We start from the raw sequence: 121896 nt of genomic DNA, 5'->3' as shown, positions 1-121896 counted from the left end.
ATTTCCGACCAGTCACTCAACACTTGCGAAAAAAGGGGTTCTGTGCAGATAAAGTTTCAAGAACAAGCTGTGGGAACTCTTCGTTCAGTTATGATGACCAAGAGAGAAAAATCTATCTATATATTGTTAGACTGAAAACTGACTGCAACAGAGGGGAAGATGCCTGTTTGGCAATAATACAAGAGCATCTCAAACAGAAATAGGATTTCCTAAAGATGCACTCTGCAATGAATTGTAGTTACAGTGGACTTCATTAGCCTTGTGTAAGAGCCGAATATCCACATGTGCAGAAGTGAAATCTGCAAATACGGTAATGTCAATCTCACAGCCATCATTTCATCTGTGCTCGGATGTAAACCTGGAACCTGTATGAGAGAACAGGTTGGTTGGCCAAGTATTCCTGTAATGTGAAAACATTACAAGAAGTGAATTAACAAATTTTGAACTTTCCAAAGTTTTCCATGAATGAATAAGCCTCAACAACACAAGATGACCTGCACAGTACTTCACTATCTCATGTGAGTGTTTTGTTTCCTGAATGCCGTAAGACTCTTAATTCTGCCAAGGATGCATCCTGGAGAGTGTTGGTAGTAGCTGGTCAGCGAGCTGGGAAGATAATCTCACTCTGTCAGTCACACCTGACTGCTGTTTACTTTCATTTAATCCCATGCACAGCAGATATCACCAAACTGAAACCGATGAATTCATAAAAAATAAGATTTCCAGATGAGCAAGAATGTAAACTGACTGTTAAGACTTTTTAGCAAATAAAATAGTGATTCCACATACTTTTTTAATACAGTACATGTGACTCCATTTTATTTTTTCCTTTCCTCCTCTTCCCTCTGCCTTTCGGAAACACTCTCACTGAGTAATTAAATAAAAGGCAAGGGTGAGCTACCGCTACGCTTTCCAGCTCTCTGACCCCTCAAAGGTCAAAACTGTCAAGACAACATGAAATCATCTCAGGCCGGATTCCTTTTCTCTCTCGTACATTTTGCAGTATGCTACAGTGTGTGTCTGTCGAAAAGCAAAGAACCAAACTGCAGATCCAGCTACTTTCTGCGCTGCTGGAGCAGGATTTCCAGACGATAAACGCAGGTGCTTCACATCAAAACTGCCAGTTGGGGATGTTTTGAGTATGTCGTAGGGAAGAATAATAATATGCTGAGGACAAACTCTATCGATTTCAAAGGAAGCTGCAATGCTCTATAAAATACACAACTTCCTGTTTGATATAATGTAAGAACATACAGTCAGTGTCGGACGATTATTTCTGTCACTACTAAAAGGCTGTAAAATCTGACCAGTTAAGAAAGAGATCTTAAAAACACGCTAGTTAGGTAAAACTAATAAAACTACACTGGAAACCGTCCTGAAAAGAAATGAGGTAGTGTTGTTGATACGGAGTAGGGATGCACCATGTTTTCTTCTTCAACAGCTTAAACCAATGACCGACTCACTCTGCTTTACACAACAAATTATAAATCCAGGACACTTGCTGTCCTGCATACGGCATTGTTTGAGCTCAATCTGTGTGAGGTTTCCTGTCAGGTTTTCTGACGAGATCCTGGGAATTTTTTTTTTTTTTTTTTTTTAATGAAGGTGGGATCAGAAAAGGTTAAGAAGAACCAAGTCGAATTGATCTCAAATTAAAATCCTGGAAAACACTTAAGATAAAGGTATGAGTTCACTAAATTAAAAGATCAACTCTACCAAATTGCACATGATCTTGGCCTGGGTGTGACCGCTGGTGCATCCCTAACTGGGAGCTGAACAGAAGAGGGATTGACAAGATGGATTCCTGCAACATCTCCGTCTGTTCCCCCACCAACATAATCAAACCAAAATTAACATGTAAATAATCTGGTTTCCAAATGAGATATCCCCCATCTTTTCAACAAAACATAAGACTGTTTACTCTCCAACTGAGTGTCCCTGGTTCACAAAAAAAAAAAAAAAATTACACCACCTGGATATGTGGCATTTTGGAAAAGAATACTTCACTTCATGTACCAAATCTGTATACACCATACTTTTTTTTTTCTTTTTTTTTTTTTACATTTTGACTGTTTTTAATCCTTCATGTTGACATGTTTTGTACTTGTACTGAATATAACAATCTTTAGAAATATACAGAGGTTATAAATGCACCTAGAATAATTAGGCACCTGAGACCCCCACACTCCAGTCAGGATATGTGTGTGAATTTGTTTCTGCTCGACTGTCTGGATTTGTGTGAGATATGAAGGAATTAGTGTGTGTGTGTGTGTGTGTGTGTGTGTGTGTGTGTGTGTGTGTGTGTGTGACCCTGAGACAGCAGGAGGCTGAAGAGAGACACAGGTGTTCTGCACTCTCTTGAGTGTGCAGATACTATTTAAGGCTGATTCCTCAGGTGCCACGGTGAAGTAGCATCCGCACAACGGAGCCCAGGGAGACCCCCACCCCCCCCTTTTGCTCTTGATCCTCCCATCGTCGATGATAACCGTCCAAGCGCTCACTTATTCAGGGAACGGAGTCGTGTGCGACACAGTGGAAACAGCCTACTCCAGTCCACGTCCATATGCTTGGATAAGTTAAATCTTTTTTTTTTCTCTCTCTCCTATACAGACAGGAAAGATACCCAAAGGAAAAAAAAAAAAAAAAAAAAAAACGATTTGCAATGCTTGAAATTTGCAGACCCAGGAACAGTATTCTACCACTAAAAATATACTGTATATGTATACTGTGTATACACACACACACACGTATTAAACAAATGGGTTTAAAGTATAAAACTTCGCAAAGAAGTGAAAGAAATCCAAAAATGAGATGCATAAAATAATCCTTCAGGATTCTTCAAGAAAAGAAACGCAGTCTGATGTCTCTATGGAAGGGTGAATCCCCACATGCTGAGGCTATGGACACAGATAGCTGTGTGCTGCTGAGGTAGAGTGGACAAAGCCGGAGCTGACGAAGGGGGCGGGGGCCAGCCCGGCAGAGATGGCCTTCCCTGAAGCCGCGGGGCAGAGTCTGGAGTCCCCGTTTTCCAAATGCTCCGGCCTGAGCACCGACCTCACGTTCTTCGGCGAGTGGAAGCCATTGGTCAGCCCATTGTACTGCTGCGCCTCTGTGTCTGCGGTCGGCTGGTGTCCCGGGCCTTCTGTGTCCCCGTTGTAATTAGCCACCAACTTTATGGAGGGGAGACTGCAGGGGCTCTGAGCCAGGGATAGTTTTTCTAGAGGTTCCTCCTCTCTTGGCAGGCTTGGCTCGCTCATAGGGGAATCTCTGTCCTCTGATAATGAAGGTCCTCTGGTGGTGTTACTCTCGCTGTCACTGCCCTCCTCCTCCTCCTCCTCCTCCTCCTCCTCCTCCTCTTCCTCCTCTTTCTCCCGCTCAGGGTCTGACAGTTCAGAATGGACAATGACTTCTGCCTCAACCTGGTTACTGCACAGCGACGCGCACAGACGATCTTCTGAGCTCTGCAACAGAACAATGTCGTGACAGCTTTAACATTCTGAAAACAAGTGCGGAAAAGTTTGGTTTTGCTATTTTCCCAAATTTTAGCGAGTCCAACTAACTATTTCAGTGTCTGCAACAGGATTTATGAATCCATTGAGAAGATAATTAGCTGTGGCATATTAGCTGATTTCAAAAATAACCTAGGACCAACTATAGCTTAGTCCCTCAAAGCAACATTTCATATAAATCATCAACAGGAAAATAAGCTGATGTTTCGCTTTGACATTCAACTTTAGCTCCAGCAGTTTAGCAAACTGTCAATTAAAAATGTAATTTGACAATGTGATGCCAAAGCCCTTTGGTTGAGACTGATTATTCACTAAACAGATAATATTAGACAGTGTATTTGATTCCTTCGTTTACCATGTTGTTATCAGTAATTAACATGTTGAGGGCTCCATTAATGAGAGCTGGGGAGTCTTCTGTTATGGTGTCTCTGTATCTGGTGATTCTGTTGGCCCAGTTGTGACTTACAGAGCCGTTCCAAGCAGCCTGCAAAAAGAACAAGACAAGAGAGGCATCATTACGGGAACTGTTATCAACCTATCAACATGGGGAAAAAAAAATATCCAAGGCCCATCTGGAAATGTGTTTCTCTCTTTGCAGATTTTGACCTTGGGTTCAGGTGCAGGGGCATCTTCCCCTTCTCCTGGATTAGCACTTGCCATCAGACTCTGTTCCTCTGGGACGTCTGCTGGCAGCTGACAGGGCTCCTGGCTGCCCGGGGGCATCAGCGTTTCCAGCTCGTGGCTGTCGCTGCACTCCGGCATGTCTGAGGGAACGGGGCAGCCTCCTCTCCTGTACTGAGGAGTCACAACTGTGGAGTCCAGGCCTCCTGATATCTCCCTATTGGAAGCAACAACGAGAGGAGCGACAGTGTGTTTTCCTTTTGTTTATAGACAAGAAGCTCCTTCAGGTGAAGGAGATGAATGTGCTGATGAGGTGTGGGGTTACCTGGATTTGCTGTTACGAAAGCTGAAACACATGCAGAGGAGGATGCATATCAGTCCCAGACACACACCGACTATGATACCTGTCACTGCGTGGATGTCCAGCTCTGGTGGAAAACAAGACAAGACAGAAAATAATGAGAACAAATAAACACGGCAGACGATACAGACGAGACACTGTTGCCAATTCCAAATAATGCCAAACTGGTTTTGAAATGTGATATATCACCAGAGTTTCATTCACTGTTCGCTGGGATACGCTTGAGTTGCCCATGAGCCTCGTTTGTATTAGAAAGACAGGACTTAATTCAAAGTACATAAACTTCTCGATAAAGTCTCGATTAAATGCCTTGAGATAGGTAAACACAAATAAAACAAAAACAAATGTCCATGTTCTTAAATATACTGAAAAAGGCAAAAATGTGTTGATGCACAATGTTTTTTTGATGCATGTTGAACTATTTTTCTTATGAAGTTATGTTTGTTAGCATGGATCGTGGGTGTAACGACACCATAGTTTAAAGTCAGGAAATGAATAATTTCCTAAATAAAAACCCAATTAATCACCGTTTGTACTTAAAATGCATTGCCATGTTTTGTTTTGTTTTGTTTTTATTGTTGAAACAAATTCAATTTATCAACTTCTTCACCTTCAGCTGATTACTGTTCAGCTGTTTCCACTTTAAATTGCCACCATGAGGGTTGAAATACAAAACAAGACAGTTTCAAGATTGTAAGGTAAGATAGTTCACATATTTGTTCAAATGTATGAGTGTGAAAGGCTGTCAGAGGAAGAAATAATCAAAAATAGATGAAAAATGTATTTTGGTCATGTAAATACTTTTTTACTTGCCACCTCCGAAAAGCCATAGGAAATAGTGTATTATCTTTATCTTTTCTAGATCCTGAAAATACAAATAAATATATGAATATGTCTGATTTGAAATACCAAGTCTCAGGTCTCATGTCTGAGGACATATAATTTTATTATTGCACTGCATGTTGCAAAGCCACAAAACGAAACATCGTCCTCCTGAGAGCAGAGCTTCATAGATATTAATTTATGCTGGGTGTTTTTGGCAGCCCGGATTAGGAGTGGAGAACAAACTGATGGCACGAGCCATCAGTCAGCCACCAGTCACCTCGGCGCCATTCACAGGTTGCTCTCTTTCTTCACTATGCGACACTGACAGCCCACTAGAAGAAAACAAACCTGCTCCTCTGTCTTTTTTTAATCAGTTTTGGGGGGTTTTTCAAACTATATTCCACAGCTTCTTTTTCTTACTAGTTGCAAAAAAATATTTAACTATACACGTCCAACATAATCAGACACTTTCTCTGTAAAATTCTCTGCAAATATTTTATATTTTCCTTTGAAAAATCTTCATTTTTGATCTTATCTCATCTTTTTCCAGTGGATGAACTACTTTGTGGTGTGAGTACTATAAATAATTGATAGCACGCACTTAAAATCTCTCTTCGGAGAGCTGAGTAACATGTCAGAAGCTGAATAGCAGGGACCTAATGGCTCGGTGTTTGAAGACAAAATGTGCATTTAGTAATTACAGGTAAAGCCGAAGTGCTGACTGATAGGTTAAAAAGCCGCGTAATGAGTTTATAACCTTAAGCATAAACTGACACCAGAGTAAAGAAAATACTTTTAACAGAATAATGTGTAATGTACACAGAGCAGTAATTCAAAGATTTCTCCTGGGGGTCACAGATATGACCACCTCTTTGAAATCCGCACTTTATTTTTATCGTCAACATGCAGAATAGTAGAATAGAAATAATAATGGTCTGCAGAGCTGCGTTGTTCCTGCTGGTGGGGATCTCACACACATGTCAATTAAGGGAGTTGTGATTACACAAGCAAGTAAAAAGCATTTTGCATTAAAAACTGAGGAAAAGGACACAGACGGAGATGATATGCGTCAATTGATCATTTTAATATAGATTTTTTTTCTCAGTTTTCTTGGTCTGCATAGTGGTGAAGTGCTGAGCACTTTTGCGTTATAGCAAGAATGTCGTGACCCACGACAAGATGATGGATGAAAGTTTCTCGCTGATAAACAGACCAAAACAAAATAAAAAAGATTTTTCTGTGTGCAGTTCTACTTTCACGGAAATCAGCTTCACAGATGTCTCAGTGTCAACTGAAGTCTCATTTCTTTTTTAGTCAACCGTTTCAGAACTTTGTACTGTTCAGTACAAACTTCGCCTGCGGGCTTGTTCGTACTCACGCTCTGCGCTTTCTAATTCCATCAACAATCTTCACACTGTCTTCAGACTAATCACAGGCCATAGCGGCGATATATTTGATCAGTGCTTAAAGTCTGTGGTTTAATGTAATGGCTGCTGTCACGCTTTTGTGACCACAAACAGCCAGAGGTCATTTTCTGACAGTGTCAGAAATGTGGGACCACTGAAACAAGCAGCTGCTAACAGCCAACAGAGATGCAGCAGAAAACAATGTGATGATCAAAGCTACAGCAGCGCAGCACCAGAACAATAGTTTGTCAATTTCCAAAGAGGTTTTTTCCTGGCACACAAACGCCACGGGAACAAAAGCGCAATTGTTGGTTCACTTCACTTATCTGTCTCCTTGAAGGCATTTGTAAGATTAACAGGAAAATGTTTTCATTCTTAAGTAAATCATAACGGTTTTAACCTTGAATTCAGTGGAAATCATGCAATATAGTTCCTTCAGTACACAAGTTTATCAAATACAAACTGCACAGTCAAGCAGGAGCTAAAGTCCATCTGCTAAAAGTAAATAATCATCAGTAATACTATGTTTCACTGTCAGTTCACTGACTTCATAACTAATTTACTTAAATCATCCGTACTTGGAACATACCATATTTCTGGAGGAAGGTGTGGACGTCCTTTATAGCTGAATACGGCCCGGGCCCCACCTCGGTCGCTGCTCCGAGCTTAAAAAAGTAGTGAGTGTCGCTGGACAAACCCTGGACCTCCACACTGGTGATGCTCCCTGTGAGCAACAGCAAGGCAGAAAAACGCTGGAGAAACAATGTCTACTCTGACAAGTATGTTATTCCTATTTTTAGAAAAGATGTGAGACATCTATTCCTTTTTCATGCTTGGACATCCTGTCAGTGACTCACCATCCTGAGAGAGGTTTTTCCACGAGTGCTCGGGCTCACTGAGGTTGCCGCTGTACAAGATCTTGTAGCTGATGATGATGCCGTTGGGCTCCAGCGGAGGGCGCCAGCTCACCAGCACCGAGGAGGAGTCCAGCGCACTCAGCTGCAGCTCCTCTGGAGGTGTGGAGGGCCCTGAGAGGGGAAACGAGGACAGGGTCAGTAATTAGAGCCCCGAAATGAGGCCTCGCAGCTGGGGAATGTATATTGTCTTTGTGGGGGGGGGGGTTTGACATGTGTGACAACCATCTGTGTCCTCGTGCCCCTGCCACCTGGGTAACAGGGGCGAGCGGGGCAATGGGGGGAATGGGCCAGGGCTCAGGTGATGATACATGGTAGTGCAGTGCAGCGTGGAGTGTGAGCGGGGTGACTGGTAGTAATAATATCATTAAAAGCAGCCCACTCAACACCCACCGCCCTCGGCCGAGTGACAGGACAGAGCTGCTGGCCAACGGGAGCGGCGCTGCCCACGCCTGAGTCTTTTATTGCAGCCAGTTATCAGCCATTGTTGCCAACAGCAAAAAATTCCCACGTTCACTGGAGGCTGTCCAGCCAGCAGAGATCCGCACATGATGAGTGAGCACACATTCAGAGGTGTGCACGAACACACTCACACACACACACACCTTCATGTGCACATGCTGCAGCATCTGGAGGTTTTCAGGAAGAAGAGATAAAACACTCTATCTCACTCACATAAGAAGGAGATTTAAAAAAAAGTAACATAATCAGTCTGTTGACTGAGGGTAATGACATTAACCATCTCACGATATGAACGGGCTGGTCAAGGTCAATGTTTTCTTCAGAGAGATCATGAGGGATGCAAGTGACAAATTTGAAGATCACTCAAGAAAATCTGCTTTTCTTTTACAGTTATAATAAAATAAATGATGAGTACTGAGAGTGAAAAGGTCAAACACTGAGGTTGAGTGCATTTATAAGGGAGTCTTCAGACTGCAGGTGGCTGTGATCACTGGATTTAAGATAAATTTGCAGATGAAGTGGGCCTGTCATAGACTTTCAGCTGGAGAAAATGTCACTGCTGCTGCACTAAATGTCCTCACTTCACAGGATTGTAAGTGTTGCATGTTGGTAGTATCTTGTTTTATCAGAAGACAGAAACTTAAAACTTGATGAACAGTGATGAGAAGGGCCAGTATATACCAGCAACACGAATATTTTTGTCCGGTAATAATAATCTGGAAGAGGTTGAAACACTTAACAGGATTTGTTTCCTGAATGAATTGAGAAGGAAAGTTAAGCTCTTACTTACAGACCAATTCGATCTCCTGTATTCTTATTTATCTTTAGAGGACACTACACATCCACACCTGCTAACTGTCAACAGTAAATACGCTTTTTTGCTCAAGATTCAAGCTGAAGGGAGATGCAAAGGGTGTGAAACGAAGGTGTGATCAGTCAGTCAGCAGCTTCAACAGAGGGACGGAGAGACTCGAAGCGCATCCTTGGCGTCAATTCTTGAGTCAAAAGAGCTCACACCTACTACTCGTATGCTGCAGAATTTCTGCTACTCTGAGAGGAAGCGCGTAAAGGCAAGCGGGGAAATCTTCAGGCGCGGTGAGACTCACGGTCAGGCAGAGTGGACTCCTCCACGGTGCCGCTGAAGGGTCCCACCACGTCCACCCCGTTGGACTGCACCGCCAGCTCGTAGCGGGTGAACGGCCTCAGAGATCCCAGCAGAACCTCCTGTGCAGAACTGCAGCATGCAAAAAATGTCAAGAGCCACACATGATCGATGCTTGTTTTATTTCCTTACATGATGGATGTAAGATCAATGCAGTGACATTATTGCTGGGTAGTGGTTGGTCCTTTTAATATGAAGGATATTGACAATTCTCTTTAATTGCAAGACCAATCGTAGCGGTCGCCACTGGGGAACATCTTCTGGCTACACAAAGCCTTCTCCACTACACCAACTATCCCCATGGCACCCTTCCTCCTCTTCTCCTGCACAGCAGCTCCGTCTCCAACATCTTTCCTCCAGTTTATGTCTTATCTCTTCTCAGCACGCGTCCAAACCAGCTCAATGCAGCTAACGCTGTCCGTTCAGGTCACTCTCCACAAAAACTTCAGTCTCTACATGTCGGGCATCTGCTCGCTTTATCAATTGCAGAATATATTCTATATAAATTGAGTTATTCAGCTACTTTTGCTCACACATTTAAGTTAAAATAGTTTATTCAAGGATATTCAGTAATAAAACCAAGACAGAAGGTATTTTGAGAAGGTTCTCAAAGCTATAAAGTCCTCATCTCCCAGACCATAAGGAACTTTTCAAATACAGGTAATTCATGGGTTTTTCATGTAATGTTAGGATACGGTCATTTCAGGGACACTGAAACAGATATATATTCTAAATATCTATCAAATACTGTTATACATAGTTTATTTGAAATTTAAAAAAGAAAACAAAATCAAATGTACATTGACTAAAATTACAAACTAGGCCTTTTCTTAAAATTAGCAGTAACGTGTTCAATAAGTTCTTGTGATAGATTGACTCAGTCACAGGTTGGGCCTCTGGTAGTGAGGATGAAATTTCTGCAGCTCTGCTCAGTTCCTCACTGTTGCCTTAGAGAGAAATTCCATTGGTTTATATGTCAGCGAGATGAGCACAATAAAAATAAGAGCAGCAGGAATATAACACACTGGGTATTTTCTTTATGAAAAGCAGCATGACATTTCACGGTGAGTTAATAGATGCAAAATTATGAATTCATTCCTCCAACTTCTATATCTTTATAATCCTAGTTAAGGTCGCCGTGGCAGATGCATCACAGACAGAAGTAATCTTATTTCATCCTAAACTCTTAAATTGGCTTATAAACCCAAATAAGGATCTAATTAGTTTAGAAATGAAGTTAATTCTGTTCAGAGCCCCCATCCCTCATATTCCAGACATGATTACATTACTCTTATTTAGCCTGGCGCTCTGACCTGGTGTAATAGGTGACCAGGGACGCGTTGGTAGTTCCTGCCGGGCTGCAGCGTACTGTGTAGTTGATTATTCGCACGTTGCTGAAGCGCGGCTTCTCCCAGCGCAGCCAGATGGATGTTGAGCTGTTGGCCTTAGCCTGAATGCTGCTTGGGGGCAGCGGGATCGGGCGGAGAGGCGGCGGCGACGCTTTAACACAAAGTTACACGTTACTCCAAGGTGGAAAAACGAAATATACCAGTCATTTCTTCGTATTTATCACAGAATAAAAGTGACCAGCATTATTACATCCACATATATGATTCATATATCAAATATGGGCATGTCTTACGTTTTTCTGTGGATCTGTCTGTCCTTCCCTTCCAGACTGCAGCTGCTCCCTCTGTCTGCTTGTTAAATGCCCAAACCCTCACCTCATACTGCCGGTCATGGGCTGGCACAAACACAAAGAGACAGAAGAAGACAGAATTTATTCTCCTGCTGAGGTGAATGATAGCTTTCTTCACAGGGTACACTCATGTCCTGAAAACCTAAAATGGAAAAAAAAATTTGAAAAACAAAAAAACAAAACCAAAAAAAACTAAAACCTATAACCTGACAGACAGCTAAAAGAAAATTTGAAATATTGTAATTAATCTAAAAGGTGCTCAATTCTGTTATAAATTAACATAGTGTGCCAAGGGCAGAGAAAAGGCTGTGTTTTATTAGATTCAGTTAAAACAAACACTGGTTATGAGGATTTTTCCTTCATTTATAATGTTCTTTATTTGAGACATTAAAAGGATTGAAACGTCACACTGAAAGGTTTTTTTTTTTTTGATCAGCAGCGTACCCAGCCCCGTGAGCAGGTGATATCTGGCTTTCTTCCGGAGCCGGATGGTGTGGGTCTGCGCCGTCCTTTGTCTGTTGGTTGAATCGTCGGCCTCCACCTCTCGGCAGGACAGCTTGTACCCAGAGGCCAGTGTGTGATTGGGCGACGGCTGCCATGTCACATTGAGCGTGTTCTCTCTGGCTCTAACTTTGAGCTCGGTGGGAGCAAAGATCACTGAAAAAGGTTGTGAGGCGAAAGAAAGCCGCAATATTAGATTGACACGAACCCTTCAAGTTCTTTGGAAAAACGCCATGACTTAAAAAAACCGAGTAGCTGGCTTAACTTTCATATATTTAGGTGTACAGTATCTATACAACAATGTACAAACAAGTGTGATGCAATGTCTGCACGGATGTCGCAGTTACTGTGATCTATCGTTAAAATAAAGCCACAGCGCTTCACTGGGAAACAAACTAGTAAGTAAATACCATCATGTAAATATGTGCTGCAGATCACTGTCAGTGCAGAGCAGCTGTAGAACCAAACGTCCTGCTCCATTCAAAAAGCAGGCAACACTGAAGATAGTAAGTAAAATTTAGATAATGGTAACAAATAATAACAAATAATATGCAGCACTTTGCAGAAATTATGGCGACAAAGTGCTTTGCAATAAAAAAAAAACCCCTGCACAATTAAGGGTTTAAAACTATTTAAATAAATAATATTCACTATGTCACAAATATGAAAAACAACAGAGTTAAACAAAACTCAGCTTCAAATATTAGGTGGTAAACAGAGTCTCAAGCAGTTAAAAGTTACAAATAATTAGTGAATAGGAAGGAACCTGAGCACTGAAAGCAAGTAATAAAATCTTAAGATCAACTCAAAAGCTCTCAGTCGAGTGCAGGAAGGACAGATGCCACCTGGTTACTTCTTCTAGAGTGGTGGTAAACACGATAAAATCAATTCTGTCATTATTCCAGCTCTCAAAACATCCAGAGCTTTCTTTCTAGTTCATGGCCACCAAAAGCGCCAGATATTTTTGTGCTTTCGGTTTGAAGTTGGCACCTTCTGTTTCTTCTTTCTTGGAGGGTGGAGGACAGCCGCTACATAAACTCAATACAAAATCTTGCTATTCGTTTACTTCTCTGTGGCACAATGCACAATCACTTTCAGCCTCCATAATGACACTTGAATAAAAGTGGATAAAAGAAAGAAAGAAAAAAAAGGGTTTCAGACAAAGAGAAAGTGGCCTCAGTGAGGTGTCTTTCTTACCCATGGTGTGCTCGCTGTGGTCGTAGTGGGCCAGTGTGTGGTGCCGGGCCCACTCAGAGGGAACTCCGAAGCCGACCACTGTTCCGGCCGCGATCCTCAGTCGGTAGGCCTGGTTGGGCTGCAGCTCTTTCAGCGTGAACTGGGTCTCGTTCCCCCCGACCTCCACCGAGAACACAGTGTCCACTGCAGGAACACACACAGCCCACACGTCTGTACAAACCCACTAATCGAGCGCCTGATCTTTCTCAGCGCTGCTGAAGGGAAAACACAAAACTGTATGTTTCCTAGAAACTGATGAGTCAGGAAACAGTTTGGATCTGAGATGTGCTGTTTGTGCAGTAATTCATGGATATTTTTCTGCCTCTCTGGAACAACCTGAGGCCCCGTTGAGAAGGAGCTTAATATCTTTGTGCATTTTGGACACGGGGGTAATCTGAATAAGTTATTGTTCTCTGTCTGTACTCGTGGTTTTTTTTTTTATTGCAAAATTAACTTAACCCTATCACACCAGGTTCAGAGCCTCTGCATTTCGAAATGTAGAAAAACAACGTAGAACTGTTAACCTTTTTTTCAAGCAAGTGACCATTTGGTAACTTGCACATCTCTTTATATTTCTTTATGAAATTAACAATGAAAATCTGAAGGCAATATCACAATAGATGGGAAAAAATAGTTCTAGAAAAGAGGTTCATGGTGGAATAGTGTTAAACACTTCTGCCTTATAACGAGAACATCTTGGGTTTGGGTTGGAGTTTACATGTTCTCCATGTAACCGCGATGTAATGATGCATGTTAGTGTCCTCAAAATCCTTCAGCAAATGTGTTGGACTGCAGTTTACACACCTTTTAGCGAGAGCCCTGTAAAAGGTTGACATTACAGTGGGCCAACTGCGCTCTCTTTATGTGGAAAATATTGCACGATGGAAGGAATGTCTGAAAGCAATGTTGCTTGGCATGAACAACAACAGGGGCGCATGCTCAAGTACAGTCGAGTAGATTGTTGATATTTATTCCATCAGTCTTATTTATGAAAATATTATGAAATACCACTAATGTTTATGGGGTCAAACTGGAGTGTGTCTCTTCAGGTGTGTCATTGTCAGCAGGGGTGACCCACCATGATCCACGGCGCTGTATTCAATGCGATACCGGGTAACAGCTCCTCGGCTGTGCTGAGAGGACAATGGATGCCACATCAGCCTGATGTCTGTGGGAGACGTGCTGGCTATAGACAGCTGAGGAGGCGCGCTCGGCACTGCAGGAAGAAATGAAAGCACTTAGTAAGGTATCTGATGATTCAAGGTCTACCCTATAGATCTGCACAGTCAGTAGACAGTAACCGTATAGAATGTCTACAGCTCAATCATAGCCGGTGAAACTTTCCCGAAGAATTACCTAAGCACTGCAGCACTCATGGGGTGGTTCTTGAATAAAAATGCAATATAAAATGTCAATCAGGTTTTTAAAGAGCAGCTGGAGGCAGAAATGCTCACTTAAGTCTCCAGTGAGACACGGAAACTGCTTTTCAAATGACAACACTGATAGTGAGGATTCATGAGCTCTTAAAAGTCCAAAGGAGTTACAAGGTCGCCCAGCTAATAATGTTTGCGATGTGAGTCAGTAAAACATCCCAGGCTGGATCTACTTTGAATTATTAGTATAAATACTTACCGTCCTCCAGCATCTCTACAGTGACGGGCAGAGACGGGCTGCTGGCGCCCATGGGAGAGTAGGCCACCACGTGGAACGTGTAGGCCGTGTGAGGGAGAAGCTCTTTGACCAGGTACTCTGTGGTGTCGTTGTTCATCGCGAACTGATACTCCACATTGTCGGAGCCTGAAAAGGAGAATCATTAAGAATCAACAATTGAGAATTCCTTGTAAATACGTACCATTTTTCGCATTGATTTCTGGAAGGAATCACACCTGCCGCACGCAGGCAGTGAACGGAGTAGCCAATGATCTGGTCGGAGTTGTACTCAGGTTTGTCCCAGGTGAGCAGGGCAGTCGTGCTGGAGTGAGGAGCGGCAGACAGGTGGCGAGGCGGGCTGGGCAGGCCTTCCCTCACAATGACCGTCAGCTTGGCCGTGGCGCAGGCGGTGCCGAGCCCGTTGTCTGCGATGCACTGGTAGTAGCCGGCGTCCTCCAGAGCCAGCTGGTTAATGAGCAGGACTCCGGGGCTCTGGGTCTTCACCCGCCTGAAGGACCTGATAGGCTGGCCGTTCTTCAGCCAGTGCAGCACCGGGGACGGTTCCCCCGAGCTGTTGCACAGAAACCTGGCAGTGTTTCCCCGGGAGAGGGACACCGTCTCTGGAGGCTGAAGGATTACTGGAGGAGCTGAGACAAATTTAAAGGAAAGCTCTGAGTTGTGGATAAAGAAACTCGTGAACTTACTGAATATATACATAGACATAGATATAGATAGACAGGTAGCTTTCCAGTTTTGTGGTATGGCTGCTATTTTGCAATTCAATGCCATATTCTTTTTCGCGATCAAGGTGTCTTACTTTTGTCATCCTGCTAAGCGTGGCTCGTCTTTAGAATGCAAAAAAATCGTATTCATTAAAAGTGACTGGGTCCACCAGCTCATCCTGTCCATCGTTAAAACCGCACTTGAAACAGTGCCATGCCACACTGGCAGGTGTATGTTCGGGAATAACATTTTCTGAGGCTGTGTGTGATGTTTGAATTATTCATTTTTCACTCCCTCTCTAACTCTCATCCTCCTCCTCCACCTCGTCCGACAGAGGTCTTCTGGTTTCCTCCCTGGTCGGAGCTGCTACTGAGCTGATCAAATGTGATATTTTAATTGATATTTTTTTAGAGAGTTTAACCCAATCGTTACAGGACTTCAAATCTTTGTCAATGAATGTCACTTTAATATTGACAGAAAGCTTCATCATATGCATGAGGATTTGAGGAAAAGCCAAACTCCCTTAATGAAAAATCCCAGTAGAGGCACGGCAGGAAAACCAATGAACAAATGATGCTGCAGTTTCTAGTCTGCTTCATAAGCCCTACAAACTATGAAAACACTGAGAAATACTTATTTCTGACACCAGCAGATTTAGAAGTAACCTTCACGACTAACTTAATTTATTTAGCACTCAATTAAGCTGAAACTGGAGACGACTCTAAATGAAGCTGCTGTCAGAAGTAATTAATCCATCATATGCTTTGCTCCGTAATCCTCATTACCGAACATGGCACGGTGCTTACCAGGCACATGCAGCTCAGCAGCAGCAGTGACAAACTCTCTGGTCTTGGGTTTGTTGGCCCGGCAGACGTAGACGCCAGCGTGGTGGCGCCTCGTGTCCCTGATCACCAGGTTCGTTGCGAGGACGACCACATCAGTGGAAATGGGCTTCCCGTCTGATCAGAAGACAAAGAGCAACAAGGAGCAGACCCACATCATTTAGACGAATGAAAGGAAAATAAAAAGGGTGGGCTTCATACAAGTGGAGATCATTTCTGAGGCTTTCAGTTGCCTGAGAAACAGGAAAGCAGGGTGGCAGTGCTTCAAACAGCCGAGGATTCAGCCTGTAATCACACCAGCTGACCAACAGGTGGCTCTGTGACATTTCAGTCTGGGTTCACCGAGACCTCTGCATTGGCAAACTCCTGGGCTGTGTGTGAAATCATTCACTATTCACTATATAGACCCCTATTTAGTTTGTCCGCCATTTTGTTGAGCGTGGATTCTCTATGGAAGTTAATCATTACGAATGTGACAAAGCATGGATTTGGAAGAGAGTAAATGAGGCACGGCTCCCAAACAAGCAGGAGCTCATCCTTTGAAGTTCACCTTACAATGCATGGAGCAGTGCAGCCTGCGGGATCTACAAAGACGTTAGGAATTCTGTCTATAGAGGAATGTAAAGTGACTGACAGGATCATTTCAGATGCAGCACCAGACTCCTAACGCTGACAAATCAAACAAGAAAAAAAACACACACACAAAAAAAAAAAAAAAGCAAAAGGAAAGAAAAAAACTGCGGAGAGGTTTCAGGCTCTAGGAAGGAATCCCATGACTTCATTCCCACTGAGACTTCACAAGTGTGCGTGGGCGTGCACATGTGTTTATGTGTCAAAGCTGTGGAGGTGTGAAGAAATCAGTGTGACAAATGATCTTCTGTACAGCGTGACTCAATCCACAACAGAGAATTCGGGAGGGGACGACTATCATCAGCGAAATAACTTCATAGCTGCAGGTACCGCGCATCTGATCCTGACATGAGGGTGTTTGTTCTCCGTGCATGAGAGGCAGACAGGGAGCGAGACACAGATAATGAAAGTGTGACAGATGCAATAAAATAGGAAAGCAAATAGGCGGAGAAGAAAGGAGAGAGAGAGGGAGAGAGAGGGAGAGAAAACATTTGTGAGTGTTACCTTGTCTGCTCCATGACACCAGTGGTTTGGGCTGGCCTTGCGCCATGCACTCCATCACGGTGGGATGGCCAAGCACGACCGTGGCATTCTGAGGCGGCGCTACAATCACAACTGTGTTCAGGGCTTCAGTGGAGCCTGTAATAACAACAAAAGAAGAGTATACTTTAGCTTCATGGCCCAGCAGACATTAGTTAAGGCAGTGCAGTGCCCACGGGACGGGAGCGATCCAAACACTTTATTATTCGCAAGTGAGTGTAACACGATGTCAATTTATTAATCAGTTCAGACAAAGAAAAAAAAAAGATTTCTGACAAGCCTTTTTGTATTTTCCCATGGGCTGTTGCCACAGTAATTTTTAAACATATTCTCCAAACAGAAAACAGGCAGCCAGCATTTTGTGCAGACCTCACGTGTCAAATTATAATTTCCACATATTGCAAAATCTGCACAGTGTATCCAAGTTGCAGTTCAGCTGAGGGATAAAAAAAATGATCCTTCACCAGCTTTTCAGGACGCATTCAAGGAAACTGTTGGTGATTCACATGCAAAAAAACTTCACCATCAAAAGTAACTTGATGCAACTTGATGAGAAAGTGTTAAAGGTTAGGGCATTCGCTTGGAAACAGATTGAAATCGCTCAGAACACAAGTGGCAGTTTAAGTCCGAGAGGATCCTTTACTCATAAACTGCAGACATACAGTACAAAGCTGGAAACAAACCACAGACCACATGTCTTCCAGAGAAAAGGTGGTCAGGCTGAGCAATGTATTTGAGTGACAAAGACACCTGATAACACAGCAGGGGTTTGGGTCGGAGAGAAGAAACTGCTTTAATATGCGAAAGACATGCCATCAAGTCAATTGATAGGACGGCCTCGGTTAGTAAACTGATGAATACGTCTTTTCTTCAGGGAGAAGGGATGTTATTCAAAGTACCGTATACTGTTTATATAGCGAAGAGACTTCTTTTTTTCCTTTAAGTGTGTATCAGTCCCTACGGTACAGCTGGTGAGACTGGGCCATTGTTTCTTTAAATTCTGCACAGCCCTTGGCAGCTCATAATACTAATGATCCCAGAGTGGAGGCCCAGCATTCTGCAAACACATTATAAATTAATCACTGCGATTACATACAGCAAACCTTAGTTATGCATAAGGCTTAAAGTGGGTCAGTCTGTCTTGGAGAGGACGGCACAGCAGGGTTCATTTTCATCAGGGTGCTGTGTGGATGTGGTGGGTGGGGGAGCAACGTCAAGTAAAAAAAAAAAAATTAATAAACAGGGTAAAAGAAAGCAATAAAAACTAGAAATAGTGAGCTTAGCAAGGTCTTCGTATTTTCTACATCCTCTCAAAATTAAGTATGTGAACTGGTGAACCCAGCATCACCCTCTCTCAGAGCTTGGCTGCGGGTGTTGAGGTGCTCGATTCAAACAGGTGAAAGCGAGTGAAGTGATGGCATTAGATCTGACATCTGTTTCATGTAATGACTTGAGTTGAGTTCCAACTGAACAATGGCGGTGGTGCATTAGATCTCTTGCAAATAATATCCCAGCGACAATGAACTGATGCCGCATTGCATGTGAAAGATGGAACTTAGTAAGTTTCTTAACTGCGGTGCCTTTTTCATATAAATGCAATTTAAAGTATGAGAGGAGTGACAAACCTGAAGTAAAACGGATTTCAGGTTTATATGAAAAATCAACAAATGAACAACATTCTTGATTTGAAAGAACTTTTTGTCAATGTGGCCTGACCTTGCTTTACATGCTCTGGCCTCCTCTGTCTATCTTCTGCTTGCCGTCTCTTCTGTCTTTCAGTTAAAAGACACACAGCCTGTGATTTCAAAAGGACCCATAGATTTCCATAGAGCAGCCAATTAAAGCTGACTGATCTCTACCTTGCAAGTGACAGAGGCACGAAATATGACACGGCTTTAATGTAGGCAGCCTGACAGTGAACTCACATCTCACAGTGGCATTCAATGATTCACCGCCCACCAACGCAAGAATTTTACATCACCCTGGGATGGTGCTTTCAGGCAGGAGGGTGAGCGCTCAGAAACACCACTACTGTTTGAAACATGTGAAGGACACAACCAGATAATGGTTAGCACTCTTGCCCCACAGTGAGGAGCCGTCTGCACTGATGTCAGGCTTGAATGACTTTTTTTTTCTTTTTTAATCATACTGTATTAATCCCCCTGGGGACATTTCTTCACCGAATTGACCCATCGGTAGGCAGCCGTACAGCGCAGCACTCGGGGAGAGTTGGTGGGGGCTGAGGGTTTTTGCTCAGAGAACTTTTCTCCTTGTATGCTTCCTTTCCTTCCACTGTTCAAAGACATGCAGCATCCCTGTGTTTGAATCTGTCTAAGTCCTGTGAGGGACTGGTGACCCATTGAGGGTGTGTCCTGCCTTTTCAGACTTTCAGCGAGGTTTGCCTCTCCAACTCTAATTTGAATAGAGCAGGTATGGAAACGGTTTAAGAATGGATGGTGTCATCTTTTACAACACTTGATTTATCAAGATAAAGGTTGTTGGAGGGACTATACAATACAGTATTAGTTAAACATCTAAAACTGTTTATTGCAATTGAAATATGACAGACATAAAGACATTGCTACTTTTCTTTTCTTTTAAAGGCCATCTTCTTTAATCTCATTGCTTCAGAAACAGACCAGTTTGTTGACATTGCTATTTGAGTGCTTTTGGTTTGGTGCTTTGGTTTGGTGTTGTTTTTTATTGTTTTCTCTATAAAAGTGTCCAGAAATGACTGTGTTGTGAATGGCGCTATATAAATAAAGCTGAACTGAATTGAAATTATGATATGTTGCACTAATGAAGCAAAATGAGAGCAGCTGCCAAAACAACCTTGTGTGGTGGGGGTCCATCATATTTCCTAGATATGTTAACATGCAGGGCATGAATACATGCATAAAAATAACATTTCTTGCAATTCCATCAGAGATTCATCTTGCAAATGTTGATCTCACCATGATACTGACATTTATGCTGCAACATGAAACCATGAAGTCAATGATGCCAGGTGGCAATCAGCAACATACACAAAATTAACAATGATCAATAATTTACCCCTTCCCACTATAAAGTGAAGAGTGATGCCTTCAAAAGTATTTTAATGAAAAGCAAAAATCTGGGATTTATCATACATAATGTCAGTTATTTTTGAATTACAAAAAAAACAAGAAAAAACTTAATCGAAACGAGATGAGTTTAATTAACTGACAGGAAAAGAAACAAAGCACATTGCCAGCTTCTTGTGGAAAACTAATTTGAAAGTATAAACCAATGCCAAAACCCCTATAGTCAATAAACTGTGAGAATAAAAGTTTCTTTATAAAGTGAAAGAAATTAATTCTGAAGGTCAAGCGAGGCAAATTTGCAGCAACTCATATACACAACATGATCTTAAAGTGCTTTTCATAATACCAGTCCTGTGCTTTGAATAAGATAAATTGTGTCGTATCAGACATCCATTTAAATAAGCGCGAAGGTTTCAAACTATTCATAATGTAAAGAATTCTATGATAAACAAGATTTTAGACACAATGACGTGTTCCCACATCCATTAGCCACATCGCATATGACCACCGCCACGGTTTTGTCATGTCGTGCTCGTGCTACATGTGATTTAGCTTGATCATATGACCCTGATGCTGTTGTCTGTCTGACTGTATCTAATGGGAATGAATAAAGGGAAAGAGTCTTGATGTCTCGTCTATTTACTGCGTCTGTATAATTAGAGCGCGGTCGAGCAACTTTGATCATAAAAAGTTCATCCCTGGGGCCAAATTGCCAACAAGGATTTATGATAATTGCGGCAACTAACTCCATTGAAAGTATTAATGGTAGTCTTTTTGCTTGCCTATGAATGTCTCCCATTTTAATCAACATGCATTCATGCTTTTATCACATCAAGAATTATCAGTAATTTAAAAAAAAAAATGCAGTTAATACTTGGTTCAAATTGGCTTGAAATGACTGTCATCCTGCAATTATTTGTTAAACCAATAATTTTATGATTTTTGGGAATTGTTTTGTGAAGTATGTGGCCAGTGTGTCACGATTTTTTTTTTATGTATGGATAGGCTGATTTTGCTACAGCTGTGCGAACTGTAATATTGGAGGAACTAAGAAAACGCATAACATAAAGATGCGCCCACAACCAGAACAGAGCCTCGCTGCCTCCCTTTATGCATGCACTATAGTGCAATCCATTATGGAGTTTAAAGCCTGTGCCACTCAAACATGCTTCACTTTAATGTCTGACCTTCACAATGATGGAGGTGCAGTTTGACATGAGAAGGCTGTTTTCAAATTCATCTGCTGGAGGTGAAAAGTTTCTCTGTGATCACCTTGAGACGTGTACCATCATTGTTTTGTGTCGTTACATGAAATATGGAAGCGGATGGTGGCTACGAATACAGATGCAGTCTGCACAGCCATAATGTGAAGATTTGAAAATATAGCCAGGGTTTGCATATTCACAGTTTAAAAGTTGACTTTTCTTTTTAAAGTAAGGAACACTGTAGCAAGTATTATAGCAATCAGTCTACAAAATACAAAAGACACTCATACACAACACAGCATATGAAAAAGCAGCCACTCTTGCAGGTGAAACATCTTGTCCTCAAACACGCTTCACACTGTAGCGACTGCTTGCAGAGGAGACTGGCTGCCTGTCCAAACACAACAACAGACCTCACCTGCGGTGACAGTGAGCCGGGCTTCATGACTGACGTCTTTTCTGGCAGAATTGGTTGCAGCACAGCGGTAGACCCCCTCATCCTGCTTGGTCACCTCCAGAATGTGGAGAACACCGTTAGGAAGCGAAATGAACCTGTTGCACACGAGGCAGAGAAATAAACAGTCAGAGAAAAAAGGGAAGAGAAAACAGAGTGTATACGCTGTTTAGCGTCCTGCAGTGAAAATCGTCAGGCTCGACGTCTCTTCAGGGATCCTGCTGCATCCTCACAAGACTCCATCCCGTTTATTCAGGAGAGAAGATTTTTGTGAACTGTCATTAAAGACAAGACTGTAACTCTGCAGCCTTTGGATGCTATGCATAGCATTTGCATTTTAAGTGTTTAAGGTTTTGTTGATTTCCACCATATCTGCTTCGATCTTACATATCACTTCCTTTTCTTTTGTATGGAGGTCATGTTCCAGACATATTACTCTTGGCCTGCGAGCCAGACTCCCCCTGGGCACAGGCAATGTAATGCCATCTCGCCTCTTATCGCCTTTATCACAGCCTATTAATCCAGCCAACATATGACTGGTTGCCCGTTCAGGAGGGAGTAAAGCGAAAGAAAGTGGGGGGAATGCGGGGAAAATAAGCTGGTGAGAATGAGGACAGGCAGTGGACGGGAAAAACAAAGAAGAGAGATAATGAGAGAAAGACAGCAAGCCCTAAATGAAGAGAAAGTAGAGAACGAAAGCAACAGAAATAGAGATGGAAGGGAGATAATAGCGAAGAGACTGAGTGAGAGACAGCAGAGGGTCTAATAGAGAGAAAAGGCAACATTAAAGCGGGCGAAAGCGCAGGGAGAGAAAAGCCACTGATGTATCAGCCATCCGTTGGCTGATTTTTTGTGAGAGGCCATTAGCAGCGCCTGAGGTGGGAGAACCACATCCCACCAATAAGACCTTATAAGCAGCAAGCTGTTTGCAGGTCATGCAGGGCTGTAGCAGCCATTAACACTTCGCCCTGCACAATAAGGCTGGAAACAAATTCCAGGGCCATCCGAGCCACACTGAAATGTCAATATAGTTAAGTGGCTCGCTAAATGAGAATATTTGCGACCAGAGAACTGACAGAGAGATCTGTGGAGGATGTGGCCATGGGCTTATGCGTCTGAAATATGTCTTTGGGTTACTTCCAAGAGCACAGGGGGCTGATAGTGAGATGTCCATTTAAAACTCAAGGTGAAATTTTAGTGCTTTTTATACTGCTATTACAGAAATCCTGAATTCTACTTTAAAAAATAGCTCTACACTAGATTTACTATGAAGTCTAAACAAAACCAAAAACATGTGCTGGGATGCTACAGCATGGAAGGTTTTAAAAGTTCCTGACTGATTTTCAATCACACGCAGTTCTGAAGTACCTTGACAGGCAGTTTCCAGACTTGTATCAATTCTTATTAAGTAAATTAAAAATCCTTTCACTGATACTGTCATTTGGGCAATTAGACAAGACAAAGTAGGCACTGGTTTTAAAAATTTGGCACATTATTGAAAACACAAATGCTTTTTTTTTTTTTTTACTTCACACAGTGAGCTAAATCAGTTTAATAAACAACATTTCTCTGGTGTGCCATGTGCTTCAATTTGTGGAAATCAGCATGTAAATTTCTTTAAATGGACTGCAAACCGAGAGTGGCACAATATCTCTTATTGACAAATGAAGTGGATGACTACAGCTGTGTTAGCTTTTATGCATGACAGGGAGACTGATCAAGTATAGATGCAGATCTGAGAAAAGCACATTAGGACCCACAAGTGAAAATTGTCTTTTAAACAGAGCAAAAAGCTTCAGCATCGTTTTCCCACAGGTGACACTGCAACTGCACCACAGTAATTAAACACCCTCAGAGTTGTAAGTTGTGCACTTCAGGGGTGGCTGAAGCGACAATAACAAGGCAAAGGACAGGAGGGACACACAGAGCGGGGTTACCTTGTCTCCTCAGGGACAGCGATTTGGTCCTTTTCCCAAGTAATGACAGGTGTGGGCACGCCCTCAATCTGGCACTCAAAGCGAGCTGCTCCCCCGATGGGCACTGTTTGAGGTGATGGCTCCTGATGAAACTGAGACAGACCTGTCAGCACATAAATGATGGTGATCAATGGGTTATTCGTCCATGTCAAACTGGTGCTTGACACTAAAACTATCACAAAATCTGCTTGTGCAATGAGGCCTGTGTTTGATCTGGTACCTTTACGGCTCCATCAGGTATGATGGATGAATCATCACACGTAGTGTGACACTCTTTAAGTGGTGGTGTTATTATTATTATTATTATTATTATTATTATTATTATTATTATTCTCATCCTGGTCCTGTACTAGCTCACAGTTTAACTCCATTTACATTCCACACGGATTGCATTTCAATGCATACCCAATAGACCTAATTACATAAGTTGCAAAACCAATGTGGTTAAGGAAAAACAGACTGCAGACCAATTACGAGCACAGGATTTAATACAGTGCAAATAGAAATGACCTCACCAGTCATCTCATTCACAGCATTTGTTTAAACAACCTAATTATGCGCAAGTGGTTTTCTTCAGAAGACCATACTGAGATGAGGATGGCACTTAGGCAGAATGTGTTTTACAGACTTCTGATTTGTTCACTCATAATAATAAACACTCAATGTTTATCAAAAGGTGTAATATTAATTCATTTAATTTATTTAAAACCTTGATCCCACTAATGAAAACAACCTTGAAAGTCCTGATTAGAGAATATTTGGGGATACAGTCAGACTTGGTTGAATTATTTCTCTCTTCAGGTCAACTCTTGGCATGGGTCCAATTCCTCCCAGGTTTCATACATACTTGGGAAAGCAACTAAGTAAGCATCACTGATCACCAGGGGGCAGCATGGAGCACTGTCTGAGGGCCTCTGACCTCTGACCCCAACAGGCTGTTGGTGGAGAGAACAAAACAGGCAGGCTGGCCAAGCCACCCCGCCTGTAGCCTTGACTGAAAAGTAGAGAGTGGGGGTGGATCAAAGGAGGAAGCAGAGAAAGAAGACAGAGAAGGCAACCAAAGGCGGGGAAAATCACGACAGTATCTGAAAACGCAGAGATTTTCCATCCCAATGGCAAAACTAAGCTGGGCAACCGACCGCGCTAAAGACTGAAAGTTTGAGAAACAGATACATTATTCCCATTTACTTTTTTTGCACAGTCAAGTGGTACAAACACGAGTGAAGCAAAGACATGCATATGTCTAAAGGGAAATCAGTAAGTCATATATGACTTTTAACAAAGACCTAATTCCTAAATTTTAGAGCAACGAATGAAAACACTTTGTTCTCTGACTGAAAGCTGTGTGAGAGTACAAACAGGATTTCAACTTCTATACTTTTTTTTTTATCTCATTATAGAAACTTTTTATTTATGTTATTTTCATCTAAAATGACAAATACATTACTGTGAAAGCTTTCCAAGAAATCCTCTAAGCACCAATGCCCGCTACATCCAAGTTGGGATTGTGGAGGCTGGAGTCGATCCCAGCTGACATTTGGCAAATGGTAAAATACACAACGGAGTTTACAGTCAATCACAAAGACAAATTCTATCACAAAGCTGTACTCACACCTACGGGCGATTTGGAGCCAATTTAGAAAACAAGCAAGGAATAAGGGAGAAAAGCAAAGCAGCTAAAGAAAACCCACAAAGCATGAAGAGAACATGCAACCTTCACTCAGAACGGCAGCAACTTAGCGGCCACAGCCTTAACTCCTACAGCGGGGGGGGGGGGCAATGGCTGATATTTTTTATTTCTAAATGAAATATAATCCCCTGCTGTTCAATTGTTAAAACAACTGTTGTGATAACAACTACAACTCAATGCTTTAATCAATATGTTGGATAAAAAAAAAATCCCATTGTGGCATAACTATAACACCAGCTGGGAAGTTAAGCGAATAAAAAAACAGGTTCCTTTTTTTAGAACGTGAATGTATGGGCCTAATTTACTGGTAATCCCCAAATTATTACCGAGAAATTAAACTCATCCCCTCAAATGTCAGCACTGTAATTACACTTGAAGCAAATTAAGGGAATCACTGAAGTTAATAAATTATCTGAGAAAAATTCATGTCTATGCACAGTTTAGTGAACTGATAAGTGAAAACTAAACTTTGATTTATTGGTGATGCAAAATCACATTCATCAAATGTACCAACACCCTGCTTACTATAAAGATATGTATCATTAAAGTATGCTCGCTTAGTTGTCAAGGTTTTCTAGAAGATTAACCGATCATGAAAACAGTTTACTTCAGAAAAATCAATCCCACGGATCCTCTCGCGACAAAGAATGTCAAAAGAGCAACTTCAGTCCAATTAACAGTTGCCAAATAATTCAGTCTTGCTTAAAGTGGTGGAACAAATATCCAGTTGATGCAACAACTAGAAACATCATCCATAGATCACCTGCTCTGAGCAATTCAGTCGATATGCTGCTTAATCAACACAAAGGGTGGAAGGAAAGAACACCCAGCACACCCGTAACAAAACTGGACAGTACATCTAATATACACGAGGAATACAGAGGAAAGCTGCACTGGACTTTCAGCTTCATGATAACAATAATAGTTAATTAAAAACAGACACAACTGTTATACGTACATTATAGTTAGTTGCATCATAACAACTGAAACAATTTGTTTAAGTTTTAAATCCCATGCAGTTTGAGAAACTTTGATCTGATTGTTTCCATAGTAACGACAAGAAAAGTTTTGATAACATCTTGATTAGAGTTACACAGGAAAAACACTTAGATCTGGGAAAGCATCTAACTTCTGTCTGTAATACCTTCAACATGCACGTTACTTGATTTATCTATGTTCCTCACTTTAATGAAATTTGCATTTAGACATAGAAGCATCCTTTCCCAGGCTTTGTCGTGAATTTTTCGATGAAAAGAGCATGCAAACATGCAGATTTTCAAGCTATCCCAATATTCATTTTGTCTTTATATGTTGTCCAAACTGCTGCGAGTTTGAGGAGACATTAACCCGAACCCTTATCATGCCATCTGTTGGTCATGGCAACAAACTGGCTGTCTGTGTTTTTTCTAGTGAGTTGAGGGACCAAAGTTCCTGAATGAGCCTATCAGAGGACACACACACACACACACACACACACACACACACACACACACACACACACACACACACGCTCAGCTGCAGCAGCAGAAAGCATTTGAATCATTTCAGAAACACCAAATGTCACACAGCAAGTTTCACAAGAGGTGTTGATGATTGACCCCTGCAACTTCCAGCCATTACACAGCGGGACACCCTCAAGCAAACATACAACCTGTACCACTGCCAGCCTGCTTGACAGGATGCCAGCTCCCTGAGTGTGTAAGCGGTGTGCACATGTGTAAATTGAAGTGAATGTGTACCAAGTTTCGTGTATCTCCTTGTTTGCTCAAGCGTGTGCCTTGATGCCCGCGATTACAGTTCTGGATCACTGTGTGCATCTATGTCCACTGGTGTGTGTGTGTGTGTGTGTGTGTGTGTGTGTGTGTGTGTGTGTGTGTGTGTGTGTGTGTGTGTGTGTCTTCATGGAGAGGGTGCCAACATGTGAGCGCTGGATAACAGCTGATAAGTGAGAGTGAGCATTAGCAGACGTTAATGCGCCGAGGGGCTGCGTGTGTTCAGAGAGGACACTTTGCCCCACGCTGTGATGGAACAATGGTGACTAGCCAGGCTTCCACCTCCGCTCTGTCAAAGCATAATCATATTAGTCTTTTCCCAGGACTCCGTCAGTGTCCCGAGGCCGTATGAAATTCCACGGCGGATCCCTTCAACCCCATGCAGATCGCATTCTCAGATGTTCCAAGGCTGACCCGAGTTTGTGATGACACATTGGGCCAATTTTCATTGTTACAACTCCAAACTAAAGGTGACATACCAAACCACAGGGTCAAAAATATGCCCAATTGTTTCCTAGCAACTGCTCTATGCGGGGAGAGTTTCAGACAGCTCCTCGGGCTCTATCTAAAGTTTTAACCCTTTAATGTGCTGAATTAAAAAGTCTCCATTGAGCTTCACTTTTCTCTTCCATTTTCTCTTTGTGGTTCTCTCCTGCCCTTGACTTTACCCCGACTCTTTCGCTGCCTTTGTCCGTCTATTTATCTATGCCCCACTCTTTGGCCCCACAGCTATCAGATTGCACCCCCCCCCCCCCCCCCCCTTCCCTTTTTGCAAGTAGATAATTCCACCCCGTGACCCCTTTGCTACCCAGCTTTCAGGCTGAGTAACACTGTGAAAACTCATCAAGCATGCCCTCAGCCTCGACACATATTTATAATAGCTGCAGGAAAAAATATGTGCTATTCCATCGGTTTTGACATGTCTGCAGGAATGCCCTTCAACATTGACAAAATGAAGCCATTTAAAGTAATTCTGTAAAGCCTTTTACTATGTAAAAGGGTTCAATGGGGACGATCCCTTAGAATGTTAGATGTTTTTGAATTAACATTTCTTGACTTGAAAGGCTATTCTCCCCATTCTCTATCATTTTCTGAAGTGGCACGGGTTACAAAGAGTTTTGTGAAAATATATATCAATTTGCATTAAAATAAGAACTTACTAAAACATTATGTAACTCTCATGTGAGGCAGAAGAAACACTGAAAAAAAAAACACATCTAAAATCTTGAAGTAAACAGTTGCACATGTCAATGAAAGCCGTGTTCATGGTTGGAGCATCAGCTGTTTGATTCAAATGCTTTGCAAAAGCTCACAGGAATTAGAAATATTGACATTCACCTTAGCAGCCTCATAATAAGAAAGGTTAATTGGACTAATTAACATCGAAAGCTGCTTTTTTAAACCACCCTCATCATCATTTATCCATGAATGTAACTCTGTACGCCGCCTCTGTCATTTTGCCTGAGGAGAAACTGCAGAGTTTGTCGCTACGATTCTTTTCTTGAAAACTGCATTTACAGAAGAAGGAGCGGATCTCTCTCACTGTCTCTGCGATACACGTGCATGCTGTTTGTTGAGGCCACACGCATCATATATTGCGACAGGGAAAATGGAGCAGGTGGCTTTCGTAATGTGTTTTCACAGATGTGATCCCTGCTACATTTGCTCTTCAGTCTCATTCCTGCTAGAAACACAGTAGGAAATGAGGACGTCCGCTCAATGTCAATGTTGAGGCAGTTTGGCTCCTCCGGCCTCCTTCACACCGGCCACATCTATCTCATAGCTCTTTACCGCTGATTTAATTCACAAACCACACACACCCATGCATTCACCGGTACACACACTCAAACTGAAGGTCATTCTTAATGATCTCAAGAAGCCTTTCCTTTCACAATCACCGCAAACTCTCTTCAGCTTCTTCTGCCTTCTCACCATTCATCCAGCCTCCCCCCTCCCTCCCCTTTATTCCTTATCGTCCCTCAAACAAGAGATCCTCATAAATAGGCATGTGACAGCTGACAAAAGAAGAGGAATCCACTGTGGATACTGTCTCATTTTACACAAAGCTAATGACTAAATAAAGACTCCCACTTAGGAGTGAGCGAAAGAGGCCTCCTCACAGGGCCGATTACAGAGCTGCTGCCTTTCCTCTCATCCCTCATAACCCCTCTTCCTGTTCACTTTCATTCATTTCCACTCAGTCTTCCTTTCTTTCTCAGAGCCAAAATGTTATTTAAGAGCTGACCTGCTCCCGGGACCCTTGTTAGGGGCAACAGTATCTTAGTTCATCACCATCTACTTAGGGAATTATGTGTGTGTGAATTGTACCTAAAAGAATGCTATAAATGGAAAAATAAATCAAAACAAGACTCTATATTGACAGTAGTGCTGCACATGTTGACCAAACCAATGTATCAGACATGAAAATCATAATTACAAAATCACAACTTTGGGCATCAATTTGGCATTTGAGCATTTCTCCTTCAGTGCTGTACTGAAGGTATATCCAGCTAGGTATATCATGCTACCTATTCTTCAAGTGATAACAGCAGGAAAAAGTCTGTGTCTTCAAATGTGTTCCACACCAGAGGAAAAACAAATCCTAAACATGCAGCCAGTGCCTGTTAAAACCCATCTTCAGCATAAACAACACAAGGTCCTGATCCTGAAAGTGATGGTGTGGTCTCAATGGAGCCCCGATCTTAACATAATCCTGTTTGTTTGGGTTTTGTTAGAGAGAAAGGAGACTTTCAGATTACCACATCCACAGAAGATCTGTCCATGCTTTGCTCTCCAAAATGCATTAAAACGACCTCCATTTACATCACTTCAAAAACTGTATGGAGGTGTGCTGAGAATAACTGATGCTGCATTGATGTTTCTCCTGATAGTTCACTTTGAAAGGTAAATATAAACCAATAACATGTCAGTTTTGAAAGCTGTTTTTCAACATCACTCCACCAATCCATCCATTCACACACCGGCCTAAATCCTACTGACGGCATTACGTATTGCAATACTGTACAGAATGGATGTGTGTGATGAATTCAAACAGAAAACTTTGCAGTTGGTTTATTTTGGCTCCAATAGTGTGTTCTGTAAAGTTTGGGAGATAATAATAATAATAATAATAATAATAATAATAATAATAATAATAATAATAATAATAATAATAATAATAATTTTGAGTTTTTTTCCCCAATGTAAAAAAACTAACTGTTGTTTTTTAGGGATGACATGTCACTCAGTTTGATTTCTCTTGGGTTGGACATGTGAAATTCTAATAATAGTCTTTATTTAAAACTAAGGACTACAAATATTTGCTTTACGTTTTCACAAATTTTTGCTTTTTTAAATAAAAAGCACCGTTTGAAAACAAACCTGACCACATGAAATCTCTTCAGTCTGGTATACCACTCATAGTCCAGGGCAGTTTTATCGAATTTACTGAAATTCTTTTCAAAAGTTGAACTTTTAAATAATCAATTGTGATATTTAATTTACTGGTTATCAGCTTTAGCTGATGACATGTATAGTTCTGTTTAACTATATATTTTTACAGTTGCACTATTATTATGAGTCTATATGAAATACAACTCACTTACAACATCTTACAGATTTAATCACTCCACTCATATTGGGCCCGCAGGCTTGCAAAAAGCTTTAAATCTGACCACTTACTTGCTTGGAGCACGTTTACAGTCCGGCTGGTGAGCGCTCCGAGGGCGCTGGCGGTCACGCAGCTGTATCCCCCCTCCGCGCCTCGGGGAGCCTGGCCATCTTTAACGGAGGGCAGCAGAAGGAGGGATCCGTTGGTCAAATACTGCACGTGGTCAACCCCCTCGAGAGGCAGCGGCTGTCCATCCTTCAGCCAGGTGACATTGAATGGCGTGTCGGTGGCCCCCAAGTTGCAGTCCAGCAAGAGGGGCGAACCTGGCTCCAACACTACATGGCTGGGCCCGGCACCGCAGCTCAGCTCCACTGAAACAGGCTTTTCTGTGTCAAACAGACAGAAACACAGCATGTAGTCTACCTGGAAGTCTGTGTTGATCAGGGTTTAGGTTTATTTAAAAACAACATGTCTGTTTTAGCTGTCACAACATGCAGGGAAACCTCTTGTCACTCATGAAAAATTGCACTGTTCAGCCTCATTGTTACAATGCCGCATGAAGACCATTTGAAAAAGCTGCTGTTTCGGTCCACTTTCAGTGCCAATTTGTCATTTTATAGCATGACTTCAATATAGTCAATAGAGTTGGCAGCGCAGATGGATAGGGGTGGTGCGAGGGGAGGCCAAACTAAGACGAGGAGGTGGAGCTCTGAAAATGAACAGGGAGCAACGGCATGGAGCGATTTGTATGTCAGCAGCAGGACATTAAAGTCAGTGAAAGAGGGGAAATCCTGGAGCGAGAGCTTGATGAGGTCGTGTGAAGTGACGATGTGAGCTGAAAAACTGCAGGCGATGTAATTGTTTATTGATGGGGAATTTTATTTCAGCGTTTAGGCTTGGGAACTTTTCAAACTCAGATGTATTGGATTGTAATGGAAGGTAAATATAATAAACGTGTTCTTATCTAAACCACAGTTGAATTTAGTTAAACCTGAAACCAAAAAAGATATGTTAACCAAAGCAACATTTAATACCAATTAATGATATAGAAAAAGGAGTTTGGAGTTGGAACAAATACAATAAGACATTAAGTTTTAGAGAGACTGAAGATTTTAATTAGGAGTCATTGACAGGACACATAATGACATGTAGAAAGTAAGGGCCGGTGTCTTCCTGCACTGCTTGCAGTCGACCACAAAAGGTATCATAAGCATGATCTATTGTTAATGCTCGTAATAGCAGGTATTCATACATTATGCATTAACATCTGTTTTGTAATATGTATGAGATGAGAGAAAATTAATTTCCTTCTACATGGACAGTAAATTTTCACCACCCTCTACTGTAGATCAGAGCAAACTACTTGAAAAGTGCTGTAAAACAGAACGTAATGATCGTCTGAAGCATTTATATGTCTCCATTTAAGTGAGGGGCTGCAGATCAGAGAAGCAGGGTCAGGAGCTTCTGTATAATGAGTGTGTTGCCAGCTTTGTCCTTAACAAAGTCTGTACACAGCGTTTACCTCAGTTATGCCTGGGCTGTGATATAACACAGTAATTGCTACATTGGTGATGTGGATTTTTGTGCATGCACACCTTCTACCATTGACGAAAAATAAAACAAATATCACCACTGCCACACTCTAGTGTACCCAGTTCATCTTTGTCAGGGAATTGTTACTATTTTCAGAAGCTATTTGACATTTTCTTGGTATAATAAATAACTCGGATTGACTTTTCTGTCTACAGCACCTTCACATTCGTAAATAGCAAATTGGCACCTTTAAGCTTTGAGTGAGGAGCCTGATGTGGCGTTAAAATCATTTTTCATATTTAACATTGATTCACTTGGCAGAAACAATTTCACACAACTACTGCAGGGCTCAGTTGAAGTACCATGTAAGTGTGAGAAGATGTATTTTTTTTGTTTTGTTTTTGTTTGAAGAGAGAGCTAATACTGTTTGACCTCTGCTATTGGCAACCCTGACAGCTGATTTATGTGTGGCGCTTCGAGGCCATTACTGCTCAACACATTTATAGCGGCTGAGAAAAGTGCAGCTCGGCAGCAGTCACTCCTTCTGACAGGTAAAAATTACACGTGTTCACCTCAAAGTTATTCAATATAGAAACCATTGTTTGAAATTATTTATGCAAAACATTTGAACAAATTCAATAGGGGTGCACAAATACCACTTTTCTTTAAAACTAGCCCTCGCACTAACCTTTAGTTACTTACCGATACGGGCTACTAAATATTATAAAGCCTAATTCACACTCCATATGAAAACAGTGTGTGAAGGCTATGTGTAATCGCGAAAAACTTCTGAAAAGCCCTGCATTGATGCTACACACACCTCCAACAGCCTCTGTGTCAACGCCACAAGCTCCAAAAGCCTTACAGCCTGCAGTATGTACAGGACATTGTGTGGCCTCGCTATCTACATGCTGAACCGTGCATGCTGTAGACTGCAGAGCGAGGCAGCATGCTCGCTGTTAATGGGTGTATCAGTCATATTACAATCATGTTTTGCAGGTCCCTCTCTCATTGGCAGAACAAAGTTTACAGTGTGCTTTATGTTTGTCATCTCATTAACATTAAAGACTACAAAGTGTGGCCATTGCTCATGCTCTCTTGCGTAATAATGAAAACGAGTATCAGATACTTTGCATGGTATCGGACCTGATGCCCAAAATCAGTGCATCCTTACAAATTCACAATACTGCTGGTTCTTTTCAATAAATCTTAATCATTAATCATTTAACTTTTATATGGTACCATATCCATAGCCAACATCCATTTGTGGTCTGAGCAGCAGAGCTGAATTTGTGGGTTGCACCCTTGAAGAATGTCCTCAATCTTGTTTGCCAGCGCCAAACAGCTTTTCTTTGCTGCTGCTATTGTTTCTTGTTTTGAGCTTCTGGTACCACTGGGTGAAGGATTGCTGTCAGCATGCCACATTTGAGTGATGTTGATAAGGTTGATAGGGTAACGGCAGCTCAGTGAAACTAAGTTGTGGAATTCTCTGGCGTGTGTCCTCGTACCATCTCCAAACTAAAAGTCAAGTTTTATATGATGGGGGATGTCAAAGACAAGCCACAAAGTGGGGGAGCCATGAGGAGGGCACTCCAAAAACACTATTTCTTCATCCTGTAGTCGGTCGTCTGTCCCTCTATGTGACTGGCGATCTGTCCAGGGCGTACCCTGCCCTTGCCCATAGTTAGCTGGGACTGGCTCTCTTAGCCCCGCTACACTGACCAGGATAAGTGACACAGAAGATGGATGGATGGACTATAAGGCTTACAACTCTCTGCCCAGACCATCTGAAACAGGCCACATTCAGCCAATCTCTGCTATCATAGATCTGCTAGGAGGCTTACCATGACTGCCCTTTACATCCAGGCCTGTTTGCACTGAGTGAATGTTATCTTCAGCAGTGAGACCAGATTCTGCGTGCGGCACGTGGACAGTAGGTTCAAAGTGCTGCCTCAACAGAGTAACATCTCTTGCTGAAGTCAGTGTGATGTGCAGCATCACCAAAATAAGTTCATCAATACTGCAGGCAATCTCAGTACAGTCAGACATCAACATCCACTGCCCAACCCATATCAACTGTGCAGTGTCAGTACTCCATGTTTTCTTCCTGTTTGCTATATGTTTATTTTTGCATCTGTCACAGTCCAGAGTTTTGGGAATGAAAAGGATGAAATGGCCCCGCAGCAACTTAAACCTCCACCCATCAAACGCTTGTGGGATCAACTTGGATGTGTTGACAAACCAGCAATGCAACCCGATTGGATGACTTGCAACAAATGGTGAATGAAGAACATATTTCTATGCATGTCGCCCGTATTCTCAGACCTGCTGCTCTTCAAACGCATGCAGGTTTCTTCCCAAGTTATCATCATGACAAAGAAGAACTTTCCAGCTTCCAAAAGTTGGCTTTCCAACTATGAAGTACTTGATGCTAAGTTTTCAATAATAAGCTCAAAGTCGCCTGCATATGAACAGCAAAAAAAATAAATCATTACCAACAATCAAATTATTCCATCAAAATGAAGCTTTTGGAATAAAGTTTGAGAACAAAAAGCAACAGGACTATGTCAGCTTCCAAGCTACTGGCTCTGTTCATTTTCTACATTTATTGTGACCAAAACTGTGATCCTTTGAAAAAAAAATCCATCTGTGTCTTGATCTGTGTACAACCTACATATCTTCTCTCAAGCTGGCAGACACAGCTCACCTAAGTTTGAACAGAAAATCTATCTTTGCACTTTCCAGCTTACAGTTAACACAATTAAATCATCTGTCCATGAGCCAGTAATTCCGCAGCTGTAAAAGGTTAAAGTTGTGTCTTTACTGCTTTCCAGCAAAGCCAGGAAAGGTTAATGGTTCTTCCCATCTTTCATCTGAAGTGCTGCCAACATCAGTTCAGTCCCTGCGTTGATTTCTGCAACATCTTCCTCTTGATCATAATTAAAACAATAGAATCACACTTAATAAATGATCAATAGCAGGAAAACATGAAAATGAATGCAAAAAGGAAAAATAAAAAAATATCCAAAATGTCAAATTTAAAACTTCATATAATTTCTTTTACAATGTATCCATAGCACTGTAGCAATATGTAGCCAGTGTAGCCTTAACTGTATTATATCTGTCTGTCTGTCTGTCTATTGCTTCCTACACAATGCATCATGTGACTGTATAACTAATGATTTGAAATAATGTTTAATGAATCAAGTCTGTTACTGAGACCTCCTTCTATAAGAATATCGCTTCAAAGGTCATTGATTACCCTCTTCATAAATGAATCCATCATGATGGGATCTGATCACCATTCTTGTAGTTCACATTTGTCTTCAACTCTGCCCTCATGTCAAATAAAGACATTAAAACAATCAAGTCAAGTTTTTCATGGTTTGAATATAATAAATTAAGTGTGCGTCACTTCAAAGGTCTTTTACATGAAGTCATTTCAGGATTTCATGCATACCTGCACATGTAATGTAATTCAAGAGTCCCCTCTATAGGTCATTTGATGGGTTGTAACTCAGGTTTGCAATTCTGCTTAAAAACAGTATTTTTTTTCTTATATACACACACTCACACGCAGAAGCAAGCCTCTTTCAGCTTCTTTTTCTCTGTCATTGGATTAATTAAGTTAATGGGAGGTGGAATTTTTTTCCTTGATTAAATGAGGCTTGACCCCCCACCATCACATCCTGATGAAGAGTCTGGATAATGCTGAGAAAGGCTGCTGCGCAGCGCTCTGGTTCTCTCACACATCTGCCATGGAGACAGCATAAATATGCATGCACAACACATGCAACCAGAACTCGCACAAAGCCTGACGCACACAAGTGCTGCATGTAAAGAAAATCAAAACAAGCATGCAGCCACGTTGAAACAGACACGCTTGTGCATGTGCGCGTCAACACACACACTCACAGATCAGCTCCACGCTCCTCGCTTCCCTTCTCCCATTTCAACTAATTAGGTCTCATTAAGTCATTAAAATGTTAGCAGCTATTTCCTAACTGCTGGCAATGGTTTCACTTGGTGAGAGGTAGGGATGAATCTGAGTTAGATATGGAAACCATTAGGCCCAAAACCTGGAGTTGAGTTGTGGAGTAAGAAACATGAAACAGAAAACTACAAAGATCCAGAGCAGCGTTTAATATGAGCTAAACACATATTTCAAGAGGGGAGCAATACATCTGGGAATAAAACACTCAGCATGCACACACATTTGAACCAGAACCTTGATATTCCCTCAGTTTGTGGCTCTTGTGAGGCTCTTACACACAGTCAAACACACACAAACACACTCAGACACACAAACATCAACATATACACATATACACATATACACATATACACACATATACAAACACATACAAGAACATGAACATGAATATAAACATTTATAGTTGCAAGCGCCTGCATACACAATCACTCATACACTACACATGCAAACTCATACAAACACATATTGAAACATAAATATGGATCAACACACATGCATAAGCGCGCGCGCGCGCACACACACACACACACACACACACACACACACACACACACACACACACACACACACACACACAGTAACTGTCAGTGCCTCATGAGGACACAATGCGGTAAAGAGGGGGATCTGTAAAGTGGCCATTTTGCCATTTTACTGTACAAGTGGGAGCTGCTGGAAAGGACAGGGTGCACTCTGGGATATCGTAGCGGCTGTGCGGTCTCGCTGAGCTGTAGTGAATGGATTGTGATGGCACTGAGCCAAGAGGTTCATAGCTTACTCTAAGTAGAGGGAGGACAGTGGTTTACAAAAAGGAGAGTGGATGAAACGGAGACCAGGCATCAACCAGGAAACAATAAAACAGCGAGGACAGCAATAAAGAGGCAAACATGTCACCCATAAATGATGCAGTGCCTCTTTTGACACTTTTGACACCTTATGTGGATTTCTAATAGTCTCCTAAATGCACCAATAACTTTAATTTGGATAATGGAAGGATTCTCTGGTGGGATGAACTCAAAGCCAGACGTTTAATGTACCTCTCGACAACTACTAAAGGTGGATAAAAAGAGAAATGGATAGACTAACAGCTGAGCTGTAGTGCTATTCACAGGCAGAAAAGAGAGGCTGATAGTAAAACAGACGCTGACAAAAGAAGCAGACTTTATCTGCTGCTCAGTGAGAGAGAAACACAGGGGACGGGGGGGAAATGGAGATGTTAGGAGGGCACTGCTCTTGATACTGTCAACGCTTATGCCACTAGTCCATCTCTGTTAATGGATCACCTATTCACAAAACGTTTGGGGGAACAGAAGGAGAAAGAGGAGGAGAGTGACCCGGCACAGCGAATATTTCACCCAGCCCGGCTCACTGTCAACAGAGACTGGTCGCCCAATGACCCCGAGGCCACAGCTCAGGTTTCCAAAGTGAAGCTACACAATACCCAGAGCCTTTCAGTAACTTATAGATACCAACAAAGAGAGCGGATTAAAACGCTCTAAAAAGCAGTGCTTTGTGGTCAATTAAAAATACTGACGCTTCCCAGCGATGCACTGTGTCACTGTAGTGTTGTGAAGAAAGAAAATGTGTCCTCTCTTTGGAGATGCAATTCATAAATAAAAAATACTTCACAAAAAGCAATCGCTTTGCCATCACATATCAAAGCAAGACTGCCTCTTGTTTGAGTCCATATTTGGGGGCATGCTGTGTAGAGTTTGCATGTTCTCTCTGTGCAGAAATGGATTCTCTCCAAATATTCTGGTTTCCTCCAACACTACAAAAATGATGTGTTTAAAGGTTTAAAGGTAACTAAAATACAAGAAGGTGTGACGTGTCTCCATGTATTTCTCCTCTTGTGGACTTGTGACTCTTGTAGTCTCTTTTCACCCAAATTCAGTTGGTATCTACTTCAGCAATTCTCGAGAATAATAATAATAATAATAAATACCTTTTAATAATAATAATAATACCTTTAATTTGTAATGCACTTTACATTTGAATATCTCAAAGTGCAACAATAAAAAAAAAAAAAAAAAAAAAAAGACAAAACAATAGATGTTTAAGAACTATCAATAGATCAAAAACAACACAGCAAAGATTAGAATGGAAACAGGAAAGTCTTTAGCCCTTTCTTAAAAGAGTCCAAGGTTTGTGGGGCTCTGAGATGTACGGGAAGATTGTTCCATAGGAAGAGTATAATATCTCAAACCAACCAAAAAAGAATCCAGAAGAAAAATCCAAATGTGCAGTAGTTCATGATGAAAGCCCAAAAACTCTTTGTGCATCCCCAACTGCTATTCATAAACACTGGCACGACCGGAATACTGATATTCACAAGTGCCAATGGGCGAAAGCAGGTCACAAGCTTAAACAGGTGGAAGACGTGTTGTCAGAAAAGAAAAGATGATAAGACGAAACAATGAGGGATGTCCAGGATTTCCACATGAAACAGAAGACTGGACCAGTGCCGATAAGATTAGGGCAGCCTTGAGACGCCACTGAAAGGAAGCGGCGAAATGTGATTAAAGTGGCTTTTGTGAAGACGGACCACTAAAGCACACAAAAGCAGTGATAACCAGATTCCCTTGTACATCTGTTAAATTGACACAGCAGCAGTAGATAATTGCTATGATTTGTTCCTGTGTGTGTGCGCGCGCGTGTGTGTGTGTGTGTGTGTGTGTGTGTGTGTGTGTGTGTGTGTGTGTGTGTGTGTGTGTGTGTGTGTGAGTGTGTGTGTGAGCACATTACAATCCTCCCCAAAAAAATCTCACTGGTGACTTTTTTTTCCCCTCCTTGTTACATAAATAGAAACAGGATAAAGTGAAATATAATAAAACACCTTCACCACTAACACGTGCCTGTGGCCAAAAACTACCCAGCATGAGAGTAAATCAATATTTTGAAGCCACAGTTGTGATCATCTGAGAGGAGAAGCAGCAGACGGGGCCTCTCGGGTTTCGGTGTATAAGTGGAAATGTCTGTGCAATAACAAGACATAGCAAACCTCACACACTAACGGATCTCACTTCAGTCTAAATATCTAGAATTCCATCTTGTATGGCCTTATCTCCAGTATTGCTTTGTGTATTGGGGTCTTTTAGTGAAAGCGTAAAGCCCTGCCTGAAACAAAATCCATTAACCTTGTTTTGCGAGCCTTGGACGGCAAATTATAAGACTGTTGACTACTTACACAACACTACAATACAGAGGCCACATCATTTCACTGAACTCAGAGTGAGGCCGCAAGTCACTCAACAATGTGAACAGCTGCTGCGTCGAGAGCGAACTCTTCCAGCTGTGTTTCCTCCCACGACTATACACCACAGTTCTTCTCACACCCAGTTATTGGCACAAACACACTGTCACTTTCACGGTCCGAGAGCCAATGTAATAAATCAAAGATATGAGGGAACGTTATACATATATGTCTCAGCGTTAAGTATTATTATGCTGGCGGTTTCACTTTCAACTGCACCACATGCACAATTTTTTGTAATCAAATACAAATAAAAACTAAAAATGATTAAAATTGTTGGTTTTAGCATTTTTTGCTTAAAAAGAACTAGAAAAAAAAGTTTTATCTTACACTTGTTCTCATATATCGCTCTCAAATTAAGCCATCAAGTCAGCCTGTTTCTTTAGTCACGTTGTACTTTGCTCCAGTAAAGTTCTGCTGTGGAACATGAAATCTCAAGTAATTTAGAGGGTAATAAATAATGCATGTGACATTTATAAGTTAATTTCAAAGAGATCATACAGCGACCCTCTTCTCACAGGCAGTGTGGTTTGAAAAAAAAATATATACAAAAAAAAAAAAATGAGTGTGTGTGTTGCGGTGAGACAAACAGGAAAGCCTGATGGAAAACAAGGGATTGAGAATGGGAGCGAGGGAGGGGGCGTGAGGTGGGCGTATCGGTGGAGTCCCTCATGCCTCCTGCTCTATGTACAGTGCTCATTCATCCCATTCTGGCCTCGTCCAATCACAGAGGCGCTCTCCTTCATGCGGGGCCTCCCAGCAGCATGGGGCCTCCACATGGCCATGTCAAGTGCCAGACTTACTTGTATGAGTCAACAGAGCCCGCAGTAAAACCAACACGGGGGCAACACAGGAGATTCAACGCCGACCTCAGCTCGTCCCCTCGACACTACAGCCAAGTGAAATGACGACACTGATCTCTGAGGTGTAACTCGTTACTGGAAAATTAACTTTGCATACATAAAAATAGGAGATCACAGCTTGAAAACACTTTTCTTTTTTGTTTCTCTTTAACTTGATGCTCCTTTTTGGTTAAAGCGCATGTACATAATAACAATCAGGGTTGAGCATCTCACAAATGTCAAGATGATGAATGAGACTGTTGGGTGACACTTTCTGGTACATGCACTGCGGAAAGACAGAACGCAGCAAGCAAGCTTTGTACATCATGTTCACGTGCGCCTCCTAGTAAATACATTTTTTATGACAGAAGTGGGAGATGTGCCGTGATCTTTGAATAATATACGGCGTTTGGATGAGAACGAAAGGGCAGGCGAGCTCTGTATGAATGCACAAACTACGGTTCAAGAGATTCACAAATGTGTGCGCTCATTGATGCAGGAACGTGAGTGCGGGCCAACTTTGAATTCGTGGAAGCACACCTGTCGGCGCCGCAGCGTATATTCATCAGTATACCTCAACAGATCAGCCTCCTACACGGCCGCCTTCGGCATACCTCCTCCGCTTTCATGTGACCGAGCAGACAGCAGAGAGGAATGGGAGGAATGTGGATGCAGGTTGGTTGACCAAGTGAGAGCAGACAGGCCACTGAATCTCTCCCCACACACACACACACACACACACACACACACACGCATACACACACACAGACATATAGTAGTCACACCATGGCATCCATTTGTAGGCGGACTGCACGAGCAGCGGCACAACGCTGCTCTTCTTAATAAACTGAGCAGCACCTCCAGTGCAGCTCAGGAAAGGGTCAAATCCCATATCTATTACACTGCATGGCAAAAAACCTGTGACCTGATAAGCACACAGGATGAAATAACAATCCATTTCAGTTGCATCATGGTAATAGTCGTACCTTATTGATCCATCTGGGATCAAAGTATTAACTGATAGCAGCATTACTGAAGGATTGGAGCATTTTCATTTGAAAATAAAGGATAGAAGGATGAAGGATTTCATTGTAATTTGGTGGAAAAATGTGATGAATGGAAGAACTTCTGGTCTGTTACAGTACATTCTGACTCAACTCAAGTACAAAGAAAATATGTTCTCGTTTCAGACAGAGATAAAATGATGGAGACATGACAAAAATCAAATATAGAAAACATCAAAATTCCAACTGAGCAGCACCAAAATCACAGTAAATAGTTCTTTTGAGATACGCTTTATTATATCAACAAAAACAACACTGTTGGCCTCCAGAGTGGAATGACTCTCAATCCACATTGTCCCGGAATAGCTGAGAGTTATCGTGACAGTAATTCAACTTCATCGGATTTTCTAGACTTCCCATCTCACCAACAGCCTGTTTTTTGTAAACTAAATTAAACCAGGATCATGCCTTAATGACCTCCCTTCCTTTTTTTTTTTTTTTTTTAGGGAGAATAGTTCAAAATACCTTCAGCCTTCAGCAGCTGGACATGAAAACACCCAATAAGCACAACCATCAGCTGAAGCTCAACTGTCCAACAGTAGCAATGAGAGGTTTTTGTCGGAAGGGTGTTTAAATTCTCATTAGCTCACAAGGTCTTATTTTCAGATATTTTTAAGAGGTCATGCTGAGAAAAAGCACATAGAAAATAAATTGAGCACAACACTTTGAGCAACTCAAGAGAGCAAATCATTTTAATTCATCGCAGACAAAATCAAGCTCAAGGCTTCCTCTCCTTTCATGCAAACACTTGTGCGCTTAAGATTGCTTCCCTGGCAGCATGAATAGGCTCACACACACACACACACACACACACACACACACACACACACACACACCGAGCAGCATAAAAATCAACATATTCACTGCACAAATATACCCAGCTGAAACCCAGCCCAGGGCATCTTTAAATAATATGCATCCTAATTTAGCCTGGGCTCTCAGGGGAGGGGATCAAGATGCACACACAAATTGCAGCTGACACACCCACGCTCACACACACACGGAGGCAGGCAGGCACACCGGTGTACAGCATGTACCTCAGCATACGTGCACATGCACGTACTTCATTTACCTCTAATGTGTGATTAGCTAGTCTCAACAGGCACTTCAGTCCAGGAAGCTGTTCTTTTAAGTCCGACAAGTTCCCTCTCTATACGTTCGCAGAAATATGGACAGAATGAGATAAGTTTGAGTCCAGGGTTCAAGCAGTCGCCCACAACCACAACATGAGTCATTACAAGTGCCGCATCATTTACAACTAAATTACAAAAGCTTTCTCCACAGAGGCATTCGAGTGATGAGCTGAGAAGGATGAAGTAAAAAAAAAAAAACATTTAGTTTTTTTTTTCCTTTTCACGGTTTAGGCTCTTCAAAGAAAGCCGATGACATGTGTGATATTCACAGAGGCATTTTTTCGGGTGTTGCCAGAGCAGTGACATAAATGAGCAGTAACAGTGAAGCTCTACAGGCAGCATACATCTGTCAACAGAGCCACGGTTAATATTCTGGAGCTGCCGTCTGGTGTAGACACAACAAACCGGAGCTGAACATTCTCTATTAGTGACGACTGCAGAGTTCAGGGCAACACATAACAGACAACTTGGGAGGATAAAGGAGGAGACCACCATTGACTCTCAACAATAGAAAGGATTGAAATAAGGGAAATGTCATTTGGGTTTTGGAGCTTATAACCCATACCAATACTTGATCCGAACTCTCTGTCTAACGCCAGTCTAAAACTGCAGACCGAAGGCAGTGGAGTGGCAGAAACACTGGTGAATGTATGCGGACAAATGCAGCAGAACATCAGACAGAGACAGCGGGCTAAAGGAAAAAGGAAATAAAAACTGAGCTTTGAAGGAAGCTTTAAAGCCTCTTTCAAAATGCTCCTGGCTCCATGTGCCATTCTTCGCACCAGCCTACAGTAACACAAGGTTGTTTGTTTGTTTGCTACCAGCCTGGTATGAAATATTCTATGAAAGATGATAGAAATGCATAGCTGGGGGACGAAAACAGAGGAACAAACCAAGCCAGAGACAGTCTGACATTTTCAGTGATTGGCACACCAACTCAAGGCTAACAAGACAAGAAGGAATACGCTTGAAAATAAGGTAAAAAAACAAACAAACAAACAAAAGAAACAAACTATAATGGCTGCAGATGTTTCTTTCTTCTGTACTGTACACACATGAATTGACTTATTGTTGTTCACAGTTTTATTGTTACTTTCTAGCACCGAAGATGATACAAATCTCTGACTTTGCTTTTTGCTGAAGTTCGTTTATGTATTCAGCTGAATTGCTCAACAATCAAGTCAATTATTTATGAAAACTGGTTTGGTTTTTTCAGCGTTACTTCAGTGGTTTTTGACACCAACTTCAAACAAGGAGGCACCAACAACATAAGAACCATTGAATTTTTGAAGCATTAAATATGACTTGAGAAGAAAGTGTTGTCACAATTCATGCAATGTAATGCAGTAATGTCATCCAACCCTACAGCTCATATCTGTGGTGCGACCTCAGTCGGAGTGACACATTGTGCTGCAAGCTGACTTTTATGCAGAGGAGATAATTAACATGTACATTTAAGCTGCATTTACTGTCTTTATATGACGCAGTGCCAAGCAAGTTACTTTTCCCCTCTGTGCAAATCCACATCGTGATATTTAAGGCAGAGGATGGACTTTATACCGCAGTACCCTGGTACAGTGGGAGGAATGAATGGCTGACTAAATAAAAAAAACACCACCGCCATGCCTGACACTGCACGGGGTCACCTTCACAATTGTATTGTTAGTTAAATTTTCTCGGCTGCTGTATAAAACATTAAGCTGCACACACGTCTGACCTGAGAATATTGAAGTAAAAGTGTTGAACTGTTTTTTTTTTTTTTTTATTGTAGATATGTTTTGTTTTTTTTGTTTTTTTTTACCAGAGCTACATTCAGGCATTAAAATCCCAAATCGCTGAGATATCCACGATCTATTTTAAAAGAACAGATTATTACTTGGACTGATCACACACAGGTAGTCTGCACTGATTTCAAAGCGAGCTAAAAATAAAACACCAACAGTGTGTTGATGCCAAAGGGCTGGCAGCAGCCTTCAAAGGCATGTCAAGAGATTGTGAGTAAATGCTGCTCAATTAAACATGTTCATTTTGGATAACATTAATATATCTGAAAAGAGGAACGGTGTGCTCATATCTGAAAAAAATAACCATGACTTTATTAGTGATTTAACACAGTGTGAGCAGTACAATATGGTAAATGTTTCCTGTGATCTCAATCATTCTCTATAAGGAAACATTAAGCAAACATACAGTTATGATTCTCATCAAGGGAGATGAATAGAGAAGCAGGAAAGCATGAGAACTTCAATCGCTTCATGATCAACTCCAACTTATCAAGTACAGTTATAACAAGTGCCAATGCTTTAGCAAAAGGTCATGACCACTATGCGATAATGCTTTCTGAAGTATATTTATTAATCCTAGGTAACTTACTACAGTTACAGAATTAATGATTCACTGATGATGACTGAAATTTCCATGAGCTTGTTGCTCATTACTTTTCTCATTTGTAAAAAATGTTGGAGAGCTGCTGTCTGTTTCTGTCCCACTCTCTGAGGAGACCGTTAACATTAGCCACCCTCCACATTGTGCAGTTTGCATGAGTCTATCTGTACCAGAGCCGTCTTTATGTTGGCAATTCATCTCAGCTGCTTGACTTCTTGTCATAGACATTCATTCGCTCATCTGCTTCCTGCAAAAAATGGATCTTACGGCAAGACTGATGAAAATTGCATGCCTCTTGAGGGAGCACTTACAAAGTATTGGACCTTGATCGTGACTGTTTAACTCAAACACAGCAAAATTACATGTGCCACATAATATGACTTCCCACCAGATGACGTAATTTTAGATTAACTCAATGATTGAATCTCTATGAGATTGACCCACACGCCACTGAAAGCTCAACTAATGTGTCGCAGCTAAGAGCATACTATTCCAACCTCCTAAACGATAGGGTCAGTCGAAAGCAACACTCCAGTAATACAGCTACGTACTTTTTTCAAAAAATTACTTTGTTTATGTTTAAGTGAACATATGTTTAAATCTATTGCAGTGACTTGTGACTTTATTCAAGCAGTAGTTTTTAGCAACACAATATGAGAATCTTGTTTCTTCATCTGATTTCACTTGAAAACGTGAGCAAAAACTTCAAAACGGAAGGAAATTACTGGGGATCAGTCAAAAATGCTGACACTTAAGTCACTGTGATTTCAAAAACAAATTACAATATATTTCCCTCATAAGTTGGTAAAGACCGAAATTAGAGTTAAAAATGACTGAAATTTAGACACATAGGTATTCCAGATCCTGAGTGTGACATTGCTGCATGTTTTCAAAGCCCCTGTGACTCCAACACACCACAGTTTAATGAATGTGTCATTCTGAACCTGCGCTGAGAGCCTGATAACAAAGCAAGGACACAGCGAAGACATGCAGGACAGGAGTTCCCTCCTCTGATTTACAGTCATCCAATGGCCAGAAACACTGCTTCGGATGAGTGATACACTGGCACCTCACCATCCATCTTCTTTCCCGCTCAGCCATAAGTTCACAGCAGTAATTTGTAGAGCGAAGAAACCCAAACACTCCTGGACCCCACAACTTCCTCACAGAACAACCAAGACCTTCCGTCTCTTCGGTGGATTCTGGGCTTGACCTCGGGGCCTGGTAAACCTCTCCCTGAAGATGAGCTGGCGATACCTTAATCAGATGCCCGAGCCACCTCAACTGGTCTCTCGTTGTGGAGTAATAGTGGCTTGACTTCGAGCATCTCCCATATGGTGAAGCTTTGTGACAAGAGTGAGGTCCAGCACCATACAGAGAAAACTGTCTCGTCTGTGATCTCCTTCTTTTGTTCAAGACCCATGAATCTAGATGAAGGTGCGGATGAAGAATGACCAATGAACAGATAGGTCTCAATTTTCATCCAACAATCTGGTATCGACTGTATTACTGTTCTTATGTTCTGCTCCATAGCTGGTAGACGTGTAACTAAGCAACTGCATATTATTGCATCATGGAAGTGATGAAATATCTACTTGTTGTCTTCAAACTTGTTTAGCCTAGCCCTAAAAGACCAAATAGTTTAATTTAGCTTTTCATATCACATACCAAACCAGTGCTTTAGATGAATGTATAGAAAATATTCATGAAAGCCACCTTGGGACATGTTTTGCTAGCCATATTCATCAGCACCTGGTGTGCGTACATGTCAGCTCTATGTGTTTTTGTGCATGTTCTTGCATGTATTTGCTGGCCTCTTTTTCTGCAGCAACATGAGTTTCCCCACACAGACATGCGGGATAAGCAGTTTCGAGAATGGATGGTACCAGCACAGAGGAGGAAATTAATGCAAAGTACATTTCTCTTTAATCAAAGCATATCACACTGCACTGCTCCCGTGGAAATGCATCAGGCTGCTATTGCACTGCATATCAGCTATTTCACTGTCTGAGTGTTGGACGAGGCAGAAAACGAAGACAAAGCCTGCAATTGCAAAAAGATGAGGAGGAAAGATATTTAATCAGAGGTAACAAGATCTGTTAAATCAGACGTTTAGACTTCTTGCAGGTTTAATGAACTCATATGGCACTCCCACTCAGTGTAGTGCTTAATTATCCTCCTGTTTCCTGTTTACATTCTCATGTGCATTTACAAAAATGTCACAGGTACTCCTCCAATCAGATTAATTTGCTAATCAACTGTTACAGGAATAGTCTATGCTTTTCATTATGTCTATGAATAACTGAAGTATTGTGTGACTACGAACACACAGACGCTCAGGCACTTCTGCTTCATTCATTTACTCATGATGTGTTTAGTGAAGCTGAAAGATTTCCATTTGATCTTTAGAATGGACAAAACAAGTTCTTTGTGCATGAGGCAATGGCCCTTGCCCTCAAATTCGCCCCACCAGCACCCGCCAAACCATCCCTGTCCCAGAATCACCCCCAGCCCCCTCGGCACAGCAGCCTCTGTTCCCACAACATTTATGCATGCTCCACTTTCTGAATTAACTACATGCATGCACGCTTGCACGCACACATGCACACACACACACACGCAGAAACGGAAACATGAGTGTGTTATTTACTTGGCCCCGACTTCAATCCCATGTAATCATTTAGTAATAATATATTATAAGCCCTAATGAGTTCATTTGCTTTCATGACACAGCGTCACTGTCATTAGAGCTCCTTTCACTCATAACAAATACACTCCAAAAAATAAACATTCTGGCAGATTTCAGGATATTATTTGTTCAACGTTATCTTAATTCCTGTATAAATATGATCCTTCATCGCTTGGAATGTTTTTGAGACACTGACTGAATGCCAAAACTGAAAACTTTCAATGATAAACATCTCACACAGAATATAAATCAGCTTCCTCCACACTCATATCAGAGACACGCACCACAGCGTTCAGCATTTACTCACAAGAGATTTCATCATCTGGATTTGATCGCCCCCAGTGTGGCACTCACTCTCCTGTCAGGAGCATCTCAAGGGGAGTAATCCCTTATTCTGTCTCTGCTGGAGTCTGTAGGGCATGGTAATCTAACTCCATATAAATTGTATCCTTTGACCTTCCACGGCTATATCAGATGGAGGTGAAGGAGGTGCACTCCTAGTCTCCTCCCTTTATATGCGTAATTGAGCAATGAATAATGGGACAATTACAGTAGCTCAGAGGGAGGTGACTCTACCTGGAAATGCATATGTTTCTGACAAATTCATTCCGACATGCTTGACTTCTCGCCGCTGCATTACACCCTTGTGTGCAGCACTGCTTTATTCCTCATCTTTGTTGGTAGACAGCTCTGCAGAGCATGGCACACAGGAGTTGCAGCAACAGCAGCAGCATGCCTATCTCGAGACACAAGCACAGGATGAAATTATGCTGGGCACTGAATGAGATCATTTGTTTTAATATTATTATCAAGAAGGGAATTTGTATCTGATTTTGGTCCAGATTGATTGCGCAGAGCTCTGGGATCATCAAACGTCAAGCAGTACACCAAAGACAAGTAGAGATTACAAGCTGGGGAGTTCCCACATGTTATCATCCATACTCTCAGGAGCACAGCCATAGGTACACACAGTTCTTACTGGTCTGGTCCTCATATGAGACTGTTGACATAAGCCTTTTCATTGTTTTTAGTCCAAAAGCAGGTGGCATGTTTATGACCATTAATTACACCAAAGATAGATTGTTGATCAAGAGATGACAAAATAGACAATATCCCCAAAACACTATGTTGCCCCAGTACTGTTACTTTCTATAACCTGTAGCCCACTCCAGATAGATGTTCTCCTTTTATTTTTATTTCATTGATGAGATAGAACACCAAATGGATTTTGAATCAATACTTTTTAGAAAAAGGATGCCATGTACTGTCCTTTGCTTTGTGTCCAGTGTTTTTTTCCCTGGCGGTCCTGAAGAGCACTTGAGCTGTGTACCATTCACTGATATTCTGCACAGGTCTTTTGTCCTGCAGCTAAGCCCTGTGACCAGTCAGTCTCTCACTGACTTGTTATTGGCTGTGTGGGCTGACTTTCCTCTCCACTCTCGGGAGCCACAAGCAGTATTACTGGGAAATAAATCTGCTGCTGCTGCTGTGCGTCTTCCACTCTCAGCTCCAGGATGCTCTCTTCTGCAACTTTCAAACAGATCACGCCACTGAAAATGATGCCCCTTTTTTTTTTTTTTTTTTAGATTGCATCAGTCACACTCTGTTCTCAAAATCCTTTCACTAAACTTTGCCCACCCGGTGACGACGATCAGACGTCCCAGATTCACTGAACTGTGAGAGGGGGGGGGGAGAGAGTTCTTCATGTTTATTAGTCAGACAAAGGCCACTGGGTTGCTGTGGTCCTGACTGAAAGCTGAGCCCACACGTCTTCATTGTGAGCCGCGCTCCCTGGTTTTGATCCCAAACTTCCCCTCCGGCCGGTTCAAAGCCCCGCGGCCGCCCTGTGGCTGCCCTCCCGGCTGCTCCTGTGGGCAAAACGCGTCGCAACTTTGCAGCGACGGAGCGTTTTAGCGGCGCGTCCTGAGAGAGAGTAACAATACACCCGAGCATCAGAAGCACCGGAGAGGCCACATGAGGTGAAGGCGGAACACGGAGGGTTATGCTGCACGGAGCGTGCAAGGTGCAGATTCACCCGGCGGCTCTCCCCTGTCTGCTATCGCAGCCTACTTATGTTCTGAGTAACTGCACTTCAGTGTAATATGAGTGCCCCGCTACCTCACATGCACCCCACCAAAATAAAAAAAAGAAGAAGAAGAAGAAAGAAGAAGAACATGCAGAAGATAAAAGTGAGAGCTTTTTTTTTTTTTTTTTTTTTTTACCTTGCTTGGATGGACCACAAAACAGCGAAAGAAGACAGAACAGCCAAATTGTACTCTCCACCGCCATGTACAGCCTTTGATTTCCACCAGCGGGGAAGCAGCGTGCGTCTGTACAGCCAGATATACCGTTACGGCGACATGCATATGCTGGAATCCGCTATTGTCTCCTCCGGTGCGTAAAAGAGTGAGAGAGAGTAGAGCCTCGGCGGCCGGCAGCCCCTCTCCGTCCGGAACAATGCGCCTGCATTAGTCGGGGGAGAGCCGTGTCTCTCGGCGCTTCAACGCCATGTTGCGAACGAATGTTAAGTGTGTGTTGGCTGTGGGTCCACACACACACACACACACACACAACACGGAGGCATGGACGCACACATGCGCGCACACTTTACGCGCACCCGCCCCGTTCACCAGACACTGGCTGGCTGGCTGGCTGGTCGTCGCTGGAGTCCTGAGAAGCTGTCGGCGATTCTAACGCACGCCTTCTCCCTTCCCTTTTTCTGATTTGCTTCAACTCCACGCTGCTCAGTACTTGGAAGATCCCGTTTGGAGCTGACGAGCCTCAGAAAGCACTTGCAATACCAACATTGCCCAATTAAAAAAAAAATAAATAAATAAATATTGATATGTTTTACCCCAGACGCCCCCTCTACCTGTCTGGGATGATGAATTCGTTAGGAAAACACTTCAGTCTCTGCTACAGCAAAAAGCCAAGTGTGGAGAATGGTCTCGCTAAGTGGATATGTCTGTAATGACTGCTAATGCGTTGCCCAGAATGAACCCATGTTGGAGACTGCTGCTGATGCTGCTGCTGTTTCTGAGCGCGCGCACACACCAGGATACACATGTTGTGCAAACACGCTCCTTTAATCACGCGCCACCTACGCTGATTCATTCTTGTGATTTAATATCTCTGTGTTCTTGTTTGGGTGGGTGAGCAGGCACCTTTGTTAATGGCTACACGAATGCTTTTGTTTGTGTGTGTGTGTGTGTGTGTGTGTGTGTGTGTGTGTGTGTGTGTGTGTGTGTGTGTGTGATAAAGCAGGTCCAAGTGAAAAATGGAGAGGCACATGTGCTCCCTGAGTAAGATCAGGCAAAGGAGGGAGGAGGAGGAGGAGGAGGAGGGAGGTGGGTATGGGCTGGGGTGGGGGGTGGCGTTGGTGGTGTGCATCCCAATCAATCAACTCGCTCGCCTCCTGCTCCGAGTGCTGAGGGACCCACTGACTTTTGCATGCAAACACATAGCAGGAGCCAGCTGGAGCCCAGCCTTCCCACAGCAGACAAAGACTCGCCTCGTGCGGCGCTCGCAGCATCACTGATACCAGCAGCATCCTCACATTCACGGGCACACAGAGCTGTGCAGCGGCTGGAAACACAAAGCAAAGCCTCCAGCCTGTCAGATAAGCACATACAGCTCATCATATGCTCATCGGGCTGGCTACTTGTTACTTCAATGAAACAATAAAACTGTTCTTTGAAGTTCCATTATCTTAAACACGCCCGATGAAGCATCTTCTGATGAATTGCTCCTGGGATGAAAGGATGACCTGCTGCAATAATATTGTAGAGTCAATTGCCAAACAAATGTTTTTTCACCCCACCATGTCTCGACAACTTAAGGGAGGAGAATGATTTTTGTGTAGTCTGCAACTCTGGGGAGAAAGACTTGCAATCATGAAAGGCTGTAATGAAGGAGTTCCCTTTGCTCATAATATCTTGTCCAGCAGATATCTGGACTCAGTGTATTCATTTAATAGTGATGGGAGATTGATTTGAGCTGATGAAATGAAATGGGATGGATGCATTTCCCAGGTGTCTGATTAAAGCGAATGTCTGGCCCATCAGATTATGTGATTGCATTGGAAAACTAATAGCACGGCTGTGTCCTCTGTGATTGTGGTCAAGCTGCAATTTCCCCACTTTCCCCGTTTCCTCCCCAGCTGCCATAAAAATAATGAACACAAACTATCAGCTGCTTGCAAATTTGGAGTTTTGGCTGTGTGCCTGCCTCTGTCACTCAGTGCTGCATGCTTTGTGGGAGGTCCAGACAAATAACATGTGCAAACTGAACATGAGAAGATACACAGATGCAACAATATAGATAAAACTGCAAATACATTTTTTTGTGGTTTATCAGAATGATAAAAGCCAATCTGACAGATTGGATGACCTGCATCAAGCTGTGCTCTTAATTGTGTAAGCTGATTCCCTTAAACTACAAACCAAGTGGCCACGCTGCAGCAACAGCGGAAGCCTTGCCTCCACTTGTAACCCCGGGCAGACATCACTGACCACGCGCTCATAATAAGAGACTGGTGTCTCTCTGATTGAATGTTGTTCTTTTATTGCCATACTGAAGCAGTTCTGTGAAAGATGAAAACAATGTGCTTCAGAAATTATTACAGAACATTGTTCCAGCAGGCATAACTTCATTTTCACTATGAAACAAAGCCAGGACCGCCAAGGACAGAGCGGGCCAATCTCTAAGAGAATTATTTACACATTTGATTCTCTGCCCACGGAGACCAATTAGGATAGTAAACTTGTCTGGCTTGAGTCAAACAGCAAGAGGTTTTTAGTAGTTTTTCTTGGCAGAATAAGAGGTAGGTTGGCTTTCCTTTTTTTTTTTTTCCCCTGTGAAAGCAAATTAGATTTCTATACTACACACAATATTGTAATTGGTTAGTGTGGAGCCGAGCAAAGATGTCTGTCTCTGTAAGGATGTTGTCACCTTAGGGCAGAAAAGATCTTCAAGTAATTGATTGGGCCATGGGGTGAGAAAAAATGTATTTGTTATGTGTGTGTGTGTGTGTGTGTGTGTGTGTGTGTGTGTGTGTGTGTGTGTGTGTGTGTGTGTGTGTGTGTGTGTGTGTGTGTGTGTGTGTGTGTGTGTGTGTGTTTTCAGTGCCACTACCCGACTTTGGATCAAATAACAGAAATAATGTAAAGTGGCTTTTCTATTAAGTCAAATTACTGTCATACACTTTGACTCTTAATGTCAACAATATTGTAAAGCGTTGTCAGTCAGTGGAGCCACAAAAAAGCATTTTCTGCATGTTTAAATAAACAGTTGACAGGAAATTAATGATGCCTAGGTGATGAATAAAGATATAGAAATAAATGCAAAAGAAATCCAGCAGGGATTAGAAAACCTTCATAAAACAGTCCATGCACTAACACATTACATGTGCTTTGTATAATGTATGAGTTCAGAGCACATATAGAATTTATTGGACTGATTGCACAATTTCAATTAAGTGGCTAATATAGCACTGAAAAGCTCAGCCAGAACTAAGAAGGACATTGATGTTTTTTTCTGTTTGCTTTTGAGGAGCTGAAGGTGTATTAACTGAAACTGCCGAATGGTGAAAATGCACTTATCATTTATTACCTCCCCCTCACAGTTCTTTGTTACTGGTTGCAATTAGGACACTGAGAACACACGTATATTGCCTGCAAACAGGAGACAAGGTATTTCTCAGGCAGGAACAAGTGCATTTCATGAGAATATGTATTGATGGTTTCATTATCAGGTTCATTTGAGATTCTGTGGTGCGAGGAGTGCAAAATGTTTATGTGCCAACATGATACATGTTCCATTACAAGATAGCATTTTATGTGTTGGTCTTAGCCTTTATTTGACATTTGTTTATGATGATGTGTTCTTTTGACTGAGCTAAAGAGTTGGAAAATAACATTTCAGTGATTAAAAACAGTCACATTTATTACTGTCGTCCCCACAGTGGTGCATCCTGCTGTTTGAGATTCAGAGCTGGATTATATTCAGCGATCAATGAGACTGTGTGGCACTCAGTCACTGCCACAATTACTGCCTCAGTGAAATATGTTAATGATGTTTAGCTGCCATTCTGTGTCTTTGGTTTTATTATTGTTTGGCCTATCCATTAGCAGACACCCTCTTTCATAGATATTAAATATGGAGTCAGACAGCCACTCGGTTTCTAATATGCTTTACATTCAATTATCATGTTTTATTTTTTCAAGAGAAATGTCTATTTAAAAAAAGTGCAGTTGAGTAGTAAATAAATCATTCCATTCCACATGTGGTCAGAAATGAGAGAGGAAAAAAGAAACTATTGTCACCTTTTTCCCTCCCACATTGTTTGTGTCCTTGTTTCTAGGCCACAGTCTTGACTGTGAAGTGTGTATTGAAATGCTGTACAGTAGCCTCAGAGGTGTCTGTCTTTCATCTTCTTCAAGGTCAGAGACACCCAACTCCATCTGACAGCAGAGCCTCTCCTGAATCTATAAGGATATGCCACAGACTCAAAGGCAGACAGAGAGAGCAGCGCCCCCATCTGGGCCTGCTGGGGAATCACCAATAATGTCAGGAGCACAAAGAAAGCCTCGGTGGTCAAAAGATTCCCAACTGAGAAAAAGATCCGTGTTCGATTTTTTTTTATATTTATTTCTTTTTTGCACTGTGATCAGATCGCTGGATTTTTCTGCTTATCCCCCCCCAACCCCACCCGCCCCCACCCCCATCTGCATTAATATAATTCATAAATCAGTCAAATTCTCTCATGGCTAAATAATAATAATATTCTTAAACATCACCATAATGTCTGCGTCTTCCACTTTAAGCTGAGTTCAAACAGACCCTGTGAAACGCTCAGTGAACAAACACAGTATGCCGTGGTCCATGGTTCATGTTTGGACATGTAAATGAGCTCGGTGTGCGATTGCCTTACCACAATGTTATTCCACCTCCATCCGCTGGAGGGGAGCCCTCCGCGTGCTTGATCCGGAGGAAAGCGTCTCCATAGAAACTAAGACAACGGTGGCACATGGTCTTAGAGGGTGACTGGGCAAATGGCTTTTTCTTTGGGAGGACAATGAGACTGGGGCGCACTGGCGCTGGGCCACGACTGAGAGCATCAAGGGGGGAAAGCGAGCGTCAAAACCGCAGACACTCGTTTTTACCTCATTTAAAGTGCATGAAGGTAAATAAATGCAATCAAGCATTTAATATGAACCAAATAAGGAGACAAGTGAACTTTTTGTGCACGTCAGTGTTTCATTGTTGTGTGCGTAAATGCACGTGCCGTCAAAAAAAAAAAAAAAAAAGTTAGAGAGGTAGAGTATTTTCATAGCAAATGGTAGTTCTGGATTGGTTAACAAAATAACCGTACACTGACACATTAGACTTTTATTGAATTTAACCTGGAAACAGCACAGAAACGATGGAAAAACACGAAATAGTACAGATATTTTTTTAAAGAAGTGGCTCATTCACAACTAATCACCATTTTTATTTACTGAAATGCACCGTTTTCTTTATTTATGTACTGTAAGTGATTTAACTGCAGGGAAACAAAGCAGACAATACTTTTTCTCAGAAAACAGGCCCTTCTATCTTTCTGCCTCTGATATTTACTGAATGTTGTTGCTGATATGCTCTCATCCCCTTCATTTCCTTTCTGCCTCTCATCATCTTTTGTTTTCCCTCTCGCCCCGCTGCTTCTCTCATCGTCTACCTCGGGACTTAATATCCTGCTTTCTATCTGCACCCTGTCCAGGTTGATGACAAAGCACGTCTCAAAGCAACCTGCCCCCCCCCCTCCCAAAAAAAAAAAAAAAGCCTCATTGTGCTACATCAATGCCCTGTTGGCAAAGCTCATGGGAGGAAATCTGACATTCTCGTTCTAATGTATGCAGAGTGAAGCACTGTTGTGAGCTGGAGTGGGAGGGAGTAGGTGGGCTCTGTTAATACAGAGTAGGACCATTACTGTCTGAAAGAAGCAACCCTTGTCCTAATTAGCTCAAAAAGTAGATTCTGAAGCCGAATCTTGGTTGAAGATTGCAAGGCGTTAGAGAAAGGAGCTTATCTCAATGGTCCTGTCAATGGCTGCCTTGTTTAGCAAAGATGAGAAGCAGAATGAGAAACGGGGTGAGAAAGACGGACAAAGAAGCAAGACAGAGAGACCACTTACAGCCCGCTATTCTGTAGATTTCTATGCACGACCAACGGCATGTTGGCCTTTGAACAACCTGTCAGAATCCTGTCTAGACTGAAACTACTTCAGATAAATATTAATAGAGACAGAGGAGGGAAAAATTAGAGAGGTGGGGGGTGTGACTGTGTGAGATAAGTGACAGCTTCTCAGTTTTCCATTCTGAGTGGCCTTGATTTGACAAGTGGTGACAAATGAAAAGGCTGTTTTAATGATCTAGTGTTATTTGAGTGAATCTATTTATTTTATTCAAGGACTAAACTGCAATGCACTTTGTTATCTCTGCTAGTTGTGACCGCAAACATTAATTTGCTTCCACTTTTGCTGCCGCTGGATTCATGCGGTACACGACGTGACTCAGATATTTCAAATCTTGCATACCTCCATTTGAGTGCAAATTTGTTCCTGAAGTGACACGGGCTTTATTGTCACATCAACAACATCGAATATTTGACGACGCCTGAAAGCAGTTGGAAACAGTCTTTGCATGAAAAAATTACAGCGAGCAGAGTCAACGTTGTTGTGTGATGCTACATTGTAACCTGAACTGTGAAGGTTAGGGATGCTGGGAAAGAGGAAGTGGGTGTTCTGCTCTCTGATGCTAGGTGGGATGAGGATTTGTCGATTAATCAATCAGCTCAATAAAGTGTAGACACTGACTCATCCATTTCATGTTCATTTGGATTATCCTAAACTATGACTGCAGTTTTATTCTTCAATCTTCACCCTTTTCATCCCTCACTAACTGGTCTGAAGTATCATCTTGGATTTTTATTCCAAGGCCTATAAAACATTTTTCCTGCTCGATGTTGAGCTTGCAGTCTTGGGCTGATCCCATCTCACTGATGGCCTCCTCAGACCCAAACCCAGAGATTACTGGTACTGGGCAAGACGATTGCAAAAAGACTTCTTTTGAGAAAAATTTCCCTCAACTTCAGCTTTTCAAAAATGAATTGGTTGAAATGAAATGTTGTCAGCCATTGGGATGGAAAGACTCTGAAGGAAGGGATTCACAAAAAAGTTTCTTGCAATCTGTGAGCCGTTTTTCCATCTTCCTGGAAAGATGGGGTGAAACTTCATATACAGTCTTCAACACCCACCAACCCAACACTAACCGCAACTCTTAAGTCTCAGAAATGAAGCCCTTTATCTGTAGTATTTATTACACTTAATGATCACACTAAACATGAGCAAATTCATAGTTTTTTGATCTTATAAATAAAATGGAGAAATGAAATATTTCATAAAACACTCTTTGTAAACTCAAGCTTTCAGCAATCATCTATTTGTGGATTTTATATGATGGTCATTTCAAAAGATCCCATGAAGAGTATTTTGCTCTATTAAAATTAGTCATGTTTAAATGTTTCACTTGGTTGCCTATTGTGGAAATTATTAACTCCTGATCAGGACTTGATTTTTCTTAAAAGAAAAAAGCAAGGGGAACATATTGTAACGTAACATGAATAGCTGTCGATTTTCTCCCTTTTGCATTACAGAAAACTACAACCAGAGATCAGAATACAGAACATAAAGATGAAGTGTGGAACTTGATTTGGGTGAAAGAATATGAAATATGTCCTCATAGGAGACATATCACAGCAGTTTACCTTGATTTGATTTGAACTTACTTGAAACCAAACCCATTTTAATTTATTTGTGCTGCTATCTGTTCCCACAGAAAGAGCACTGGCATCCCAATCCAGTGATCGACTGAGGGCCTGATTTATGTCAGATTGAACTGTTTAAGTTATTGGATTTTGTTTCATAATGAAGAGACACATTAGACATCACAGTTTGCGATGGCTGCTTGCCAGTGAAGATCATCAAGACTAAACTTTAATGGCATGATCAACTACACCTCCGGGACCCGTATAAGCTGATCAGGCGCATCATGTCAATTATGTGAGTGAGCAGCACATCAAGGAGAGGGAGTGAAAAAAAAAAAAAAACTTCCTGGAATGTGGTTACTGTGTCAGCGACAAATTGGATATTGTGCATTCTGATTTTCCACTTGAATTTTGACTTCATCAATTCATCTGCGCCTTTTTTTTATTTATTTTTTTGTTCCTGACAGAGACTTCTCTCATCCAGCTCAATCAGAACTGCCCTGAAGTTACCTCGTCTCATCAGACCACCCACATACCTGAACGCTACCTGCTGCATGCTGCTCTCTCTCCTGCCCTGTTTTTGATCTCATGCCAATTTGTTGTAGTACTGTTGTTATGAAGATCCAGCCTCTGCTGTTGTTTTCATCTCCTGTCTGTTCCTGAGTTTCTGTTATAGTTGATATGTGTCTCGCTGGTCTTTGTCTGTCAGTTGTTGATTGTATATCTTCAAACATAAATTTCCCTTTTCTCTTGCCTGCTTTAGTCTTAAACCCAATTTTCTGCAAGCCTTACACTCACTATAAACCTAGATATAGATATATAGATATTGAATGTTCAATACCAGATATAGAATGTTCATGTTTTTCAGTGAGGCTACATGATAATTATCATGTAAGTTGAAAAAAACTAAGTTAGCATGTTTTTTTGTAAGATTTTACATGACTGATATAATAAGCAAACACAAGCTCCCACTGCTGAATACATTTACTTTGATACTTGAAGGGAGGTTTTGTTTATAATGGGTGGAGCTTCTGACGAAGAACTTTGTGAGAATTGATTTGGCAAATTTTGTAAATCCATCATTTATTCTCAACAGTAGAAGTTTAGAAAATGGAAAGATGGCATATTTCATGAAAGATACGAAGGCAACACTTCATCAAAGTATTTGAGACTGTGAGTTTCATATGTTTTTGAGCATTAATAACCCATTCTGTATATTTCCGTCAATCTAATAATGATAACGTTGTGGTTCATACTCTCACCTCACAACAAGATAATCTAAGGTCAAGTTCAGACTTGGTGTTCTTTTTGTGTGGAGTTGGTACATTCTACTGGTGTGTGAGTAAGGGCTTTCCCACTACTCACTTTCCTCCCACAATTTAAAAAAACAAAACAAAACAAAACAAAACAAAAACATGCAGTTTAAGTGAATTCCTGACTGTTAAAATGACTTTGATAAAGGTTTGTGACTGTGATGGACCGAAGAATAGCTCCCTTCAAGTTTCCCATTAACTTTCAGGCCTTCAGTTAGAATTTTAAACTGTGTAGGAATTTTTTTTTAAATAATTTTTTTACTTACCATAAGTTTGAAATCCCATATCATTCTGACCAGTCTCACACTTTCCAAGAGATTTTCATCATATATAAATAATATTTAGTTATGTCTTTAAAACAGTTATGGAGTCACAAATGTAAAACAGTAGCTCTTGGCACATTCTTTAACAATACCCAAGTGTTGAAATTATCGTTTTTTTAAATAATTCATCAAGTGCCCACTTAAGGAACGGTTTCTTTTAATTGTGAGGCGAGAGTACTAAGCACCACTCCACTTTGTAGATCACTGTGTCCTCAGCGTAATTTCCTTTACAGCTATATCAAGTGATTTCAGTGTATGGAAAAAGTTGAGTTACATCTTTCGAAGTGCCCACTTTTCCTGAGGGCAACGTGATTGTTTTTGGCCTTGGCCTTGATATATTTGTGAATTAGTTGTACACTTAAGTAGCATTTCTGAATCAAATTTGTTTTGACAAGTGTCACTGTTTCCTCTGATATGTGTTTTCCTGCTGGATTCCTGTTGGAAGCCATGAGAGTCTGCAGTGCATCATTGTTCCATCGCAGTGAAACAGCAGCCCCAGCTGGAGGACAGGAGTCAGCTTACTATTTAGGTCAATCCGAGCCTCATATTCAGGTCTGCTACGAGCAGCAGCTTGACTGATGATGCTCTGCTCCATGGGGTGCACTACAGCTGAATTTGCACAATATAAAGGTACTCCCTCCTGGCCTATTCCTCCCCTGAAGACGTGGGGTTGGCATATTTTTCTAATGGTGCTGCCACTGCGAACGTGTACCGCAAGACGTATTAGCATAAATGTCGTTAAAGGTGTTTTATCACTGCAAAAAAAAAATGTCAGCTCTGAGGCTGGTGGCTTCAAGTTAGAGGCCACGCTTGTGTTTTTAATCTCCACTTTCAGCACCACGGACAGCGCGCGGCGGCGATTGGGTCAACAATTCAACGTCAGGGATTAGAATAATCCGCCCATTGGTCTGAATCAAAGTGACAGCAGATCTCAGAGCTGTGATTGGTGGGCGGCTCAAGAGAGCCAGGGTTTATCTCTGTTGGTCACACCGAGCAAAACAAAGTACTAGTAGTGTAACATTTCGCTTGTGGGTAATATCGGGTCGTCCTCCTCCTCGCTCGGCTCCTCGTGCAGGTGAGGATCATCCAGGAGCGCCTTCTGGAGAACAGGAGCGACGGATCTGTGCAGAAGGTAAGCAGATTACAATCCCAGTTTGAAGCCGTAATTCCTGGCGGTGATGGCCAGCTCGGAAATACCTTAGCTGTCTTTGCACATGTGTGGATATAATTCATTCATCCGGTAAAGCGCAGTTTGCATGCAATAGTCACCCGCCGGTGGTTTCTCTACTGTTTCCGTCTTGAGTCGTTAAAAGTCTTATCAACACCCGCGAGACGTGGCTGCAGGCGCACACATTAAATCCTCCGCGCGCGGCCACGTCTCGATGGTGACGCGGGAGCTTATAACGCCGTCTGTTAAAACGCTTTCTTCACGGAAAGTATGTCACTTTGGCGACGGGCGGAGGGAGAGCTCCTCCTTCACTGACAATGCACATCAAACATCTGCAACTTGTAAGTTATGCAGGCTGCAGGTGCACCCAGCTGAAGCTTCTCCTCTCTCCACAGGCTGAAGGGACTGGCGGGCCCGACATAAAAAGCAAACTCCACATTGCGTCCATATGGCTGGTCAGTAATGGAAAAACTATGCACCGCGAAGAAAAGAGAGACATATGCGAGTCGTCTGGCGCCTGGCGCGTCTAACTACTGTTATCTGCGCACTGTTTGTTGCAGAGCCCAATTTCCCTCCGCTGCCTGGATTCATTCCACTCAAGCCATGCTTCTATCAAGACTTTGAAGAAATCCCTGAGCAGCACCGCAGCATGTGCAAGAAGATGTACCACCTGTGGATGCGTGAGTGGACTGTCATGTGAAGCTGGAAGAAATATTGAACTCTTCACCTACAAAGACGAAAGTCTACATGAAATTCTTTTTGCTTTTTCATTCGTGTTAATGTTTATTTATTATTATTGTGATTATTATTCATGGTAAGAATATCCAGGTAGAGAGGAGTCTGAGGACTTTTCATGTGGAGTTACATTCTCCACACGTTTACATGGGTTTTCTCCAGGTGCTCATCTTTTCTCCCACAGTCAAAAAACATGCATTTGATTTTTTTGACTGTGTCTGACTGGTGGTCTTGTTTTTTGAAGAGCGGCCTGTCCAGAGAGTCCACCGCCTTCACTCATACGCCAGACATATCTGTGATCGGTTTGACAAAATGATATGAAAGATGAATGAATGAATAGAAGCAACCTGTTTTTTTTACAGGGGAACAACAGAAACCCCAAACCCCAAAGTGCCACTCTCTGGAACACTTTTCAAGTTTTTTACTCTTGGACATGGTTTAAAATAATTTTGAAACTTAAGACCAGTGGTTGGAAAACATCAAATTTGGTTGTTCTTTTTTTTTAAAGTCATTATTTAAAAAAAACTGTTTTATGTTGTCAATAGGTCTATGAATAATTCCATATAGCAAATACAGTTTACATTTCAAATATGATTCTAATAAGGATGCATTTCTCACATTCCTTTTGAAAATGGTCATATAATCCTTTCTGCTACATCATTTACACCACAGATTCATACTGGTAACTCATATAATGTGTCATAAGGGACCTGAATATATGACTTATTCGATGCATGATAGAAATTTTCACTTGCAGTAGTGTGATGTGTTCAGTGAAAATGTGTCACCGCATCGATCTGGTGCACGACTACAATGCTATGAGAATCTTTTCCACAACAGAGGGACAAATCACAGCAGCGTTTATGTGACGCTTAAAAGTTGAAAAGTTTCTTGTATAATTATAATCAAACACAATTAAGAAATCCCACACATACAACATCTATTTTAATGGTCAAATGAACATTTAAGCTATATACTCTGTAACTGTTGTTAGAGTACTTTGAGAGTTTCGGGGAAAATAAATAAAACGTGAGGAACTGTAGACTTTAAAAGTGTCCAAATCGGGTTACTTGTCTAATGAACTGGTAAACAAGTCAAAATGATCTCAAATGACATGGCTCTTCTGCAGGTTTGTGCTGTCTCCACAGGGATCAGCTCATGAAAAAAAGAAAAATTGCTGTATTCACGTCCATTTGGACCAAAAAGATCATTTTATTTCTTTGGCTTGGTTTTGATGACTGGTTTATTTGCTAATGAGTCATAGCACTGACCAGATGGCCTCGCTTTGAGCAGAGCAGTTAACGCCGAAATTGTGTAAAACAATCTTTGCCAGAAGCAGTTTCATCAAAGTTTATGAGTCTATAAACATGCAGTACAGTAGTGTTTGTGATATTGTTCGACTCCGGTGGCTCCCTGCCTGTCAGTGGGTTCAGACAGGGGACCAGGAGAGAGGAAGAAGAGCTGGAAAACAGGTGAAAGCTGAAGCTGCTTTGGGCCGTCAGACCAATGTAGCCGTCAGAGGAAGGAAATCAAGCCAATAAGTGATTAAAAATAGCAACATGAAATCAAGACAGAGCTGGTGTGTTCATGAGAGCTCTGTGCTTAATTTAGCCAACTAAACTCAGGTCAGGAGCGTCTTGATTTGACACCTGGATATTTGGTGAATCAACACGATATGAACGCCAAAGATGATTTTCTAATAAATGCTGAAAGTAACAAAGTAACAAATCATGTTTTTTTTTAACTAACTTATCATCTGTAAGATTAGCTAACCTCCTTTCTTTCCACAGGTGGCTTCTTTTTAATAAAAATTAAACACAAGCAGGTACTACATCTCCCTGTCGGTTGTTTTCAGTCACTTCTTTGCAACGACTGCCTTGCATGTCTCAGTTCGACCTGAGCTGCATGCCACTCTTCATACTTGCATGCTTTTCTGTGAGGTTTAATTTTAAGAATGTGAAACCTTGTTATTGTTCACCAGTGCTTTTTTTTTTTTTTTTTTTTTTTTAAGTGAGCGCCTACGGTTGGACTTTTATTTATGTCAACACTGGCTGTTTTCATTTCTATGTATTTTTGCTTTTTGTTCTCTTCAGTCCCTGAAATATCTCTGCTGTGCTTTTGCAGTGAACGGTGCTACGCTTGCCGTCAACCTCATTGGCTGCTTTGCTTGGATGTTTGGTGGTGGTGGTGTGACTAATTTCGGACTGGCCATCATCTGGCTCCTGATGTTCACTCCTTGCTCTTACGTCTGCTGGTTCAGGCCCATCTACAAGGCCTTCAAGTGAGTTTACACCTGCTACACGTTCACTTGTACTCTAGGATCAACCGATCAGAATACGGTGGTTGAAATCACATTGATTTGAGCAAAAAAAGGATTATAATCGTGTCTCCATTATGAGATTGTTGATTGTAGATATTAAGCACTGCTGTTTTTAAACATACAGTATTGTTCATGTTTGATCATTTGAAGCAGAAACATTGATGAAACAATGTGAAGTGCCAAACTGTAGCTCAGACATAGAAAACTACAAAGACATCAGACTCTGTTGATCCATTTACTACGAGCCTCGGCCTGGTTGCATAATAAATAGATATTCCGGTTCTGGGACTCTATTTGGTCTCATTTAAACAGATGATTACACTTACAAAATTGAAGAAGACATATCAGTGTTCAAAGAAATAAAAGGAAACAGTGAAATCATGTGAACTCTGACCTCAACTGGCATGTTATGAGTATAATCCTGCATCAAAACCATCGAGTTTCTCGACCTTAACAAAAGCATTTAGGAACATTCAACTGTTTTTTGCTTGATGTTCTTGCGATGACTTGTTTTGATCCTGCTGTAGCCGTATGGCATATTTTGTATCCACTATGACCATGATATATTCGTATATAGTGTACTATGTATCGTAGTGACATCTCATCTGGAAGTGAGGCTACTGTTTTATGATGTCAAGCAAAGTGCTGAAGGACATAACGGAGCGCTCTTTCAGAGGTTTTTGGTGGGCGTACTCTAGCAGTTTATACTAAGTTTGCTATTTTCTCTCAGAGTTCCCATATTTTCTGATTCCTAAACATTGCATCAACCAGCCTACCGATTCACTCCTGCACACACTTCTTTTAATAAGCACTATATGCGCTTTTAATAAACAATTTAATATTTATTTTTTAAGGTATTTTAACACAGATCTATAAAATATTACATTTTACGATTAACATTTAGCCTCCACTTCTGCTGGTCCTCAAGAGAATTTATGGCTTCCCACTAATACGCTAATGTACACATATCTGCTTATAGCGACATCTTAATGTGCAATAAAATGGACATTAAATGTTTGTATATGGCTTACAAATGCTAACTAGGGAGTATACTCATCTTGGGCAATCGTCCATTTGGCTGAAATTCATTTGTCCTCCAGTAATGCAGAATGAGCTGAGTGGCAGCAGTCGCTGATAGATGTTCTAAGTGTTTCCTCTGGAGACAGAAGGGCACCCGGAACATCTTCCCTACCCTTTGTTGAAGGGCATTGTAATTTCCACATCCCCTGCTGACGTGGAAGTCTCGTCAGCAGAGGAGACGCGAATTGCTTCTCGATCGTCTGGAGTCGTGAAAAAGTCAGCATGTCGTGTAGAACAGTCGACGAAGCACCGATGCAAAATAAAGACACAGGAAGCAAAAAAACGAAAGCGAAGTGCAAGTGAGAGGAATAGATTATTGTGTGAAGTTCTTCTTTTGTGTCTTCCCCCAGGAGTGACAGCTCCTTCAACTTCATGCTGTTCTTCTTTGTGTTCATGGCCCAAGTTGGCATCAGCATCATCCAGAGCATCGGCATCCCGGGATGGGGAGTGTGGTGAGAGTCCGAGACTGAATTTACTCCAAATATTAACATTCACAATCAGACCTTTCATATTTTTATCAGAGGATTTCCTCTTAAGGTTGAGTTACTGGTATTGCTTCATTATGTTGGTTTATGTGACTGAGTGCCGCACAATCTAACATTACCAGACAGTTATTGTTGGTAAGAGGAAATAAATTCTCAATTAATTGACATTATAAAGAGACACAGAGACTGTAGTCCAGACATTAAAGTTCACAGAGAGTTCTGCGAGCATATATAAGTGATTTATATATTGTTGTGTGACAAAAGCTAACAATAAAAGTCAAAAGTTGTTTTCATAACGCCACAAAATCCACTTTTGAAACATTGCACCTTCCTTGAGCTTGAGTGTTCTTTAAAGACCTTGTTCGCCGCTTTCATTAACATGACAGTGATGGACCATCAGAAATTGCCCTCGTATAACTTTTATGACACTCCTGTTATTAGATTTTGAGAGGCTGTTAAAGTGATCCTGAAAATGTCACCTGACTCAGGCTGATGATCAGAAATTAATATTACGGCCGCCTCCATAAAGTTTATAAATGTCACCATGTGCATTTGGATATCCTCATGTATGAGCTGTAAAACTTGTAAAGTTTATATCACGGGATTTGAAGTCGTTGGAAATTATTGGCATTTAACACCCAGCTGTTCTGCGGCGGTGTCGTATGAAGGAACTCCAGACGAGCCAGCAGCAGATCATTGCAGCTTCTGTTACGTTCTCCTGTTTTCTTAATCATGTTTGGTTAACTTTCATTTCCGTCTCCCTCAGCGGTTGGCTGGCCACCATCTCCTTCTTCAGCTATAATATTTTCATTGCACTCATCATGCTGGTCCCCACAGTCATGTTCACCGCTGTGGCCTCGCTGTCCTTCATCGCCCTCACCAGGGTAAGTTTGTAACTGGTGTATTTGTACGTGGGAGGAAAGTCGACAGGCAGTGTGGAGCACAAGCTATTATTTCTAATAAACATCACTTTATTAAACTATTGGAATCCACTTTCTTTAAATGTTTTTTTTTTTTTTATCAGAACAGCTTTTCAGATTGATTTATTTTTACTCACACTAACAACGCAGCATGATTTGGCTTACCACAAAACTGTCAGATTGCTTTAAAAAAAAAAACAATTCAACAGATTACTTTGTACAGACTGAATGCAGAGGAAATGAAGAATTCACCCCTTAAACTTATTCTTACCTGGATCCCGTCGTGGCGTGATTGTTGATTGAACCTTTTGCTCGCAGATCCATAATTTCTACCGTGGCAGTGGGGCCAGCATGTCCAAGGCTCAGGAGGAATGGACCACCGGAGCCTGGAAGAACCCCCACGTCCAGGCGGCGGCCCAGCAGGCCGCCATGGGGGCCGCCGCCGGGGCCATGCAGGAGCAGTACTCCAGCCCGCAGTACAACGACAACCAGATGTAGCGCCTTCGAAACAGGAAACCAAGAAGGTGTCAAAGAAGTGACATGACCATCATGCCAAAACCTCAACAACAGGATATAAAAGATGTAAACCGTATCCAATCATAGAATTGATTACTTATTGAAATCGTGCTTCTGAGAACTGAATTTTTTTTTAACTCTATGCAAACATTTGTGGGTAGATGAATTTTGCGTTCCTGTGTTTAACAACTGCATCCAGTATTTGTATTATTTTCTATCATCTGTCCTGTAGTTCAGTTTTAAATGGATTAGTTCAAAATATTAAAATGTTACTGTAGTAGCTCCGTGTGTCAATAAGTTTGTGTTAGCATTTTTTTGAATGCAAGAAAGCAGAAAAAAATACGTCTCTTTATATTGTCATGCACAAACTATTCCATTGTAACGCTTCAGTTATTTGGTGGCGATTTAAAATGAATGTAAAAACCTGTTTCTATGACACTGATAGAATGTTATTGTATTGTGAACTTGAAGTTGAACCAAAGATCTTTTGCAAGTTTTGTAAATTCAAATGAAGTGATTCCACTGTCTGTGACCGCTGCAGCATTTCATCGTATTTCGATGCAGTTTATCAGTCATCACGCTGTGAATTGAGAGAATGTTGCACTTTAGAAAATCTTATCTGTCTTACGGTAAGAAACGGTATTCAGGTAGAATTGAAAAAGCAACAGCAAAAAAGCCTCCGACTTGAGCCGGAGCTGCCTCTTTCTTGTACATGCTGACATGCCTACCTTAGTCTGGACTTTCTGATTCACATCACAGATTCATAGACCAGTTATATTGTTATTCAGGGAATATATATTTTGAAAAAAAACTCCTCCAGTTTATTTAGAAAAGAGAACGTTTTGTACATGTTTCTGTAGTGGGTGCTTTATCTCTGAAAGGTAAATGTTGAATGTAGATAAAAATGACCTGCCTCTTGTTCTGTGGCTGTTTGGCCACATGGTGGCGCTGATGGTTCTAGTATGAAATAAAAAGGCTCCGACGAGGAGAGATTACCTTCATTCATCCTTTCCACACCACGGTGGTGGATATTTATGGTGTTATTCCGTCACGTGTGTCGACCTTAAGCTGTAATTTACACCACAGCCAGTCTGCGGTGGTCTTTTCCAGCCGTGAGACTGAGTTCTGTCACGTTCCAAAGATAGAAAATATGCTGGGAGAAATGTGGGAATGTCAGTGTTGGTGGAGAGGAACAGTTTTTGAGGAAGTGCGTAGAGTACATAGAGAGTCATTCACTGAAGAAAAAGTATCAACCATTCCAGCTTAACCACGTATTTTATACAAGTTGCCAAGTCGATTATACTATCTAATTCCCCTGAATTGCAAAGAGTTCCTCGCATTATTATTTTTGCAGTTACTCGATGAGGTGGCTCTCCATAGAGCCCATTTGTTTCCTGTTTTAGCATTTTGTTATATTTGCCCCATTTAATCAAGACATTGTACTCAATCATTAAAATGTGATTTTAAATTGTTTCCAATACATTACACACAGCAAATGGCACCACGGCCGCATTTCAGCGCTGTTAAAATGGAAAAGTGGGAATTCTGAGTCTTGCTCCTCGCCTGTAGGTGGCAGTATTGGCCCTCTGTAGCTCTTCACCAGTCACACTCTCTGTCCACCAGGGGCGCTGTGTGACCTTTGTTTTTCTTCACAGTAATGTAGTTACAAAGTCTATACAAGAACACACAAAAAAAATCTAAGATAGTTAGGATGATTGATACTTCTTGCCTACACCAAAAGTTATATTTTCTCTCAACTTACATGCAGCAAACACAATTTCTCCCTTGACATTCTGCACGCAGGAGACCATCACAGATTAGATTCAAAATACACTTTAAATGGATTTATCTGTGGATGCTCTTGTCCCTGCTGTCTGCCTCTCTCTGGGTTCTAAGAGTGATAGAATTACGCTGCAGAGTGGGGGGATGAAATCATACAGCAATATAGACGCCCAGAGGAGCCACTGGCAGCCACCAACAAACACTGTAATCGCCATACACATGGAAATCTCCCGCGACAAGCGGTGACAGCCAAGAATCTCGCCTTCAGGTGAGCAGAAGTGGCTGTCAGCAGCAGAATATAGACATCGATTCATAACAAACCGAGGATGAGCAGGAGTATAGCTTTTGTAAGTTCTCCGCTCCCCACTTCAGCAACATCAGCTCAAAAGCATTATTCTGCAAAGAAAACAGGCAGATTTGACCTAACAGCCAACTGCATCTAAGCACAGGTTTATGGTGGACTACAGCTGCAAAAGCTCTCAGAGGGCTGAAGTCCAATCACTTCTGTGAATCTCATAGAAGAAGAAGTGCTATTCAGCAGGATGTTGTTCAGCCTCAACGCTGCAGTGGCTTATTAGTGACACTCCGCCTGGGTAGAACAGAGAAACCTCTCCGGTTTTAGAGGAATGGAGTTGTATTTTTATTTTTCCTTTTTTGATCATTTTGCTTCTGGAAACATGAGAAAAGAAAGAGAGAAGAGGGAAACAGATTGCACATCTGCTTGACACTTCACCAGTGCCAACACACATAGGTGTGGAAACAGTGATCAATATGGGGTTACTTGCTAATTTCTGTGTGTGTGTGCATAGTTTGGGGTTTGCTTTTTATTGCTGTGAGTCTTCTGTAAAAACTCCAACACAACCCAACCTGTTTTCCCCCATAGCTTCATATGCATTTGTTAAAATAGTTGAACAACTTAGAAAAGCAAACTGGCCTCATCTCCCTGCAATATATTCAAGAGACAGAAGAAGCCATGACATTGTTTTTTGTTTTCGTTTTTTTTAAATAAAATTAGGAAGACGAGGTTTTCTCTGTTTGACACAGGTACACCACTGGTGTGAGCGTTTGCCAATGTTAATTAAATAAAAAATAAGACAGAGAAATTAATTTCACAATCTTCCATGTTTGTGCGGGTGTTAAGGGGTGTTATAGCTCTCTCTCTCTTTGCAGTGATTCTACCACCGTGGTGTATGCATCTGTGTATAATGTAGATCACAAATGTCTCCTTCTGGGTCAGGAGCTGCATATGATCTAGAAGAGTGAGTACACCCGTGAAAATACAGACTCATCATCTGTTAATCACAACAAGCCAAACACTTCCTCATGTCTTAGTGCAAACCTGCAGAAGAACATTATGAAAAGGAACCTGAACACATCCAAGACTTGGAAAGAAAATTAAGTGCAATTTTAATTTTAATGATGCCTCCTGGTGCAACGTAAGGTTAGTCCTCTTTTCAGGACACATGATTTCTGCAGCCTTCAGCATACATGTTTTAACAAACTCACCATCACAGCCGTAGCTTTGATGCTAATACGACTTTGTGAGCAGGAAGGGGGCTGCTTAGGGTTGCCAGGGGGCTGCTAATTTTACTCTCTGCAGTTTGGGCTTGGACAGGCCTATTTTGTATGCAAATTACATGTCTGAAGGTCCACATTTTGAATTAAACTGTGTTTAAAATCTTATCAAACTGCTGACTCCGGGCCACGTGAGCCCATGTTGTTACCTCAGTACACAGTAATTATATAGATACAGTATATGTGCCAATTCTCCCTCATTGTCAGTCATACCAACCAGGAATAAGCTGGGGGGGGGGTTGAAGGGTTGCCGGAGGGAATGAAGTGAGGTGCATTTAAAGGTCACGGTATGACCTGAAGTTGATGCTAACAGTGAGCCTTTGTGCTTAATGAGGGATGAATATAGAGTGCCCTTTCATGGTCTTTAACATGCACACGTGCACACACGCCGCCGCCCGGACAAAGGTGTCAGGACCTCAAATCATGCAACCATACAGGCTTGCATTTATGCTTATGTGCTTTACAGGAAGATGCAGACCTGGGGCTGGGCTGCCGACACGCTTTCTCTGACTGTTCACTCCAGCTCGCTCACGCATGAGGGTTAACATGAAGACTGACAGCGAGGCTCCAGTGCACTCTGCTGCTTCACAGCGCTGGAAATATAACTCCTGGCCAGGATTCAAAACAAATGTTAAATGTTTAGATAGTTTACCAAACGACCTCAAGAAATGGTCGATGTGTGGGAGTGAGTCATTTAACTCTGCCCCTGTGAATGTGCAGCTGCAGCCTACAAATTGGACTGTTAATGATCAAGCTCTCCTCAGAGTAAAAGATAAAAAGGAGAAAATAATAATCATGTTCATAATTATTTGCAAAATCGTCTGTTTGCCTCGCTGTGAAGCGGTTACTGTTAATGATGGCCCTTGGAGCTGGTGACCTAAAAAAGGAAAAAACTTTGAGAACAAACTGAGCTCTCTACAAGATTTCATTAGTAACATAACAGCTACTGAAATCAAATACTTTTTTTTTTTACTAAGATCATCAAGGACCCCTGTGACTTAAAACAGGAATTACACTTTCATCTCTCCTTCAAAAAACAGAAGTCGAAGTTGGAGAGACGACTGTGGCAGTGGTGTTGATGTTCTAACAGTGTCACTTGTGATTTTGCACTTTTATAATCATTAAAATGGTAAATGTGTTTGGGTCTAGCATCAGCACATCAAACATGAAAGTCCAGTCACTGCTGCAGATGTTTCTGCAAACTGAGACAAAATGCACGACTACACTTCAACCCTGAAGTTCCTTCATGTGAAGACAGACTGGAACGCTAGATGGGAAGATTAGTATTTCGCACTTTGAGCTGCTACAGGTTGCAGCCAGTCGGTCGCTGAGCCCGATTTACTAAGTTCCAGCATAAGGCGTTAAATTGCATGTTTGTGTAAATAGCTTGAGTTTGAGTTTGAGTGCGTTTTCCGAGTGATTTGCTAAGAATTGCACCACGAGTGATATTACACCCAAACAGGAGTATTAAACTGAGGGGTTTGCGTGCTTTAGGTGCCGTTAACGTGAGAACGGTCTGCTGGAAGCTGAAGCTCAAAAATGTGGTGTTGGACTGTAATTGTGGAAGAAGGCATGAAACATAGAACCGTGTTGCAGCCGCTTCAATTTGAGAGTTTGAGTCCATTTAAAAACAAACTGTGGTTTGGTTCACTTAAAGTCTGATACGCTGAAAATGAAGAAGTTTTCGTGTTTAATCACGCCACTCTGGAGGCAAACGTTGTTGTGCCTGTCAATACAGCTGTACAGATACCTAAAAACTGTTTGCTATGCTGACGGTACAATGTGCAGTGTTTCATAAAAGTTGTGTTTTCCCTCGTTTCCATAGAGATGGAGTTCAACTGTTTCCAAATTCTCCGCCTTAGGAGCCGTTTTAAAAAAGTTGCGTTTTCAGTGGCTCCAAGCGCTGTTGTCATGTAAAAGGACACCCGAAACACAACCATAGCTTTCCATTTTCAACGTGTTGTTGTGTAAACGGGATCTAAATGTCACTAAATGTCACTGCGGCTGTGTGTTTTGTTTGCATCTTTTGGGACGATATTAAAAAAAGCCAACATGAGTGCAAAACAAACAAGTGAGAAGATTTCTCTTTTGTCAGCTGTGGTCCAGACCAGGGACCACCAGTAAGAACACTGCTTGTGTCAATACTTCCGTTTGGGCTGTGAAATTGTGTGGATTTGTTACTTTCACACAAAAACAGGAAACTTGATTCCCTTATTACAAATCTTAGTGTTAAGATAAGTCACTGTTAGCTGATCCTGATCCTCACCATGTAAAACAGCGTTAGGATTGTTATGGGTGTCTGCTGGGCCCTCCCTGACCTCGGCTGTATTTATTCAGCCAGTGTTCCATTATCACAGTTTTTTTTTTTTTTTTTAATATCTGTAATTAATGAAACACTTGACAGTTCTATTGTAATTTATTTAATTTGAAACACTTCAACATATACTTTTTTCACAATTACTAAAGCTTTTATGTGCATTAAAAAGCACTTCCTAATAATTGGCTAAATGAGACAAAAGAAGCTGTCTGGGACATTGCTTCGATCTAACAGGGACTTTCTGCATTTGACAATTATATTCATGCTTCAAAGTAAGAAAAATGGAATTTGATTGTAAAAACTAAACTTCAGACTTGTACTCAAATGATTTTTGTTTGTACTGCTCATATACTTAACTGACAATAGATAAGGAACAATTTCCAAATAATAAAATAAATATATGTCAATATTATAGCATGCTTAGCTTCATAAGTCCCAGTGAGGTCTGTAGTTTAAAGCGTGAAGAATACACGTGTCAGAGTAATCGACGTGTTGCTTTTTGAGTTTATATTCTAGAAAAGTCCCCAACTCAACAAAAAACATTCTGTTGGCTTTTCATCAAGGTAAACAGGCTGATGCAAACCTCGAAGCTGGAACGAAAAAATGTGTAATCACTGCAATGCTTTATTATCCGTCTTTGTGAATACAAGGGTGCACTCCCAGCTTGATTTTCATTTTTCCTCCATCAAAAATGCACACAATATCCAAATGAGCAGCTCCTCAAAGCTTTTGGCATCACTCGGTAAATATTCCCGCCCCAGATCATCTTCACATGTGCACGATAGGAGGGACTGGGAGCCAGCTACAAAGGCGGGGTCACGCAGCTGTCTGGAGTGGGGCCACTTTAGTCGGCTTCAGCGGGGAGTGCCGCTGCCACCAGGCTGTGAAATCACCCATCTGATGATGGGAGTCGTCCCCCTGACAGCGCAGGAAACGGTGACAGTGGAGGTTGGAGGATGAGTCTGGTGAAATATGGCCTGTCAGGAGGAAGAGAGGCTGAGCGCGGAGGCGCGGGGCCGTCGCTCCCCGTGGCCGACTTAATCATTGACACTACCTATGGAGCCGGTGGGAGGCTGGGTGGGAGACTGGTGGGCTTTTCAAGGGACCCGATTAAGCCCCGAAGCCTATCTTCCCCACACAACATCTCCTCATTTGTTCCAATTGCCGAAGACTATAAACGCAGATATCCCGACTTCAATTCTGCTTTTCAAGGAAGGAAAGCCGTAATGAGAATTTATTGCCCTGTTGTTGTAACCATGAGGACTCCCAGGGATGCTGGAAGGATTTGTCCATTTGCATACTCCTTAAAATTGATGAGTGAGTAAAGTGAGGGAACTATGTTGAAGGGAAGAGAGCTCATTTTTGTACCAGACACCAAAGACGAGCCAGATGTTTCGGTGATGAGGCAGGCAGTATTTAAACTGTCAGCCGGTGCGCTGATGCGCATCTTGTGTCTGTGACACGAGCCGCTTCTTTGTCTCGTGTGACGCCCATCGCATTCGATGTGGTGTGTTAACACAAGGAGTGAAATATTTGTTAGCTCCCATGTATATGGTGAAATCAGCTCTGCGCGCACGATGAGCTATTATCAAAACATATGAGGCAGCTACGGTAGCTGCATGTAAATCAGAACACTGTTTATTTCCTCGCTATTCCAAAGTCCTCAGCCTCATTCACTATCTTCCAGCCAGTGGTTTTTCATCTGCCTCTATTGTTGCGTTACAAAGCCAGCCTTTCCTCATACCTTTCCTATGCAGCAATGTGTTTATCCCTACGGAAATGAAGATTTCTTCACATCTTTATTCATTTAATTAGGTTGCAAAGCAGAGCTGGAGCCCGAAGATGAATTACCTGTGGCCTTGATATTGTGCCACAGAATCTCAACACAGTAGTCTCTGCAAAAATTAGACCTCAAGTCTGGAGGTGGGCTTTTTGGCAACACTGCTTTACAGACTCGTCCCTGTTCTCTCTTTTCTCTTAATTCAATTACCTTTGCATAAACCTGCTGCAGTTGAGAGTGCAGGTCCAAAGTCATGTCTTTCCTTGTCTTACTGTGAAGCAGCTGGTCAAATTAGGGTGGAGCAGTTTGAATCTTTGTCAACATTTTGATGTAGAAAGTTAAACTTCTGTAGACGAGAACTTGGCGGTCCCAGCAGGGCGTTTCAACATTCTGTTCCGCATTTGACTGAGGTCACACATACTAAATCTTCCAAATCACCACACAAAGCTGCCTCCAAAATGGCCCAAACTGTTAAATAAAGATGTATGCATTCAGTCAAAGCCTAATTAAGCTCTCTCACAAGCAACTTTTAAATTGAGGAGGCATAGCGCCCCAAACAAAAAGTCTGATTAAACACAAACAATAATTATAATTTGGGTACAAACACTCGCTCGTGTGTGACCTTACCGTGAACTGATGTACAAGCTGGCAGTGGCTAAAAACAGGACAGGGTTGGGGAGGGGGCATCCAGGGTGATCAAATTAGCGAAGATGAGTGTTGTCACCTTGTCATCAGTGTCAGGGTAAACTAATAATTATGCACCGCATGAGCAAAATGCCAGATCAACTAACCTATCTGGTGCACAGGAGAGGGAAGCCAGGAGAGGAGGAGAGAGCATGAGGTAAGAGAGGGGGAATTTATGGCAAGTTGTTTCAGTAATTATCTCGTGTTTTTCTCCTTTTAAAGAAAACTAATTTTCACAGCTTCCCTGTGGGCACCACACAGACTTACATCGTAATGTCATCTTTGTAAAGAGGCCAGTCGGAGAGGGGAAAAAAAAAAAAAAAAGTTGATGATAGCTCAGTCTTTAACAATCTGCTTGTTTTCATCACAGATCTTCAAAGTTTGACTGTTTTCAGCTTCATCACTGTGCAGCCAGTGTAGCCATAATGGGGCAGTGTCTTTACCAGTAAATCAAAGGCCTTTCACTGCAACCAGTCATGACTGACAACCCCAGAAAAAGGTGTTTGCTTGTATTTCTTCTTCAATCCTCAGCATGAGCAGCCTACACCCATGGCTTCCAGTCCCACAGGCTTTTTGTGTATTCAATGACGTCTCACCACTGAGAATGCTAGAAGATCTAATCAGTCCTGCTTCACTTCACTTGATCTGTTTCCTCAATTAGGTTGTAAGCTTGCAGCTGCAGAATGCTTGCTGCTTTACATAGGTTCGCTGGTAAAGCAAATGTGGCTTCTTGTAAAGGGAAATATTTGACTTGGGGGGGATTTAAGAGCTTCCCCTACATATCTTCTGCTTATCAGTGATCAGACATAACGTTTTGCTGCCCAAAGCTCAGCATTAACATATGTAATGGACTTGCTCTATCATGCTGCAACTTGATCTGTGGGGAGTCTGGAGGATGTTTCGTTTCTCGCACAGGCCTGACACGGGACTGCAACACGTGCTGTCATGCTTGCAGAGTTCTTGTGCAGAATGAGAAGAGTTCTGCAACTTTCATTGGGTAATTCAGGAAAAAAAAAATCTGCATGTGAACATTCAAAGGGCTATAATTAAACGTGACATGGCCTATTTAAAAGTGCCGGACTCTGGTGTCGTGTTTAGGACTCTGCCTCACAGCAATTCATGTTCTCTGTGTGAATATGGAGGCTTTCTGCAGGTATTCTGGCTCCCTTCTAGAGGTTATGTTAGGTTAATTGGTGACTAAAAAATGTTTCTGGGTGTGAACGCACGCTCCTCTGTGTTTGCCATGTGATCTGCTGCCAGCGGGCCCAGAATGTATCCTGCTTTTCAGCAGTCAGCTGCATCGCCTCCCTGCAACTCCAACTTGGATTGAGCACAAGCAGAGGATGGTAAGACAGTCATGCAACTTTCAAACTGTCACTATTTTATTTTATATCGAAGCCCTCAAACTAATCACAAAATTGCCACAATTTTTGAATCGTAAAGACAATATTAGAAACACACCTGTGAGATACTTTTTACCCAGAGTGACAAGACTGTTAAATATGAATCTGTAGCTCCATATTGAGGGCAAATAACTGCAACGGCAATGACAGGAAAGGACATGTGGAACCTTAGTTATATCTTTGACATTTAGGCTCTGCTGTTTCCTTTGCTGTTGAAGGTGTCACCTTCAGATCTGAGATCTACTGCAGAAAACCTGGTGATGAATTGGACCCCGACTATGGATTTCAGGTGCCGATTTAATGCAACAATGAGATAACTTGTCTGCAAGTGGAGCCCATTTCAAACACACCCCACAAAAATATTCTATTACAGTTTTCCTCCACTGGTTTGGCTCATTTCCTCAAACAGAAATTACATTCTCAAAAGTTTTTGATGATTTGGTGAGACAATCTTACAGTTCAGCACAACACCTTCAAAAGCTCATATCTCTCCTACAACTGCAGGGCATGAATGAACCTCGAACACGTGTTTTTGGACTGTGGGAGAAAAATACCAGGGAAAGTTTTGTTCATTTGTCATGATCCAAAAACTATTTATGAGCATTCCAGACATGTGACTGCCAGATGTCACCCCAGGAGACCACTTGCAGACTCCCAAGCCCCCCTTCAGGGGCAGCCCCCGCCGTAATGCTGTCAGCTCCAGCCAGCACGTGGGCCTTCCTTCTTTGGTTCTTGCTTCCCCGACTGACATGCTGGAGGTGGAGCACAGCCACTCCACAACGGTTAACAGAAAGGAGGTCAGATCCACAGAACCAGACCTGCACCCAGCGTCTAGAGTCAGAAAATAGGACCACAGAGAACCCCTTCCTGGATCACAGCCAGGTCAAGCTTCACCAAAGAGCTGGAATCCTGTGTGTAACTCCGCACTCAGGCCTCAGTGACGAGCTTCCTCTGAAAAAGCTAAAAGGGGAGAACAAGAATCACTGCAAACACATTTCTGAAACAACTCTTTCCAGCTTCTCCTGAACAAGCAACACAACCACAGTTAGGTTGGAGCTAACTTCAACAAGGGAGCAGCTAAGTAGAAACAAAGGAACCACCAGCTTCTTCATAACTTCTGTATGACAAACTGACTCTTTCTTCAAAGACACAAAGGAACGTGGCAACTACCGGATTATTGGATAATTGAACGAGATATGCTGAAGCAAATGAGTTTACTGGTGCTGATCTGGGGATCAGTCAGGCAGTATGTGAACTCTTAGCAGCGCCTCACCCCAACACAGGGTTTTTGCACGCTCATCTTTACTTTACTGACCTGTAACTTGCAATCCTACACCTGTCACACCGAAAGATGATGCCTTTCAACGAATGACCATCTGAACGACTTGAGATATTCTGCAACACAAATCACTCACATTATGTCTTCTGTTTCAAGATCTCTGGAATTCTTTATGGTTTTTTTAATAACTCTAGTAGCTATATGTCATTAATGTAATTATTAATGCAAATCCCCAAATAATACTTGTGTATCTTATGAGACTTATATGAACGCGCTGGTTGTCATGTCCTGTTAAACAAGTGGTGCCCAGAAGTTTTCTGATGCATGTCAGACCCCAATTCTTGTATTACAGTAGTTATTATCCATCTCTGCTAAATCTAGTTTAATTATTGATAGTCAAACTGACCATAAAGTTGATTCCCAACAACAGGAACACACAAGGCCCGCTTATTATTGTCACCATTATCTAATAAATATGTTTTATTCAAGAAATGCAAACACTGAAATTACATTTTCCGCCAACGAAAACATAATGAGTGACTCAGTCATTAGACTGACCCACACAGTGCTGACAGCAAAGTCACAGCAGCTCTAAAATAATGCGATTTTGTTCACATAATTATGACAGGCACAGCTATGGGTGAAAAAGTGAAAACTAAAAGGTAATAGAAGATTGTTTTCCCATATAAGCATAACCAATTTATTTGCGTTACCTCCTGAAGTTTGTCCACTTCCTAATAGAAAAGTAATTAGGAACTTTAATCCGATCGTTTTTTTCAGTCACTAGTATACCACTGCAAAATGTCAGAGAGACTATTTTACCTCAAAAAGTGCTCTGGCTGAAGACAGTATTGAAACATACCCTGTATCCAGTGCTCTAATTTGTCCCTCCACTGCCGCTCCTGTTCCAGTTTCTTAAAACTGAGGCTGCGTTGGCATCTTGTGCGTCATGTATTTTCCATATCTCAGCGTTCCAGTGTGCGTCTGACGGGTTTTGTTCTGTACACTCCTTCGGGTGTTTTTCGATGCTCCACTCAGAATCTCACAATGTTTGGATTCACTCGGGAAACATCCTCGAGCACATTTCTGGTAATCACAATTGCATATTTGTTTGTTGCAAAAGATGGCCCTAAATCATTTATGTATATGTAACTCCGCAAATTTGATTGTATTGTAGGGAATATGCTGCAGCGCACCCTTTTCATTGGCAATACCAAGAACATAAAGTCTACACTGTTAAAAAGGCTCCTGGTGAACATTGTGCTTACTGCCTATATCCCACTGAGGAATATATGACTTCATTTATACTACTTAAATAGCAGCTGCACAAAATTATGCGGAAACAAACACAGAGGCAGGCTTATGAAAAATAGATATAAAACAGTGAGACTCCTCAACAAGGAGCAAGAGAAGTGCAGCCGATCAAAAAAGGGAAAGGAATATCTCCCTAAATTCAAATAAAATTATTCATATGTCTCTCTCCTTGTCTTTCAAACACACTCATGTGCAAACAGAATAAATGCTGCAACACGATCACATTCCCACAGACATGGTCAGGTCTGCATACATGATATCACACACCCCAGCACGCTGCACAATGTGGCATGGAGAGCTGAAATGGGGCGATTTTTGTGTGAACCGCCTGCACAAACAGCCCAAAACAAGAGGAAGTCCCATCACAGGGGTCAGGCTTTTGCTGGGACAGACCAAATATGAGGGTGAGAGCTGCATATCAAAACAAGAAGATAATGGATTCTAATTCCAGCGGGGGCAGGAAATAGAGGAATGTCTGTGTTTTCTGAAAGCTCCACTTCAGAACCGAAACTCTCTGCACACAGTCAGCAGCTTATTAGGTATACTACATAATGAAATGAGGTCAAGCACACAAGCCAGGCAACAAATATTACCCCTTTAAAGATTGGACTTTTGTCACAGGAAGAACTGTGAGGCCTTTTGCTTGAGGTCATCTGAAAATAAATTCCTCTCACAGGGTTTATTATTATTCTGGAAACTTCGGTGATCGTCCACAGCAATGAAATTTCTCCAGTTGTCATACAAAAAGTGGCTAAAACACCAACTTTTATTTACAAGTTACTGACTGCTCACTTACATTTGGTTAAAATTGGGCTTTAAAGATGAATTTGTTATAGTGTATAGAATGTGTTCTTCCCACTGGATTCTATTTGCACATAACTTCAAAAAATATTGACATGGGTCCAAATCAGACATTCATTGCTGTCGTGGATGGAAACATTTCGATCCTAATGCTCAGCCTGATCCGGCGTGTTAATGCGAAATGAATGAGTGAAACATTGAAGATTAGCAGTGACGTTTCATTTAAATTATTGGTACTCCTAGTTAAGACAGTCATGCCTTTGCAGATCCATTTGGAGGGTATTCATCTTCACTGACTCTGCTTTTATAACCAGCAGAGGTTATTAATTACATTTTAAATACACTGAAATATATTTGACACTTTAAAACAACATATCACAGGATTATCATCTCTCATGATAGATTTTTTCAAAAATAAAAACAAATATGAAACAGTCATTTATTTCCCATAACATATGTGTTGTTTGTATTTGGCTCTAATAACATTTTAAGCTCCTCTTTTATGTTACAATGTGTGCTTTATGAAACAATTCATTGCAGATGGTGTGACAGGTCCCTGTTTGGTGTAGTCAAAGGTTTATTTGAAGCAAAAAGCTAAAAATATAAAGTCATCAGAATGGAAGGAATCCTCAGCTTTATCTTGACGGTGAGGCACAAAGACAAAACTATAAACTAATCAGAGTTCTGAACATGTCAGATTGCAGAAACCTGGCAACAACATGACTGATTCATTTGGTGCCCTCACTCAATACTTGGTGTTGGTGTAGACCTCCAAGATCTACGATGCAGTGTGAATGTGTTTGTATTTGTAAAGGTCAGATTTGCATCTCCGCCTGAACCATGCGGGATGAAATCACACGCGGTATCCAAGAAAATGCCTTAATACATTAAACATATCACACCTAATCTTTTCTGAAGGGGATGATTTCAGTAACTTGTCACACCTGTCACACAGCATTTCCTTTGGATCAGCTGATACACGCGCTGCGTAAACCCGCAGATGTGAATGACTGCTGTGAGAGCGGTGCATGCCATTCCCAGTCCTTCCTGTGCACACAACAGACATGTAAATGCTTTTATTGTATAAGACATCTGTGACAGGTTTTCCTGTTAGAAAAATACACCTTTGCATCAAAACAAGTCAAAGATGCTGTATAGCTGTCAGCTGCTCCTGTGCTGCTCTTCCTCCGGGTGTCAGATTCATGCTGTTGCATATTCCTCTGCGGGTGTCACAAAAATGATCGCGGAGAGCAGATCTGATAATCGACAGTACAATCTGAAAGATGCATTATGGAGAATGTGCTGTATACCAGACACGGGCATGTAAAATTGACTATATTTTTAAAACAAACTGACAGGTCGCGGTGTCAGTATTTCTAAATGAGATATCTTGGTAACATCCAGGGTGGAAGTAACAGATTAGAAAAATAAGAAGATATTTTTAGGTACATTTAATCAATGAAATATTTTTCTTTGAGTACACCCACAATTTGAAAAAAATTATCAAAATAATGCGCATCCTTATAGCCAAGAAAACTAATTAATGCAAAAAAAAAAAAAAAAAAACAATATAAAGATAACCTCTATTGTAAAGTAACCTCTATTCTGATCTATTTGTCAGAGCGAAATTCAAATAATTGGACTTTAGCTTGTAACTGAGTCCAGTTTCAGCAGTGTAGAAGCTGTTGCTATTGGGCACAAATTTTCAAGACCCTTTCATTGTCCGACTGTTGTTTTCAGCTAATGATAAAGGAAAAAGTCCTAAAATAAATGCGCTTCAACTGAGAAAATGTGGGTTGGATTTTATTTTAAAGTAGTCTCAGAGGAAATGTAGCACATTTTTTTCCCTCACTGATACACTTCCAACAATAAAACATGAATCAGCAAAACAACACAATAACTTTTTTTTTCTCCATTTGTGATGGGCAGATCAGTTGAAAACATTAGTAGGACTGACGGATCAAAGTCTGAAGTTTGTGATACTTTGTGCAACATGAAATCTTGTGATCACTCACTGCAGAAGCCACCCACTACAAGTTACAACAACATGAGCATTGTTTGGCTTCACTGTAAACTGATCCACTACTTGTGCTTCTGATGTATTTCTGCAAAAGAAACAGTTCAAGTAATACTTCCTGTAGCAACCAAGCATGTAATAATGGACAATGGTGTGAGAACCATGTTGAAAGTTTGACCATTGCAAATGTAATAAAGACAGGAATGTATAACTTGGTAATAAATTACAGTTTAACGGTGATGCACAGTACCAATCAATGAATAAATATGGGAACTATGAGATTCACTGGACTATTTTTGTTACGTAAGCGGCTCAAAAAATACTAAATTTGACTTTTATTTCTCAGAAACTCAGTTGCTTATTTGTGTTCTATATTATTGGCTACATTTACCGCATTGTCAAAGGATGTTTTTACTTTAATAATATCATTTTCAAATATGTTCTTCGGGTGTTTCGTTACACTACAAGCAAGTTATTACATTCTCAGCTTTACTACATTTAAAATGGCTAAAATGATTACGTTATTGGAAAGTATCACATTATTGGTTGCTACACTCAACGGGGGTCATCAAAATAACAAGGATGTAAATCTTAATGACTCAAACTTTGAAATCTTTTGAGAGGAGGGAGGCCACAGTGAATCACTGCAGGGACGTCGATTGAAAACAAAAGACAGCTCACTTAACTGGAGAGGTAGGTAACTGCGTCTTTGTGGCACTCTGCATTATGATACTAAGCATTAGCAGTAGTGTGTGTTTTTTTTTCTTTTTTTTTCTTTCCAACAACACATTCTTTATATATATCGTTCAGGTTATCAAGAAAATATATAGATATAAACTCAATCACAATTACAGTAACAGGTCAAAATGGATAAACAAAGTACAATCAGTTACATCACAATAACCGCCATCATTGAAGTCATGCATCAGTGGATTATTTGTATATACATTCTTCAAAAAGGTGGAGATGACCTATGTGCCACCTGACCAGTGTTGGTAGTTGAAGAAGGGGCCTCAACACGATGTGAGCACATGGCTTGGTCTAGTAGTTGTTTTTGGAAGGCGCCCTTTTCTGCCAGCTGAGCTTCCTGTTACTCTTTTCTTGAAATAGGAAAGGAAAAATTGGGACCTCGTCGTAAATATGCGAGGATTTAGAGGAGGTGATTTTCACGCTGACGAATGCAAATATGACCTGCTGTCTTCCCCTCGCTGTTAACACAACATTAAGCAGGATGTGCCCAGAGAATCACAGTATTCCTCCCAGTTAGACCCACCGAGGCAGGAGAGAGAGCGAGAGAGAGCGAGCGAGAGAGAAAAATAACAGATTATAGTTCTTCTGAGTCACTGGGCATCTCTGTTGTCTGTCCCTACACTGCATGGATGAATGCACCTGGGAAGCCTTTGTCCCCTAATTTCATTTGTTGAATTGCAGCTGAACCCTGACTTGTTTGCAACCTCTCATTTCTGCACTACCACCATTTCAGGCTATTTATAATTCAGACAAAGTCACTCTGTGGGGAAGTTTGGGGGGGGGGGGGGGTGGCGTTGGTAATGTTTATGTGGCTACACAGTAAACACCTCTCACAGAAGTCAACAGTGAGCCCGAACACGTCACCGAGCCAGACTGCGGGAGCTGCAGTATGAGAGGTGTTTGCCGTTGATTGCAGGGATGTAAAATGTTGGTTCATTATTGGCATATTTTTTTGTGTGTGTGCAATATGCATGATGCAAAAAAAACCCTCGCACATCATCAGTGCTGGTGGATCCGGTGTTCGGAACCGCGAAACAGCACTGAAATGTCGAGACAACGCCAACAACGAACCAACAACTAATGGATTCCATTCACATTTCAATGGAATAGCGATCAGGGTCACTCGAATGCGGCAGCTCTTCTGGCACCCGATCAAGACCTAGAAGAGAAGAAGACAATTCTGTTAGAGGAGCAGTAACTCCAAACTCCGTTGAAGGTGTCATTGAATTAGAGTGAAAAATACATCTGCAACTCAAAACTACTTTATGGCAGATCGCTGTTCACAGTGTAATGCTCAAACTGCAATAACTCAGTGACAAACTGTGCAGAAACTTATCTTAATGAGGTTTCTCATTTTCAAGTTTTAGAAATAATTTTTCACCAAAAAGTGAGTTATTTTTAGCTTCTAATCCTTTTCCCTTGTTTATTATGTTTGTTTGCGAGTCTGAGTTCAACAGTTCATTAATGCTGTTTGTTGTAATGACCATAAAAATACATTACTACACTCAAGTTTCTGCTCTGACACGGATATGGGTACAGTATGTATCTGAATAAATGAACAATAGGTCTTTGATTTTAGACACACTGTTTTTGATTACCAACAATTAGTTTTATATAGCTTGGAATTGCAGCAAACCTCAACATTACAAAAAAAACAAAAAACAAACAGGCGTCAACAATTCCTGTGTTTTGATGTTGATTGTGACAGGCGCCACTCATCATTCTGCACCTTTAAACAGCTAATCTTTATGGTTTCCACAATCAGACATATATCATAAATACACTCTGATTGCAACGTTGAAACTAGCGTTATACAAACTGTTTTTCTAAATCATTACTTCTGGAGGCCATCAAGGGGTTATTTGCATCACGAAACAGCAGCATAATTTCGCAGTCTGATGAAAAACACCAAAAGCACTGACTTTCTTTTTACTTTTTATTTTTCTTTAGTATAAACAAAGTCATTTCTGTTATAATCTGTTGACATAAACAGAAAGTATGATGTCTGGTTTATACTTGTATTTCATCAGCTTTGCCAGGGATAGTAAATCTGAGGTAAACCTTCATATAAGAGCAACATCCTGTGGTTGACACATTCCCAAAGTCTGATTCTGGTAACTAATTCTGATGTGTTTGGGTCCGGAGACTGAGCCACATGACACCGATCACAATCGGCATCGGGACACCTGTTAGTAAGGAGGACGTCAAGCTGCAAGGGAACATTCTGTCCTCAAAATTGATGTGTTAGTATCAGGAACAATGGATTTGAGTGAGTTTGACGGAGGCCAATTTGTGATGTTTGGACAACTGGGTCAGAGCAGCTCTTGTGGGTTGTTCCCGTCTGCAGCAGTCAGTATCTATCAAAAGTGATCCAAGGAAGGAGGAGCGGTGAACCGGCTAAAGGGTCACGGATGGTTAGGGTCCATTAGTGCACATGGTCCCATGGAGGCCCCATTTCACAACTTCCTGGAGTTAAAGGATCTGCTGCTCCCATCTTGGTGCCAGACGTCACTGCACACCTTCAGAGGTCTTCGTCATCCTGAGGTGTCGGGCCTGCTTTATTCCAGGTTCCCAACGTTTTGATTGGTATAAGTCACTATTTCATTAATGGAATCAGTTTTTGGATGTTTAATTTAGCTAATTCACTGTCACTGTGAATTTAACCAGCTGATTACATTGACAGTTTCTTCGCTCAAAAACGTTATTTCAGTGAATATTTTTGCTTGTCAACAGTAGTATTATTACAAGAGGCATTGTCTTTAACTCTGACATCGTGTTCAGAATTGAAATCCAAAGTTGTCACAAAATGTGTGTTTAAACATCAAAAAAAAAAAAAAAAAAAAAGAGAGAAAGGGACAGCACAGCATACTTATGAATAGCTGTAGGGCTCTTGGCTTGAAGCAGTATGAAAATCATCATATGCGCCATATGCAGCTTCTATAAACTCCAGAAACACTTGGGTGAATATATTTTTAGTGCATCAGTTAAACTGCGATACAGCAGCAGCACTTGAACCTCTTTATGTAAAATATTTTCAAGTGGATGTAACAGTCATCTGGAGTATAATGACACACTTTCTAATAGTGCGATTAGCCAGTTCAACATCCTACATCTCCCTTTGAGGTAAGATATCAAAGTTTCAGAGACGGCTAATCTCAACCGGAGAATGAGAACATATGCTATTAAATGATCAAATATTTCACACAGAAAGTACTTGAAAACACTGGAACCCTCCAGATAACAGCATCCAGTCACCACCCCATCATGTGCTTTTTTTGAAGTCATTGCAGGGAGAATGACAAAGGCCCAATTCATGATTCACCACACAGTTCGGCTTTAATTGCACCAATTCAGATTTCAGATAACACAGCGCGGGACAGCTGTGGTTCGGTTGGTATAATGTGACGTTTCCTAATATCAGGTTCGAACATGGCACCTGGTCTGAAGTGCCCCTTAGAAAGACACTGAACCCCGAACGTCCATTGGTGTGTGAGCACCTTGCAAGGCAGCCGTCCGTCACCACGGCTGTGCGAGTAAATGTGTGAACGTCTGCATGGATTTCACAGATCATGTCAACTGCGTTGACAATGCTCAAGCTTTACAATGCACTATTCATTTATCATTCATATTGCACATCCAGCTTTCTCAAGATTTTGTCTCACTCAACTTGATCTTCTTATAGATCATCACATCACAGCAGACCAGACAACACACAATAGAAATGTATTTGAAAGTTCAGAGTTGCCAACGACCATCTATCAGCGACTCGCAACTTCAAGTGAAGCTCACGTTCACACCACACAACCTTTATCTCCTGTCATGTCGTCACTTTTGTTGTCAACTCTCTGAACTTATAGCAATTAAATTTGTTTTTCAGTGTGACTGATTATCAGGATGCATCATAAATGCAGCCTGTATATAAACACTCATGTTTTAAATCTATGGTTTTCCGACCAAAGTTAACAGCTTTTATTAACATTACTCCATTATGGATTACCAAAACATGCAGTACAAGGCTAGTTATGATTATTTTCAAGAAAATCGTTTTTTTTTTGTTTTTTTTTTAATTATTGTTGTATTTATTCCCACCCCTCATCACTTCACCTTCTTCCCAACCTTGCTTATAGAAAAATAACTAAAATAGTACCCATTTACCATCTTTCTTTGTTGTTGGTTTGCTTTACTTACTGTGCTAATTTACAGTTGGTTGTTGTGACAAACCGTCCTGTGTAGTGAATGTTACATCTGATCACGTTGTTGGTGAAATCTGACTCCAGCACCAGGAACTTGGGGTTAACCTGGAGCTGAAGAAGAAAAGGACTGTGTAAATCAACATGGTCACAAATCTCAATAAACATGAACAATACTTGTTTTTATAGAACATTCTGAAAATGAACGTGCATGAAAATTAAAGCTTATAATGAATGAAAACGGGTTAACAGGCCTGGAACCTTTAGGTAGTAAAGCAAATTGGACAGATTTGCTGTAGTTTCCTGAACTCTCACTCACTCCATGAAATGTGACCTCAAGCTGTCTGCTGCTATGTCCGTGCACACTGACATCTCACTTGACTCTTACCTTTAGTATGTAGTTGCCAGGTTGGATGTCTGTGATGTCGATCCACTGGCAGTCAATATCAGCATTGTATGTGTCGTAGCAACCCGGACTCAGACCCTGAAGACACGGAGGGGCAGAGACAGGCTCAGAAACAATACTGAGATGCTCTTTATCAGTCCAGAGTTTGGCCTGAGCAGAACTAAACCAATGAATTCAATTCAATTCAGTTTTATTTAAAAAGTGCTAAATACAACATCGTCATTTCTAGAAACTTTTACAGAGAAAACAAACCCAACAGATCCACATGAGCAAGCATAAGCGACTGTGGAAAGGAAAAACTCCTTTTAACAGGAAGAAACCTTTACAGAACCAGGCTCAGAGGTGGCAGCTTTCTGCTATTCCAGTTGGGGTGAGGGAATATAAAAGAAAGAAATAAGACAGACAGATACATTTGTTGTATTGACATACATTTCATGTATAAACAGAGAGGACATAGACTCAAGAGAAACAATGCTCAACCTCATGTAGTTATGAAACACTGCATGCAGTAAACCGCTTGCACCCACTGGGTCCGGGCTGTCTCATTCAATCAGTGGATCAGCTGTTTTGATTGATGCCCAGTTAGAAACTGTTTGCACCCATTTAGTCCAGGTTTTCTCATAAGATCGATGGATCAGCCGCCATTGATGTTCTGTTGGCGATCCCTCAATCACGGCTCTAGTCCACCTAAGAAACAACCTCTTCTTCCAGGGTTTTTGGTGTTCTGACTTTTTAGAAGGAAAAATAAGCTCCAGATGTGAAAACTAACGGAATATGAAAATCAATAAATCAATCAAATTTTATTTCTAAAGCGCCTTCCAACCGCCAAAAGGAGCACAAGGCGCTTAACAGAGTAAAATAAAATAAATACGTAAAAAACACTTGAAAAAAGTAGACCTCCAGCGGATGGACTCTGGCTGATAAGCAAAAGTTTCATATTGCCTCACGCTGTCTGAACTCTTGCTTTTGCTTGCTGTATTACCTGAGTGTGAGCGGTGCAAGCGTAACGCTTCAGGTGACCAAAGTCACAGGTGGTGTCCTCCAGACAGAAGCTGGCCTTGTGTCCCTCAGCCACTTTCCGGCCGGTACTGACCTCCAGTAAATCATAATGGCTGAACTCATCCATACTGTGGTAATGCCTATAAGAGCAAGGAAAAACAAAGAATTTAGTCAGAAATACGATTAGTTCTTCATTCAGATGGCTGATGAAAGCACCCGAAAATAGATGGTAGATTTATATACTGTGTGTTCAACCTGCAGCCCTCAGCTGTTAACGTTTTTGTAAGTGATGCAGCACCTTGACTGAACCCGTCATAATTCATCAATGGATAATGGATACTAATTAATGGCAACAATATCGTATTGCTGAAGCAAGGCATTACCGCCCTAATGATCTATGAATGTTGTTAATTAGCTCGTACCAATCGGCTAGATCAGAGGTGTGTGTGTGAGTCCGGTGAGTGTGTCTGGGCATTCTGAAGAGTGCGCGTGCATATCTATAAGCGTGAGTCACATCGCAGTGTGAGTACAATTTGTGTACTGCGTGTGTGTGTGTGTGTTTGCGCAGTTTAGGAAATCCTGGATGCACATGACCACTGATCATCTCAGTGCGAACTGAGTGGCTCTCAATGAGTGACTGTCAATGAGCTGCTCCATTTGAAATCATCTGTAATATTAACCGCTATATGGCCTGGACCGCTCCCAAATGTCAAAGTGACCCAGGAAGCTATTCGCTTTTTACAGGCCTGCTGTGCATGTAATTGCGGTACAAGCCAGCAAGCGCATATTTGCATGGCGAATGGTGACAACATAATTTGCAGCTGATGGGAAAAGCTCTAATTTTTGCTATTATTTTGATGGGATCATGCACTGCGGTGGCAACATGTGAGTAATTAAAACACTAAGATAAAACGGTAATTAAAAAAATATGGCACACATTTACAGGAAACCATTTTGTTGGTTTGATTTTATCCCAGCCCTTTCAAACTGGACAAGCGTTGTCATGTCAGTATAGTTCTGTATTCAAGAGTAAAATCACTCACAATGTAGTACATTTGATAAGATTTGTTTGAGTTTAGATAAACTTTAACTGTGGGAGTAGTTTCAATATACTACTTTGACCTGTGTACAAACCTGTATACAGAGGTGTGAATAATACTTTTATTCAATTGGATAAATGCTTCTTGTTGTCTTTGCTTACAACTGGAGTGAATAAAAACCATTAGATCATTTGGAAAAACATCTGCTGAGGTTTTGTCATCTGACACGTGTGACCCCGCTTGGTCATGTGACTGTCCACAAACTCTCTGCATGTAGGAAAAACATCCTGACAGCAGCAGCAGTTACTGAGTGATTCTTTATAGGACTGAGTAGATACAACTGAAAAGACTTATGCTCACTTTATCATGTTGCCAAATAGTTTAACTTGAGGATTACAAATGTAGCCAGGATGACCATATTTTAATTCCCAAAGAAATATTATGTCTTAGGCCTCTGAAGCATTATGAAACATGCTTTCATCCACCTAAAATAACATATCTTCCTCAGACAATGAACTCTGTGGAATGAAACAATGATTTGAATGATTTTTCTGCGTAGAAAATCAAAATACAACAAGCAAAGAGGTCTTTACAAGTTTTGCTGAACAAAAAATAATAAAAGCAAAATATTGTTCTGAAAGATTATTCAATTTTAGAAAACTGTTTAACAAATTCTTCTGCATCTTTGATGCTTTTTCACTTTAATAATAAAAAGAATAAAACTGACGCTCAAAAATGCCACTTTGATGAACACATATCTACTTCAATCAGTCAAAGAATTTGTCCATTTTCAGTTTCTCAAATCAGTAGCAGATTAGAATGATATCTATTTGTTGGATATAATATCATCTCAGAGTATTTGAAAGCACTAAAACCTTTTTTTTTTCTCACAACCACTTCAAGTTCACATCCATTGATAATGCACTGATACCTGGACATCCTCATGAACTTACAACCAATATGGTCACTCTTAAACAAGGCTTAGAAAATGATGTAATGGTGATATTAACTGTACAGATTAAGTTAAACAATGTTAACCTGAAATGTTCATGCTCTGAGTCCCTGCTGGATGTGAATACATTTAAGCTCATGCTTAGCAGTCACTGCCGGGTTGGGTTAGGTCGAAGAAAAACTAACAATAAACTATGACAGGAAGAATTAATGACTATAGAAATGTTTCTAAAGTTTCCCTTATGTGTCAATTTGTGAAAAAGTTTTCATTTAATCTCCAATTTAAAGCAGTTTCCCTGTATTGGAACGTGCATGTCTTAATGTTATGATTTTGTTATTCAGTAATGACTAACTACTTGCGTAAAGTTTATTCCAATTACTGAATGAGTATTTTGGGATACCCATTGTTTACTTTTGAGTGACATTATGCTATAATTTATTTATTTTTATCCATGCAAGGATCTTGAAGTAAAGGTTTTCGAAAGCATGAGTGCACTGCAATGCTTTTCATTTTATTTACCAGGTAAATGTGAGTCTTATCTTCAAATGTCACATGACTGTTCACACAAAAGCTTTTTTCCCATCATTTCAACTTTCATGACATTTACATTGCATTCAGCTCTAAAAGGGGCATTTCAATAAAAATAATTATGCAAAGCATTACCTTTGACTTTCTTTCTCGTCGTCAGTTTAAAATAACAAAAGATTTTTTTTTCCAGCTGCTGCATCCTCTTGAAACTCCTCAAGTGGAGGACATCCACATGTTTTGAATTTTAATTGGATTCTCAATTAACTTTTAGTCATAGCGTATTACAGCACAGTCATCTCACTGCAGCTAACACTCAAAGGACTCGGAAAACAAAACAAAAATCCCACCTGAGCAGCGTGTGGGGCTTTTAATTCCAGTCAACGTAATCAGAGAATACTGACACAGTCTGCTCTTGCAAATGAAGATGAGAGGTGTATTTATTGTAGGATGATTTGGTTCTATGGTAAGACTGTAAAATTAAATAATAGAAGTCTAGAAAAATGTTTGTGGCACCATAGCTGTGGTGATTTTTCTCCCATTATTGTCCGTCTCTCTGATTTTATGAGACATTGTACATGAGCAGTGTTGACTTTCGTTGTCATGCATGAGGTAACCACTGGATCCTTTACAGTCAGACAAAGTCAGGCTATAAAAATATTGCCCTTTCGCCTTACATCATGGCCCATGTTTCAACACACACAGCAGCTTTTACTGGAAGAGTCATTAAAGATTGAAGGATGACTTGGAAGGAAAAGTGCGTACTTTCCATTGATGGAGCAAGTGACCATTCAGGGACTCATTCGTTCCACAGGAGAGTCAGGCCACCAATTAGAAATTGGACCCAGGTAGAGGCATTACTGTTATCTTAGGTTGAACACTCTCTTTATTGTAACTGTGGGCATGAACGACACTCTCTCGTGTCAGATACAAATAGTCATGAGTCTGTTTATGAGGTTATTTTATGAGGGAGCACATACAATCCGTGCAATGAATGTATGAGTGGATACATTCACAACTGTGTATCAAAAAGGGAGGGAACCTGAAGGCGCGGAAGGCTAAAAAAACAGTCTTTTGTTCTGGTTCCCAAAACTGGTGGTCATTTCAGTGGGAGTCTTGAGATGATTATCTGCCATGTATGTGCATGTGAAATAGAAAGGAGAGAGAGAGAGAGAGAGAGAGAGAGAACTGGGGGTGGGAGGTGCCTGGAAGGGAAGGGTGTTCTACCTCTTTGGATTCCTGGATCCTCTCTTTGATTATGTCAACAATGGGGAATGTAGTGTTGGAAGAACACAAGGGATTTAACAAGAATAGCTTGTAATGGTAATGCACAAAACATCTCAGTCCTTCTTCACTGTTGTGAGTCATTTTCCACGCTTGTTACAACAAACCAGACTTTTGAGGCCGTTTCTGATCACAGCTTCAGTAGTAAACCACAGCCAGCATCTTACTTCACTTATTTTCCAGTGGCCTGACATTTGCCTTCTGAAGCTTGTACCCCGAATATCGAGACGTACATTCGAGCACCTGCACACATATCGGCTGTGATATTTGACGACAAAGGTCAGGTATCTTAATAAAATTGTAAGAGAGGGAATTGAGATTAAGAAAGCACAAACTCAAGATCTCTATTAGTAAGTTGTGGAAAAATAAGTGAACTCACAAAGCTTTTCATATTGGTGGGCATAAAAAGTTTGAGGTCCAATTCTTTGTCCTCATTTACACTTAAAAAAAAAAAATCCTACAGCTTCACATTTCGCCGCACTCAGGAGAATGCTGTTCCCTTCATTTCCCTTTGATTCTCGAGCACGGAAGATAGGGGTGGATGCAATGGAAAAGCAAAACTGTCAACTATGCAGCTTATTTGACAAAAATGTAGGACAGGAAAGTTTATTGTGAGAATCTGGGCTAGAGATTTTCTTCCCCTGGAGAGATTTCTTTGTACCCAAACACCCTGTCCCAGTAACCCATATCCATGGCATCACACTTTAGCAGCTGTGTGATCTGGTGTCACAGATTGACAGGAAAAAATGGATTGATTTGTCATTCTGATCACAGAGCCAGTGGAATGATCGTGCTGGCGTTCTGCCTCGTGGGAACCACTGTGTAAATGTAGACTGCTGTCAGGCTGCAACAACGCTGCCAATCTCCTAACGGCCAGTCAACATTCCTCCAAGATGAGAATAGTAAAGGAGAGCCTGGCTCTCGAATCAGTGGGCGGACTTGTTGAAATCAAGATAAAAGGCAGCCTACATGGAATATAACTATCACGATACCCTCAAAATCACCTCATCGTCGGTGCCCCCTGAGACATTTCCTCTGAGCCACCACTGCTTGACTGAATCAACAGAAATCCATGAACTGAGAAGAATACAATAAGAGGACTGTTTGATACATTCACAGTCATACCCTGTTATTTTTCATGTATTAACCTATATTTCAAGGTTTTCTCTATGATTGAATTCACACATTTTCCCTTTCTCATCCTCTGGTTCCAGGAAATTGAAAGACATGTGGATGCTTTTAGGAAATGTGACCACTTAGAATATAATAAAGGCCATACGTATACAGCACTCTGACTCGCAATTTGAATTAATCTTCAGACAAATAGCATGAGCTTAATGGACCTGGACTACACCTTTGCAACCCAAATGATGTTAAAAATGCATTTCCACACCCATTAGCACTGAGAGTATGCATTACTGCGGCAGTTATGTATTGCTGCCTCAATTCCATGAGTAAACATGTCTCTTGCTTTTGTATAATCCACAGAACATTCCCAAATTTACGACCAAAAGAAAATGTAGTAGATGAAACGGATCTGTTTCAACAGAAGTAGCTCCAAAGGAGCAAAGGCGGTGAACCAGCAGCAGCGTCGTGGGCACTGGGAGAGCGGTCGACTCCATATTATGTCCTGAAGGAAGGAGCCAGAAGTGACAGAATGTTGCAGAGCACAGAAGCTCTCAAATTAAATGCTATGACGGTTGTTTTGTATATATGTATATATATATATATGTGTACATATATATATATACGAGGGGGGACCCAAAAGTTTCCGGACTGATTCTATTAATAAAAAAATACAATGAATTTCCGACTTTGGCCGCTAGATGTCGCTACAGGATAGCCTCATGCATAACTGTGCCAGGTTTGGTCTTCCCCCGTGATGCGGTCAGCTGACAGTCATTGTTTGTGTTGACAGAGTGACACCCCGCTCTTCGATTTTTCAAGATGGCGGATATCCACGGATATGCGCTCTGTCAAAACATTTTGTTTTTTATTGGGAAAACAGCGGCAGAAACACTCACCATGTTGCAGACATTCTTTAAGAAGGATTCTTAGGGTGTCTGAGTGGTTTGGGCCCTTTAAGAGTAATCAGATTACATCACGAAGACCAGGCACGCAGAGGACAACAATCCACTTCCAGAACAGAGGAAAACGTCACGAAAACTGAAGAAGACGTCCTGGTAGATCCACGCAGGACTTTTGATGGCATTGCAGATCTGATGGGAGTATTGTAGAGATCCAGACAGATCATCCTCAGGCGGTTATTAGAAGCAGTGAGACGAAGGCACCCGGAAATGGCCGCATCTTGGCAGACAGCAGACCACAGGACGCCCCGTTACGCACAGAAATAGCACCAAATGTTGTGCGTAAAGCATATTTTTGGACTAAAACCGCGACCAGCCAGCCTCCCCACCGCCATATTCACCTGATCTGGCCCCAGACGACTGCTTTTTGTTGTCAAAGGTGAAACTGGAGCGGCAGCGGAAAGGTAAGGCAGGCATACAGGCGGGGGAGGGAAAATCGAAGTTCTATCTTTCCGGCACAGTTACGCACGGTCATGGCGACTCTTCTGAACAGTGAAAATCTCCGGTGCAGCGGTGTATTCAAGCCAAAGGAGAGTATTTTGGAGGTGACAGTTTCAAATAATTGCGAAGATTAAAAAATAAAAAGTTATAACTACAGTCCGGGAACTTTTGGGTCCACCCTCGTATATATATATATATATATATATATATATATATATATATATATATATATATATATATATATATATATATATATATATACATATATATCAAGAAACTCAATGTATAGTGGATAGGAAGGCAAATTAGCATGAAGTGGAACCATCCTTTGTATCTACAACAACATCTTATGGAAGACAGGGAGGTTGTCTGAAACGAGCAAAAGTGACGCTCTTTTGTGAATGTACACAGCTCAAATACGTCTGAAATTTAATTTAGACCCAAACAGACTCCTTGATGTTGAGATCAGGACTCAGTGGGGGCCACAACATTTACACACAGGACTCCTAATTCATCTTTATACCCGAAGAGATTTCTTATTAACAATGGCTTTATGACTGAATCATTGTACCCTGCTGAATCTGCAAAACAAATCTGGAACCAGTCACATGTTTTCCTGTGGGCTTCAATGATGGAATAGTTGCATTTCTTTCAGGCATAGCTAAACTTTTTCACAGCACTGTGAAAAAATAACATGGGATGGAAGAAGAAAAGAAGACAATGGTGCAGAGAGAACTCCAGCAAACAAGACATATTACAGTAAATTTGCCACTTTATCTATTATGGAATATATTTGAATAATAATTAAAATTTTAAAAAAGTTTTGTGCATGGATTTTTCGAAGGAGACCTTCAAAGACCTGCTAGCTGATTGTGTGAAGTTGTTTGTCTTGTTTACGTTGGAGACTTACTGATGACAGCTGTGCCATTCCCAGGTGTGACGCGGTCTGTTCGGCATGAAGTCAGCAGTGCCCTTGTTTTTCACCCTCTGTGGGAATCTCAGCAGGACCCTCACATCATAGTCACTGGTGTCCTGGCCATAGGCAGAGCTGAATGGCAAACAAACACATGAAGACAACAACAACAAAAACACACACACACACACGCACACAGTGAGGGAAACTGGGACATGTTGTAGAAATAGCAAAAAGTGTATGTCGACATGACTATTTTCTCATAACTGACACAAGTGGGAGAAAAAAGGAGAAGAACTGGAAGGCTTCAAGGCATGGGCCCATCCTCTAAATAATTCATTCTACAGATTACCACCATCCGTCCACACAGACACACACACACACAGCTTCAACATGGGGCAAGGGAACAGAGTGGGGTCCACACGCTTGCACAATTCACATTTCTGTGTGAGGAAGGAGGCACAACCGGAGTTCACGATAGCACCGAAGATCTAAGCCATTCATCTTCTGACTGTTGTTGACATTGGAGTGTATGGCAAATTACAACAGCCCATCTGTCGGTGATTGCTGCAAACTCAGGCAGGATATGAAAGGGCTTTGAGGGATGGATGTGCTTGTGATGGGAAGAGTGCAAACAGAGCAGCCACAGGGACAACACACTTCCATCAATTCAGCGGTGTCCTCAGTGCAGCGGCAGTCAAAGGGGCCCCGGCACAGGACTCGGGAGATGTTTCCCAGCAGCACAGAGAAATGAAACTGAGGACAGTCTGTGACTTGGTCTTGGTTTGCTTATGTTGTGCAGGTAGGCAAGATTTCTCCAAAAGTTCCCAAAAACACATTGTACAGTATACTAAAAGCTAAGGTGTTACTATATGTGCTTCATGTTCTGTTTAATGCAACCCAAAGGTGAATCAGCTCATAAAAAAGTGTAAATCTTTCATAAAACATGAATTTGGCTTTTGATGCATAGCCCAAACAATGGACCCTGGATGGAACTCCAGTTTGTGAGTGGGTTTCATTTGGAGAGAAAAAAATATTTTATGTTTCTGGGCATTGTTTTTGCATTGAGCTACAGTGCTGCCGTAAAGATGGTGTTCCAACATAATAAAAATGTGTCACTGACAGAAAAGTGAAAAGTGACTCCGTAGGGGCGAAAACAGTTCCGACACAGACATCAGAGAAAACGCAATAAAGACAGAGAAACACACAGAATAAGCAATCAGTGAAAATTCTTTTACCTTGACAGACATTTTTCCTCAGCAGCACATCGGAGAGAATACATGTGGGCTCTCTGGATGTAAGTGGACGCCTGGACGTAGTTGGGGTCAGGAACAAGATCAGGCAGACCTGAAACAGCAGACAATTAGACAACACTGCAAGACGACAATCACATTAGACATTCCTCCAAACTGAAGCCCCTCACCCACAAGAACAAACTCGAGACTGATGTGACATTTTGGAGGGTCATTCTGTAGTGTTTAAACCCGAGGTTTTGGAGGCCATAAGCCCCGAACACTGTACTCGAACTACATTGCATTACTCAGCCACGCTCAAGTCTCATGGTACAAACGCTTTGTTTGACATCAAGTAGTAATATTCAGTCAGTCACTGTCAGATTGATGATTAATGTTGGTCAAATTATAAGATCGCATTGTTAACAGTTTGTTAGGATTCATTAACAATAAAAAGCATCACTCTTTTGGTACTTCTTTGGCGCTGTGATTTTGAAATATCTGATAAGTCTTGAAATATAGTCTTGATACTTAATGCCATCACTGTGGAGGACCCCAGCCCATAACTTCCCAGGTTTTGTCACACAGGCTGTCTGGCATGGATCACTGCATCCATCGTGGCGAATGGAAGGGAGCTCAGAAGGGAACACCAAAAGGCACTCTGTCACTCACTCACCATGAAGTCATGTAAAAAAAATCGGAGTTTTGATCCAATGCTTCCTGCTTCAACAGTTTAGTTTTTGTCATGACTTCTCAAATTTAAAAGGACAGTTTGCTGGGAAAATGCCGACTTGAGAACCACACTGCACTTTGTAAACCACTGGCTCACAAAATGCACTGCAAATGCACAACTTTATATCTTCAGAATTTTTCATGGCTTGGTAAATACGGTGGTGCTGATGTGGATATGACAGGTAAAGCTTCAGCGACAATACTTTCTCTTTAGAGATGCACTTTGACTGGACGAGCCTCTCAAATGGGAGTAAATGGTGGAGCAAAATTGAGGGTCATATCCAAGGCTCTTGTTTGCAAAAACCACTAAACAAACAAAAAAAATCTCATAATCTCACTGTCATAGTCACTTCCAACTGATTTTCCATGAAACGCACATGAGCCATTAAGAGGGAAATTATATCAATAATTGCTTTTCCACTTGTCTAATGTGATATGATCCTCCGTGACGCAGATCTTAACATAAACATGTCTCAACCTAACCTTTGATAGGATAAACAGACTGGTCATATCTGGTGGGGGCAGAGTAAACTTACGAATATTTCTGTGCTACAGTGTCAAAAATAGCCTTGTTGCAATGCAGGATGCATTTTTAATACTATGGATTTTGCAAACAAGTGACAGAAATGAAGAGATGTCGAGGCAGTGGTACACAGGAATACAGAGTGAGTCCTAGACAGAGACATAGAGAGGGGGATGTATGTGCCAGGGTTAAAAAAAATAGTGATCTCACTCCACTGCTGTTTTTAAAGTGAGCCACTGACCATGTCTGTCAGAAAGCCTGAGCAAAAAAAAAAAAAAAAAAAAAAAAAAAACACAGTCGGTCTTATTTCCTGTCAGACTGAATGTCTATCTGTCTGTCCCATTTCCAGAAAAGGCCATGTCAGCAAGGGTCTCTGGCCTTGCTTATCAACTCTCTGTTTAGCTCACAAAGGGCAGGCACATTGCAATACCAGCTTGTTCAAATCACCAAAAAAAACCTGACCTATAAGCATGACATTAAATGAAAGAAGTTGATTGTTGGGTTTTGGGTGAACATGAAGTCCTTTGGGGATATTCTGTTTGTGGAAAACCAGACTTCCAGTTTTCCCATTTTATATTTGCAGAGCATTTAACATCCAGGTGAGTCCTCCCTCACCAGCTGCAAGTTTAAAGAGCTGTGTAAACCCCCCACCCAGGATCTCTCTGTCGTTCTCCGAGGCAAACATACAGGACAGGGACCATGTAAACACTATAAACCCGTGTGAAATACAGAGGTTTTCCAGCAGCGCTCTCAGACCCAATTTTTTTCTTCCTCGCCCTCGGAAGGCTTTGTTCTCTGCCCTCTAATCTTTTGAAATGTGAAAGTGGGTCTCTTTCAGAGGGATAAAGTGTATTGAGAAACTAAAGCCGATCGGCTCTCAACAGCATGTGACAAAGCCACACATTACTGTCGAAGTGGGACAAGGAGAAAGGAAACCGAGCCTTGCCAGGCTTTTTATACATCTGATATAGTATAATATGAAACATGACGGCTCTTTTCTCGACAGTCCCATGTCAGGCTTTTGGCCGTTCACACACACTGTACTTACATTTGCAACTTATTACCTATAGGAAACTGTGTAATTCATCTCACAGTGACCCTGAAAGTATCGTTGTCAACTTTTTAAGCTTTTGGTTCGGTTGATATTCTACAAATTTTGTTTAACGGAAAAGACTTTCAATGTGAACCTACTGAGGCAAAAATAATGAGTGAAACAACTGCAGCTCTGCTGTGATGAATTAATCTGCACCAATTATGGCATAATTAGTCTCACCTATGACTGCTGGTGGTTTTGTCAGAGAAAATGAGAACGCTGAGATGAGCTGACAATGCGCTGCAAAGGGTATCGCCAGTACAATAGTCAGATTCTTGCTCTTACACTTAATTAAAGATGAATCAGTATTCACAAACTCACTGCAAAGCTGGAGTTCTCGAACTGAGAGGGAAATCTCTCCAAATGAGATTGCCTTCTCTATAGTGAACAGAGTTAGAGTGAACCATCCCGGTGAAGCAATTTGTTTAAGTCCTTTCAATCAGTTTGCAAAGCAGACTTCATCTCACTCTGTTGTTTGTCGTTTTTTTCTTGAGTAACAACAGAAAAGCGCCTCAAACCTAAGTGAGAATAAAGAGTGACTGACATCTAGAAGCAGAACTTCCTGTTCTGAGACCTGGATATTAAAAGCAAGTGTGTGGTTGAAATCCCATACGGCTTTAAATTCCATCAGAAAATATATATTTTTGAAAAAAGTAAACAAAGCAACTCACTGACTTTTATTCCAGGGAGTTCATATCAACTTGCAAGAATGGTTGAAGTTCCTTTTTTTAGTCATCGGTTTTGTTACAGCTACGGCAGCATGTTTGTATATCATCCAGGTCAATATATTTGTCAGACGAACTTGTCATGGTTGTTCTTGAAAATCAGCTTGGTGATGTGAACCTGATTTGGTTTTCGAACTGATGTGTGTATGAGTGTCATGTTTCTGAGGTGGCCATGCCTTTGATACCTGGCCTCTTGCTCATAGTGAGCTGGATTAGGATTAAGCAATAAAGTGGGTTTAAAAGACCGACTGATACATTATGATGCAATGATTTCAGAAAGCCACACATGATTAGACACAACAGATTGACTAGTAAATAATGATAAGTCTGACCATTTAGGGAGATGTCCATTTTAAAATGTGTTTTTCATTCTTTACTCACTGCTGTATTACAACAACAGTAACATGGACACACTTGTCTTCATACATTTTAACAAAATTTTAAACCTATAGATCAAAACAGTTATTACGATACTGCACCAGCTTAATGCCTCAATGTGAAGCAGTGCAATAAAAATGTCAGTTTTTCCAACAGCTCCCAATAGCTGGATCTTTATCACAATGATTACTGAGAGCACGAAGGCGTCTGCACACATGTTGGCTTTTTGTGCAGCAGTAATGCCTCCAAGCTCCAGAGTGTCTAATAAATGATTGTTGCAAAGCACACGGCACACTGGAGAGACTGTTTTGCGACGAGGCAGATTATGGAGTAAAAGAAAATGATAAACTTGCATTTGGAGTGTGAGAATCTCGTTGGAGGTCGCCAGTTCCGGCCAGACTCAGCCTGCGGCATCCAGAACATGCTCCTCATGTTGTTTGCATTTGGCCTTAATTTTTCCCTGAATAATAAAAGCTGAAGAGAGCATTTTTCCTCTTGAGTGTAGCAGTAGCTTGTGAGAATAAAAGTCATCAGTGATCAATACTTTCAAGGAAAAAGTCAACTATCATGAAATATTAAACATTATATATGTTTTAACACTCTCTCTTAATATTAATGTGATTTCCTGGAAGTACAGAACGGAACCCATGTGTTGCAGGGACTTTCCAATGCTCTCCGCCTTCAGGGAGGGATGACTCCCCATACAAACAAACCAGCCCACCTCTCCTTCACTACCATCAATTCCATGAGGCAAACGCCCCAACCCCCCAACCCATCACCACCCCCAACCCATGAGGTCACCACCATTACCAAACTCCACACGCCTCATGAGCCAGTCGACTTTCTCGAAACACAGAACTCCCCACATGCAAAAAACACAGAGGTTCTTGTGTCTGCGCTCTGTGCATTGGCAGGGTTTGCTCCACACCTGGTTTCAATATTCATGCAAGTGGGAAAAAGATGAACTTTATGTCCACTTTGCTTTGTTTGTAAACTGAAAAAAAGCAGAATTTTCCATTGCTTTTTCATTGCGATTGCTTCAGAGGGGCTTGTTTTTTCACTTTTGGAGGAATATTAGAAAAACATGATTACGTTCTTGAAAGATTGGGCATTCAGCTCCCCTGGGTTTTTGCATATTTCAAATTCATAAGTGAAGCAACAGCACAGATCTGATGACAGATTTCATTTTTTTTTTGTCTCACACACTGAACTAACTTGGATGAATGCCCAAAAGTGAACACGCACCCTGCTCTCACAGAAAACATCCAGCATTTTAAGTGCTTCAAGATTTCCCTGAGATTCAACTGCATCTACTGCCATTTTACTCACAATGTCCTGCTTCTTCTAAAATTATCAGCATAAGGCAGTGTATCCTGAACAACACTGTGAAGATAAAACAAACTGAAATAAACCTTACTGTACCTCTCTGTTCTCTCCGATACACACTTCCAGCATTAATGCTGGGATTCTCAATAGCAGAGTTTGGAGAATTTCTTGCTGGGGAAATCGGCTGCAGGAAGGGTGGCTGGGGTCTTCCGAATGGGGGAAACTGCTCAAACTGAGGGCTCCTGACTGACGGTTGACCCACAGATCCTGTCCTGTCCACAACTACTTGAGGGCTCTGGTTTGCACTGGAGGCAGGGACAGCAGCAGGAACTGATTCCTCATTGTAGAGACTGTGGGTGTATCTGTGGTCCAGGCCGTCTGCAAACGGTGGCTGTGCAGCTTGTGCCGGCACCACGGGCGCAACAGGATTGGGCCCGTAGCCATAGGACTGGTAATAACGGTAGCTGTCATCGGAAAAGTCAGAGGGAGATCCTGGGAGTACAGGAGCTAATCCACCTCCATATCCTGCTCCAGCATAGCCAAGTCCAGTTGTGAACCCTCCACCGCCATATCCTCCGCTGACGACTTGTTGAAATGGGGGTTCATAGTTCCTGACTGGTACATCCACAAAGCTTGGGTCATATGGAACTGGTCGATATGGAGGCTGTTGAGGAAATGGATACTGTGGGTAGGATGGTACATTGTATGATGACGACGAGAAGGATGAAGATGACGATGACGATGATGACGACGAGCCTGTGGATGGCCGGAAACGGCTGCTGGAGGATCCCTGGAACTGGCTACTGCCTGTGCTGCCAGTAGTTTGCCTCCAATTGTCAGGCACTTGTCCAAAACCAAATGGATGCCTTGCCTGGCCGCGGACTGTTTCAGAAGATCCTCTTGACGGAGCCTGTCTGCGGACATTTCCTCCCTGAGGTCTGCGTGAAGAGCGTGGACGACTGTCTGCCACCACCACTCTGGGAGCACTTTCCTGGGTCCCCACCCCAGCAGGAACATATTCAGCTCCACTGTTCAGCAGGCTGAAGAGCTGACCATTATTTTCCCACTGGATTACTTGCCTCCAAGGGCTGGAAGCACTGTCCTGTCCCTGAACCTGACTCTGACTTTGAGTCTGTGTGCCAACCTGAGCCTGCCCTGATCCCAGCAGGATGAATGCCAAACATGCTACAAGAGTCGGTAACATACTGGCTCCAAAGATGCCACAGTTCACCACAGATGGGAAGAAATCTCAGAGTCCACCAGCAGCTCAAGCTCAAACCACCTGTCGCTCTGTCAATAAAACATGTGTATCCTCTTCCCGCGGGTACAGCTTTGGTAAGAGCGTTGAGACAGAAGCAGGATTGTGAAGTGAGCCTGTGGTCGAGTGCATCCACAGCGCTTAACTGCCAGCAGTGGAGGAGGATGAATGTGCATTCAGAAGCAATCCTACCCAGGAGAGTCAAAGTGGGCTTCAGAAGACCCACTGGTGGTGTTACCATCTGCCAGTGCTATGAGAATATATCCTGACTTCTTGTCGGTCTGCTGGCCTGCCTGTCAGTAAACTAAGCATTGCTCTCTGCCTCCAGGAAAGAAGTGGCTGTGAACTGCACGACTGCAAGCTTGTATTTGCCTGATTGCTTACAATGGGCTGTGAAGAAATCTCAAACTTTTTCTTTTTTTCTCCTTCACTCTCTCTCTCTCTCTTTTTTTAAAGGAGAGGTCCCACATGGCCCTAGTGCTAGTGATGTTTCCTGGCCTGAAGCAGCCAAGGCTCCACGAGGTTGTCAAAGTCAACATTACTGGTATTCAGACATGCTATAAAACACATCTCACTTTTGCTTTTTTCTCAACTCGCACAAGCATCCGTTGGGACAGTATGACCTTGATTTTTCTCCCAGATGTTTCAAAGACTTGTTATATTGTTGTTTTGCCTTTAAAACTTTGGAAATGACAACAACCTTGTGCAGATGGTAAAATACCTAATTGGTAACAGGGGTATCTTGTGAGAGCGAACCAATGATGCGATGTGCACAATAAACAAAACATTGGATTCAACTTGACCCTACGGTTACATAAAGTAAAGTGGAGGCACAGAGTAATTTTGAGTGTCATTTGCATAAATAGTGGACATCAGAGACTGAAATAATGTCAGTTTTTCAACACAATTCTCTCCTTATGTGTTGGAGATGTTTGGTATACCACACCCTGGGAAATATCAAACTGAGGTCAATTCAGGCAGTGTTCAAACCTCCCCTCCCACCACCACCACCACCACCACACACACATACACACACGCACACACACAAACACACACACACACACTACATTTACAACACTTGAATGCACAGAAGACACGCATGTGTTAGTTGTGTGTGTTGCTGTCTGAGCGCATTGAAAGCCTTGCTGTTCTCAGGGGACCTCAATTTACACATACGCTCTGAGAGACAAGCCATTAGTAACCCCACACATGCTCGGTAAGTGCTTGGTTACTGCATGCCTTCATAGAGTGCGTGCAAAAAACTTCTGATTTTCTTGTTATCGAGCGCTCAGATCATGTGTATTTTCTTTGGCATCGCTTGCAGGGGCAAAGGCACCAATGTGCAACAGATGTGATACAAAACAACTCTTCGAGGATTTTAACAGTCAGTGAGTCAGCTTGGCTCTTAGAGACAGGATTCAGCAAATCAAAGTAAATTTGATTCAGATATATATCACGCAACTGTAGTGCAATTATCTGGGGATAATTGTTGTCACGAAAATGTAACAAAGCAAATCAGTCCAGATTCACCACACTGCTGTTTTAGCCTGACTTGACCGAAAGGGTGGCAATCGCTTCCAGTAATTCATACTGACATTCTAACAAGCTAAATTGTAACCGTAAGGCACTTTTTTTTTTAATCTAATCCAGTGATCTGCAAATGGACAGGTCAGTCTATTGGTGTTTTTTTCTGTTTCCCTAGAGGGTACATAGATCTTTTTGTGATACTTTCAAAGTGCCATCAAATGGAGAAATTCCTTGTGGAAGGACAGTGTCAGATTCCTCTGAGGTAACACTGTCCCATTTTGCTGAGGCTGAAATTCCCTCGAACTTTCAGAACGACTCTGTTTTTATGGCTTGCATTTGTGTCACATGCCCTTAGACTTTTGATTCTATCAAGCTTTTGGGACTTTTCTCTTAATTACAAATTGATCCTGGGGGATTTTCCCCAGAGACTGAAATTGATGCTTTAAAGGGTCAGAACAGCAATGAAGCTCGCTGCTTAGAAATTCTGTCACTGAAACATTCCACAGAGATTAGTCAAAGTTGTGAGGAAAGGTTGCTTGTTTTTGTGTGACTGCTGTGTGCTTCTGCTGTCTGCTGGAAACACCATGTACCCTGTGAAGTGCAGTGAAAGGACGCATTGATCTCAGTGACTGTGCAACACAGGAGGAAAGCCCAGGGACTCGGCATCCCACTGAGAGCAACCTTTAGCACACAGTATCAGTGTGAGGGATGCTCTCAAACACTAAGAACTTCATACTCAGAGTCAGCGTATGCAGATGGAAGATACAGCCTCTGACATTTGACTTTTAAACAAACTTATCAGTCAACAGACAGCATATGCTCAGAAGAAATGGAAAACCAAGTCTACTAAATAGTTATCAGAACTTGTCATCAAATAGCCACATGTTTCTTTTTTTTTTTTTTTCTTTGAATCGGGCCACATTTTATTTATTCATTTTTGGTTAAAAGAGCTGTCTGCTCACTACAGAGGCAGGTTTTGCACATTGCAGATTCTATGGTAATTCTTACAGCTTTCAAATCAAGATCATATAATAAGATTTCAAATTTATGGACAGTCAAACCAATTCTCACATTCAGGGAGAGAAAAAAAACTTTGCAGATGTCAGATATTGTAAACCCTGCATTTCAAAGTTATCTAATCTACCCATATTTCTAAAGAAAACTGTCGGGTTCACAAATAAAATATAGATGAAAAACATGCAAAATGACAACAGCAGCTCTGCAGAACACCTTTTACCTAAACCAATTCTGTGCTCAGTGTTCATGTTAGTCTTTTGAAAGGAGAAATACAATAACAATTCAGAAAACAGCCTGCAAAGAAGTAAGACTTTTGTGAGGGCTAAAATTGTGTATTCAATGTCAGACATGATGATAAACCACTTCCTGAAGTCGGCAAAGAATTTGACACGTTCAGCATTTCGTTGTCCTACAGCTTTCCTTCCCATCTGTAATCTGTTTGGAGAAACATAAAAGATTGCTGTGGCTTGCATTTTCTGTGGAACATTTCCAGCCATTTTGCAAATGATTTTTGGGTCAAGTCGAGGATTTCTTTCTTATTAATAAATCCAAACATTTGAGAATGCTGTGCCTTTGTTGTTTCAGAACGCTGATTGTATTTGTAATGGAGGTGCTGAAATAGGCCAGTTAAAATAATTTAAACATTGCTGCAATAAAGTGGGTTTTATTAGTGCAGTGAAAGTCAGCCTGCAAGTTTAGCAATGCGAGACACCTCTAGTTCACAGATTTACAACACCATAGTTTTGTTAATAAAAGCTACTATGCACTTTGTCATGAAGAAATACTTGCAGCAATGCACAACAACAAGCTGTGTCTGTAGTTTGAGCCTGTAATAATTGTTGACTCCCGAGGAACACATCAGATCCCTTCCCTTTCATCTTTACTCGCAGCGTTTCAAATATTAAGTAATTATTTCCATTCACAATCCTAACTTCCTCTTCACCACGGCACAGATACAACAGCTGAGGTTGGCGATTGCATGCACATTTGGTAATACCGCTGGAGCAGTCAGCCTTTGAAGTACCCACCTGCTTTCCATTAATTTCATTTTCATTCAAGGAGAGTCATCAGGCACCTGCACTCTGTTCTTGGCTCAGTATCAAGAAACCAGGAGACAGCAGCGATAAAAATGCCTTCAATCATAGAATAACTTAAGCGCGTTCTCCTCGCACTGCATTGAAATTAACCCCGCAAGGATTCTGTTAGAAAAACCTAAATACAGCCCCAGTTCCCAAAATGTTTGGACAATTGAGTGTAAAAACAAAACAGGATGCAGGGATTTTTAATTCATATGAAGCAATGTGTTTCAACAGAATCTAAACAGGCTGAACATGAAATATGTGAACATTTTTGCTAAACATTGCCTCATTTTGAATTTGAATTTAGTGACTCCACTCGAAAAAAGATCAGGTGGAGACATAGGAAGCTGTGAGTTCAGAGACAATAATTTCTGATAAGTTAGTCAATGAAATGGATACTAATTCTGAATTGTGAGTATTTTTTTGATGCAATGCAGCTAAATCCCACACCACCAATACTGATTTTGCCTTTGCTCCCAGACATTTTTCCAGATTCTCAGAGTAATTTGATGATATATTTTATTCTTACTGTCAATGTGGTAATCTTTCATTTCTTTTTAATTTCTCTTGTGGGTAATATTTTTTTGAAATTGTTCCACAGTTTTAAGAGTCAAGCATGCACGCACACACAAAATAGCTCTCTTTATAGCCTTTCATGTTACTCACCAATTGCCATTCAACCTAAACTGAATCTTAATTTCACTACATCACATATCACATGTAGTAGACTTGTGTAGTACAGACAATGTAACTGACAGTGATTGTACTTTTACATATGTCTATATTTGTGATGTTCCTCTGAGAAGAGAGCCTGACTCATGAGAGATGTGGTAATCTTTATCCTGTGTTGTTTTCACACCTTTTATACACCATTCCAATCATTTTTGGATTACTTGGACTTCCTCAAACTTATTACATTGTGACAAAATGTGTTTTCTTTGAAAAAATGTTCTTATAATATGACAGACTTTGTAATTTCTTTAAATTAAATCCCACAACACAGAGAATTCAGTTATGAGGTCCAAAAAGTGCTTTAAATATGCGCAATGTAAAGTTCAACATCACAAGATACAGTAAAAGGTAACAAGCCTGCAGCTGAGAAGATTAGGGCCTTGTTAGGAGACGCCATCTGCTTAATAATACACATTACAGCAAAACATATAATTTTGCATATGCTGAGCGAAAAACCCGTGTTTTACATTATATTCTCATGTTTATGTCAGGTAAATCCACTTTTTAACTCCCATGACTGTCATGATGGCTCCATCCGGAGTAGTTTGGAGCCGAACTGCACTGCTTGTATATTCTAGAAATCATTTTCATTTGGACAAAAATACAGACTGAGGAGCCTCATCTGCAATGGCATCAGTAAGTGAACATAACTTTAAATTGTGAAGTGAATCGTATTAGTCGAGGCTTGAATTAAGTGCAGGGATGGAGAGCACAAAAGAGAGTTAATTGACTGACACTGTTGTTTTGACAGTGGCAATCCTCCCCACTTTAGGAGGGATGGTGATTAATGTTCAAGTGGCTCTGGTTGGTCGAAGGGAACCAGTAGCAGCAGAGGAAATGCCTGTGGTGTTGATCAGTATCAGGTGACCAAATTCAACAGTGTAATGGGCTGAAGACAGAAACATGTAGTTAGTTGAGCCTGATTTAAAAAGATCCTTTATGAAGTTTGATGAATTGCATTCTCTTGAATATTGATTGTGTTTTTTGGTTTGTGTGCATTTTTCAGGTGATCAGTTAGGTATGATACCATTCGCATGAGATTAAACAACAAAAGATATGGCTAAGCAAATGAGCCTTTTGTGCTTTTGGCCTGTCAACGCAAGAACAATCTTCCAGGATTGTTAAACTTTCTGTGTTCATTGACTTGAGTTAATCAGAAAACCCAAAATAAAATCTAATACCATGGAGGTAAACACAGTTGGCAAAAGAGGTTAAAAAAATATGCGCGTACAACAAATAAATCAGAATTTGACAAGAACAAGAACAAAAAGTTGAAGTTCACAAACAGAAATCACAAAGAGCCAACAGAGGAAACAGCTGCATTTCTGCTCAAGGCTGAGATAATTCACACCTACTTTTAAAAACAGAGGCAACACATATACAACACAAAAGTTTTCAGATGTTGTAAATCACATTAAACATTTCTTATGAATCTATCTGCATAAAATCACTGTATTTTGGCCAATCTGGAAAGCACACTTGATAATTTACATTCAAGAAGGACATGGGCCGTGTGTGTTGACTCTCAATACATCCTGCTAATGTATCAATTTCCACTTCTGTGTGCGAAATATCAAGTTCGTGCCCATTTTTATATTCCCAGACCTTTCATAGATCAGGCTCGTATTGATGGCAACTGGCAGCTGCAGCCCTATACGGTCAATACAATAGATGGAGCTACAGTGTTTATCCGATGGGAACAGATCTTTGGTATTCCTCTCAGTCTCCATCCATAAATAAGCCTGATCTGATGAGTTATGAGCACTTTCACTTCCCTTGTTACCATACAAATGTCCAGATGGACCTTTAGATGGTGGTTTTCACTCCCGACACATTGTGACAGAACTCGGGGGGATTTTCATCTGCTCATCCTCTCTATCTGTTTAAGTGGGAGTTCATGACCTGTAACCCCTGAGTCAGATGCAGGGTGTGATTTGAGTTTAAATCCCTCCCCACCCTATGAAAATGGCCTTTTGCACACCCAGCCCAACCTCAAGGGAAGGACACAGAGGCAACACACAATCTAAATCAGAGATTATAATGCAAACAGCCCCGCGGGGCTCACTAATGACTAAGGTGAGCCTGAGATGCCGCTCCAACTCTGCTTTGGAATATCAATTAGGTCTCTGAGGGATGTAGCGATGGAAGGAAGTGACTGGCATAGTAAGCGCCTGACGCTTGTCTGTGGGCACCTCAAGCACGCGTTCATCACCATGGAAGACTGTCAGGAGGAACTGAGCAAAAAAAAGAAAAGAGGGGAAACAAAGTCGAGAAATGTAAGGTGTGGGTGGGGGCAAGTGATGCAAGAGTGAGAATTCCTTTGTCATGTGTTTCCCAAAGAAAGGGGAGCCTGTAAATTTGTTGGAGCAGCCTATTCAATTAGCTGCAGAAATCCACAGCTGGTCCCAGGAGGACTATCTTCACAGATGTGCTGTGTGCAGAGAAGTACCCCTTCTCTGTTTTCTCCCTCTCTCAACCTTCTCTTCCCCTCTTTGTTACATTCTCGAGACAACACAACAAGGTCCTGGTAATCAGATGCTGGCTGAGCCGGTATACACAGCGCAGGAAGAGACAACAGGCTGAATCTGAAATCATCTCACACCTCCGCTTGATATTGTTCAAGGAGAAAGAGTCATCCAAGGCCCTTCTCTTTGCAGACACAAAGGCAGGCACACTCAAACACAACCACCATCTGAATGTACAAAAATAATGGAAAAGCCAGTGTGTGCTGTATCCATGACGGTGTGGAGAGTTATAGGGCAGTGCTATCTTACCTTTTTTTTTTTTTTTTTAAATAATGATTATATGTTTTCATTCTTTCCACGTTTTTATTCAGCTCTCATGTTGTCTTTGCTCCTGTTCTGTTTTGTTTCAATATTCATGTTTTATATAGCACTCTAAATTGGCTTGAGGCTAAAATGCGCTATACAAAAAAAAAAAAAAAAAAAAATACTGCATTGTCTTGCCAAGTGTGATGCTGATGCAGGAAATGCTTAATCGTTTTGAAATGATAGGTTGTAGTCTTTCATGTTGGCAGAAATGACAGTCAAAATCCAAGCAAGCGTGAAGTGCAAGTTTGAAATCATAAACGACTTTAATTGCTAGTTATGCCACCTTCAGCAGAAGTAACAGAAACAAAATGCTTCCAAGTAAGTGAGCAGCGGTTCTGACGTCACCGTGGAGGAATTTCAGCTCTTTCTGCTTTAGTTCAGCCACACTCAAGAGGATGTAGGCACGAACTGCTCTTTCCAGATCATGTCCATGCATCTCAGGTCCTGACTTTGACTAGGAGACTCCAAAGCTCTATGTTATTCCTTTTGAAGTTAAAATATACTCTTTGTCTTACTGTATGACCTGGTTGCACTTGAGCTTCAACTCATACATTGATAATCTGACATTCTCCTTCAGGATCTCTGTACAGTATCCATGTTTTTCTCAAACACTGAAGGTTACCTTGGAGCCGAACCAGCAAAGCTGTGATTTGATTGAACGGGGCTGGTAGTGAAATAGCCTGGGCGTATTTTTCCCCAGCTGCAAGCAGTTATCAATAAAACTTATAAGTTACACAGATTCAGGTTTGGACAACCTTCCTGTTTAATTTAAATCTCCATTTGTGTTTACTTCACTGATCTTTGTTATATTTTGATCTAAAAGATTTAATGCAGTTTGGAATGAACACAGTAAATAATTTGTCCCCAGTGCTGTTTAACTAAGCCACAATGTAAACAATGTCTTCAAGTTTTCTCAATGTTTTTGCTCAGACGTAATGTAAAATTCCCCAGACGACAAAGACTCTTTGCTGAGCATCACATCATCTGGTATTTAATTTATCTAACCACACTGGAAAAATCCCATAAAAGGATGCCTGTAACAACAGACACTAATGTTAGTTATTGCTCTGCAGAACTATGGCATGATCGGTAGGATGCTGGCAAAAGAACACGAAAAAAGTCTACTACAACAATGTATATTGGTTTTATAATCTAGATCATGAGAAACAAAATCAGATTTGTTTTAAAACCTAAACTGAGTTGTTCATAAGATGTTTAAATCATGGTTACTTTTTCAGGTCAACTCATCAGATGTTTCATACTATTCTATCAGAAAGTACAGTGCTGTGCAGACTAATGATAATTAGTATTCACCGAGTTATATGTCACTCCTGCTGGTATCTCATTCATTTTGACCAATGTTAATGAAGAGCACATTGCTGTGTTTTGCTGCTGTCATCACCTTAGAACAGAGAAGGTCAGTCTAAAAATTAAATTAAGCTGAAATTACATCAGAGGAAGATGTGTCATTATAAGGACACCTGTCTGTCTTCTTTACTGCTTAGTCCATATGGGGTCACAATGACAGCATTGAGAGCAAAGAAGTCCAGACATCTGTCACCTGCAACTTCCTCCTGTGGAGACTGTAATACCAGGCTAGACCAAACCAGATATATAATCTCTCCAGTGAGTCCTGGACTAGCCCAAAGTCCTCCTCCCAGTTGGATGTGCCTGGCAAACTTCTAAAAGGAGGTGACCAACAGCCATTGTGATGAGATAGAGAAACCACCTTGGCTGATTCTTCATAGGTTGGAGGAGCGGTGGCTAACCCGAAGTTCATGACGATAGGTGAGGGTGGGGATGTAGAAAGTCCGGTAAACAGGGAGCTTTGCTTTACAGGTCAGCTCCCCTTCACCTGACCAAATCTCATGATCCCTCCTCCCATCACTCACAAATAAGACCCCAAGATACTGGGGGAAGATGCTCTACTCCTATGTGGAGGAGGTATGCTATGATTTTCCAAGAAAGAACCATGAACACTCAAACTGTTCCAGTGAAGGCTGGAGGCCCTCGTGATGCTTCCCGGAGGACATCGTCATCTGCAAAAAGCAGAGATGCCACCCTCAGGTCCAGACATGATGCCCCAATGGCCTCGGCCATGCTTCAACACCACGTCCACAAAAATCACAAACAGAAGGGGTGGCAAGGTGCAACCTCGGTGGAGTCCAGCACCCACCTTGAGCAAGTCCGTTTTAAGGCTGAGTATGCGGACGCAGTTGTCACAGCAAATGTACAAAGACTGAAGAGTCCACGGCAGTGGTTCCAGTATTCTATACTCTTTCAACAACTCCCACAAAACACCTCAGGGGACACGGTCATTGGTCTCCTCCAGGTCTACAAAACACATGTAGACCGGACTGGCAAACTCCCATGTGTCCTCAATAATCTGTACAAAGAAGAAGATCTTGTCTGTTGTTCCATGGCCAGGACGAAATCTATATAGTAGCTCCTGTATCTGAAGTTTGATTATCAGTCGGAGTCTCCATTTCAACACCCCAACACGTACTTTCCCGGGGAGGTTAGGAAGTGCAACACCCTGATATTTAGTGCACACTCTCTGATCCCCCTTTATAAAAATGAGAAAGAAAAAGACACTCATAAAAACAGCTGCGGGCAATTCAGAGTCACCAACATTCCTAAAATGGAAGTTTTTGGACAGTGGGAGGAAACTGGAGGACCTAGAAAACTTGAACGGCATGCAAGGTGTGTACAGAGAGGCCCTCAAGCCCAACCCAGTCTGAAGTCTGGGACATTTTCTCTCTGAGGTGATAGTAGTAACTGCTACACCACTGTGCAGCCCATTCCTGGAATAGTGTATATCTAATATGGAGTATCAGGGCTGTCGCTCATCAGATTCTCACTTGTCTGTATTAAAATCTATTGCATTGGTCTGTGAGGTATGACAATGTAAATCCAAACAAAAGTAAACAATTTTATGCTTATTTGAAAAAAGTTTCATTTTTACATCGGCTCAGCATCTGTACTACTTTGTCTCTTTGCCCCTTTCTCTCTCCCGCCCCCTCCTCACCTCGACAGAGTGATTGATCTGATACGCCATTGAGTCAGATTACATTATGCAGTTCTCGCTGATAAGGGAATAGTGAAACAACTATTTTCTTTCCCCTTATCTCCTCTAAGAGGCTGTGCTTCTAAAAGGAGAACTAGCCTCCTTGGCCAGATATCATTATTCATTTTGATCCGAGGCCTTGAGTACACTGATTACGTTTTATGGGCTCACAAATTTCACACCAGTGGTCAGAGCTGAAGCTTTGGCTCTGCTTTTTTTCTCTAAAAGATAACACGGGTGAGGGTGGGGTGGGGGGAATCAGATGAATACAGTTTACACAACTGCTAAAAAATTTAAAGCATCCTAATCGCTACGGTCAAGTGTTGAATGTGGAGCTTCTTCCTGAAATTCCACCTTGAAAAACCTCTCCTTGCTCGGTCACATGCTGGGATGGAGGGTGTGGGAATCAGAGCTTTATCATAGATCTCACCCTTTGGAAGGAATCCAAAATCTTATTCTGAAACTCCCCAAAAGTGACTGGGATGACTTGTGTTTTATTGCTAGGAACTGAACTTCAGCATAAACAAAGACCAAACCCTAAACTACCAAATGTGTCCAGGGTGATCAGCACATAATATACAAAAAACATCACATTTTAGACCTCAAATACAAACATGTGGAACAAATGTAAAACTAATAGATGCAATAGTCCCACAAGGATGACAAAGTATCTCTGTTACACATTCTGCAGTCAGAGGCCAACGTTTAAGCATGTTTTTGCAAACCTTTATTTATCCTAGGAGAGCTGAGCTGAGAACATTTTGCAATAACCTCTCACAGTCACATGCAGTCATATCTAAACAGTGCTCCATCCAGACACAGACCCCTGTACAGCTTCACAAACGGGGGTCGGGGGGGTGGGGTGAGTCGCTCGAGAGCACGAACCTTGAAGCGGTTTCTCATGGGATAAATATGCATGTAATAACTATTTGACGAATGCATGCTACATTGGCCAGGTGGAGTGGAAGAGTATTTCTGTAAAGTGTGCTGGTATGCAGGGTCAATGCCAAACCGCTACAGAGGAAGAAAAAGAGGGAAAGTGCTGTGCAAACTGGCTGAGGAGGCCAGGCCAAAAAAACAACTGGAATATTTGCTCTGCGGTGCCTGATTTAGTGTTCCGGCATTCTGGATTAAGATGGGCAGGTTAAAACACTTCCCAGGCATTTCCTGACGATTACATTGTCGGCAAATAAATGTTGGCTGCCAGTCAGACCTAATCGCACGTCCTGATAGAAGTGAAACCATGAAGTCACACTCTTTCCTCCTTTGTCTTCCACTGTGTGGGATCTCAAGGGTCTTACACGATTCACACAGCCACAGTGTGTAAGTGAGGCTGGCAGCGGTGCTTTGAAATGTGTGCGGAATTGGATAGGTGGCACGGTCTGACAAAAGTTAAAGAAAGTATGTAGTGAAAGTACATAATTGACTTTCTTAATGCACTCGTGACAATACAATAGATCAGAGACACAACCTCCAGTATGAAATGTGGAGCTTCAGATAAAAGCTTATTGACAAGGACACAAGATGTCGATAACCTGCCTGGTCTAACGATGTCCAATGATGGTTTCCTGTCTCTACTCATTACTGGTGGAGTCAAAGGCAACTCAGCATTAGCTTCCTCCTCAAGACACATGTTACACACTGACAAGGACATTGACAAATTACTGCCCCCTTGTGGGTTTCTTAATGGACAAGTTCATATCAAGACACTAATCCTCTATGTTTTCCAGGCATGTTCGATGAGGTACAGTTGCCTGAGTAACATTGATTTCTTTTTACGGCATTTTAAAGAACTGAATGGCAGGACGACAGGATGGCAACCGTTACAACTGTGGACTGCAGGTTTATTAATAACACCCTTACTTCATTTGTTTCTCATGAGATCTTGGATTAGCACATGTTAATACTTGTAAATGCAGAATGTAGGAAGACTAGCGCTAACTTAACCTGGCTTTCTAAAAACCAATCAACATTATAAGGCACACCTGGTGTTTATGGATGATTTCCTCTCATTTTCATATCTGTCATGTGGTGATAGCATGCTGCTTCAATGAAACGGCTCTGGAGGCTGCAGCACAGTATCTACTGAGCCCTTTTAGTATCACTAAACCCTCAGGTTTTATGTGTTAGCTACTAAACGTTGTTTACAGTTTACTACTGTATGTAAACATCCCAGCATGGAGATGGTGCATTACTTTCGCACTTCCAAACTCGTTTATGTTGGAGGTTTTACTGCATATGAGCTTCCCTTGCCAGACATAACAGCACTGGAATGCTGACTTGGGATCTCCTTCGCCAGACCCTTCTTCTTATGTTAACTGTTTTCAGTCAAAGGCTGAAATAAAAAGCTGGTTCGATCCTTCTTCAAAGCAATTTTGGTGGAGCAACCAGAGCAGCTATGTGATTCATGACAGGGTAAATTGTCTGGAGTTTCTGAGAAAAGCATTTTAGAGCTGTTACCAAAGTACAAATTGGTCACAAAATGACCACAATTTGGACAAGGTGTCAAATGTTTTTCTTTCCTTGAAATCTTTGGACAATATGAATCAGATGTTTCAGATTATGTGCAACAGACATTGCCTGGTTTTGGTGTGTCATTAAAAGTGTGTTCTTTCAAAACACTGACCTACAAAAGGCTCTGCTGTTCTCATTACAACTGAACTGCATAGTGTGATCATACCAAGAACTACTTAAGACATTCAAATGGATGTATGTATGTGTTTAGCAAAGAGCACTCTTTTATCAAGATATAAAAATGACTTGAAATAAATTCAAATATAGGCAGAACTTTGGGTAGCAGGGACTGCTCCTCCTAATTCACAGTAAGAAAACCCAGATTCTCTTTTAGATGCAGTTGTATGAGTGGAGTTTGCATGTTCTATGTGCTAGTGTGTGTTTTCTAATAATCGTCATGTTTTGTGCCACCATCGAAAATCTATTCATCCATCTATCTTCTGTACTGGTTTATCGTGTTCAGCATCATACAGCAAAATACATCATATTTATTTAACAACCCTGTTTAAATGATGATGGCCGTTTTGGGTGTATCCTGCATTTCCACTTGTTGAATTCTTTTTAATTTCTATTTCTATTTTACATGTGCAAATCTATTTTCTTAAAATATCAGAGAAGAAGAAGAAGTCTCAGAACCACTAAGATCTGCTGGTCAAGAGCAATAATGGAAAGCTCTGTTGGAACAGTGTGTATAGTGAGGAGGCTATAGGTGAATGGATATTACTGAATGTGATGTAGATTGTATTCACCTATGAATTAGTCCATCAACTTTGACATAAAATGAAGTCACCAAAAATAGACTTTAATGTTATGTGGACTGCTTTTATAACTGTCGGCATTATTGTACACGTGTCCAGATCAGGAGATTATACTGATTTGCGCTGAGAGGGACAAGTGAAAAAGACCCGTTTCACTCGTTTCCACTAGCTGTGGACTTGCTGACCCTTGATTTCACTTTAACTCTGACCTGGGTAGAATGAACTTTTATGTTTACTTGCTTGAGCAAACTCAAAATTCTTTGTGCATTCAATCCTGAAGCAAACAATAAATATGCAAAAAAAAAAAAAAAAAAAAAAAAAATCAATGCCAGGAATGGCTTATTATTCCTGTCATGGTGTACTTCTTGGGTCTTTATCAGTCTGCAACCTCCCACCCCTATTTTCCAATACCGTACCTCTCACCTCTTTCAGTCCAAGCAGCTGGATTCTCCCCTTCTTGCGAGATAAGCAGACTGGCCTTTCTTCACTGGGGAAATGTGAGAATAAGAATGCAGGATTTGTCCTCTGCATTAAAGGAAAAAAAACGGGGGGGACAGGACCCTGGCTCCTTGTCCCGATGCTGAAAATGTCATCCTGGCCCTACAATAAATCACATGGGGTTGTGATGTGTTTACTTATTACAGTGAGGTGCATCACTGTCATCCGCACTGTTATTTACTCCCTTGGCCCTCTGCATGCCCCCAAAACTCACTTCCATTTCTACTATATTTCCCCTCCCTTTCTCCCAGCCAACCTCCAACCCCACCAGCCCATCTCTTCTTTTACTTTGCACTTTGTGCTTCAAAACCTGCATTATGATCCCCAAGCATTTGTTTTGACTCACATGCGCATCAGGATATTCTGTCTGAAAACAAAGGAACAATCAGAAAACACGTTTCCATTCCAGACGTTGAAGGAATCGCATGCCTCTTTGAGAATTCATGGCCATTAAGAATGAAGTGGTAATGGTTCAAATGTTCTGAAAACTTAACCGACACTGAGATCATTTAAAAAAAGAGAGAAAACTACGCAGACTTCGAAGCACACTTTATACGATAAAAACGCAAAATAAAGCTGATAATAGTAGGTATGAATGCACATTTCTAATGCTGCAAAATCTTTTGAAATGTGGTGTGGTTGAATGTGAGACACCTGCACAACAACGTCAATGGGCAAACAGTCATTTCAGCCTCTCATCAGTCTCGCTGTGCTGGTTATCTCTCACTGCATCATGAAAAATTACAGCTAATGCTTTGTAATGCTGAGCTGTCTTCAACTCGGGCACCGAACCTCCTCTTGCATCACCAAAGGTGGCCCGCAGTCAATACTAACAGGATGAATGTAATGGGCACATGGAGCCGCTCCAGAAACCCTCTTCTATTGTATGACCAAAAAAAAAATTAAAAAAAAAAAATGAAGAAAGAAAAACACGCAAGCAAGGAAAACAGCATTGTTCATGTAATTTTGGTTTTCTCTGAGGATGTCCCTAGGGGTTACAGAAGGGCAATGAAAGGAGGCCCGACATGACAGTGGCAGGGGTTTGATAAGAGCAACAGCAGGCAATTACAGTTCAGCAGCTCACCAGAGAATTGGACGCTGTAACCTGCTGTTGGGACAGAGCCATCACTAAATCTGCGGTGATGGACAAAGCCGCCTGATCTGTGATTCTTTTGGCTTGAAACAGTTTATCCACCACCCTCTCAAAACAAAGGAAACCCACTGAAGTCTTTCCAATCAGCATTTCTAGTTTTTAATTTTATGAAATTTTTTATGAAAAAAAAAAAAAAAAAAATCTTAGATCAATCTGTAGGTGCAGTTTACTGTCCATTCTCTTCTTTCTCTCTCCCTCTCTCTCTCTCAGTGGATAATTTGATGGAATTTAATCTTCGGAATCTTGAGCCTCATTGAGGGATTTGTAACTAAATACAAGGGGATATTTAGTGCTTCAGTGTGTGTCTGTATTAACACTGTTATCATCCCCTCCGATCGTCTTGCTGCATATTCCTGTAAGCCTTGTGGGCTCTTTCCAGCTCATTTATCTCTGATTAGTCATGGCTACTGTTGCTAAAACATACTTAGCTTCGTAGTGAGTATGATACAGTAGATTTCAATGACAAATTAATAGTGGAAGAATTTTTAGAAGCACTCCTTTTGCATGAAACATAAAAAAAAAAAAAAACTACTCTGCATTAATGAGCAGTGTTGGGAAAGTTCCTTAAAATGAAAGGTTGATTGTAGCTACTCGTTCTTTGAAAGGCACTGGGGTGGCTTTTCTAATAACTGTCAAATGTGGACAGTTATTTGGCAACATAACCGTTGGATTACTTATGTACTTCTCAAATTGAGCCTAATAACAGTGCAAAAAGTTGCATTATTTGCAAGTTGTAATTGCAAGCTCTGTGTCTTGAGGCACTCATTAAATTGTGCTACAGGAACCTCGGTTATGTGTTGAGAGATACTATAATGAGGACGTCTGTCTTGAGAGAAACACACTTATGAACTGATGGCAATACGAATCCATAACATTAAAACAGCTGTGACAAAGTGTGGATGTGCAGACAGCAGGACACAGCTCTGATCAAGGTAAACTGCAGTTTATTAAGGACCTAGAGCGCTTCACATGTACTATGGATGCATGATAGTATTCATTTTTCTCACTGTGAGACATTTTCCATCTTCCTGTAAGGACGGAGTTAGTTTCACACCAGAAATCAAGAGCTTATTGACACAATAACTGAGCAGGACGAAGAGTCAGCAGCTCTTCAGCTCTCTGTATATTTAAACGCACAAACAAAATTAGTCATTAAACATCAATAATTTAAAGGCAATTTAATGGTTATTTTCTGCTAAGAGTAAAGGTGTTGCAGTAATATTCTCATTTATAACACCTCAGTCGCACCTCTTCAAACTGGGAGGTGGAAAATTTTCACCTATTGAGAGTTTTTTTTCCCCCACTTCTGTACACAGCAGTTTGAATGTGAATTTGTATGAAATCTGCTGGAAAAATAAAAATGTGAATAATCAGGATTGTATCGGAATGCTATTAAACACTTATTGCACAAACTTGGGGAAAACCTGATATTCAGTTAGGACAGAACAACAGTATTTTAAATAAATGCAGACTAAAGAACTATTGATTATTGACTTTACAAGATAATCCAGAAGAAACCCCATGGGGACACCATGCAAACTGTACGAACTTCACAGTGAGGTGAGTTCTAACCACTATGGTGCTTTGCAGCCGGCAAAGCTCATCATAATAATCCGTAAGGAACTTTTCACTTTGGAAAGCATGCTCTAGATGTCTTTCAAGAGAAAAGAGGAGGAAGGTCAGCTAAAAAAACCAACAAGCCGGTCATTTGTGCGCAAGGGCGTCGCTTTGATTCAGCACAGCCACGCAAATTGGGTTCGCATTCTGCTTTGCCTGGAGTGTTTCAATACAATGCACATGTCCCGTCAGCATTCACATCACAATGGCCAGAAATGTGAAGAAGGTTAAGACCTCAGGGAGAAGCCAAGGGTGCCTGGTTATTGGACGAGCAGCAATAGACCCGTGTGACTCTGTGGGGTCAGGATGTATTAACTGGCAGCTTGCTGAATAATTCGCTCATGTCTCGGGTCCATATGCTCTGGAGAAAATGAGGGAGAGAATGCTCTGCTCACTCTAATTACTGAAACTGCTTCCTTTAGGGAGTTTGGTTGTGTCTGATAAGCAAAAGCACAATTAGGTAAGAGTTGCACACAAAGCCTTAGAAGAAATTAAAACAAAACATTGGTTTACAAAATGATTTATGCATTTTTTTGTGGGAGCTGAATAAAATTCCCTTTATGATAAATTATAGGGGGAAAAAAATTGATAACCACTGGTGTGCTGTTAATTTAGACAGCTGGTGAGTTACCTTTAATGGCTTGCCATCACGAGCTGCATATAATTAATATAACTTATAGTCTTGATTGCTGAAGGTTTATTTTAAGCAGGTTGCATAGTGAGTGAATTCATGAAATAATAGGATACTTAACTCAGTGAGGCGCAAAAACTTCAATATGTGCAATTAAAGCAAGGCAACACTCATTTTTCAAAGCAGTCAGGCCTATCAAATTGATCACGCCTTTTTCAATTTTGTACATATTTCATAATTCTTGCCTTTTTCCACATGTACAAACCAGATGGGTCAGCAGTTTCTATTTGTGTACCTTTCCTGTCTTGAGCTCGCTGCTTCCAGATGATGATGTAGTGCTGCTCGCAGATGAGAGATTGGAGAAGTGGAGCAGGGACCTAAAGCCCTGCTCCACCGTTACAATGCGTGTGTCAGCAAGATGCCGCCGATGCCCGGCGCACACAAACCTGTCTGCGAGACGATGTCTTGTCAAGAGGAAGGTCAGATGAATGCGGAAGGTAGACAAATTACACATCACTGCTGACAAAGGAGTAGAAGAGCAGGAAGAACAGCAATGTGGCTCCCAGAGCCTGGATTTGTCTCACATGACTAATGATACCGGCCGATGGTGGATCATACACGTCGTCAGTGTTCAAGAGCCTCAAATCCAGTCCCTGAAAGGACTGTTAGTTTTCCTCTGCCCCTGGCTCTGTCCCCTGGGTGGTCATTAGAGGCGGTTAATAATACCTCCGCCTATCAGCCAGTAGATGGCGTGGGTGATCTGACTGCTCTGTCAGAGGCAGTGGCTAAAGATGGAGGCTCTCTGCCTTCACTGACTGTCTTCATAATGATGTTGCTGAGTTACATAAGAGTGCAGTATCTCTCAGCAGGCTCTCCATAAGAAATTATGCGTTAGATCTCAACCCAAGCTCCCTGCTTTTATTTCTTTTTTTTTTTTTTTTTTGTTACTGCATAGAGCTGGAACAGGGAGCCACCGGAATGTGTTTCTCTTCCCTCTCTTCTGGAGTGATAGAAAAATCCTGCTTTGATCACTGACCTAATTAATGAGGCAATTGATGAATGTAAATACCAGATTAGTTATGCAAATGATCACAGTGCTGGAAAAAAAAAAAACATTGCCCCCATTAGGAAGTTCTGAGGGTGCAGAAATTATAAATGCATGGGACAAGATCTTTTTTTTTTAATGTTTAAAAGGAAGAAAAAAAACCTGGCTATGGAGTAAGAGACTTTGTCTTTTTAAACCATGTCTTTTTCTGAATAAGTTATTCCAACAAACTCTCATTGACAAATTTAGTTTAGTTTAGTTTACATGGCAGAAGGGTGATGTGATCCTCTCTGTATGAACCAGAAAAGTGTGTCTGAACAGGAATGTGAAGCAGACCAGAAATTTTACACAAATGTTATTATGAGAAATTTGGATCCTCTGACACATGACTGCTGAGGAGAAAAAATGAAAAATCCTTTCAAATGACGAGGTAAATCAGTCATACTCTTGGAACTGGTTGAGACAACTGTTTACTTCCAACATACAGCCCCTTTTCTGTACACTCTGTTTTCAGTGTAATGCCAAACCACAACCATCATAATTTTGCACCAAAGCTTATTTTGATATTTAAATTTGCCAGCTTTACAATAAAACCAGTGATTAAAAAATATTCATCAGTTCTACCCTTTTCTTTAAAATCACACTGTATTTCATTTTCTCCAAAACTATAAGAAAAATACATTTTACAGGAAAAAGGCTTCCTCCTGACCCTTCTGAAGCTCTCTATTACAAGAAACATCTAAACTATGACTTCAAAGATTTTATAAGAAAATATTCCTGTTACATATTTCAAACCTGCATCAATTTGAAAAAAAGTATGCTTCTATTATCATTTCAGTAAAACAGGTGAAGGATGATTGTTGATATATCTATCTATCTATCTATCTATCTATCTATATATATACACACACACACACACACACACACACACACACACACACACACACACACACACACATCATAACCGAGATCAACAGTGAAATGCATTTTAACCTAAAAAACTGGCAGAAATAAAAAAATCTCATTAAAGTTGTTTGGAAAAATGCATATGTTCAACCAAAAGCTGACTGCAAGACATGAAGAAGAACCTTGTTGCAGCACCAAACATATAGCAGTCCAATTTATGGAGAATATGAATGTCGGCACAAAATATCACCACAATATATCCGGGGATTGTTGGGCTGGAAATCATAAAGATGGGGGGGGGGGGGCTT

General features: G+C 41.4%; 3 protein-coding genes across 3 annotated transcripts; 1 reads left to right on the top strand and 2 right to left on the bottom strand.

The window, feature by feature from the left end:
* Window positions 1-2735: 2735 nt before the first annotated feature.
* Window positions 2736-50155, bottom strand: igdcc4 (immunoglobulin superfamily, DCC subclass, member 4). The gene is made up of 20 exons (XM_030096291.1): window positions 49966-50155; window positions 30925-31239; window positions 23743-23884; window positions 21770-21903; window positions 17046-17180; window positions 15876-16028; window positions 14583-14993; window positions 14329-14493; window positions 13775-13912; window positions 12658-12840; window positions 11404-11616; window positions 10903-11004; window positions 10574-10760; window positions 9205-9332; window positions 7580-7750; window positions 7312-7446; window positions 4456-4558; window positions 4116-4347; window positions 3865-3993; window positions 2736-3461 (listed from the first exon to the last, which is right to left on the bottom strand). Exons 1-20 carry the CDS (start codon window positions 50030-50032, stop codon window positions 2898-2900), a joined length of 3807 nt encoding a protein of 1268 aa, XP_029952151.1. The 5' UTR covers window positions 50033-50155; the 3' UTR covers window positions 2736-2897.
* A 10079-nt stretch (window positions 50156-60234) lies between these two features.
* scamp5b (secretory carrier membrane protein 5b) lies at window positions 60235-66465 on the top strand. The gene is made up of 7 exons (XM_030092130.1): window positions 60235-60315; window positions 60747-60806; window positions 60912-61031; window positions 63211-63367; window positions 64837-64938; window positions 65738-65855; window positions 66210-66465. Exons 2-7 carry the CDS (start codon window positions 60800-60802, stop codon window positions 66387-66389), a joined length of 684 nt encoding a protein of 227 aa, XP_029947990.1. The 5' UTR covers window positions 60235-60315; window positions 60747-60799; the 3' UTR covers window positions 66390-66465.
* A 15694-nt stretch (window positions 66466-82159) lies between these two features.
* On the bottom strand, window positions 82160-102586 carry loxl1 (lysyl oxidase-like 1). The gene is made up of 7 exons (XM_030094005.1): window positions 101052-102586; window positions 96185-96293; window positions 94944-95081; window positions 87688-87844; window positions 86688-86783; window positions 86298-86413; window positions 82160-83268 (listed from the first exon to the last, which is right to left on the bottom strand). The coding sequence occupies exons 1-7, from the start codon at window positions 102157-102159 to the stop codon at window positions 83262-83264; spliced, it is 1731 nt and encodes a 576-aa protein (XP_029949865.1). The 5' UTR covers window positions 102160-102586; the 3' UTR covers window positions 82160-83261.
* Between the last annotated feature and the right edge of the window lie 19310 nt (window positions 102587-121896).

Source organism: Salarias fasciatus, chromosome 1, assembly GCF_902148845.1.
Source record: "Salarias fasciatus chromosome 1, fSalaFa1.1, whole genome shotgun sequence".
NCBI lineage: Eukaryota > Metazoa > Chordata > Actinopteri > Blenniiformes > Blenniidae > Salarias > Salarias fasciatus.
Note: the sequence above shows the minus strand (reverse complement) of the source record. Positions and strands in the feature narration are given on the sequence as shown.

Coding starts and splice junctions, on each gene's coding strand:
- igdcc4 (XM_030096291.1), bottom strand. CDS start 50,032: ATGGCGGTGGAGAGTACAATTTGGCTGTTCTGTCTTCTTTCGCTGTTT. Junction 16,029..17,045: donor GGTGTCATGGAGCAGACAAG/GTAACACTCACA, acceptor TCTTCTGATCAG/ACGGGAAGCCCATTTCCACT. Junction 14,494..14,582: donor TCACTGCCTGCGTGCGGCAG/GTGTGATTCCTT, acceptor TCTCCTTTTCAG/GCTCCGACAATGTGGAGTAT.
- scamp5b (XM_030092130.1), top strand. Junction 61,032..63,210: donor GATGTACCACCTGTGGATGC/GTGAGTGGACTG, acceptor GTGCTTTTGCAG/TGAACGGTGCTACGCTTGCC. Junction 63,368..64,836: donor CCCATCTACAAGGCCTTCAA/GTGAGTTTACAC, acceptor GTCTTCCCCCAG/GAGTGACAGCTCCTTCAACT.
- loxl1 (XM_030094005.1), bottom strand. CDS start 102,159: ATGTTACCGACTCTTGTAGCATGTTTGGCATTCATCCTGCTGGGATCA. Junction 87,845..94,943: donor GAATGGCACAGCTGTCATCA/GTAAGTCTCCAA, acceptor TTGCTCTTATAG/GCATTACCACAGTATGGATG. Junction 86,414..86,687: donor CTGGCAACTACATACTAAAG/GTAAGAGTCAAG, acceptor TTTCTTCTTCAG/CTCCAGGTTAACCCCAAGTT.